General features: G+C 46.4%; 1 protein-coding gene across 1 annotated transcript; it reads left to right on the top strand.

Annotated features, from left to right (window-relative positions):
* The first annotated feature begins 41921 nt into the window (after positions 1–41921).
* On the top strand, positions 41922–107526 carry LOC120403843 (NACHT, LRR and PYD domains-containing protein 3-like). Its single transcript, XM_039535650.1, has 11 exons — positions 41922–41965; positions 44002–45712; positions 49967–50056; positions 58478–58648; positions 62280–62453; positions 76386–76556; positions 78798–78968; positions 83714–83884; positions 88948–89118; positions 97624–97794; positions 105936–107526. The coding sequence occupies exons 2-11, from the start codon at positions 44358–44360 to the stop codon at positions 106222–106224; spliced, it is 2934 nt and encodes a 977-aa protein (XP_039391584.1). The 5' UTR covers positions 41922–41965; positions 44002–44357; the 3' UTR covers positions 106225–107526.
* Positions 107527–111131: the final 3605 nt, after the last annotated feature.

Below are 111131 nucleotides of genomic sequence, written 5' to 3'. Positions count from 1 at the left end.
TAGATTTTATTTTTTTCCTGCCTTATTTTTAAAATAGAAATTCAAGTCTTTGGAGACTGTGCAGCTGCAGCTACTCTCAGATGTTACATGATACTTCTGTAATGTGATGCTCAAAGCAGTGCCTCTCCATCACTGGCAGCAATGGTGGGAGTGGTTACAGCCGTGTGGTAAATCATCACATTAGTTAAGCACTGATTTGGACAAAGCATGGTCAACTATACTTTCCTTCACTACTACTGCCCCAAGGCACTGAGAGAGATACCGGCTGCTCCAATCCCCAGAAGAGTGTGTAGCACGTGACTGGATCAGTATATGAGTGGCTCAGTCTGCTGTGGAGGAGGATGATGACTTCCCTGATGACTTTTAGCCCAGTGGTTAATACCCACCTGGGATGGTGGAGAGCTCCAGTTCAGGCCCCCTTCTCCCCCTCACGTGGAGAGGGATTTAAACAAGGATCTTCCACCTTTCAGGGGAGCATTCTAGCCACTGGACTATGGGACAATCTCAGAAGGGGCTCCCTCAGTCCTTCCTGTTGAAGATGTTCCACGTTAAGTAAGTAAGTAAATAAATATTAAGTAAATAAATATTAAGTTAGAATATTTCTATGCATACTGGTTAGGGGCACTCCCCTGAGAAAGGGCTGATCTCTTTTCAAATGCCTTCTGCCTGTCAGGTGGAAGGGGGACTTGAACAGGAGGTCCCTCACATGCAGGTGAGTACCCTATCCTCTAGGCTAATGGCTTTGGGGGTGGGGTGTCTCCTCCTGGTTTTGTTTCAGCCTCCGCATGTGACAGTGGCCAAACACATAGCTTCTCCCAGTTCACAGATCACAAGCAGAGAAGTCCAGACTACAGGGAGACACCTAAGTGCCTATCTCCAAGAGAGAGGCAAGTCTTAGCTCACATCCTTCTTGGTAGCATCTCCCATTGGCTAGTGTAAGTGCCTCCCCCGGCAATGCTGGTTTTGTGGAACGCAGTCTAAAGCACCTCTCCCCGCCCCCCATTCATTGTATTGGGAGCCTAGGTGCTGAACTCGGGCTTTGTGGATCACAGTGTTCTTCCTGTGATTCCACGGTGCTTAGTGTCTGTGTCCATTCATGGATCCCACCCCTGACTACAGAAAATAAATGAATAACAAAACCCAGTCCAAATGATCAAAGTGGCCAGTTGGAGTAGGGCAGGGCTCACAGGGAGCCTGATGCTGCGAAAAGCCAATCATGTGCAATTCCAGTTAAAGTCAAGATTAATCCCAGGTTGGGAGCTTAACTTACTGGCATTTCTCACTTACGGGCATTAAATGATTTAGGGCTAGAGTTTAAAAAAATATCAGCTCCCTGCAGCAGTTCCTATTATTCTTAACAGGAGCTAGAAGCTAAACACCTTGAAAATCTGGCCGGGTAGGTGTTTAAAAGGGAGCTGTTGGTGCTGAGCTAGCCCTAACTTTTTAGTGAGATTGAATGTAGACAACCCACTGTAGCAAATTTTGTTGGTTCTGTGTTTTCTGTTAATTTACTCTGAATCAATAGAAACAGATTTATTCACAAAGCTTTATCATTTGCAAAGCAACGCATTACTTAGTTGAAGGCTATTCTGTTCACCCTGTTGCACTAAACCAATGTTAAAACAAGAGGTCCTCAAGATTTAAAATTAATTTTGACACTGGTTATTTATATATCACCTGATTCAACTTTCACTGGGAAAGTCGATGGGAGTTGGATCAGGCCCTCCATGAAGAAATATGGTCCTGCTGCTGTTATTGTCCCAAAGTGAACTATGCACACTGGATGGAAATGCAGAGAGATTCGTTTATTTTAATAGGGTAGCTACTGTTGCTTTGGGATCTTAAGGGAAGAGATGATCGTGAACATCTCTATAGCTTACACTGTCCTGAGTTTAATTTTGGAAGCATCTTCCTCTGTCATTGTTTTTCTTTCCTGTGCTATTTTGTTTACGGATTTTATATTAATAGTCATTTTAAAAAAGTTTAACTACTAAACACTTGTAACAAGATGAATAAATTATGATTGATTGTCATCATATCTGGTGCTGTATCTTTCACAGTGGTTGACTCTCCTTATGCTTACAATGACCATCACCTGTCTTTCTGTGTCACTGTCAGGGAGGAGTAGCACAGTCCCTTCTGTGCCCGCATGTTCAAGCTGTACCATACTACCTCGCTAGAGTTCAGAGCTCAGTTTCTCTCTCCATGACTGCATCAGTAAACTGCATCCAAAACCTATTGCCTTACATAAAAGCAAGTTTAACTGGCAATTTTACAGAAAGTTTTTATTCAGTGATTTTTCTCTAAGTGTAAAAATAAGCAGTGCTAGCCCAATGCAACACAAAGCATTGCTGACATGACACTGGACTCAGTAACCAAATACTGAATGTTACCTGGGGCAGCAGCCCAGCAGCAGCCTGTCTTGTTCTCTGATCCTTGTCATGGATTAGGGATGGTTTCATTGTTACAGAAAGTGACCCTATGCCCTGATTGTACCAGGACAGTCAGTGGTGCTAGGCCAGTTTACACCAGCTGAGGATCATGCCCAGTCTTTTCAGTTAGTCGCCCAATTGGTGCACCTGCAACAAACTCAAACTTGTGTGTAGTGCTATTCTAGCCATTGGGCCTACACAGTTACCTTAATTCACCACACAGTTCCTAATAGGCCCCAAAACTTCAGTGGCAGGGAGAGCAAAGGCCACCACACTACATGCTATGACTGACTGTTAAAGTGCCGTCAGCCTCCCTCAGCTGCATAGCTCTGCATTGAACTCTTCTAATACCCTTTAGTCTGGCTGTTCAAACTCAGTAGACAACTCCTCTGCGTCCGCCCTGGTGGCACACAACAGGCAGCTATAACTATTGGGATATTTTTCCCACTGAGATCCAATCTTGTGAGTAAACACCATCAGCATCCCTTTAATCTACCAAAAGCACATTCAACTGTCATTCCGCACCTGCTGAGCCAATAGTTGAATCTTTTCTTGCTGCTGCCAAGGTTGCAGGTGCATGGCTTCAGAAGCCAGGGAAGCAAGGGGTAGATGGGGTCCCTCGGGATCACTATTGGCATTTCACATAGCCAGTGATAATCCACTGGTTGAGAAAGCATGTCCCTGCTTGCAGGTTTCTCAATAGTCCTGTGTTCTTAAAGTGTCATGCACCTTCTCTGTCCAGCCAAAATGGATGTTGGTGAAGCATCCCCAGTGATCCATCAACGCTTGCATAACCTAGAAAAGTTGCCGTTTTTGTTGATGTACTCTGTGACAAGGTAGGTTGGTGCCAAACAGGGATATTCATGTCATCTGTCACCCCATGGCAGTTTGGGACTCCAGTGCTGCAAATCCATCCATTATGTCCCACGTTACCAAGAATCACCATCCTGCAAAGCAGGAGACTATTAACGGCCTTGCCCACTTGCATGATAACAGGCCCCACTGTGCATTTTCCAGGTTCAAAATGATTTCCCACTGACTAGGAGAAATCTGGCACGGCAAGCTCCACAGTGCAATTGCCACTCCCTTCTCAGCTGTCAGAACAGTTCTCATTCTGGTGTCCCTGTACTGGAGGGGTGGGTGAGCTCAACACACAGATCCAGCAATGTGGCCTTTCACATCTGAAAGTTCTGCAGCCACTGCTCATTGTCTCAAGTCTGCATTACGATGGAATCTCACCAGTCAGTACTTGTTTCTTGGGCCCAGAACCGGCACTCCACAATCACTGGCTGCTCTGTGATTTCTTTCTTTCTTTCTTTCTTTCTTTCTTTCTTTCTTTCATTTTAGATACTAAAAGATTGGCATCAGTGTGATTTTGGGTGTGTGCATAGGCGGCAGGTTTGTATAATTTTTGGTGGGGCCCAAAATGGTGGTGCCCCCCCCACTCCCGCCCTGTAAGCCGATATAAAATGAAGCTACAACGCGTCAGTGCCACAAGATTACAAGGTTGGAGAAGGGGTAGGGGGTTCCAGGGGCCAGTCAAGGGACAAGGAGCAGGGGGGGTTGGATGGGGCAGAGGTTCGGAGGGGCAGTCAGGGGACAGGCAGCAATTGGATAGGCATGGGAGTCCAGGGGGTTTATCAGGGGACAGGTAGGGGTGGGGTCCTGGGGGAAGTTGGGGGGGGTCTCTGGAGGGGGCAGTTGGGGACAAGGAGAAGGGAGGCTTAGATAGGGGCTGGGGTCCCAAGGGGCAGTTAGGGGCAGGGGTCTCGGGAGTGGGTAACGGGGACAAGGACCAGTGGTGCTTAGATAGGGGTGGGAGTCCGGGAGGGGGCAATCAGCAGCCAGGGGCTGGGATTCAAAGGGCTCTGAGCTGCTGGCAGCCGCGGGAGCCCTGAGCCTTTAAATCCCAGCCGCCTCGGCTGGGATTCAAAGGGCTCTGGGCTCTCTGCCCCTGCGGGCAGCCCAGAGCCCTCCGATTCCCAGCCGCGGCTGAGATTTAAAGGGCTCTGGGCTCCCTGCGGTTGCAGGCAGCCCAGAGCCCTCTGATTCCTGGCCGCGGCTGGGATTTAAAGGGCTCTGGGCTCCCCGCTGCTGCCAGCAGCCCAGAGCCCTCTGATTCCCATCTCTGGCTGAGATTTAAAGGGCTCTGGGCTCCCCGCTGCTGCCAGCAGCCCAGAGCCCTCTGATTCCCGGCCACGGCTGGGATTTAAAAGGCTCTGGGCTCCCCGCCGCAGCGGGCAGCCCAGAGCCCTCTGATTCCCTGCCGCGGCTGGGATTTAAAAGGCTCCGGGCTCCCCGCAGCAGCGGGCAGCCCAGAGCCCTCTGATTCCCGGCGGCGGCTGGGATTTAAAGGGGCGAAACCTAGCTCCAAATATTGGTGGAGCAGAGCCCCTGATTTTGAATATTCCTGGGGCTTTAGCTCCACGAGCCCATATAAGTTGGAGCCCATGGGTGTGTGGCTGGTCCTTTGGGATCAGAAGAACTTTTTATTTGATGAGGCTGTTTGTAAAGAACCACTTACTTCTAAATCCAGTGTTATATAAGATATAAGAACTGGAATGCCTAAGGAAACTGCTCTTATGACTTCTTGTTAGCTAGTGTATGAGACAGGATTTTACTTTTGTTGCTGGTTTGGTATATCTTATGGAAGAATAACCACCAGTTTTGGGTTGTTTGCCCTATTTCTCAGCAGTTTATCCTGAGTTTGGCATCCTCATTTGTGACCCACTGAGGCATGGTTACAATGACCCAACAATTAAGGAAGTGGTAAATAATGAAAAGAACAGGTCACTGATACAGAGCGATCTGGATTGCTTGGTAAGCTGGATGCAAGCAAACAATATGTGTTTTCATATGATTCAATGTAAATGTATACAGCTAGGAACAAAGAAGGCAGGCTGTACTTATATGCTGAAGGATTCTACCTGGGAAGCAGTGACTCTGAAAGAGATTTGGGGGTCACGGTGGATATTCCAACTGAACCTGAGCTTCCCAGTGTGATGTTGTGGAAAAAAGGGCTAATACAATCCTTGTACGCATAAACAGGGGAATCTGGAATAGGCATAGAAGGGTTATTTTACCTGTTGTTTGGCACTGGTGAGACTGCTGCTGTAATGCTATGGCCAGTTCTAGTGTCCGCAATTCAAGAATTCTGATGAATTGGAGAGGATTCAGAGACGAGCCACAAGAATGGTTAAACAAGGCCTCATAATGATAAACTCATGGAGTGGAACCTATATAGATTAACAAAGAGAAGGATAAAGGGTGACTTGATATCAGTCTATAAGTATCTACACGAGGAATGAATATTTGATAATGGGCTCTTCAACCTAGTAGAGAAAGGTATAATACAATCGAGTGGCTGGAAGTTGAAGCTAAACAAATTCAGACTGGAAATAAAGTTTAAATTTTTAACAGTGAGGGCAGTTAACCTTGGAAGAACTTACAAAGAGTCATGGTGAATTCTCCACCCCTGACCATTTTAAAATCAAGATAGGATGTTTTTCTAAAAGATTTGATCTAGGAATTATTTTGGGGAAGTTCTCTGGCCTGTGTTATACAGGAAGTCAGACTGGATGATCATAGTGGTACCTTGGAATCTATGAAACCACATTCTTGGGTTGCGCTTCCTCTCTGTGTTTTGAAAGAGAGATTTGTGTAGCCTAAGAGGCGGACCGATCTGGGCTTTAGAATAAAGTTCTAAATTGCCAACTAGACAACCAGATACATAATCAATGAAGAAGAAAAATAAAATGCCTTTGGCCTCTTCCGCTGCTATGTTTGTATGCAAAGTAATTCAATTTCTAAGTAGAAAGCATATTTTATTGCTAGCAGAACTTTTTTCTAAAGCCAAAAACTATTAAAAAAATTGTTCTCCCTAAATGGCCAAAAGTTACGGAGTCTGAATATGCAGAGTTCCAAAGGATATTTTGGGCAGGAGTTGTATTTTGGGATACCAGAATTAGTGTGCACTATTTAACAAAGAATAGTTAAATTCAGGTCATTATTTTCTATACAAAAGTTCATTAATCAGAAACTGGTCAGTGCTGCTGAGTGTATTATACATATAAGCAGGGTCCTGTGCATTCCTATGAATTTGTGGATGCAGAATTTGCTATGGAATTTACCTGACACAGAATTGTGTTTCAGAAGCTGAAATTTCATGTAAAAAAATTGTTTCTAGTCCCTATGATTGTCAAAATAGCCTTGAAAACATGTCTCAACTGTAACTGGTACAGTGATGCCTGCCTGAGTCTGCTGAGAGTCTGAAAAAAAATACCTCTGGTAGATTGATCTCAATTAGGGCCCCATCAAGTTTGATTCGAGGGCCTCAAAACTGAGCATTTTTGCCATGCATTTAGCTGCTGCCAGGTGCCCAATATTTTGTTTTCTGTCTCCATGCCTTGCTGGGGTATGCCTGCAATTATCTTTCTCTACAGCTTTCCCCACAAGGAGGTGTTAATTGCATTTGTACAGTGCTCGCTCTGTGCTCTGTTTCTTGAAGCCAGGCAATAGGGTTTGGGGAGCGAGAGCTGGAATCCAGCTGGCAGACAGGGAGTGAGGGATGGGGGAACCAGATGTATAGGTTGGTGATCTGGGGCTGTGTGAAGAACAGTGCAGCAGCCAAGGCCACAGGAGCTGGGGAGATGAGCCACTGAAGATGGCTACAAACTCTCCTCTCCACCTGTGCCCTTCCCTGGCACACAAGGGGGTGTGAAGTTTTGAGCTGGGTCACCTGAACATTATGAGACTGAGGTGAGTTTGATATGTATTTAACCTAAGAGCCTTAGTTCTATGCATGTGAGCAGAGGGATGGTATTTCACAGTGCTAGAATAAACTAACAACCATTGGGGACGTGGCAAAGGACCATTGAAGAGGAAATGAAAGATATGGGAATGAAGTGGGATGAAATCTGCTGTCTCGCTCAAGAACAAAATGAATGGAGGAGAGTGGTTGGCGCCTTATGCTCCACAGGGAGTGAATAATAATAAGAAGCAGCTGCCAAATTTATGGGGAGCTGCCACAGAACTTGGCCCCATTGTGCCACGGAATGCACAGGTCCTGTACATAATTAAAGCAATGTTGTATATTTGGTTGTCCTGGTAATAGCCCCTTGTTGTTGCTATGGCAACTGAGTTAGATTATTAGGGGATAGCCCAGGCAGTTTTGGCTGGTTTGGTTAGTTCAGTGTGTCTAAATAAATGGTTGCTTTTTAAGGCTTATAGCTCTCTGGTCTCCAGTGATTTCTTCCTAAACCTGCTGCCCCCAAGGATACAACAAGCAATCTTTGCTCCTGAGCAGCAGGTGTGAATTTAAAGTTTTAGACAGAGCTCACCTACTTCTGTTGCTATAACAATGTTTCATTTTCCAAGGCTCTTCATTTTCTTAGCATATCTGGATTTAAGCTCTCCTTAGACTGTAAAAAGAAAACAAAGCAAAAGGAGCAATCATGTTACCACACTTAGTTCAGTCTATGCAGCCTCATATTTGAAAAACATTTATGAAATAGATGTAACATCTTGATGTTAGTTAAGTATGTAATACACTGTGTCAGTGGCTTACTCAAAACATTATTCAAATTGCCTTGGACATATGCACTGTCAAACGGAATGAACAGGGCTGAAGGTTAATGATAAGTGGAAATGTGATGCATAGGTGTAGTACAGGAGAGAAAGTTGGCAGGATTTCAGTTAGCAGATGTCAGTAAATGTTGATTTCAGCTGACACATTGCTTCCCTAGTCTAGCTGTTTCAGGTTCTGGTTTGTTTGGAGAGCAAGAGAAATACATGTCCAGGTGGAAGGTGGAGAGAGTAGTTGGGCAACCTGAAAGGACAGAGAGAGAAAAGTGAAAGTCATTTTAATTGTATTATAAAGTTATTGCTGTTACTAATAGAGCAGTCTCTTCTCCAGATAATGGTGAAATATTAACCCCCTACTGCTATTGAGCAGGTTTTTTTACTAGTTCCCTTTGCAAACTTTCAAGATGATGATTGAAATAACATTTTAGATCCATTTTTCTTGTATGTTTTATGATTAAGTATCACATGCCAGATATTGGCTCTTAGTTTGTGGAGACTGGGTACTGATATATTACTGGTTAGAGACAGAAAATATTTATTTATTGAACCAGGGTGATTAGTGCAGCTTACCTAATTTTCTCTCCATTTTCTAGTCAAGACAGCGTCTGTTTCAAGGTATGCTTGTCTAGTACTTTACTCCTGCTGGTGTGTAAGTTGGACTTAATGCTGTTTGTGCAGTTGTGTGTGTCTGACTCAGAAGATTGATGTAAACTCTTGCCACATAAGAAGTGAAAATGTAACATATTGAGTTCAAACATTTGACCTCTGCATGATATTATATGCATTGTCAGTGAATCTGTTAACTTCTATTGTAAAAGTATCTGTGCAGCACTATTATTGAGACAGTTACTCCATTCATGATCGTTATACTATGGCAGAAGCACACTATAATTATTTCAGCAAAGTTCATGATGTCATAAATGAACAGAATATACATTTACGGGTAGATCCACAAAGGGGACTTAGGCTCAGTATTGTAACACCTAATGCTTCTTTAGGCCTGGTCTACACTAAAAAATTAGGTCAGTTTAACAACAACAGCCCCGAGTTAGGTGTCAAGGCTCCCGAGTAAAATGCATAAGTGCTTAATTTATGCCACAGCATGCCAGGGCTGAGCCCCGGCACCTCTAGGCTTAGCAGTTCATAGCCCTGGCACCTTTGGGCTTGCCGTGTCAGTTATGCAAGTAAAAAAATTGCTTGAGCCCTGGCACTTCTTTCATTAAAAATTAAGCATGGAATGCAAGGGAGAGTTAGGTGCCTAAAAATGGGGTCCATGTTAGTTACCAAGCTGAGTGGGAAGCCAAATAAACTAGCCAATAGGAAAAGCTGATGAGAGGGGTATGGTCTAAGCCCACAGAGACAACTGGCTATTCGGGGGGGCGGGGGGACTCTCAGTCTCTCTTGCTGAAGCTGTTCCACTTTGTATAAATAATTAGTCATGAGTGCAGGGTCTGGTACCCCCTCCAGGTGAGTGCCAAAGCCAACAGGCTGTGGTGGTGTTCTGTCTCTCACTAGTTTGATGAACTATTTAAGTATCTTATAAAAAGTGGGCCAGCTTCAGCAGGAGAGGCTGAGTGGGTGTTTAATTTCTTTGTCAGCATCTTGAGGTGTTGGTCTGTTTAGCATCTCATGAAAGTGCTCTGTTTTTTTCTTTTTTTCGGTGAAAGTCTTTCCTTGCTTATCCTCAGCAGGCCCCCTGCTGGTGTGAACTGGCTAGTTAGGACCTGGTGGAGCTGATAAAATGTTTTTCCATCACCTCTTTCAGCAGCCACTTCAGCTTTGTAAGCGATGTTATCCATGCCCTTCCTCTTCTCCTGCTGCTTTATACTGCATTAGCCTTCTCTTTTATATGGATATATATATTTTTTGCTGCTGCTTTTTCTGGAGGGATTTTGAAGAGTTGTTGATTGCTTTGGCCTGTTTCCTTTCTTTCACACGTTCTCACATATCTTCACATATCCAGACTTTAGGTTTGCTTACCAGGAAACCAGTTACAGTTGTTGCAGTGTCTAGTGTCACACAGAAAAGCCCACAACATATCAGTATAGAATCATAGAATATCAGGGTTGGAAGGGACCTCAGGAGGTCATCTAGTCCAACCCCCTGCTCAAAGCAGGACCAATTCCCAACTAAATCATCCCAGCCAGGGCTTTGTCAAGCCTGACCTTAGAGACCTCTAAGGAAGGAGATTCCACCACCTCCCTAGGTAACTCATTCCAGTGCTTCACCACCCTCCTAGTGAAAAAGTTTTTCCTAATATCCAACCTAAACCTCCCCCACTGCAACTTGATACCATTACTCCTTGTTCTGTCATCTGGTGCCACTGAGAACAGTCTAGATCCATCCTCTTTAGAACCCCTTTTAGGTAGTTGAAAGCTGCTATCAAATCCCCCCTCATTCTTCTCTTCTGCAGACTAAACAGTCCCAGTTCCCTCAGCCTCTCCTCATAAATCATGTGCTCCAGCCTCCTCATAATTTTTGTTGGATTCTTTCCAATTTTTCCATATCCTTCTTGTAGTGTGAGGCCCAAAACTGGACACAGTACTCCAGATGAGGCCTCACCAATGTCAAATAGAGGGGATTGATCACGTCCCTCGATCTGCTGGCAATGCCCCTACTTATACAGCCCAAAATGCTGCTAGCCTTCTTGGCAACAAGGGAACACTGTTGACTCATATCCAGCTTCTCATCCACTGTAAGCCCTAGGTCCTTTTCTGCATTACTGCTGCCTAGCCATCCGGTACCTAGTCTGTAGCATTGCATGGGATTCTTCCATCCTAAGTGCAGGACTCTGCACTTGTTCTTGTTGAACCTCATCAGGTTTCTTTTGGCCCAATCCTCTAATTTGTCTAGGTCCCTCTTTATCCTATCCCTACCCTCCAGCATATCTACCACTCCTCACAGTTTAGTGTCATCTGCAAACTTGCTGAGGCTGCAGTCCACACCATCCTCCAGATCATTAATGAAGATATTGAACAAAACCGGCTCCAGGACCAACCCTTGGGCACTCCGCTTGATACTGGCTGTCAACTAGACATGGAGCCATTGATCACTACCCACTGAGCCCGACGATCTAGCCAGCTTTCTATCCACCTTATAGTCCATTCATCCAGCCCATACTTCTTTAACTTGCCAGCAAGAATACTGTGGGAGACTGTATCAAAAGCTTTGCTAAAGTCAAGGAATAACCCGTCCACTGCTTTCACCTCATCCACAGAGCCAGTTATCTCCTCATAGAAGGCAATTAGGTTAGTCAGGCATGACTTGCCCTTTGTGAATCCATGCTGACTGTTCCTGATCACTTTCCTCTCCTCTAAGTGCTTCAGAATTGATTCCTTGAGGTCCTGCTCCAAGATTTTTCCAGGGACTGAGGTGAGGCTGACAAGCTCGTAGTTCCCCAGATCCTCCTCCTCCCCTTTTTTAAAGATGGGCACTACATTAGCCTTTTTCCAGTCATCCGGGACCTCCCCCGATCACCATGAGTTTTCAAAGATAATGGCCAATGGCTCTGCAATCACATCTGCCAAATCCTTTAGCACCCTCAGATGCAGCACATCTGGCCCCATGGATTTGTGCTCATACAGCTTTTCTAAATAGTCCTGAACCACTTCTTTCTCCACAGAGGGCTGGTCACCTCCTCCCCATACTGTGCTGCCCAGTGCAGTAGTCTGGGAGCTGATCTTGTTCGTGAAGACAGAGGCAAAAAAAGCATTGAGTACATTAGCTTTTTCCACATCCTCTGTCACTAGGTTGCCTCCCTCATTCAGTAAGGGGCCCACACTTTCCTTAACTTTCTTCTTGTTGCTAACATACCTGAAGAAACCCTTCTTGTTAGCCTTAACATCTCTTGCTAGCTGCAACTCCAAGTGTGATTTGGCCTTCCTGATTTCACTCCTGCATTCCTGAGCAATATTTTTATACTCCTCCCTGTCCAATCTTCCACTTCTTGTCAGCTTCTTTTTTGTGTTTAAGATCAGCAAGGATTTTACTGTTAAGCCAAGCTGGTCACCTGCCATATTTACTATTCTTCCTACACATTGGGAGGGTTTGTTCCTGCAACCTCAACAAGGATTCTTTAAAATACAGCCAGCTCTCCTGGACTCCTCTGCCCCTCATGTTATTCTCCCAGGGGATCCTGCCCATCAGTTCCCTGAGTGAGTCAAAGTCTGCTTTTCTGAAGTCCAGGGTCTGTATCCTGCTGCTCTCCTTTCTTCCTTCTGTCAGGCTCCTGAACTTGACCATCTCATGGTCACTGCCTCCCAGGTTCCCATCCACTTTTGCTTCCCCTACTAATTCTTCCCGGTTTGTGAGCAGCAGGTCAAGAACAGCTCTACCTCTAGTTGGTTCCTCCAGCACTTGGACCAGGAAATTGTCCCCTACACTTTCCAAAAACTTCCTGGATTGTCTGTGCACCACTGTATTGCTCTCCCAGCAGATATCAGGGTGATTAAAGTCTCCCATGAGAACGAGGGTCTGTGATCTAGTAACTTCTGTTAGTTGCCAGAAGAAAGCCTCGTCCACCTCATCCCCTGGTCTGGTGGTCTATAGCAGACTCCCACCACGACATCACCCTTGTTGCTCACACTTCTAACCTTAATACAGAGACTCTCAGGTTTTTCTGCAGTTTCATACCGGAGCTCTGAGCAGTCATACTGCTCTCTTACATACAATGCAACTTCCCCACCTTTTCTGCCCTGCCTGTCCTTCCTGAACAGTTTATATCCATCCATGACAGTACTCCAAGTCTCTGTTATTCCAATCACATCATAATTCCTTGACTGTGCTAGGACTTCCAGTTCTTCTTCGAGTGATTGCTCCAATGCATTCCAGTTAGGTGTGCGCGCCGTGCGTGCACGGCATCTCGGAACTTTTTACCCTAGCAACCCCGGCGGGCCGGCTGGCGCCCCCTGGAGTGGCGCCGCTATGGCGCTAAATATATACCTCAGCCGGCCCGTCCGCTCCTCAGTTCCTTCTTACCGCCCGTGACGGCCAGTTGGAACTGTGGAGTGCTCTCTGTCCTCCACAACCCTAGCTCTCGCTACTTTTTCTTGTACATAGTTTGTTTAGTGTTAGTATAGTTAGTTCAGTAGTTAGTTAGTTAGTAATTTAGGTAAGGATAAGGGGGGTAGTTCCTCCCTTTCCTTCCCTGGTGCGGGCTCATGCCCAAGGCACCGGGCTTTAAGCCCTGTGCAGCGTGCCAGAGGCCTATGCCGGTTGGTGACCCTCACGGCTCTTGCCTCCATTGCCTGGGCGAAGGACACGGACAAGTGCGCTATCTGCTCAGCTTTCAAGCCGCGGACCCGTAAGGAGCGAGACATTCGCCTCAAACAGCTCCTTATGGAGGCGTCCCTCCAACCCCTGGCACCGTCCACGCCGGCACCGAGGGCTTCATCGGTGCAGAGTGCACCCGCGGCACCGAGCCGTTCCGGCACCGCGGCCCCGGTACCTAAGCCGGCGGCCAAGAAGACCCGGCGCCGCTCGCTTTCACCTTCAGACAATCAGCAGCTGGTGAAAGCAGTGGCAAAAGCCCGCACGGAGGACGCCGCGAGAGTGGCTGCGGCCGTGCGTAAAGCGTGCCCTGGGCCCTCGACTCTGGCACCGCAAGCGCCGTCGAGTCCGGCATCGCCGCGCTCCCCGGCACCGACCATGGTAGAGCCAAGGCTGCCATCGACGCCGGAGACGTTCTCCTCCGCGCGTGAGCTAATCCGGCTCATAGAGGCACCGAGCCTCCAGCCCCCGGCACCGCCGGTGCGGGCTGTCGCATCAGTGGGGAAACCGGCCAGAATGACACGGCCGCCCTCTCTGGACGAACGGCACGGAAGGCGGTCCCGGTCCCGGTCCCGGCGCAGGTCACCGTCCCGTCGTTCGGGATCTCGACGCCGCTCCTCATCCCGGCACCGAGCACCATCCCGACGCCGCTCCTCATCCCGGCACCGAGCACCATCCTGACGCCGGTCTGAGTCCCGGTACCGTTCTCAATCTTGGTACCGGTCGCACTCCCGGCACCGATCCAGGTCCAGGTCACCGTACCGTCGGTACCGCCGGAGGTCTCCATCCCGGCACCGTTCACGACACCGCGACTCGCGAAGTCATTCCTGGCGCCACAGATCCCGGTCCCGGTCGAGCTCCCGGCGCCGGTCGAGCTCCCGGCGCCACGGTGGCCGACGATCACGATCACCGTCCAGCCGGCGCTACTCGTATCGACCCTCGGCTCCGTCGGCGGAGGGTCTCCCGTCCTCAGCAGTTCATTCCCTCGGCGCCTCGGCACCGCCTTGGCCATCCCGCCCAGCATCGGTGGCCTCCGGTGCGGATGATACCGCCCACCAGTTGCCGACCCCGCAAGGACTCCATCATGAACAGTGGGGCTACTGGGTCCCCTGGGCGCATCATGAGGCGCAGGGCACCCTTTCGCTGCGGGATGTGACCACCGGGACCAGGGTCCCCGAGGCGACAGTTAGCCGGCCGCCTCCCTCTCCTCCGCACGAGCCCTCCGCTCCTCCGGACCGTCAATTAGCCACACCGCACGACAAAGCGGAGGCTCAACCACCAGCCCCAGTGCCAGAACCAATCGGGCAGGGCGTCTCTTCATCGTCCTCGCCGGACGAGGCGGTGGCAGGTGCTGCGGCCAACGAGCCCCCGCCCATTGACCTTCGGGCCTTCCAGGACCTGCTTCGCCGCGTGGCGGCGGCCATGGGTCTCCCCGTCGCGGAGGTCCAAGAGGATGAGGACCCGATCACCAATGTGGTGGGCGCGGACACTCCCGTCCGAGTGGCATTGCCCTTCGTGCGGACAATTCAAAAAAACGCCACTACGCTCTGGCAGACCCCCGCTTCCATTCAACCCACAGCACGCGGGGTCGAGCGTAAGTACTCAGCCCCCCCAACGGGCTATGAGTACCTCTACTCCCACCCAACCCCGGACTCCCTGGTCGTTCAATCCGTTAACGACCGTGAGAGACACGGCCAACCTGCTCCTGCGCCCAAGTCCAAGGACGCCCGACGCATGGACCTGCTCGGCCGTAAGGTCTACTCCGCAGGGGGCTTACAAATGCGGATTGCGAACATTATGGTCCTTCTCGCCAGGTACGTCTTTGACATCCTGACGTCCCTGGCGAAGTTCACGGAGCTCCTGCCATCAACATCTCGCCAGGAGTTCTCGGCCTTGTTGGAGGAGGGAAAAAAGTCCTCCAGGTCCTCTATCACGGCCGCCCTCGACGCCGCGGACTCCGGGGCTCGGACCTTGGCATCCGGCGTGACGATGAGGCGCATCTCCTGGCTGCAATCCTCCACCCTGCCGCCGGAGGTGCAGTATACTCTCCAGGACCTCCCTTTCAACACCCAGGGTCTGTTTTCCGAAAAGACGGATTCTCGGATCCAGACCCTGAAGGACGGTCGCATCGCCATCCGTACGCTCGGGATGCACACGCCGGCGACACAATGCAGACCCTTCCGGCCGCAACCCTCCCGCTACCAACAGCGCTATCGGCCATATGCTAGCCGGCGACTGGCCCAGAACCGCCGTCGCCCGTCGGGCAATCGGCGGAACCAGGGGCAGGCCTCGTCCAAGGCTCCCCAGGGGGCCAAGTCCGCTTTTTGATGGGACGCTTGAGGACGGCCCATCTCTCTCCCTACCGGATCCTACCCCCTTGTTTTACAACTGCCTTTCCCATTTCTTTTCGGCGTGGTCCCATTTGACATCGGACAACTGGGTGCTGCAAACAGTCCAGTCGGGATACCGCCTTCAATTTGTTTCGCCTCCACCTTCCCACCCACCCTCCCTGTCCCTCTTCAGGGACCCCTCTCACGAGCAAGTCCTCTTACAAGAGGTCCAGACTCTGTTGAGCGTGGGTGCCATAGAAGCAGTGCCTCAAGACAGGCGGGGCAGGGGATTCTACTCCCGTTATTTCCTTATCCCCAAAGCGAAAGGCGGGCTACGTCCTATCCTGGACCTTCGCGAGCTGAACAAGTTCCTGCTCAAGCCCAAGTTTCGTATGGTCACCTTGGGGACCATCATTCCCTCTCTGGATCCGGGAGACTGGTTTGCCGCCCTCGACATGAAGGACGCTTACTTCCATGTCGCCATCTATCCTCCTCATCGACGTTACCTCCGATTTGTGGTCGGCAACACCCACTACCAGTTTGCTGTGTTGCCATTCGGTCTCTCCACCGCACCGAGGGTCTTTACCAAATGCATGGCCGTGGTCGCCGCAGCCCTCCACCGTCGTCAGATCCACGTGTACCCGTATCTAGACGACTGGCTGGTTCGCGGACAATCTCGACAACTCGTGATGGGCCAGATGGCAGAGATCCGGTCCCTCTTCCGGCGGCTCGGCCTCCTCATCAACGTCGAGAAGTCCACTTTGATCCCTTCTCAGCACGTGGAGTTCATCGGAGCGGTCCTCGACTCCACCATAGCCAGGGCATGTCTCCCTCGCGCCCGCCACCAGACGATGGTCACCCTCATCATGGACCTAGTCACCTTCCCGACCACGACGGTGCGCTCCTGCCTCCGCCTCCTGGGCCACATGGCGGCTTGCACGTATGTGACCGCGTACGCGCGGCTCCACCTCCGCCCGTTCCAGTCCTGGCTCGCGTTGGTGTACCGGCTGCATCGAGACCCGATCGATATGGTGGTGACGATCTCCAGAGCGACCCTCGAGTCCCTCCGATGGTGGCTCAACCCGGAGATCGTGTGTGCCGGGATCCCGTTCCACCCTCCGCGCCCGTCCGCCACGCTCACCACGGACGCCTCGGCACTCGGTTGGGGGGCCCACTTGGGCGATCTCCACACCCAAGGCCTCTGGTCGACCCAGGAGCTCGCCCTGCATATCAATGTCTGCGAGCTGCGAGCGATCCGTCTAGCCTGCCAAACTTTCTGCCCCCACCTGCAAGGCCGATGTGTGACAGTATTCACGGACAATACAACAGCAATGTTCTACGTGAACAAGCAGGGCAGAGCACGCTCTTCCCCCCTCTGCAGGGAGGCGATGCTCCTGTGGGACTTCTGCGTGACCCACTCCATTCACCTGCAAGAGTCCTTTCTTCCGGGAGTGCAGAACACGCTGGCCGACCGGCTCAGCAGGTCGTTCCTCTCACACGAGTGGTCCCTCCATCCAGATGTCGTCCACACAATCTTCCGGAGGTGGGGGTTTCCCCAGATAGACCTATTCACCTCCAGGGAGAACAGGAAGTGCCACCGGTTTTGTTCATTCCAGGGTCGCTCGCCAGGCTCCCTGTCCGACGCCTTTCTCTACCCCTGGACGGATCGCCTCCTCTACGCCTTCCCTCCAGTTCCGCTCGTGCACCGAGTGCTCCTGAAGCTTCGGAGGGACAGAGCCCACGTCATTCTCATAGCGCCGGCCTGGCCGAGGCAGCACTGGTACACCCTGCTGCTCGAGTTCTCTGTTCGGGACCCCATCCCCCTCCCGTCGTGGCCGGACCTCATCACCCAGAACTTCGGCAGACTCCGCCATCCGAACCTGCAGTCCCTCCATCTTACAGCTTGGTACCTGAGTGGTTGACCCACGCAGAGAGGGGCTGTTCCGCGGCAGTTCAGCAAGTCCTACTTGAAAGTCGAAAGCCTTCCACTCGCTCCACTTACCTCGCGAAGTGGAAGAGGTTCGCGCTTTGGTGCGATCAGCGATCTCTGAATCCATTCGTAGTTCCGGTACCTACCATCCTCGACTACCTTTGGTACCTTAAGGAGCAAGGTCTTGCAGTCTCCTCATTGAAGGTTCACCTGGCAGCAGTGTCCGCCTTTCATCCATCGCTGGAAGGTCGGTCCATCTTCTCCAACCAGATGGTTTCCCGCTTCCTTAAAGGCCTGGACCGCTTGTACCCGCCGGTGCGGCGTCCTGCCCCGACCTGGGATTTGAACCCCGTCCCGGCCAAGCTGATGGGTCCCCCCTTCGAGCCCTTGGCCACGTGTTCGCTACTCTACCTCTCCTGGAAGACAGCTTTCCTCGTCGCCATCACATCCGCGAGACGAGTTTCTGAGCTTCGCGCACTAACGGTGGGCCCACCTTACACCGTCTTCCATGCAGACAAGGTACAGCTTCGGCCACATCCGGCCTTCCTCCCTAAGGTGGTATCGGCCTTCCACCTCAACCAGGAGATCTTCCTCCTGGTCTTCTTCCCGAAGCCGCATGCCTCGCCTCGGGAACAACAGCTTCACACCCTGGACGTCCGCAGGGCGCTTGCCTTTTACGTCAAGCGGACGAAGCCTTTCCGGCGTTCGACCCAGTTGTTTGTCACCGTCGCCGACCGCATGAAGGGTGAGCCGGTCTCCTCCCAGAGAATTTCGTCCTGGGTCACTGCATGTATTCGGACCTGTTACGAGCTTGCTCGCGTGCCGCCATGCCGCCTCACCGCTCACTCGACAAGGGCGCATGCCTCGTCGGCCGCCTTCCTGGCCAATGTTCCGCTCCAGGACATCTGTTGAGCGGCCACCTGGTCTTCGGTCCACACCTTCGCCTCCCACTACGCGTTGGTGCAGCAGTCGCGAGATGACGCAGCCTTCGGCTCTGCGGTATTACACTCCGCCACGTCTCACTCCGACCCCACCGCCTAGGTAAGGCTTGGGAATCACCTAACTGGAATGCATTGGAGCAATCACTCGAAGAAGAAAAGACGGTTACTCACCTGTAGTAACTGTTGTTCTTCGAGATGTGTTGCTCCAATCCATTCCAGACCCGCCCTCCTTCCCCACTGTCGGAGTAGCCGGCAAGAAGGAACTGAGGAGCGGACGGGCCGGCTGAGGTATATATTTAGCGCCATAGCGGCGCCACTCCAGGGGGCGCCAGCCGGCCCGCCGGGGTTGCTAGGGTAAAAAAGTTCCGAGATGCCGTGCACGCGCGGCGCGCACACCTAACTGGAATGGATTGGAGCAACACATCTCGAAGAACAACAGTTACTACAGGTGAGTAACCATCTTTTCTCCCTGCTTGTTTCCCAAGCTTCTTGCATTTGTGTATAGGCACTTAAGATAACTTGCTGATCATCCCACTTTCTCAGTATGAGACAGGAGTCCTCCCCTCTTGCTCTCTTCTGCTCATGCTTCCTCCCGGTATCCCATTTCCCCACTTACCTCAGGGCTTTGGTTTCCTTCCCCTGGTGAACCTACTTTAAAACCCTCCTCACTAGGTTAGCCAGCCTGCTTGCGAAGATGCTCTTCCCTCTCTTCATTAGGTGGAGCGCGTCTCTGCCTAGTATGCCTCCTTCATAGAACACCATCCTATGGTCGAAGAATCCAAAGCCTTCTCTCCGACACCACCTACATAGCCATTCGTTGACTTCCACAATTCAACGATCTCTACCCAGGCCCTTTCCCTGCACAGGGAGGATGGATGAGAACACCACATGAGCCTCAAACACCTTTATCCTTCTTCCCAGAGCCATGTAGTCTGCAGTGATCCGCTCAAGGTCATTCTTGGCAGTAACATTGGTGCCCACGTGGAGAAGCAGGAAGGGGTAGCGATCCGAGGGCTTGATGAGTCTCGGCAGTCTCTCCATCACATTGTGAATCCTAGCTCCTGGCAAGCAGCAGACCTCTCGGTTTTCCCGTTCAGGGTGGCAGATAGATGATTCAGTCCCCCTGAGGAGGGAGTCCCCAACCACCACCTCCCGCCTCCTTCTCTTGGGAGTGGTGGTCATGGAACCCCCATCCCTAGGACAGTGCATCTCATGCCTTCCAATCAGTGGAGTCTCCTTCTGCTCCCTTCCCTCAGATATATCATCTAGTCCACTCTCCGCATTAGTACCTGTGGAGAGAACATGAAAACGGTTGCTCACCCGTATCTCCATTGCTGGTATATGGATGCTCCTCTTTCTTCTTCTGAAGGTCACATGCTGCCAAATTTCTTCACCATCCCTCTGTGCAGCCTGCTCTGATTATTCAGATGTTGTGCCCATAGAAGCATATCCTGACAACTGTCCAGGAAATCTTCATTTTCTCTTATGCAACGCAGGGTAGATACTTGTTTCTCCAGACCTCAAACCTTCTCTTCCAATATGGAGGCCAGCTTGCATTTTGTACAGACAAAGTCACTTCTGTCCTGTGGAAGAAAGACAAACATGGCACAACCTGTGCAGGTTACAACAGCTGAACGCTTCCTTCTAAGAGCTTCCTCTTCTGTTGCAGTAACTACTCAGAGAAGTCTGCAAGATGAAAGCCTCAGTGGGCTCTCCCCAGGCAAACTCCCAGGCAAACTTCCTCTGTTAGTATCCACTGTCCGTTGTTTGACTTCTTTAGGCATGATCTACACTAGAAAATTAGGTCAGTTTAACTACATCGGTCAGGGGTGTGAAAAATCCATACCCCTGGGTAGTGTAGTTAAACTGAACTAAATCCCTGAGTAGACAGTGCTAGTTTGACAAAGGAATTCTTCTGTCATCCTATCTACTGCCTTTCAGTGAGATAAATTACCTAGGCTGATGGGAGAATCCTTCCCGTTGGCCTAGGTAGTATGTAACCTGAAGTGCTGCAGTGGCGCAGCTGTGCTGCTGTAGCATTTTAACTATAGACAAGTCCTGACTCACAATGTATTGAAGAGAGTTAGCAACTTTGTATTTGCTTTCTCCCTTTCAGCCCTTTATTGTGAAGTGTCCCCGTTTCTCATTCTGAAGGGGGCAGAGGTTGGGAGAACATACTCTTTTCTATTACCTCTTCCTCACCAACCTCCATTACCTTCCAACAAAAGTATTCCTGGGACAACACCTGACATAGTGTCTCCCAGTATTTCACTTTATAAACTAACCAATGAGGATGGATGTTAGTAGGGGGCTCCCTCAGTTATTCTGGGCACCTGCTATCACTGCCTAATTGAAGTCTTAACTCCACTTTAAGAAAGTTTGTCTCCCTCTCTCCCCTTCCTGCCCACCATCTGGAAAAGGGGGAGGGCTAGTTCTAACTAACAGTGACTGCTTTCGAAGAGACAGGAAATGCAGCAGTTACATGTAGAAGTGAAACTGTTCTCTGGTCATAGCAGATTGCAGAAAACAGCTTTCATGCCTCTTAGGATAAAGAAACAGTCTCAAAATTCAATGTAAAGAAGCTCTCTTTAGAGCCTCAAGGTGAGTCCACAATGCGTAATGATGTTTATTATTTTAATCATAATTATTACAGTCAATCAAGTTCTATGAAGAAAGCTAGACTCTGCAGTGCAGATAGAAAAAGCAATATAAAGCTATGGCAAGCTCTATGCTCCCTCCTGGTAATGGAGGGACTATGCTCTCAGGGTCAGATGTTTGTATAGTTTATATGTTGGTATTAAAACCAGAAGGGAGAGTAACATTTGCTGTTTGCTCTGGTTTCAAAATGTCTTGAAGATCTCTGCATCTGCATTGTGAAAAGTGAAAATAAGTAACTGGGTCAGTTTGGCTCTGTAAGAGCATTTAGGCCAAGAAGCAGAGTGGGAGCCCTGTTAGTCTGGATCTGTAAAAGCAGCAAAGAGTCCTGTGGCACCTTATAGACTAACAGATGTTTTGGAGCATGAGCTTTTGTGGGTGAATACCCACTTTGTCGGATGCAGCATTTCCTGCTGCATTTCCTGTCTCTTCGAAAGCAGTCACTGTTAGTTAGAACTAGCCCTGCTCCTTTTCCAGATGGTGGGCAGGAAGGGGAGTGAGGGAGGCCAAGAAGGGATGACTGAACTGGACTGTGCCAACCCTAGGAGTGAAAAAGAGAGGAACGCTTGCACCACAGTATATTCCATCTTCCTCTGCTTTCCCTTCATAAAACTCCATAAAAGCTCTTCCGTGCAGTTCTGGGTCCAGGGACCTGGAGCAGGAGCAGTCTAAGTGGGGAGGGAAATAGCCTGTCTGTGATATGCTCCAAACCTATTTTGACTTTTTTTTAATAGAAAATGCAGTTTCCACAAAACTAAAATTTTTGGCAGGAAAAGTTTGATCTTTCAATGTAGAAAACTGAATCAAAATATTTTGTTTTAGGTCAGTTGAGCATTAAACTTATCTGCCTGTGGTTCCACATTGCCCCATGAGAACTGTAGTTCTGGTGCTTCATGCTCCTTTTCTCCCTGATGGGCTGTGTTCTTTGGCTATATTACATCTCCCATGATGCATGGCGGTCTCTCCTCTGACCAACATCTATGATCATCATGGGAGTCATGTGACTAGCGTGCATCATGGAAGATGTAGACTGACCAGGGAACCCAGCCCATAGGGGGAGGGGGAGTATATGTGGCACCATGGTATCATAGGGAGATGCAATTTAACCTCAGACTGACTTAAAACAAAATGTTTTTGTTTGGTTCAACCAAATGAAATGAAATATTTCCCTTTGGAATTGTCAGTGTTTTGCATTGATTGAAAATGTTTAAAAAAAAAAGTTTTGACAGGTCACTTGAATTTTTTCAGACCCTTTCATTGCATCAAAATGTTTGGTATTTCAACTTCTTATCCCAATTTTGGATGGGAGGAGAAAAAGTCAAAATATCTGAATTTCCCATAGAATGGAAATTCCAGGTTTTGGCCAGCTCTATTTTATGACCCTTAAATCTAGGGGTTGATTCAGCCCCCAGCACAATTTTACACCAGGCTCTGGATGGCTCTAACTTGCGTCTGGTTGCCAGTAGCTCCAAAGGGCTGTTCCAACAGCCAAGGATTGCCTGAGCCTAGCATCATTCCAGCCACCCTGACTTCTGCCTGGCCACATCTCTCACTGTAGGACAGGGGTGATTTCACACAACTCCCTCCGGAGACATCCCAGGTCCGGGGGCGGTCAGCTACAATGACTTTATCCCATTTTTGCATCACTGGAGCTGTGCAGATGTGCAGTAGTGGAGCTGAGGAATGGGCCCTGCATATTTAGTTCTTTCATTTTATGTTTATCAGCCTTTTAGGAACTGTTTCAAACTTAGCTCTCTCTTTCTGATGTTGAGGCTTCCAGAAATGAACACATGGGTATGATTCTCTGTGGCCCTGCAGTCACTTAAATCTCTATGAAGTGGGTGCAAATGGGTCTAAAATGTGAGCAAATTGGGTGGGTGGGAGTTTTACACCCGCTTTACACAGGGATAAGTAACCACACAAGGTGCAAGGAAGGAGAGAATCAAGTCCAACATTCCTGGACAGCAGTTCCTAAATTCCACTAGGGGCAGCGAAGCCTGTGTTCCAATCAGGGGGATCCATTACCCTTTCACGTCAGAGAGGATAACAAGCAGCTAGAAAAGCGTTTCTGAATTCATTTCAACTGCACATCCCACTGAAAGAATCCAAAGACCATACAGCTTGGCCATAATTACAGGAGCTAAACTGTTCCCAAACTTGTTCTAATTGAGTTAAACCATGTTAACAGTATAAGTGTTTCCATACCACTTTAGTTGTGTTTGTAAAGATAGGTCTCATCCCCACCTAACAAATGAAACCATGTGTTACAGGTGTGTTCACATCACTGTTTACTGGGTGTACACATGGCTAATAGCTAAAACAAGGGAAGGATGAAGAGCGCCGTCTGAGGCGGAAGGGCACGGGCAGGGTCAGCCTGGCACTAGCGGTGGGGGGCACTAGGACCCTGCAGTGGCAGTTGATGCCAGGAGATGGCAGAGTGGAGCACAGCGCGGAGCTGCGGGGGGCAGCTGCCTGCTGCCTGGGGCACAGGCAGGGATACTCGGGGGAGGTGTGTGGGGGTGGCAGGCGGAGCCGGGGGAGAGACTGGGCCCTGAACATTGGTAGAGCCAGGCCCCTGGCCCCTGAATATTGCTGGAGCATGGGCACCATGGGCCTATGTAACTCACCGCCTCTGTCTAGTCCAGTCCTCTGCACTCAAGGCAGGACTAAGTATTATCTAGAAGCAAGACTGTCCCTTGCATAAGGACAGTTACCTGTGAGTGGAAAACTCACCCACAAGTCTTGGCACATGGGGAGAGCAGCCTCTGCAGAGCTGCTGTTCCCTCTCATGAGTAGGTGGATGGGGAATGGAGGGAGCTGTACTGCCATCCCCTTAATGCAGCTGGGAAGTAATTTCTTGCTTGTACAGACCAGTAAGGGATTGCTTGCCCCCTGGTGCAAGGGGAGAGCCAGAGAGAGAACTGTGACTAAACCGCCCTGGCTGCAGTTTAAGCCCATTGCTTCTTGTCCTATCCTCAGAGGTTAAGAAGAACAATTATTCTCCCTCCTCCTTGTAACAACCTTTTATGTACTTGAAAACTGTTATCATGTCCCCTCTTTAGTCTTCTCTTCACCAGATTAAACAAACTCAACTTTTTTCAATCTTTCCTTTTGGGTCATGTTTTCTAGACCTTTAATAATTTTTGTTGCTCTTCTCTGGACTTTCTCCAATTTGTCCACATCTTTCCTGAATTGTGGTGCCCAGAACTGGACACAATACTCCAGCTGAGGCCTAATCAGTGTGGAGTAGAGCGGAAGAATTACTTCTTGCTTACAATACTTCCGCTAACACATCCCAGAATGATATTCGCTTTTTTCGCAACAGTATTACACTGTTGACTCATATTAAGCTTCTGGTTCACTATGATCCCCAGATCCCCTTCTGCAGTATTCCTTCCTAGGCAGTCATTTCCCATTTTGTATGTGTGCAACTGATTGCTCCTTCTTAAATGAAGTACTTTGCATTTGCCCTTATTGCATTTCATCCTATTTACTTCTGAGCATTTCTCGAGTCTGTCCAGATCATTTTGAATTTTAATCCTATCCTCCAAAGCACTTGCAACTCTTCCCAGCGTGGTATTGTCCGCAAACTTTATCAGTGATGATTTTATGTTTTCTTCCAGATCATTGCTAAATATTTTAAATAGCATAGGGCCAAGAAGTGAACCCTGCAGGACCTCACTAGAAATACAACTGCTTGATGTTGATTCCCCATTAACAATTACATTTTGAGACCTATCAGCCAGTGTTTGATACATTTAATGTGTGCCATGTTAATTTTGTATAATTCTTAATTCTTAAAAATGTCATATGGTAGCCTTATAGAAGTCTAAGGTATATCACATCAACACTATTACCCTTATCTCTCAAATTAATTATCTCATCAAAAAAAGATATCAAGTTAGTTTGACCGGATCTATTTTCCATAAACTCATGTTGACTGGCCTTAATTATATTATCCTCATTTAATTCTTTATCAGAGGGGTAGCCGTGTTAGTCTGGTTCTGTACAAGCAGCAAAGAATCCTGTGGCACCTTATAGACTAACAGACGTTTTGCAGCATGAGCTTTCGTGGGTGAATACCCACTTCTTCGGATGCAAGCAGTGGCTTTATTAATCAAGTCCCTTATCAGCCACTTCATTATTTGCCTGGGATCGATGTCAGGCTGACTGGCCTATAATTACCTTGGTCATCTCATTAAATCTGGATAAAGTAACAGAAGTTTGGACCCATAAAGTGAAAATACTTGTTGGGTCTCCCCATGCGACATGAGTCTCTAGCAGCTAGGCAGTTCTGAAAATCCCAGGACATCCTACCTCCCAAGCTTATTTCTGCTCACAAAGTGCTGTCCTGTGTCACAGCCTCCAGTTTGCAAGTGCTCATTGAAGAAGGAAATAGGGTTTGAAGACTTTTAACATTTTTAGTGGCTCAAGAACGAGTATACCAATAAAGGCATGTTTGCTACTTAAAACAAAAGAATAAAATAAAGATGATATGGGAGAGACAGGACTCCACAATCATAATGGAACAAAACATGCAGTCATGGATATAAAACAGAATATGAGGAGCAGGTAGCAGAAACAAAAAGGAAGCTGAATTTACATCTTCAGTAGAAGATAATACCATGCATAAAGAAAAGTAGTTAAACATTTGTGGGGTTTTTTTGGTGTGGGGGGTTGAGGGATTGTTTTATTCAAATTCTAAAGAATGGGAGCCAAATTGTTGAGAAATCACTAGATAGACCCCATTTTTCTGTTAATAACTTTTTCTATATAATGTGTCTCTAATATTAAATATCTGTGTCTAGAGATTGTTCTTTTACTAACACGCAGCTAGGGAGAACTTTGTTGCTAATGGGAAATTAGGCACAAGCCTGAAATTTTCTAGGATGATGTCCTGGCCCCATTAAAGTCAATGGAAGTTTTGTCCTTTAGTTCTATCATAGAATATCAGGGTTTGGAAGAGACCTCAGGAGGTCATTGAGGCCACCCCCCTGCTCAAAGCAGGACCAATCCCCAGACTGATTTTTGCCCCATATCCCTATGTGGGCCCTTTAAGGATTGAACTCACAGCCTTGGGTTTAGCAAACCACTGAGCTATCCCTCCCTTTATGGGGCCATGTGTTCATCCTTAGTACATACTCTCTTTTCATAGGGTGATCCAGTGATATCACTGAAAGGTCCAGTGGCAGTCTGGATTTCAGTCAGTTTCAAAGATCATATCCAGGGTAGATGTCCAAAAATTGGCCACATTCAGACATTCCCATTAGATGTGGTGAATGACAACTTCCCCTCACTGTCTCCAGAGAGCTTTAAAACTGTTCTAATTCTTTTAGGAGGTAGTGAGGTATCATTGGAATAGCACCTTATCATAAGTTATGTTCATAGAATCATAGAATCATAGAATTCAAGATCAGAAGGGACCATTATGATCATCTAGTCTGACCTCCTGCAAGATGCAGGCCACATATCCACCCACTCCTTAGCAAGTGAACCCTGCCCCATGCTTCGGAGGAAGGCGAAAACCTCCAGGGCCATAGCCAATCTTCCCTGGAGGAAAATTCGACCCCAAATATGGCGGTCAGCTGAACCCCGAGCATGCGGGCAAGCCTCTCCAGCCAACCACTCTGGAAAAGTTTATATCATACCAGGCACGTAATTGACCTATTGACTAAGCCCGTTATCCTATCATACCATCCAGTCCATAAACTTATCTAGCTTAATCTTAAAGTCATGGAGGTCCTTCGCCCCACTGTTTCTAGACTGTTCCAATATTGCACTCCCTGATGGTTAGAAACCAATTTCAAGCCTGAATTTCCTGACTGACAGTTTATATCCGTTCGTGTCCACATTAGCACTGAGCTGAAATAATTCTTCTCCTTCCCTGGTATTTATCCTCTGATATATTTAAAGAGTGTAATCATATCTCCTCTCATCCTTCTTTTGGTTAAGGAAAACAAACCGAGCTCCTCAAGTCTCCTTTCAGGCCTTCCATTCCTCGGATCATTCTAGTGGCCCTTCTTTGTACCTGTTCTAGTTTGAATTCATCCTTCTTAAACATGGGAGACCAAAACTGCACACAATACTCCAAATGAGGTCTCACCAGCGCCTTATATAACGGGACTAGCACCTCCTTATCCCTACTAGAAATACCTCGCCTAATGCAACCCAAGACCGCATTAGCTTTTCCACATCACATTGCCTACTCATAGTCATCTTGCGATCAACCAGGACTCCTAGGTCCTTCTCCTCCTCCGTTACTTCCAACTGGTGCGTCCCCAGCTTATAACTAAAGTTCTTGTTAGACATCCCTAAATGCATAACCTTACACTTCTCACTATTGAATTTCATCCTGTTACTAATACTCCAGTTTACAAGGTCATCTAAATCTCCCTGGAGAATATCCCGATCCTCTTCCGAATTGACAATACCCCCCAACTTGGTGTCATCCGCAAACTTTATCAGCCCACTCCTACTCTTGGTTCCCAGGTCAGCAATAAATAGATTGAATAAAATCGGACCCAAAACCGAGCCTTGAGGAACTCCACTGGTAACCCCCCTCCAACTGGACAGTTCCCCTTCAATACTACCCTCTGCAGTCTCCTTTAACCAGCTCCTTATCCACCTCTGGATTTTCACTTGATCCCCATCTTTTCCAATTTAACCAGTAATTCTTCATGATCAAACGCCTTACTGAAATCCAGATATATGAGATCCACCGCATTTCCCTTGTCTAAAAATCTGTTACTCTCTCAAAGAAGGAGATCAAGTTGGTTTGGCACGATCTACCTTTCGTAAATCCATGCTGTAATCTATCCCAGTTGCCATCGGCCTCATGCTCCGAACCACTCTCTCTTTAAGATTTTTCCATGACTTTGCATACTACAGATGTTAGACTAACAGGCCTATAATTCCCTGGGTCACTTTTTTCCCTTCTTGAATATAGGAACTACATTAGCTAATCTCCAGTCAGTCGGTACAATCCCGAATTTAGGGATTTATTAAAGATTATCGCTAACGGGCTAGCAATATCCTCGCCAATTCCTTAATATTCTAGGATGAAGATTATCCGGGCCCCGATTTACTTCCGTTAAGCTGTTCCAGTTTGGCTTCTACCTCAGCTACCGTAATGTCTACCCCCATATCTCCATTCCCATCGGTCCTCTATCACTATTCCTTAGCCCTTCATTAGCCTCATTAAAGACCGAGGCAAAGTATTCGTTCAGATATTGTGCCATTCCAAGATTATCCCTAATCTCCACTCCATTTAAAGTTTTAAGCGGTCCCACTTCTTCTTTCTTGGTTTTCTTCCTATTTATATGGCTAAAAACCGTTTGCTATTGGTTTTAATCTAGATCCATCTCCACTCGTCGCTTGCCTTTCTCACAGCTTCCTGCACCCTCTGACCTCAATAAGGTAGGTTTCTTGCTGATCCCTCCCATTTTCCACTCTTGGTACGCTTTCTGCTTTTTCTTAATGACCCCTCTAAGACGCTTGCTCATCCAGCTCGGTCTAAAACTGCTACCATACATGCCTCTGACAACTCCTGCAACTTCAACTTGAAGTAACCCCAGGCGTCATCTGCCCTTAGATCCCTAAATAAGTTAGCCCAGTCCACTTCCCTAACTAGTCGCCTTAATTTAGTAAAATTAGCCCTTTGAAATCGTACACCCTAGTCTCAGATGCACTATTGATTATCCTCCCATTTATTTGGAAACGAATTAGCTCATGATCACTCGAGCCAAGGTTGTCCCCTACAACAATGTCCTCAACAAGGTCCTCGTTACTCACCAAAATCAAATCTAAAATGGCATCCCCGGTTCAGCAACCACTTGATGAAGGAATTCATTAGCTATCACGTCTAGGAAAAGCTGAGCCCTATTATTATTACTAGCATTTGTTTCCCAATCTATATCCGGGAAGTTAAAGTCCCCCATGATCAAGCAGTTCCTATTAGTGTTTACCTCCTTAAAAACATTAAAGAGCTCTCTATCCATCTCTAAGCTAGATCCCGGCGGTCTATAGCACACCCCAATCACTATCCTGGATGAGGCTCTGGTAGTTTTCTTCCCCAATGTGACCATTGCCCAAACAGACTCTGTATTGTCCATTGCAGCGCTAGTTATCTCATTACATTTTACCTCATTATTGATATACAGTGCTACTCCCCAACATTTACCTTTGCATCGGTCTTTCCTAAACAGCACATACCCTTCCATACCTGTACTCCAGTCATGGCTACCGTTCCACCATGTTTCTGTTATTCCTACGATATCCGGTTTCAATTCCCGGACCAGGAGCTCCAGTTCCTCCATTTTGTTACCTAAGCTGGTGAACAAACATCCTAATTTTTCCTGTTGGGCTCCTCTCACTCTTTTCACCCAACTCGGTAGGGACACAGTACTTCCAGTATGACTTGTAGATCTAGAATCTGTCCCCCCCCTCTTCCTTACACGTACACGCTCCCCTCTGGCTCTCTCGGGTATCTTGTTGTCCTCACTCCCAATGTGAAAATTTGGCGTGGAGAGCACTAGGACCTCTCCCGACCGTCTCCCAGTGTCTAGTTTAAAGCTCTTTTAATCAGATGAGCCAGCCTCCCTCCTAGAAGTCTACTTCCTTCCCTACTTAGGTGGAGCCCATCCCTTGAGAACAGTTGTCTGTCCCCAAAAGCCTCCCAGTGCCCATACATCCCAAAGCCCTCCTTGTAACACCACTCCCTCAGCCAACTATTAATCATCACGATCCTCTCACCCCTTTGGCGCCCTTCCCTAGGGACAGGTAGAATCCCACTGAAGATCACCTGAGCCTCAATGTCCTTGAGCGTCTTACCCAACCTGGCATAGTCTCCCTTGATCCTCTCTAGCGAGAATCTAGTCGTCATCTGCTCCCACATGAAGGATGATCAAAGGGTTCTTACCCGCTCCTCTTAGGATCCTTTTCAACCTCAGGTCCACATCCCGTATTTTAGCACCCGGTAGACAGCACACCCTTCTGTTCTCCGGATCGGCCCTGGTCACAGGCCTGTCCAACCTTCGCAGTATGGAATCCCCAATCACGTAGACCTGCCTTTGCCTGGGGACAGCACGGTCCTCTAATCTATCCCCCGTTCCCCCTGGTTGCAAGCTCCTTCCATTCCTATCATCCCTTGTGGTTCCCCTTAAGCCATCCTGTATCTTCCCTGGGCCCAAACTTGGTGCGACTTCCATTGACTCCTCCCCTTTATCTATGGGACTGGCCGCTCGCCTCTTTTTCTTTGGCCTCTCACTGTCAGTTACCACTTGCTGTACCCCTTCCTCATTCTCCAAACCTTCAAACCTGTTCCTTAGCTCAATTTCCCCCTCACTGGCTCTCCTTTTCCTTGGCCTGCTTCTCACGGTCACATGCTTCCACCGCCCATCTTCCTCCTCTGGTGGTCCCCTTCCTTGGCCTCAGCCCCTGCTCCCCTGTGCCCCGGGCTCAGTTACTGCTTGCCATTGCTCCATCAGCCTCTCAAACCCCCTTCTATTCTCTATCAGGGTTTCCACCTGCAGCTCTAGGCCCTGGATCTTTTCCTCCAGCAGCTCTATTAGGCGACACTTCATGCATATATAGTACTGTTCAGGGTCCCCCGCTAGGACCAGGTACATACCACAGCTGCTGCATGCTCTCATCCTCGGTGTGTCCTCTGCTGCTTGGCTCATGGCTGCTGCTGTCTTAGCTCCGCTTGGTGTTCTTCCCTCCTTCCACCTCCCCTGCCAACTCCCTCGCTAACTCCCCTGTTGGCAGCCCTGTTTGCTGCCTCCTGTGCCGCTGCCTGGCTGGGCGGCCGCTTTTATAGGCCCCTCCTAGCCTGGCTCCTCCCCCTACTCAGGGCTCAGCCAATCCTGGCTCAGCTGCCCCTTCAGCAGCCTGCCCCTCTGGGCCTCTACAGCGAGATACAAACACTACACAAACAGACGCAAAGACACTCACCTGCTCCTCCAATGGCAACTCCCACGCTGGCAGCCCTGTTTGCTGCCTCCTGTGCCGCTGCTCGCAGCTGTGCCGCTGCCTGGCTGGGCGGCCGCTTTTATAGGCCCCTCCTAGCCTGGCTCCTCCCCCTACTCAGGGCTCAGCCAATCCTGGCTCAGCTGCCCCTTCAGCAGCCTGCCCCTCTGGGCCTCTACAGCGAGATACAAACACTACACAAACAGACGCAAAGACACTCACCTGCTCCTCCAATGGCAACTCCCACGCTAACTCCCCTGTTGGCAGCCCTGTTTGCTGCCTCCTGTGCCGCTGCCTGGCTGGGCGGCCGCTTTTATAGGCCCCTCCTAGCCTGGCTCCTCCCCTACTCAGGGCTCAGCCAATCCTGGCTCAGCTGCCCCTTCAGCAGCCTGCCCTCTGGGCCTCTACAGCGAGATACAAACACTACACAAACAGACGCAAAGACACTCACCTGCTCCTCCAATGGCAACTCCCACGCTAACTCCCCTGTTGGCAGCCCTGTTTGCTGCCTCCTGTGCCGCTGCTCGCATGTTAATGGAAACTCATACAGAGGCAGGAACGGCTCCTTTCCAGACTGGAACCACTGCTCAAAAGAAATATCTCTAAAGTTTTTCCTATTTTAAATTGTAGCCACATTTTCCTGCCATATCAATGCTCATGATTTTTATATAGAAACTGAAAATTAAACGTTTAGGCTAAGATTTTTCAAAAGCGCCTAGCAATTTTGGGTGCCCAACTTGAGACATTGAGAAGAGCTTAGTTTCCAGAAATTACTGAACACCCATCCTCTGAAAATCAGGCCCCTTTAAGGTGGTTCGATTTAGGCAGCCAAAATCACTAGTCACCATGAAAATCTAGGCTTCAGAGCCTAAAAAACAGGATATTACAATTTTCCACTTTTGTAGAGGCCCTCTAGAAACCCTTCCATCCTGACTATTAAGTGAGTAGTTTCAGTTATAGACGGGGGAGAACAGGCTGTATAAAATCTTTCCATTCTTTGACTGTTCAGTTGACAGAATGGTCATATTTGCTGTAATGTTTTTTAAATGATTTTTTTTTCAAAGCTTAGTTCTCATCAGAATAAATCCCCCGACCCTGTGGCTAAGCATTGCAGCCCAACAATATCTGTGGACAGCAGTTGGTTAGGTAACTCAGGAAGAGCACTCGGTGATTTTGCTTAGATTTCCTCCCATTTGTCTTAATTTTTGGTAGCCAAACCATTTCCTTTTCTAATTTTCATTTTTATTATGGTTCCTGTTTACTGGTGGCCATGAGCGGCGCCAGGGTTTCTGACACCCTAGGCAGAATTCGGGAGGCGGCATTTTGTGCTCTCCCCCTGGGACCCATGGGAGCTTCCGGTTCCACTCCCATCGCGCCACTGAAGAAGGACCCTCCGCCGAAATGCAGCAGGCGACAGCGGCAGTCATTGAGCTGCTCAATTGCCTGCCGCTGTTTTCCGCGGCACGTCGACAGAAGGTTCTTCTTCGGCGGCGCGATGGGAGTGGAACCGGAAGCTCCCATGGGTCCCAGGGGGAGAGCACAAAATGCTGCCCCCCGAATCCTCTCGCCCTAGGCAACCAGCTAGGGTCGCCTAATGGAAGCGCGGGCCCTGCTGGTGGCCAATTTAATGATTCTTTTGACAGCATTTAGAAGTCTCTTTCTGATTTGCAGGTACCATTGTTTAACACTTATCTAAGGGCACAGTCCTTCAAAGGAATCTGCACATGTGCAGGGTCCCATCCCTTTGCAGCCTCGGTGCCTGACACCCATTGTGCTTACAATGATTGTCACTCACAAAATTGCATCTGCAATGGGTTACAGGTAGAAAAATTTGACTCTCTTTTTAAACATCAGGGCTGATCCACACTAAAAAGGTAAGTCAGCTTAACTACATTGCTAAGGATTGTGAAAAATTTCATACCCTGTGTGATGTAATGAAGCTGACCTAAAACCCCAGTTTAGAAACTGCTAGGACAATGGAAGAATTCTTCTGTTGACTTAGCCCCCACCTCTCGGAGAGGTGGATTTACTATAGGAATGGAAGAACCCTTTCTGTCTCTGTAGTAAGTGTCTACACTACAGCAGCACAGCTACAGAGTTGCAACTGTGCTGATGTAGCATTTCTAGTGTAGACGTAGCCTAAGTCTCTAGCTAGTAGATTGATGAACTTAGTTGAATAATGATAATTTTTTATTTAGTTAAGCATTTATCATGTTTTTATTTAGTTAAGCATTTATCATGTTCTGTCAGTGGCTTTTCAGGGCTCTGCCAGACTTTCCTTTGTCCATAAATGGGATAGGATGTTGTATAACACCTAAGGATGAACCTTTCACCAAAACTTGGTTCAATTTGTTAGGGCTGTATTCTGCTCCCTTTACACACCTTGAGTATATCTTACCGGCAAACAGCCCCGTTGAAATTAGCATGAGTAAAGATGGCAGGATATGGCACTGGATATGCAGAACATTTGGCTGTAGTTACACAAATTTGACTGAGGTTTCAATACAGGTGCATCATGATGTCCAAATATCTTAAGACATGATTAATGTCTATTGCCTAAAGAGTTGCTTGAGGCACCTGCATTCAAGAAAAAGAGTCACTCTGTTCAGGAGGTTTAATTGCTTGCTATTTGAGTTAACAGCACACACACAAATAGGTGAGTGAAACCGAGGTGCAGTGTCTACAACTATGTTTGTTTCCATCCACAAGGCACGGTCTGCTTGCTGTCCCATGCACTTACGTTGTTGCACATAAAGATTTTCCTGTAAGTTTGTACAAATGTTGTTTGGGAATGAATGGATGAGAAGTAGCCTGCATCACAACAGTGGAGCTTTACATGGGGCACATACCACTATTCTGGTTGTGGGGCATTTGACACCCACCGTGTGCACTGGTGTAAATGAGTGCACAAGGTGCTGGCAATGATAAATTAGGCCCTGTGTACAGGGCTGTCACTAGCTATTCTGGTGCCCTACACTGCCCACCCCGTGGGGGGTGGGTGGGGCCCCAGACCTCTGCAGGAGGGGGAGCAGGGGGGCTGGCCCCAGGCCTCCACAGCGGGGGGGGGTGAGGATTGGGCCCCAGGCCTCGCGGGAGAGGGGGGGCAGGGCTGGCTTGGGGGGGGTTGGGGGGGAAACCACCCCCCAGCACTCACCAGCGGCGTGGCTGGGGCCAGGTCGCTGCCCTCCTGCCACCAGTGAGTGTAGCCCTGCTGCAGAGCTATGGGCAGTGGGAGCAGGACTGGGCAGGGGCGGGAAAAGGTGGGGCTGGGGCAGGGGCCCTGGGGAAGAGCCGGAGCAGGGGCTGGAGCAGCACGCAGCTGCGCAGGGCACCAGGAAATTTGGTGCCCCAAATGTCCTGGTGCCCTACACAGCTGCATACTTTGCATATGGGTAAGGACGGCCCTGCCTGCAGATACAAAACAGATCTACAGTGATGCCTGAGCATGACCAGACTGGCTTTCCCAAAGGTAACTAGCAGAGCACAAGCAAGAAATGACTCTAGACAGTAAAGAATCTGGTCAAATGAACAGTGAGCCAGGTGACATCAAACAGCTCCCAAGCTCAGCTAATTCTCATCCCAGTTAGTTTTTAGAGGTTTTCAAAATGCACAGGTTGTTATCTTCTCTCCCTCAGACTCCTGTACATTTGGAGTCCTGGTACAGTACTAGAACAGCCTGGTTCTACAGCAGAGGGATATATAATGTGATAAAAACTACATTAAAAGAACATTAAGGTTGCTAAGTTAAGCACTCAGAAGTTAGGAAATGCCATAATTAAGATTACCTGTCCAATCTTAATTTTTCTTTTATGTGCATTATGATACAGTCTTTAATTATGTGGCCACATGCTATCTTTTCCACAGGAACCCTGCCTCATTCAGTGAACAGGATAGACCTGCTCTGGAGATGAGTCAGGGTTATGTAGTGTAGGAGACTATTATTTGTAAAACCCCTGCTTCATTTGTTGCAGAAGCTGGAAAGTGAGTAGTGAATTAGGCAGGGGATTACAGGAAGAGAAAGGATGGTTTTGTGGTTAAGGAAGTGGAATGCTGCCCTGGAGAAGTGGATTATATCCCTGTCTCTGCCAGAGAGCAAGTATGTTGCTGGGCAAGTCACTTAAAATTGTTCATAGTTGGACACCAAGGGTGTGTTCTTCATTTTTTGGGTGCCCAACATGAGATACTTGGAGCCAGATTTGCAGAAATGCCGAGCTCCCATGAGTGCATCAGAAGTTGATTGATGCTTTGAACATATAATGTACACTATAATGTTAAGTACTGTGGAAAATCAAACCACAGATGTCTCAAGCTGAGCACCCAAACTTAATGGACATTTCTAACAATTTTGGCCTTCATCTCTATGTCTCAATTCCCCAGCTGCAAAACAAGGATAATACTAACCTCTCACCTCACAGGCAAGTGGTGAAGATAAATTCATTAATGTTTGTACATTTCTCAGAATGTGAAAGCACCATAGAAATGCCCAGGGAGAAATGAATAATTCTGTGTTCAGTGCAGGGGTTGAATGATTTGTGTTGAATGAGGTTTGGGGCCACACACTGAATAAGCAGAACAAAAAAAAAATCACCTGCCTCCCGGTTCAGTGAATGAGGTGGGGTCCCATGGTATGTGATGTGATGAAGTGATTAAAGACTCTATCATGGTGCACACGCAGAAGGAGGCAGAATTCAGGTTCCACAGGCAGCCTTAATTCTGGTATTTTCTAACGTTTGAGTACTTGATGTAAATGTCCTCTTAACATATTTTTGGGAGGGTGTATTATATTTAAGGCATCCTGGAGAGGCTGTGTGGGTTGAGTTGTGAAGATAGGCTAATGGACACAGCAGGAGACCAAGTCGAGAGAGTGTCGATAGTATCCATATTGCTGTTCTCAACAGATGAATAAGACAGCAGTTGTGATATTCACTTTATGTGCAGGGCAGATGGAAGCAAATCCAGCCCCCTGTGAAGCAACTTATCTAGAAACCCACATATGGGACACTCCCTACATTCTTCCCAGACCCTCAGTCCTTTCCAAGACATGAACTGTCCCTTGGCCAGATCCTCAGCTGGTGTAAATGAGGGTGGTTCCATTGATGTCAGCAGAGCTGTGCTGACTTACACCAGCTGAGGATCAGATCCCCGCTGTAAACCAGGAAGAAACCCCCCATTCTGTTTCCATCTGAAGAGGAGTGGGACCCATGGATTCCTTGTCACCATTCTTCTAATTTCTCTGCTGAAATGAATGGTGAACGTCCTGTTTTCCCTTCTCAGCTGGGGCTAGGGAGCTGCAAATGAATACAAAAAATGTGAGAATTTCTTATTGTAGTTGAAACCACAGTGAGAAGACAAAGCCCCAAATGGTGCCAGGTGTTTGGGTGCAAAGCACCCCAAGCTGGCTATCACCCCAAAAAGCACTGCTAATTTGATCTTTGTGGGAATAAGGGGATTGCCCCAGAAAGACAGCAGAGATAAAGAATCTTACAGGGATGTATCTGAAATCCTCCATGAATCAAGTAGCAACTTCCTTCTGAGTAACTTTACAAGTGACTTGTAAAGCTTTTTCAACTTATGAAATTCATGGTCCATGAAGATCCACTTCTGCTTGCTTTAATTTTGTCAACGGCCTGTTCTCATAATTTTTTGAAATTCAAAATATTGGCTCACACCACCAGAAAAAGCAAAGTGAGGAAATTAAGCTCCTCCCCCTGCTGATATCACCCCTATTTGCATATGTAGCAGATGCAGAAAGCGTTCTCCTTTCTCTATCTATCACACTTTCTTTACATGCATGCTTCATTGTCTTGGGTAAAACTGCGACAGTATTTTCTCCCAACACAAAGTAAGCGCAAGAGGAAGAGTGATGAACAAATCCTTGGACAAGTTTGGGATGCCACCATTTCACAGAAAATAGATGCACAAATTGCTGAGGCCAAAAGAAAGTGTTCAAAAGGTAAACTTCTATGAGGAATGAAAAACCAGAAAAGGATTTTGTGTGCACACACAGACACACACAAAGGCTTAAAAACTTATGTGCTGTAGTATGAGGGCTGTTTATAAAAATTCAGAAAGTGCTGAAGGTCAGCTTTAACTGGAGATGTTTTAGTTTGGCTTTGTTGAGGAAATAAACTTTGCGCATATGGTTTCCTGTTCCTCTTCCTAGATTATTTTTTTTTTTGCGTCTGTGTTTCAGCGCCGAGAAGACTGAGAGAAACCAGTCAAATGAAGGCCACCAGCTCTGGTTTGTAGTTTCTGGCCAAACGGTAAGCACATGATATTCTGCATTTTCTCTTGGGCGGGGCTAAATTTAATCAGAAGTAATTATAGTTTATACACTCGATTTATGGGGCCTGATCACTGTGTCAGAAAGTACCACTGCTGCTCTTTACCTTCTGCACTGACATTTAAAATATTCCTGAGGCTTTCCAAACTACCACTGGTTCCCAGTGGAAAGGTCTTGCTATTCAAGGATTGTGAAATAGAGATTCCAGACTGTACTAGGTTTTTGTCTAAATTAGGTACCCCTACCCTTGTATCTGGAAATGCATTTGGACAATAAATACTATTATTATAGCACTTTTCATCCTAAAACTTCAACTGGCTTTACAAACAGTAGCAAACTGCATGACACCCCTGGGAGTTAAATGAGCACACCTATCCCATTTTACAGATAGTTAAACTAAAGCACAGAGACAAAACGAGCTATCCAGTGAGTCATTTGTGAGGAAAAGCACTGAGGAGTCATAAGCCGCAATGACCTACTTTCACGACTAGGCTACATTTATTTCCTCTACATGGGAATTACAGTTGTTATTCCATATTAACGATTAATAATGAGACTTTACGTTGTATTTTAGTTTCTTTTTCCGATACTGGTGATGGAAAACCGAAGCATAATCAGTGACCTGCTTCAAAGTGCCCTTGACAACCTTCTTCAGGAAGACTTCAAAAGATTTAAAGACAAACTATCACAATCTGACTTTGAGAGGAAAGACCATCCCCCGAGGTCGGCTGGAGAATGCCGACAGGACAGATACGAAGAACTTCTTGATGGAATTCTATGGTGGAGACGCTGCAGTAAATGTAACCATAGAGGTTTTCACTCAGATCAACCTCCAAGATTCTGCTGCAAAACTCAGAGAAGAAAGAGAGAAGGGTAAGAAACCTAAAGTTACTGTAAAACCTGGGAATCTGCCCCAGAACAGCAGCAGCAGCAGCAGCAGCAGAAGGAGAAACAGGCTGATGGCAGGAATGACAAATTTCAAATCCCAGCAGGAAGCCAGGGGGATGCAAAGCAGAAATGCCCATGGTGGGCCAGATTCTCTGACTTGCTCCACTGCCTTTTCCTCACTCAGGTGGCACAAGGGGAGCAGAGGCAGCCTGTAACTCTCCTTCTGAGGAAATCCGCAGTGTGGGACAGTCCTAGTGGGTGTATAACCAACACAGTGGTGCAGAGGGAGTGTCCCAGACAGAGAGAGGTGGGGAGGAGGAGTAACTGAAGTGGGATCCCCAGCTGAAGGACTGTTTCTTGGGTAACATAGGTAGCTGTTGCAAGTTAGAACAGCCCCCAGGGTGCCAGGGCTACCCAGAGGGGAGGGCAAGTGGGGCAATTTGCCCCAGACCCTGGGAGTATGTGGGAGGCTCCCCTGCCTCTGTCTTCCCCCATCCCCTGGTGTCTCAGTGCACCGCGTCGGGGAGCGGCCCTGGCCAGCGTTGCAGCACCGTAGCTCCAGTGGGGCCTGAGCTCCTCCCGCTCGGAGCCGCGTGGTAAGGGAGCGGGGCTGCGAGCTGCGGCCAAACGGCGGGAGCTCAGGCCCCGCTGGAGACACCATGCTGCTGCAGCGCTGTTTGGGGCCGCTTCTGGATGCGGCATGCTGAGGCTCCGGGAGAGGGGGTAAGTGGCATGGTAAAGGGCTGGGGCTGGGCACCCCTGACCCCATCCCCCACAGCCCTGACCCCCAGCTCTGAGCCCAGCCCCTCTGAGCCAGACACCCCCCGACCCCATCCCCCCACAGACCTGACACCCAGCTCCGAGCCCAGCCCCTCTGAGCCGGACAGCCCCATACCCCATCCTCCCACTCAGCCCTCACCCAGGGGCGGCTCTAGGTATTTTGCCGCCCCAAGCACGGCAGGCAGGCTACCTTCGGTGGCTTGCCTGCGGGAGGTCCTCGGTCCCACGAATTCGACGGCAGCCTGCGGGAGGTCCACCGAAGGCGCGGGACCAGCGGACCCTCCGCAGGCATGCCACCGAAGGCAACCTGCCTGCCACCCCCATGGCAACCGGCAGAGCGCCCCCCGTGGCTTGCCGCCCCAAGCACGCGCTTGGCGTGCTGGTGCCTGGAGCCGCCCCTGCCCTGACCCCCAGCTCTGAACCCAGCCCCTCTGAGCCGGATACCCCCCTGACCCCATCCCCCCACATCCCTGAGCTCAGCCCCTGTGAGCCGGGCACCTCCCAACCCAGAGCCTAGCTCCCCACCCAGCCCTGGACAGCAGCAGCACCATCCCCAGGCAGCGACAGCCCATTGGCATCAACCATCACCATCACCCAGCAATAGCCCATTATGTTATTGCAAATGTATACATACCATTAAAGCATTTAGTGTTTTTAAATAATGTATTTGGTGTATTTTCAAATTATTACAAATTAATTTTTGAATGTATTTCACTGGTTATTTTTTACATTTCCAAATACATGTTACTATAGTATTGCAACCCTTTTTTATGGAAGGGGCCCCTGAAATTGCTTTGCCCCAGACCCCCTGAATCCTCTAGGCAGCCCTGCAGGGTGCTGTTTCCTGTGCCTGGCTGGGACAGAGAATTGAGGATGTGTAACTGGAAACTGATCACTGCAGAGAACCTGGCCCAGTCTATTATCACCAAACAGCTGACTGGCCCCATGGAATATTTCTGGGGTTCCAGGCATGAACTTTATCTTCCAGGCTATTTTTCATTAAAAACAAACATACAAACAACTCCCTCCCAAAACAAAAATAATAACAAACGAACGTAAAAAACCCCAATTCACTGCAATACCAACACTCAAGAAGTAGCTAGCAAAGCTAGAGAGCTGTGGTTCCAAAAGCTCAAGGCCACTTTGCAATGTCCCACAAGACTGAAAGAGTCGGTGCCAATGGGAAGCCACTCTTTAGTTAAACAGTGTTAGACTCCACGTGCTCTGTGATGGAGCTAAACTCAACCCTGTTACAGTTATTCCTGTTCCTCTCACCCATGGTAACAGTGGAGCTCAGCTGGGTTGGTTCTGCCCAGGGTCCCTGGGATGGAAGCTCCAGGGCTGGCAGTGGGGCTCTCCCTAGAGGCCTTTGCAATTCACTCCTGGGGAAGGTCCACCAGGGTGTAAGTTTAGCAGCCTCCAGAGCACAATGCAGGGGGCATTTATTTGGTGTAGACTGTGAGCTGTGTTAGGCAGGGATGGTCTTGTTGTAAATGTGCACAGGCAGTGCTTTACTGGTAATGAAAGAGGTGCCGGGGCTCAAGCAATTTTTTGTTACTTTCATAACTGATGCAGAAAGCCGAGAGGTGCCGGGGCCCAGTCCTGGCAAACCCTGGCACAAATTAAGCACTGTTCACGGGACCTAGTACAGTGGAGCCCCGATCACTGATTGTGTCTCTAAACCTATAAGAACTTCATAATTATTTGGGTCTTTATGTTTCTGAGGAATGAGAGAAGAGGGTACTTTTATTCCTTTAACTTAGCCATTCCATCTGTTACAATAATTATTTAATGCAACCTATTCTTGGCTGCCCGTATAATTAAATTGTATAAAATAACATCTAGTGGATCAGGCAATAACAGTTTTATGTAAATAATTAAATAGGGAAAAGCTGTGGGGAGAGGGAAGAAAACACCCCATTATCGGAGCTCCACTCCCAGTGGTCGCATCTTGATTATAATTATTTGAACAAAAATATTTCCCTCTATCTGCCCCAATGTCTGCCTTAGGTCTCTAGGTTTGGAAAGGCTCTGAGTCACCTAGTCTAACCCCTGCACTAGGGCACAACTGTCAGCTATATGGGCCCTTTAATTGTTTCATCTGATCTGCTTTGGCACATGAGTGTTTCTTGGGGGATTCTATGATTCTATGATTCCATCTCCCTAAAAACACTCCTGAATTTACTCTCTGCTCCACAAATGACACTAAAAAATGAACAGGAGTACTTGTGGCACCTTAAAGACTAACAAATTTATTGTAGCATAAGCTTTCGTGAGCTACAGCTCACTTCTTCGGATGCATAGAATGGAACACACAGACAGGAGATATTTATACATACAGAGAACATGAAAAGGTGGAAGTATGCATAACAACAGGAAAAGTCTAATCAATTGAGATGAGCTCTTATCAGCAGGAGGAAAAAAAACTTTTTGAAGTGATAAGTGACTTCAAAAAGTTTTTTTTCCTCCTGCTGATAAGAGCTCATCTCAATTGATTAGACTTTTCCTGTTGTTATGCATACTTCCACCTTTTCATGTTCTCTGTATGTATAAATATCTCCTGTCTGTGTGTTCCATTCTATGCATCCGAAGAAGTGAGCTGTAGCTCACGAAAGCTCATGCTACAATAAATTTGTTAGTCTTTAAGGTGCCACAAGTACTCCTGTTCTTTTTGCGGATACAGACTAACACGGCTGCTACTCTGAAACTAAAAAATGACTGCTGGTAGCAATGCTCTCTTCTTTTAAACACAAACTGAAATTGCATCATTCAGTCACTAAGTGGCTCTATACAGAATATAAATACACTTGCAAGGGAAATGCACTATAAAATCTTACAATGTCATTTAAATATAATTTGTCTTTCAGGTTTGCATTTGAATCAAAAACAGTCAGAGGCTTCAGCAGAAGGTATGTGATATCTACATGGGGAGTTACCCCAGTACAGTGGTTGCCTGCTTACTCAACTGGATGCTTTCTGGGAATTATCCCTTTGATACACAAACAGTTGTGTTAACAAAATCTGTACAAATGTCTATCCAGATGATACCATTAGCACGGGGTTCCCTTGTTACTCCCCAGGCTAGGAGAATATCACAAATACAGTAGTAATGCTATCTATTTCCAATGGCAACATTGTATGGTGACTATGATAATAGCACTGGAGGTGAAAAGAATTCCATGGGATTAATAGGCAACACCCGGTATCAGTTTCCAGGAAATGCCCTTGTGTTGCAACTGCTACTGTTATTGAAGTCACAAACTGTTTTTCTTTAAGAAGAAACAAAACAAACTCACACAAAGGGGAGAGGAAAGAATAGTAAAGAGAGAAAATACAGCCTTTGTCCCTGATGCTGACTTTCACTAGCAACCTCACTGCTGGAGAATCTCAGATCCAGCACTGCTTTTAGCTGCTTCTCTGGCCTCAGACATGTAGCAGTGTTGTGAAAGATTAATTGTTTTGGCTGGCTAAACCAGACTCTTATTAGACAGAAAGCAGAAAGGGAAAACTAAAAACATGAAGAAAGGACAGATGGTAGAAAAGAAAACTGACACATGAAGAAGGGGGTGGCAGCAGGAGTCTCAGGCTCACCTCCTAGGTGGTATTCAGGATTTAGCCAAAGTCAGTGGAGATGGTGATGTCATTTGGTTCCCTCTCTCTGGCTCTTGGTGTGATCAGAATGTCCTTCAGAATCAGGATGCTGAAGGCCCAAAGGTAACATAGTGGATCCCAGTAGGTGGTAGAGATGGCAGCTGTGATACATTTTGCTGTTCTGTTTAGTGCCCCCCAGACAAACAGTCATTCAATTAAAATTAACCTATGAAAATACATTTTGGTGATTTTCAACCCTTGCTGACTTTTACACACATTTTTATATAATGGGCTTAGAGGGACTTTTGTTATGTTGGGCAACTTCCACTACAGACTTGTTCACAACATTCCTCTGGGGATGTTTGTTACAACAATCGGTGCTGAGCCAATGCACCCTCTTTTAAGTGAGGAAGACAAGTGGAGGTACTCAATTGTGGTCCATAAACATTCTGTGATAGTTTTTCAAAGCTGTGGGTCCTGGCCATATTCTAGTTTGTGAAGTTACATTCTTTCCACCTAAATACCCAGCACTGTTTCAGTTGGATCTGATATTCTCCTCCTAACTTGTATACTGTTGCTGTGCACCGTTTAATAGTTAACAGGCTTCACCCAGTGCAAGGCTGAATTTCAGTGGGGGATAAAATGATACTCATAGTCTTTACGCATATGAATAATTTCAGTGGGATCAGGCCTTTAGTTAAGTGGAAGGATCAGGCCTGTAGTTAAGTGATTACAGGATCCTCTATGAGGAAAGGTGCAGTATGAATTTAAGGTACCATTATTATTGTTAAGATAACTTTATTGGAACAGATTAATGAGAAGTCTATCCTTTTTCTGAATGTCCAGTTAAATATTTCTAATGCCTCATGCCACTGATTTAGATTACAGGGGGAAGTATTAAGATATTAAAAATAGTAGAGAGTCAAAAAATACATGGACAACCTTACTGGCGAGAATATGATTCTAAAGATACATAATACTGATTATTTCAAACAATTATCATGCAAAGGAGAGAGAACATTAAATTTTGCATGGGGCATTCTTCCCCATTTCATGTCCTCATTTGTTATGTGGTGTTATGTGCAGTGTTAAATAGTTAACAAGTTTCACTCTAGAGATGGCTGCATTTCCATGGTGGGTGAAGTGATTACCACAGTTTTTACCCACATGAATAATTTAAATAAGGGCTGCAGGATCAGATCTAATTAAATATTTGGGGATCCTTTTCAACAAAAGGTATAACATAAATTTAAGGTACTATCATTTTATAAATTTATAGATTTACTGTAACAATTTACTATATTCTGAACTTCTGGTGCTTCAATATTTCTAACACTTTATGTCACTGACTTAGATTTCAGGGTGAAGTACAGAGAATATGTACAAAAAAAGTATCAAGTAATAAAAGACAGGAACGCTCGTCTTGGTGAGAATGTGAAGCTAAACAGCAGATACACAAAGCTGATTATTGTTAACAGTCATGTTTATGGAAAAAACCGAGAACATGAAATAATAGCCACGGGTTGGAAACATACAGAAGCCATGACTCAGCGAGCTAGTTCTGTGATTACAATGGGTACTTTATTTAAACCTGACAAAGATGGACAAAAACCACAGATTGTTGTACTGGTGGGAGCTGCAGGGATTGGAAAAACAATTACTTCAAAAAAGATCATGTTGGACTAGGCAGCTGGGGAACTTTATAAGGAAATGTTTGATTATGTCTTCTACATAAATTGTAGGGAGATGAACCTTCTTACTAAGGAAGTAAGCGTGGCTGACATGATTTTAAAACATTGCCCTAATAATAAGACATCAATTAAGCACATTCTGGGACAACCAGATAAACTCCTGTTCATAATTGATGGATTTGATGAACTGAGATTTTCCTTTGATCAGTCAGAATATAACCTGTGCTCTGAGCCCTGGGAGAAAAAGCCAGTGGAAATTATACTGAGCAGTTTATTTAGGAAAACAGTTCTTCCTGAATCCTACTTGCTGATCACTACAAGACCAGCTGCTCTGGAGAAACTGGGGAGGTGTGAACGTTACGCAGAGATCCTGGGGTTTTCTGAAGCTGACAGGAAAGAGTATTTCCATAAATTCTTTGGAAATGAGAAACAGGCAAGACAAGCTTTTAGATTTGTGAGAGAGAATGAAATTCTCTTCACCATGTGCTTTGTCCCCATCATGTGTTGGATCATCTGCACGGTTCTGAAACAACAGCTTGAAAAAGGTGAGGATCTTGCACAAGCTTCCAAAACAACCACCGAAATGTATGTGCTCTATCTTTCCAGTTTAGTTAACCCTCCTGGCAGCAATTCAAAGCCATGTAAGAAAGCTAGCTTGAGGGGACTTTGCTCTTTGGCTGCTGATGGAATCTGGAAGCAAAAGATACTGTTTGAGGAAGAAGAAATCAAGATGTTGGGCTTAGATCAGGCAGATGCTCTCCCTCTCTTTTTGAACGAAAACATTTTTCAAAAGGATATTGACACTGAATGTCTCTACAGCTTCATTCACTTAAGCTTTCAGGAGTTTTTTGCAGCCCTGTTTTATGTGCTGGAGGAAGATGAAACAATGGAAGATTCAGGGACTCCCAAGAAAGATGTGAAAACATTATTAGAAAATTATGGAAACTCTAGAAATTACTTAATGTTAACAGTGCGATTCCTGTATGGTCTCTTAAATGAAAAAAGTATCAAGGACATGGAGGAAAAATTTGGGTGTAAAATTTCACCTAAAATTAAGTCAGATTTAATTAAGTGGATTCAAACATATAAACAAACAGTACTATCTGTGCCATCTGTGTATGATAAAATCATTTTTCAGCTTGAGGACTTTCGCTGTTTGTATGAGATCCAAGATGAAAATTTTATGAAAAATGCATTGGAGCCTTTCACTAAAATAGTGATATGTCGAAATAAACTTACTCCAATGGATCAAATAGTTCTTTCATTTTGTGTAAACAATTGCCATAGACTGGTGTCTCTTGAGATGTATGCCTGCACATTCAGATTTGAAGACTGTAAGAAAGAAGCACCACAAAGACATGAAGAATTAGATCAGTAAGTATTATTGGAGCTCTAATATATGCACCTTCTTTAATTGATGAAATGTGATTATCCCTCTGTTTTGATAACTAATAAATGGTTGAATGACCCACCACAAAATAATTCTATTTCAGCAGGCTAATGATAGTTATGGAGATTTCCTCAGGTTCACACTACCAAAAAAGGTGTTTTTCCTTTTTCTTAGCATGATTGTTTGGTCTGCTCTGTCCGCTCAGTGACTGAAATGTTTGCTATAGTGTTACGTAAATGGGTTATGAACAGGAGTGAGGTGAGGCCAAAGAGCTGGGGAGGGAAGCATGCTTTGTGTCAACAATTCTACAAGGAAGGTAGAGTGCTATTCACTGAGACTTCAAATGATCTTTGAAAAGCTCTTCATCAAAGGGCAAGGAAATCTTAAGGAAATAGACCCATATTTCCATGCCCCCAATGTACAATTATATTCTCCTCCTCAATAAAGGTAGAAAAAATAGTTGAATTTTTCAGATTTTTTTAAATCCAAATTCAAGCTTTCTTCTTCTTTTAAATTGCACTAAACTTACTAACCTTAAAGGACAGAAGGTTCTACCTAATCTCAGGGAATGTCAGGAAAATAATGCTTTGCTTGCAAAACAGAACAAACCCAATTCCCTGCCTTTCATTCACACCAGTAGCAGAGTAAAGCTACATGCTGAGTATCAGCTTGACAGTGCACATCATTTTTTCATTGTCTTTAGAGCGCCATCCTTGGATGGCTCAGTGCTCAGACACTGTGTGGGCTAAATGACACTAGGTTGCCCTGTACTTGCTTGTCATCTTAGAATGTTGTTCTTGGACTATTGCAGTTAGTTTGAGCAGTAGACTTGTTGAGTCTGATGAATTCAAGTACTCTGTCGGTTATAATTTCTATTTTATTGCCACTTTTAAGAACTTTTTTCTTTAAAATGAAGGTTTAACCGCCCTGTTAAACTGAAAACTCCACCATAACTTTATGCAGGGTCAACAGTACCCCACTATCATGGTTCATTTCCTCTTTATTAGTTTAAAGTGTTTTAACTGGACAACTCTTATCCACATACAATAAAATATGGTTGTTCAGTGTTGCATACAATTTAAACAATATTTCAGAAGTTTGTTCCCTCTCAGTCAATATCAGCTATAAACAAAATAAATTCTTTGCTTCATAAGTGTTGTCCTGTCACAGCTCCAGTACTAACAGCTCAGCAGGACTCCAAAACAATCTTAACTAGCCCTGCCAAGTGTCTCATATTGTGCATGACATTCACATATCTGCAGGTCCGTCACACATTTCCTCATGGTGAGTGAAGTATATTGAACTGCCAGTGAAAAGGCCAAGACTTCTAATTCTAACTCTTCTATTTGCTGCTCTTAATATTTCTATGCATGTCACAGCCCTTGTTAAGCAAGTCCTCAGACCTTTGGCTTAGGGGAGATGTAACTGTTATTCACCCATTTGACAGTTAAGATAACTAACATCACTGAGCTATGGATAGAATCCAGGTCTCTAATAGGACATCCCAATTCTCCTGTACCAGGCTAGGGTGGTTGCATTATATGACTGTACCATTTGTCTGACTTATCGACCCCCTTCCATGCATCAGTTGAAGTGCAGCAGGCACAGACTTTTCTTCTGGGTCTTCTTTCTTCTTGGGACTCGGACTTTGATGGTTCTTTTGTCGTTGTGTCACATTGCCTGTGAGGTGAAAGGGGCCAACATATTTCCTTGAGTAACCCTTACTAATATAGCCTGGTTCTTTGCTCCTCTCCTGTGGCTAGATCACATTGAGTTGATGAATCTGATACTGCCTCCATGCTAAAAGGAGTGGTCCTTTAAGTCAAGTGGTTGAAACTCATGTTTCCAGCTCTACCTACCCTGCAGACAATCGAAACATGAGGATCTTTACATTTATCTATGCTGACTCTGACCAGTAGCCTATAATCTGATCCCAGAGTCAGGAACAGAACCCAGCCTAAGAATCATGATACCCAACATTCCAGAGTTACTTCATACATAGCTGCATAGCCAGCTATGGCTATTCCACACAGAGGTTAACAGCACAGATCCCACCTAAGAGTGATGCCTATAGCTAAAGTGGTAGAAGTCTGCTGAAGATTGTCGATTCAAACCAAGCTAATAACCCATGTGTGAGAAAATATAAGTAAGCCAGCATGAGGACTCTTGATTAATAGTTTAAATGGTTTTAGTTTGAAAACAATTATATTACAAGGTGGATTTGGATGTTTCTATTTGCTTATAGATGTATTTTAATTGTTTGTATTAATGGGAGCTGTCCTTTAAAGAACAGGGTCCCTTAAAGAATGGGGCACATTACAGAGTTTGTTTTAAAGGAGACTTGTGGAAGGCACTCAGATATCACAGCAGTGGCAGAAACATAGCTAAATCATGGAGAAATGCAAAGTGGGGACTGACATAGTAAGAACAAGGCAAGAAGGTTATCTTAGCAGCAACATTTTGTGTGGACTTGAGATGGCAAGACTGCATTTGTTAAAGCCAAAGAGGAGGCGATTGTAGAGGCCAAGATGTAAGAAGACAAGGGCTGGATTAGAGTTGTAGCTCTGTGGCCCAAAAGGAAAGACCAGATCTTAGAATGTTGTTCAGGAAGAAGTGGCAAGATTTCGACGTGGCCTGGATATGTGGATCTAGAGAGATGACTGAGTAAAAAATAATACCCACATTATGAGCATGTGATACTGGAAGGATGATGGTGCTTTCCACAGTGACTGGGAGAAGGGAGAGATTGGGGAAGAAGGAAAGATCAAGAGCTTAGTTTTGGCCATGTTGAGTTTAAGGTTATGGCTGGACCTAGATGAGGAGATGTCAGAAAAACAGGCCAAGATTTTAGTCTGGATGGAGAGAGGTCTAGAGAAGGGATATAAATCTGAGTTATCAGCATAAAGATGATAGTCAAAGCCATGGTTTTGAATGAAATTGCCCAGTGATAGGATGTAAGTGGAGATATGGAGGGGGGAAAGCATGGAGCCCTGTGGAACCCCAATGAATGTTGGAGGGGAATGAGAATGATCCATCAAATAAAACACTGACTAGAAGAGAAAAGCAGGAGGGGACAGAGTCATGAAAGCTGAGAGAGTAAAAGATTTCAAGAATGGTCAGCATTGTCATGTTGTGAAGGGGAAGGATTGAATACAAACCCTGAGATCTAACTAGACAGAAGTTAGACAGACTTTGGTAAAGGAAATTTCTGTGGAGAAAATGCCAGATTGGAGAGGGTCTAGGATGGAATTGGAGATAGACATTCCAAACAGCAGTTGTAGATAGCATGTTCAATGAGCTGGGAGATGAAGGGAGAGTAAGCGATAGTTGGAGAGGTGGGTAGGGTATTTTATAGAGGACAGTAAAATAGAAATGGAAAAAAAAACAGAGGAGAGGGAGAGTTTGAGGAAAATGGTGAGGGAAGGGGAGAGATTGGAGAGATGGTAGGTCATGAGACAGAATGGGATGGTGTTACTGGCATATATGGAGGGATTAAAGGAGGACAGTAGGCAAAATTTTTGTGCCAACTAAAATATCAAATCTGTAATATCTTTCAGAAACATCTGTTAGAGCTGTGCCTATAATTAATAACTCACTGAATTAACGTTGCCTTATTATTCACAAAGTGTCTGAACAATTTAATATTTTTTTTAAAAAAACCCTTATCTGCTGTTGAATCTCAAATGATGAAATAATTACAGATCTTCACAAAAACACTGGTGACAGTCCCATTTGTGTGAGTGCTCACCAGGGATCAGAGTACAACTTCAAAAAATGAATCGGTTACTCTTAGTAGCACTTATTCTAGTTCAATCTGTGAATTTAAAGTACATCTAAGATACTAGATACATTTTTGAGCAGATGGGGATTTACAGTGAACTGAAACTGTAGACAAGTATCAGAGGGGTAGCCGTGTTAGTTTGTATCCACAAAAACAACGAGGTGTCCGGTGGCACCTTAAAGACTAACCGAATTATTTGGCCATAAGCTTTCATGGGCAAAAAGCCCCCTTTGTCAGATGCATGGAGACAACGGGCAGTTTTTTCCCACGAAAGCTTATGGCCAAATAAATCTGTTAGTCTTTAAGGTGCCACCGGACTCCTCGTTTTTGTGAAACTAGAATAAATCATATGCAGTGTATGACCACACCATGCAAGAGGCTATTTTAATATTCAGGAAACAGAATTAAAATCTGTCTCCAGAGACCAAAACAGAACATTCCTCTTCTCTCTTTCTAGGGAACAACATCAGGATGAGTGGAAGCATTCACGTGTTTTCCTGCTCTGTCAAGCACTGAAGGATCCAAACTGTAAATTAAAGAAACTATGGTAAGAAATTATTCTGTTTTTTTAAAAATCCTATTGTTGTTGCTTGTGATCCCAGAAATTCTACAGCTGTTCAGCTCTCTTTGCCACTGCTGGTGTAACTATCATATATTAACAGCCCAAAAAAACTCAATAACACTGAGTTAAGGCCACTCAGTCCTGCCTCATGCCCTTCCAGAATCTGGAGAGAGGCTAAACTTAAACCTCTGAAAACTAGGAGATACAAAGTGACAGTACACACCACCCCTGCAATGCATCCTTAACTTTGCCCTGCTAGAGCTGGCAATAGCCCTTGGGAGTGTTTCAGTGAGGGTGTCCCAAACATAAGCAGACGTGGAAATACTAAGAATGTGCCATTGTTTGTGCTGTCTTTCTCAGATTTGAATTGCAATACTTATCTGCATGCGCCTTAGCTGCCATTTCCCCGGTTTTATGCATCTGTATGTACTGGTGGAGAGATCAGTTGGAGCAGGCTATCAGAGTTGTGACTGTGATATGAGGAGAGATGCATGTGTATTTTTATAGATCAACTCTTTTTCATTTCAGTGCTGAGCTCTGTAGGTTGTGTCAGTAGAGGTTCAGAAGGATGTGTTCTTGCCATGGCGATAGTCAGCCATCTAATGGCATATATGACAGTGGTCTCCAAGGCCTAGTGAGTTGTAGAAGAAGGCAGTGCCTCAGAAGGAATCTTGAGCGCAAGTGAGGGTAACATTTTGTAAGTCTGAGAAGGTTTATGAGCAGTAGGCTCAGAGCTGGATTCACGAAGGGGACTCCAGCTTGGCATTGCAACATGTAGCTTTAGGCATCCCGCTACCTAGTAGTATCTGCAGACCCAAGTTAGGAACCCAGCCGTGGGGGTGGGGTGGGGTTAGGTGCCTAAGAATAGGATTCACAGAAGCCAGTACACTGAACTGCCTGAGCTAGACAGTAGGAAATGCTGAGGCTGAGCAGAGGGAAGCACCCATCTCTACCAGGGGTTTCATAGGAGGGAAGCGCTGATGTCCTTTCCTCCTTATGCTCTATTGTACAGTGGTTAGCACTTCCACCCAAGATTTAGGAGACCCTAATTCTAATCCCCACTCTGCCAGATTTGGAGCAAAGACTTGAACCTAGGTCTCCTGCATCTCAAGGAAGTATCCTAATTGCTGGGATGTAGAGTATTCTATGGTGGAACTCTCTCAATTCCTCCTGCTGGAGCCATTCTACTTTGTATAAAATATTTAAATAGTCATTGCAGCACCATCACTTCGTTGGCCACCCTTTGTGTGGGACCTGATTTGGTGTGCTCTGAGCATGCCTACTAGATTGGGTCCCACAGGTGAGATACATGGGACAATGCTGAGTTTGAGACTCCTGCAGCTCCATGGCCACTTAGGTGGTTGTGTGCCAGCCTACTAGCAGAAGTTTAGGGGCCTAGGGGACTTTACCGGTGGAATTAAGGCACTTACAGGGTTAGATAGCAGCTGAACAGGGGTTTTTAAGAGCTACATTTTAGGCTTAAGTGGCAGTTAGGCATCTACATCCCTTTATGGATTTCGCCATCAGTGGTTGAACGTAGGCCAGGTGTAGGTAGCTCCTGCTTGGTAAATCTGACCTAACCCAAGTTTTGCCTTAGTAAAGGGAAGGAGTTAGACTTTGTCCCATGGTGTTTATATGCTCCGTTCCCAGAGTGTTCAGTATTATCTGTAAGACTGGAGTGCTAGTATATGGGTTATTGGCATGTTGAGGCATTGCTCAAAGAGGGCAGAGTTAAGGTTGTATTGTGGGGTGGAAGGTACTTTAACTTTGTATTTTCCGGTTTTCAGAAGTAAGTTTTTTTTTGTTTTGTTTTTTTATTCTTTTTGTTTTTATTTTTATCTTTTTGCTGGAAGGGCAAGAGGTCACACTGGGCAACCTTGACTCTGCATTATCAGAAGTTTAGGTCATTTAATTTTCTTGCTTTTAAAGGAAGATGAACTAAAATAGACCAGGGCTACTTGCCTCAGGCCTGGTCTACACTACGCGTTTAAACTGATTTTAGCAGCATTAAACTGACTTAACGCCGCACCCGTCCACACTACGAGGCCCGTTATATCGATATAAAGGGCTCTTTAAACCGGTTTCTGTACTCCTCCCCGACGAGAGGAGTAGCGCTAATATCGGGATTACCATACCGGAATAGGGTTAGTGTGGCCGCAAATCGACGGTATTGGCCTCCGGATGGTATCCCACAGTGCACCACTGTGACCGCTCTGGACAGCATTCTGAACTCGGATGCACTGGCCAGGTACACAGGAAAAGCCCCGCGAACTTTTGAAATTCATTTCCTGCTTCCCCAGCGTGGAGAGCTCATCAGCACAGGTGACCACGCAAGCTCATCTGCACAGGTAACAATGCAGTCTCCTGAGAATCGAAAAAGAGCTCCAGCGTGGACTACTCGGGAGGTACTGGATCTGATCGTTATATGGGGAGAGGATTCAGTGCTAACAGAACTGCGTTCCAAAAGACGAAATGAAAAAGTATTTGAAAGAATTTCCAAGGCTATGATGGATAAAGGCCATATCAGGGACTCGGTGCAGTGCAGAGTGAAAGTTAAGGATCTCAGACAAGCCTACCAGAAAACCAAAGAAGCAAACGGAAGGTCCGGTGCAGGGCCAAAAACATGCCACTTCTACGCTGAGCTGCATGCAATTTTAGGGGGCTGCGCCACAACTACCCCACCCCTGTCCGTGGATTCTGAGGTGGGGGTTGTAATCTCAGCCGTGGCTGAGCATTATGCGGACAGGGAAGAATACGATGATGAAGCTGACGGAGATGACCTTGCAGAGAGCACACAGCACTCTGTTAGCCCCAACAGCCAGGAGCTTTTTCTGACCCAGATGGAATTAGCCTCCCAGCCCTCCCAAGCAACTATCGCAGACAATGAAGCCATGGAAGGGACCTCTGGTGAGTGTACCTTTGTAAATATCAAACATTGTTTTTTAAGCAAGCGTTTTTTAATGATTGATTTGCCCTGAGGACTTGGGATGCATTGGCAGCCAGTAAAGTTACTTAGAAAAGTTTGTTAATATGTCTGGGGATTGAGCGGAAATCCTCCAGGGACGTCTCCATGAAGTGCTCCTGGAGGTACTCCAAAAGCCTTTGCAGAAGGTTTCTGGGCAAGGCAGCCTTGTTCCGTCCACCATGGTAGGACACTTTACCACGCCATGCATGTAGCAAGTAATCGGGTATCATTGCATGGCAAAGCATAGCTTCGTATGGTCCCGGTGATTGTTGGCATTCAAGTAACATCCGTTCTTTATCTCGCTGTGTTATCCTCAGCAAAGTGATATCGTTCAGGGTAACCTGGTTGAAAATCAGGAATTTAATTAAGGGGACAGAGATGGCCATTTTCCTACTGGGTTTGTGGACTGCAGCTTAAAAAAAATCCTTTCCTGCACGTAGCCAAGCGGGGGGGAGGGGAGGAGTGAAATACTGATGAGTTTTTTCGCGTTTGGTCAGCAGGGATTTTCCCAGCTAACAGCCACGCGGTGGGGGGGTTGACGGGGGGAGATTAGCAGTTAGCATTCATGGTACCAGCCATGCGGTGGGGGGAGGGGTAAAGCACTGCAGAAGCCGAAAGACAGTGGCTTACCATTGCCTCATGCAAGCTGAATTCTGATGCCCGGACCTGTGTCTGTGAGATCTGTAACCCCAGAGCTGCAGGCACTCAGTATTAAGATGAAAAATGCGACCTTGTAGTGAAATCACATGTGCTATGTAAGGTGAATAGTGCTGTTCACTGTGAAAGAGTATAACCATTGTTCTGTAAAATGTATCTTTTTAAATACTTCTCTCCCTTTTTTCCCTCCCTTATGCAGCTGCAAATTTTTCAAGCCTCCCTACTCCATCCCAAAGGCTAGCTCAGATAAGGCGGAGGAAAAAGAAGACGCGAGATGAGATGTTCTCGGATATAATGGAAGTAACCCGCAAGGGAAGAGCTCATCTGAATGAGTGGAAGGAGGTGGTATCAAGTTACAGGAAAGATGCCAGTGAACGTGAGGACAGGAGGGACACCCAAGATGAGAGGTGGCAGCAGGAAGATTGGCAGGAAGATCAGAGGTGGCGGCAGGAAGATCAGCGGTGGCGGGATGCAACTCTGGGGCTGCTGCGTGATCAAACTGACATGCTCCGGCATCTGGTGGAGCTTCAGGAACGGCAGCAGGATCACAGAGTGCCGCTGCAGCCCCTGGATAACCACCCTCACCCCTCACCATGTTCCACATCCTCCTCACCCAGAAGTGTAAGAACGCGTGCGGGGAGGCTTCGTGCACCCGCCCACTCCACCCCCGTGGACAGCCCAACCAGAAGGCTGTCATTACTGTGAAATTTTTTAATGGGCTTTTCCATCCCTCCTATCCTCCTCCCAAACCACACCCGGGCTACCTTCTCAGTTCTCTCCCTCTTTTTATAAAGAATTAATAAAGAATACATGATTTTTAAACTATAGTGACTTTATTTCCATAAGCAAGCTGAAATCGAAGGGGGAGGGTGGGTTGCTTATAGGGAATGACTCAATCAAGGGGGGTGGGTGTTCATCAACAAACACAGCAGTCACACCCTACCCTGGCCAGTGATGAAGCTCGTTTTCAAAGCTTCTCTGATGCGCACCGCTTCCTGGTGTGCTCTTCTAATCTCCCTGGTGTCTGGCTGCGCGTAATCAGCGGCCAGGTGATTTGCCTCAGCCTCCTACCCGGCCATAAAGGTCTCCCCCTTACTCTCACAGAGATTGTGGAGAACACAGCAAGCACCAATAACATAGGGGACATTGGTTTGGCTGAGGTCTGAGCGAGTCAGTAATGTGCGCCAGCGCGCCTTTAAACGGCCAAAGGCACATTCTACTACCATTCTGCACTTGCTCAGCCTGTAGTTGAACAGCTCCTGACCATTGTCCAGGCTGCCTGTGTATGGCTTCATAAGCCATGGCATCAAGGGGTAGGCTGGGTCCCCCAGGATAACTACAGGCATTTCAACATCCCCAACTGTTATTTTCTGGTCTGGGAAGTAATTCCCTTGCTGCAGCCGTTTAAACAGAGTAGTGCTTCTGAAGACGCGAGCGTCATGAACCCTCCCTGGCCATCCCACATGGATGTTGGTGAAACGTCCCTTGTGATCCCCCAGTGCTTGCAGCACCATGGAAAAGTACCCCTTGCGGTTTACGTACTGGGTGCCCTGGTGCTCCTGTGCCAATATAGGGATATAGGTTCCATCTACCGCCCCCCCACAGTTAGGGAATCCCATTGCAGCAAAGCCATCCACTATGGCCTGCACGTTTCCCAGAGTCACAACCTTTCATAGCAGCAGCTTAATGATTGCTTTGGCTACTTGCATCACAGCAGCCCCCACAGTAGATTTTCCAACTCCAAATTGATTCCCAACTGACAGGTAGCTGTCTGGCGTTGCAAGCTTCCAGAGGGCTATTGCCACTCGCTTCTCCACTGTGAGGGCTGCTCTCATCTTGGTATTATGGCGTTTCAGGGCAGGGGCAAGGAAGTCACAAAGTTCCATGAAAGTGCCCTTACGCATGCAAAAGTTTCGTAGCCACTGTGAATCGTCCCACACCTGCAACACAATGCGGTCCCACCAGTCTGTGCTTGTTTCCCGGGCCCAAAATCGGCGTTCAATGGCTAGAACCTGCCCCATTACCATCAGGATCTCCAAAGCGCAGGGGCCCGCGGTTTGAGAGAATTCTGTGTCCATGTCCTCATCGCTCTCATCGCCGCGCTGCCGTAGCAGCCTCCTCCTCGCCTGGCTTTGCAGGTCCTGGTTCAGTATAGACTGCACGAGAATACGCGAGGTGTTTAAAACATCCACGATTGCGGTATTGAGCTGAGCAGGGTCCATGCTTGCTATGCTATGGCGTCTGCACAGTTCACCAAGCAAAAAAGGCACGAAACGGTTGTGTGCTGCTTTCAGGGAGGGAGGGGTGAGGCTGTACCCAGAACCACCCGCGTAAATGATTTTTGCCCCATCAGGCACTGGGATCTCAACCCAGAATCCCAAGGGGTGGGGAAGACTGCAGGAACTATGGGATAGCTTCAGGATACCTATCCACAGTGCAACGCTCCGGAAATCGATGCTAGCCTCGGACCATGGACGCACACCACCGAATTACTGTGCGTTGTGTGGCCGCGTGCAATCGACTTTATACAATCTGTTTTACTAAACCGGTTTATGTAAATTCGGAATAATCCCGTAGTGTAGACGTACCCTCAGTTCCTGAGCGTTAGCACTTGGCAGTCAGACAACAATGACCACAGCTGAGTAGTGCCTGGCTGCCAGTCAACATGCCCGAATTGTTTGTGTCAGTGTATGTCCATCTTTCAAATGGTTTTTAGTTTGGTACAACTATTCAGCTCCCTCTGTAAACATATATAAGATCTTCTAATGGTGGGTAGGAAGTGACCCCAAAACTCCCATTCTAAAAGGCCAAGAAAATCTCTAGGTGAACTCTGAGGTACCAGTCAGTGTGCTGTTCCCTCTCTGGTGATTAGCATACAGAGCTCAAGCTGATACACAAAAAACAGAAGGAGCGGTATGTAAGAAACAAATTGCATAAAAAAAGAGGACAGACAACCAGCCTTCTCTCAGCCTTGAAACCTTCTCAGCTGCAAGGCAAGCAAAGAAAGGCACTTACCCTCTATTTCACCTCCTCCCTCTTTTTTCTGGTTTCAGAGTAGCAGCCGTGTTAGTCTGTATTCACAACAAGAACAGGAGTACTTGTGGCACCTTAGAGACTAACAAATTTATTTGAGCATAAGCTTTCGTGGGCTACAGCCCACTTCATCGGATGCATAGACTGGAACATACAGCAAGAAGATATTTATACCTACAGAGAACATGAGAAGATGGAAGTAGCCATACCAACTGTAAGCGGCCAATCAAGTGAGATGAGCTATCATCAGCAGGAGAAAAAAAAACTTTTCAAGTGATAATCAAGATGACCCATAGAAGATGTGAGGATATAGGCCTTGAACCTAGGCCCCCAGGTCATACTTAGGACACAACTGCCACCCAGTAGCTCACCTGAGTAATTAGAAAGGGGAACGAGTGAAGTGCTAGCTTGCAGAGGGCCCCACCCCTGAAGCTCCCAATTGGCAAAAACATCCAGCATCCTCAACTGGCTGAGGAGCTCTGTATAAGCCACGAAATGACACAGGAAGTTGTCTGAGCAACTAGAGGAATCCCTGGTTGGCTGATACTCTGGACTCCTGCTTCTGATTCCTGTCCTCTTTTCCCAGACCACTGTCTACTCCCAGATCCTGCTTTGCTGTCCAACTCCATTGCATTTCAGTTTTGAGTCCTAAATAGACATGATGTAGCAAGTCAGAAAACAGACTGCCCCATCCATGTGATTAAAATATATCTCCCCAACGGAGCACCATTTTCATTATTTCCCAGTAACCTCCCTTTCTTTTCCCCCCTCCCCCTATTTACCTCCTCCTCTTACTCCTTGTTTGTTGTAAACAGTTTCTCTTTAGGGGAGGCTGAACTGTTTCTGTGCTTAGGGGATTGCAACTGCATCAGGACATGCGTTAACTTGAACAGTACATGCTGAATACAGAATAAATATATCAGAGGGATAAATACCAGGGAAGGAGAGGAATTATTTCAGCTCAGTGCTAATGTGGACACGAGGACAAACGGATATAAATTGTCAGTCAGGAAATTCAGGCTTGAAATTAGACGAAGGTTTCTAACCATCAGGGGAGTGCAATACTGGAACAGCCTTCCGAGGGAAACAGTGGGGGCGAAGGACCTCCATGACTTTAAGATTAAGCTAGATAAGTTTATGGAGGAGATGGTATGATAGGATAACGGGCTTTGTCAATAGGTCATTTAAGTGCAACACTGGTAAATAGTACAATGGGTCAATGGTATGATATAACCTTTTGCAGAGGGTTTGGCTGGAGAGTCTTGCCCGCATGCTCGGGGTTCAGCTGACCGCCATATTTGGGGTCGGGAAGGAATTTTCCTCCAGGGAAGATTGGCAATGGCCCTGGAGGTTTTTCGCCTTCCTCCGAAGCATGGGGCAGGGGTCGCTTGCTAAGGAGTGGGTGGATCGGCTTATGTGGCCTGCATCTTGCAGGAGGTCAGACTAGATGATCATAATGGTCCCTTCTGATCTTGAATTCTATGATTCTATGAAATGAGAGAAGCAGGTGGATCAGAAGCCACCCACTGTCCTAAGGGTGAAGTTTTTATAACAGCTCAGCATCCAGTGCATACCAGTATGCTGAGTGATTCTGAGAATCTGACCTGACGTGTGTTTACATTCTCAGCACCCATTGCCCCAGGACTAATATTTTGTATCTTGATAAAGTAGTGTTTCTATAAACCTCGTGACAGCAAGGGAAAGACAGACAGAACTGCTCACTTTCTAATCTGTGCATCTATTTCCTGTAGCCTGAGGTCTTGCAAACTCACAGCGGATTGTTGTGGGGACCTCTCCTCTGTTCTCAGCACTAACCAGTTCCTGACAGACCTGGACCTGACTGCTAATGAAGTGAGAGATACAGGAGTGCAGCTCCTGTGTGAGGGACTGAAACATCAAAACTGCAAACTGCAGAGACTGAGGTAAGTACTGACAGATTTCCTTTATGTGAAGAACTCGACAGGGGGTGTGGACAGAGCTGGTGCAAGAATATTTTGCGCCCTAGGTGAAACTTCCACCTTGCGCCCCCCCCCCCGATGTCCAGGCCCCACTTCCTACAGCCAAGTTCCCCCCAGAGGCCCAGATGTTCACAAAGTGCAAGGGTCACAGGGGGGCTGAAAAGAGGGGGGTTGTACAGGGACTCTTCCAGGGGGTGAAGGTGGCAGAGAGGGGGGTGCATGGGATTGTTGCAGGGGGTGGAGGTGTAGTGGCAGGGAAGAGATTGCACAGAGGCAAAAGGGGCTCGTTGCAGGGAGGGAGTGGCACAACGGAGGAGGGGGTTGTTGCAAGGGGCTGGCAGGTGGGGGGGTGTCTGTGCCCGGAGTTGTTGCAGGGGAGTGAAGGAGGCAGGAAAGGGTTTGTACAAGGAAGGAGTGGGCAGAAGGGAGATGGCAGGTGTGAGGGGGGGTCCCGAGGTTGATGCAGGGGTGAAGGTGGCCGTGGCTGGTTGGGGCGGGGGCTGTTGCTGGGTGGAGGTTGCCCAGAGGCAAAAGTGGCAGGACAGGGTGGGTTGTTGGGGCGGGGGGTGCACAGGGGAGAAGGTAGCTGGTCAGTGGGTGTTGGAGGGGGTGGCGCTGGCTGGGAGAGGGTTGCCCAGGTTGCTCCCACATACACCATTTCCCAGGCCAGGGACTGGATCTGCCCACCCCCGGCACTCCGCGGGCCCGTGCGGCTCCCTGCGGCCCGGCTAGGTGCCTGGCAGGCAGAGTAGACACCTAGCTTCTCTGTCCGAAGAGCAGAGTGCAGCAGCGCCTTCTTCTCTGTGCCACCGGCCGAGCCGGGCTCTCCGCTGCCCCCGGGGCTCTCAGCGGCGGCACAGGCAGCCAGCCCCCCCGCGCCCGAGCCTGCTGCCGCTGCTGCTGAGAGCCCCGGGGGCGGCGGGGAGCCCGACTCGGCCCGCGGCGCAGGGAAGAAGGCGCAGCTGCTAGCGCTATACCCTCCCCTTCCCCGCTTGGCTGCCGGCTGCTCCCACGGGGGGAGGAACTGGTCGCACTGCGGGCAGCCCCTCTACAGCGCAGCCTTGTGCTCCGCTGTTTAAAAAAAATGTTTGGGGCACCGCTTTTTGGCACCCCCCAACCACTTGGCACCCTACGTGGCCACCTAGTCCACCTAGCGGTTGCACCGGCCCTGGGTGTGGAAGGGGTATGCTGAGCTGCCTGCAGGTACATGGTAAGGCTAAGAGTTGAGTTTCTGTCAGATACTTTCTGCCCATCCCAAGCATGTGAGAGCAAGAAAGAACTGCTACCCATCATGACCCTTGCAGTAAGGAAAAAAAATATTACCTACAATCCAAGACATCTGTCAAAGTTAGAATCAAGACTCACAATTTGTCAGACCACTCTGTTTTTATTAGCGCAGCGCTCCGCCAATAACACCCAGATAATGTGAGTGGCCATGCAAGACCCAAACAGTCTTATTTATACAGATAAAAGAGCGGGAATTAAACAAAGGGACAAAGAGAGAAAAACAGCAAAATTCACCTGGGGCATAGCATGCATATCCTACTTCCTTACTAACTCCTATCGATCTAAGGCTAATGCTTCACCAATTGCCCTTAAACGGTGCAATTGTTCTATGTTAATGTCTGTATTCCTGACACCTGGACTCCAGCATTCCAGCGATTTTCCTTAAAGGTACAGACAGCATTTCTTTAATCCTATCTATTTTTGTAATATAATTCATTCTACTTTCACACATCTCTGATCCATCTATTAGCTATTTCTCCTCCTTTTGTGCAACCACCCCTGCATTCACTTTTCATCCTGCTCCCCTGCTGTTCAGGGTGTTAATGAGCTGCAGCTTCCCCTCCTCAATGCCTGCACTGTTCCCTCCCCAGGACAGAGAGCTAAATACAGCCCTGGGGACCAGCTGCTGGCCTGCTAGGCAACCAATGAACCCAGCTGCACTGCCTTGAAACTGACAGAGTGGCCACAGGCCCTTACTGCCTGCTGGCTTAGTCCTGTGTATAAGCCTAGCCCACGCAGCAGCTTAGTGGCTGCTGAATGTGTTCCATGCCTGCAGCTGGACTTGTCCTTGTTCAAGTTCCTGCTCTTGCGCTGCTCCAGCCCCTACTCCCTTTTGGCTTCAATCCTTGGCTTTGCCTCTGGCTTATGATTCTGGTTGATCCTCCAGTTCTGGCATTTGGCTTCTGTCTCTCTCAGGCTGATTCTTGGCTTCCCCTCTGGCTCACGACTCTGGTTCTTGCATTTGGCTTCTATTCCTCTGGTATTGACCTGCAGCTTGTGTATTGGATTTGCCCATCCTGGACCCAGCTCTAATCAGTAGAGTGAATTCTTGCTTCCTCCATTAGGCCTGACCACCCATGGCTGAGTTAGCTACAGGCACTTCCTCTGTTGCAGGGCATGCTATCATGACTGTTGGATGATGGCATGGATACGTTGGCCACCTGGAGCCCTACAGACCTGGGTTCTAGACTTCAGATCTTTCCACACTCAGGCTGTGGGACTTTCCTGATGCAGTCCTCTAGAATGTTATAAAAGATCTTAATCTTCATCACATTCACAGGTTGGGGCACAGAACTTAATGATGCCCATTTTCATATAACGCGTCTGAAATCTTGCATGTGTAATGCTGCCATTTACAAGGTTCCCAGTCCGAAAAGGCTGTTTGTGCTGCATCATTCAAGATCTTTGCAATTCCTTCTCTTCCTCCATCTGGGATCCCTGAATAAATCAAAGTGCTTTTTTGTTTCTGTTTTCCCTTTTGCTGATATCTATGCCTGGCCACCTGCATTCACTAATACCAAAGATGTCTGGACTGTACTGTAATTTTTTTCACTTCTTTGACTTGGGCTGACTTTCTGATCTGTCAAATAATTCACACATTCCAAAGTTACAAATGAACCCAGAGCAGTGACTTTTTCATTGCAACAACATCTTACTGTAGCAGGGTTTGGTTGATATCCATCATGCTGTCCATTGGAGAGTTAACCACTGATCCAGGGATCTGTATTTTGTGTCTTATTTGTTGTTCTGTTTCTATAACAAAAGTGTTTTATGGGGTTAGGTTGTCAATCTCCTGATTAATTTGGAGGACCAGGAAACTGCTTTTTGTCTGGTCTCTACCCTTCAGCCTGTCTGGCTTGGGTGACTCTACTAGGAGAATGAAACTCCCTCTGTTTTAGCTCTGTGGGGCATGGCAACATTCAAGCAACCCCACCACATCAAGGTAACAGTCTCTAGGTGGACAACTTTCTGGCCAACCTGAACTCTGGTGGCTCAATGGAAAGGGCTAGGGGCTTTGCCTCAGGAGGAAGTCTTACCCCAAATTTTATTCCTCACCATTGATCAATGGCAGATGTTTGAGTCATTCTCAGTGCAACTGGTCAAAGGTGAAGTGCAAGTGACAGGGCTTAAGAAGGAAGTTCAACCCAACTCAGGTTTCTCATTGATCAAGGGGTAGAGATTGGGGGCCTAAGGCAGGATTTGTGTTTGCCCATCAGTCCCTCTTCATGAAGAGAGTCACCTGTCAGAACATCTGTTATAAGCCCTGTTCATGCTGGCTCACTCATCTCTGCATTTCTCTCTGCTGTAGCTTGAAGAGCTGCAAAGTCTCAGATGATGCCTGTACAGATCTTGCTGCTGCTCTCAGAACCAGCCAGAGCCTGACCGAGCTGGATCTGAGTTTTAATCATTATCTGAGAGATCCCGGAGTGCAGTTGTTGTGTGAGGGACTGATGCATCCAACCTGCAAATTACAGAGTCTGAAGTAAGTAACATTTGACTTCGTCTGTGTATTTATACATGTCCTTTATGTAAAGTGCCTGACGTGGTCTGTGGCTGGTGGCTGCTCCCTGCAGTTACCTGGAAAAGCTGAGATTTCAGTGCCTCTCCAGCACTAGCATTGATGGTTCACAATATTGGCTCCTGCCTTTGAATTTCCCAGGGCAGGGGCCAAAGTTGCTTTCAGCTGAGACACATCAGCAGTTTGGAGAAACACCCTTTGAAGGGCAGCTTGCTGGGAATGGGGATGTACGTTTACCGTTACAAACTGGGCAGGGAAAAGCAGGTGCCAATGCTGGGCTCATTGTAAAAACAAAACAAAACAAAACAAAAAACCCCAACCCTTTGGGGAAAGCTCTGGATCTTTCTTTTTTTATTTTAATACATTGCTCTCCTCTTCTTTCAAACACAAGATTCCACCCCGACCTGTGAGATCCTGGGAAACTCAGGAGATTTGGGGCCAGGTTTTCAAAAGACCCAGAAGCTCCCACTAGGACACATCTGCCTCATGTTTCAAAAGATCTGTATGTTGGATGTGGAATTCTCTTGAAAATCTGTCCCTATAACACCAGCAGAGTGAGCTGCAAAACCAGCTTCCTTTTGCAACAGTTGTCGCCCATCATTGGAGGTTTAGGGTTAAAGCCACCAACCCCTAATACAGTGTCCCCTGTACTTTCCCAAGAACATCAGGAGGGCTGAGGTGCTTCTGTCCCCATCTACCTCAAAGCTTTGCCAGTTACATGGCTAGGACTCATCTCATAGCTGTTTGTATTCTCCTTTTAGTCTCACTGTCTGTCAGTGATTTTTAGCCTCTTACCTGTTGAGGACAAGAAGGTGCCACTCTCCATTATACACTCGGCTCCTGGTGGCTTGTCTAATCTGCAATCAAAGTAAGATATATAATGTAGTGAAAGAAGACATCTATCAATGATTTCCCTTCTCAGAGCAGTCACCATCACAGCCACTTTCCAAATTCCTTCCATCCCCCTTGCTTTAGGAGGCGTCACCATTGAGCTGCAGCTCCCCCTGCTCAGTGCAACTTCCTGTCCCTTCCTGAGGAGCGAGACCTTCAGATCTGTAGCAATAAGTGGATTTGTTTGTTGAACAAGTAGATCCTATGCTTTACTGATTAAATACAGAATAATTTGTTTTGAATAGCTAATGGCATGCACATCTTGTTGATTGAGTTTGATCCTGCAGCTTGCTCTATACATCCAAATAATTTGGGTCTGATTCTTAAATAGAGATTCATGCCCTGTGGAACCAGGGCTGAGAAACTACAGTAACCAGCTTTTTAAATTTAACTTAACTTTTTAATTTAAGCAGCGGTTGAAATGTATTTTATTTCATGTGCTCACCCTGCTTTCATTCCTCACAGGTGTAACGCAAACAATTTTTAGACTACATTGGGTTCCCCCCCGTAATTTTACCTTCAGGTTTTCATTTTAAATCTATGTTTTAAAATGTGTGATTTGTTATATTAATAACTAGAGTGTCACACACTCCAATACCTTCTGTAGCTGAGCTGATTGCAGATGCCCAGGGGCTCCTTGCATCCCTCCATTTCCTGCCCCACTCCGGGTGTCACACTCCCATTCCCATCTATTTTAGGAACTTCCACAACCCCCCGCTACACCTTCCCTCTTGCCAGGGTGTCTGAGTATGCCCTCTATCCCCTCTCCTGATTCCAGAGTGCCCCATTCTCCCTCTCATCAAAGCAGTGTTCTCCATATCCCCCTCCCCCATATCAGGGGGCTCCATGTGTTCCCTTCTTTCCCTCCCATCTCCTATACAAGGGTTCCCCATTCTCCCTACCATGCCAGGGGTTCTACATGCCTTTCTAATCTGCCCTTCCCCCATGTCATGGGTTCTGCACATCCCCCTATTTCCCCACTCCCACCTTGCTAGGGGCTCTGTATGTCTTATTTATCTTGCCCCTCAAAAGTAACTTTCTTCTCCCCAAATTGGAAGGGACAAGTAGACCGCTGGGGCCCCCCACCAGAGAAGGCTTTGGAGAGGCAGCGTACTAGCAGGGAAGAAGGAATGAAGTCTCCACTTTCCTCTACCTCCTGGCTGAGTACACCCCCAACAGCTGTTAGGTGACTCCCAGTAGAGAGAGCAAAGAATATGCTGATCACTCTCTCTATTTTTTTTCTATGGTTGCTTGAGCCCTGGAGCACCCACGGAGTTGGTGCCTATGCCTGACTTGTAGCAGTGTAAATCAGGAGCAACCCCAATGAAATCAGTGGAGGTTAAGCAGCGCTGGGGAGTGCAAGCGCTGGGCGCTGCTACACACTGGCAAGCTTGCAGCTGCGCTGGCAGTTACAGTGTCTGGCCAGCGCTCAGCGCCCAGGCTGACAGCTGCCACACTGACAGAGCACAGCAGAGCGGCAGTGGCCACCATTGTGCACAGCTGCCAGCGCAGGCTTGTTTGGCGCGCTTTGGCGCTGCCGCATGCAGAAGCGTGGCGGGCATGGTCATTTGCTTGCGCTGCATTGCGCCCGGCAGGCGCATCCCAGCATTCATTCTTCTTGTTGCGGCCATTCCGCTGGCTGTGAGTTGCAAATGTTCTTTCGAAGTGTCTTGTGCGTCTGCGAATGTGTCTTTCTGTGGGCTGGATCTTGCTGATTCTGCTCAGTCACCAGCACCACACGCACCACAGTGGCGTCTTCCCTAGTCCTTCAGCTCCAAAGAGTCAGACAGGAGATTCAATATGACATTCAGTGCCGATTGAGTCGCAGCGCAGTCAGCAGGCCATGCAATGCTCCGCCTCGCTTTCAGCTAGCGCTCGCGGGAAAGCACCAACGAGTGCACAACAGTGTGGGTGCTGAGGTCGGGGATGAAGAGTGGTGCGATCGCATCTGCATGCAGAACTTTGTGGATGAGAAAAGCTGCTTCATGGGATCAGGTGGCTGAGCTGCCCCACAGCGCGCTAGCTGAGTGGCCGAAGCAATCTGGCAAGATGACGGTGGCCTGAAGCTGGCAAATTGGTGGAGCTTGCGGTCGGTCAGAGCTGGGTGGGGGTGTCAACAGTTTTTCAGTGTGTCGTGGAAAATGGGAGTGTGGAATCGCTAAGTGTGCAAGAAATTTCGACAAGCAGTCCAAGAAAGAACACGCTTGTTTTTGGGGAAGAGGGGTGGTGCTGGGGAGGGGATGGACATTGTATGGGGGCCTGGACGGTGATAGATGGGGCGATGTGGAGGGGAATTCTGCCCCCTGGCCTGGCATCAGGCAAATTCTCTATGGGGGGGATTGGCTGTCCACCACTTCTCAGGGCTGTGTGGTTCAGCTTGTGCTTCATTCCACCTTTCCTGGGCTGGTTTGGACAGGCTGGCCTCTTTTCTGCAATGATGGACGATCTTAGGAAGCAGAAAGGGTTCAGAGGAGGACAGCAGGAAAGGATTTGTGGATGTCAGAGTGATCATTCCCATTACTGCCTTGAACCCCTGTGATCTTTACAGGACTGACACCGGATCACTGAGAGGGCTGAGGAGCAAGCTGCTGCAAGCAGCTTGAAAGGAGCAAGGAGGCGGCAGCTGATGTGTGGAATGGTGTTTGGATGGGTGGCTGGAGTGTGCTTTTGGCAGTTTAAAGGCTCGCTGGGAATGTTTGTATGGGGAAAGCAGCTTCCCCATGTTATAAGCGCTTGGGGAAGGTGAGGGTTCAAGTGAAAGTGAGGTGAAGGAAGGGAAGAGAGCATGAGGATGAACATGACCACAAGGAGAGGCAGAGAGGAGAGGAACAGAGAGAGAGCAGGAGTGAGGCTAGGGCCAGAGGCTGAGAAAGAGCTTTTGAGAGAGGCTGATTGCAGAGATGACTGTTTTTCTATTATCCATAATAATGTTTGCTGCCTTGCATCTTTTAATCTTATACACTGTTAATTCAGTTATCTATACTGATAATACTGTTTCTTTGCTTTCTTTCTTTGTTTTATTTAAAGTCTCTACTATCTAGAACTGTTTTGACATAAGAAAAACTTCCTATTTTTTTATTGAGAGAAAGACAACAGGCACACAACACAACAGGCACAACAGCAACACATGAAAGAAGGGTGCACAAGTTTGAACTGTACAGTTCACAAGTTTGCATATGCCATGTCTGGATTGTTGAATAATGAATCCTGCACTCAGGGGGTGGTATCAGGTTGGTGGGGTGGGTAGATGGGGTGGGATGGGTGGGGGGGTGAGGGGGTGGGGTGGGTAGGTGACTGGTTGGGGGTTGAGGCTGGGGTGTGGAGTTTGAGTGGTGGTGGGAGGTGGGGGACAAAGGTGGGTGGCACAGGACACGGGGGGGGGGGGGGGTGGGGACAGGCACGGTGCTCTATGCGCAGTGCTCTGCTCCGGCTGCAGCAGCTGACAGCTTGGCGCAGCCGCTGCTTTCCTTTTCTTCCTCTGCTGCACTGTCTTTCTCTCTTCTCTCTCTTCTTCTCTCTCTCTCCTTTTCTTTCTCTCTCTCTTCTTTTCTGCTTCTCTTGAATTTTTTTTTTTCTGTTTTTTTTCTTTTTTTTTTTTTTTTTTTTGTTTGAAGCCTCTGTGATGTTGAACAGTCATGGCAGTCACACACACAAATGACACACACACACACGACCAGCATTGTACAACATAGGCATTATTCAATGACTATCTCCACAGAGAAGTTCTCACTTGCAAGTTCTCACACTTGTTCTTTCTCTTTTGCAAGAAACCACGAAAAAATGAAAGAAAAAGAGAAGCCGAAAAGGAGAGATGAGAGTGAGGGGTGGGGGAGGAGTGCTGGAGGCTGGGTAATCTGATGGAGATGCAGGGTGATCTGATCTATGCATGAGTTCACTAAGATCTCTATCTCTTCTCATTTCTCACTCTCTCTAACTTTTTCAGATCTCAACTACATGAGTCACTGGGAACTGCAGGGGCTAGGGGCAGCGGGCGGCCTTAGACGCCGGGCCGTGGATTCCGGACCCTGCCCCCCCTGATGATCAGCTGGCCGGTCCCCGCGGCGCCTGGTGGCGCGCCAGCTGGTCACCCACACACACTGGGACACAGGACAGTGCCTCTATCATAAACTGGCGCAGGCATGCTGCTGCGCTGAGATATGATTTTTGCTGAGATAGACGAAAAGAGGACCGACACACGTGATAGATTCCACATCTAGCATTCGCCATCTATGCATCATCAACCCGCCATCCCCCCCCCCCTTCTCCTCCTCCCTTTCCACCCAGAAAATAAACCAGAAAAGCCTTCTCTGCCTCCTGCTGCTGTGCCTGTCTGCTGCTGCTGCTGGCTCTCCTCCTGCTGGCTGCTGCTCTAAGAGCTGGGCGCTGCATGCCTCTGCCCAGTGCTGCCCCCATCCCTTCCCAGGAGCTTCACTCTTCCTCTCCTCTCCCCTCCTCCCCTCCTCTCCTCCCCAGCCCCCCCCTGCCCTCGAAGTGTGGGATTGTTACCCTGGGCAGTGGGGTCACCCCCCCAGTGGTGTTGTCCCCACTCCATCGTCGGCAGGGTCGGCGGGCGCGGATCCGATCTCTCTCGGCTCTAATAGGCAGGCGCAGCTCTTTAACACTCACTCTGCATTGTAGTGCGCATTGTAGATGGCCCCTATCATATCCATGTCCCTCTATCCCTGCCATATCTAAGATATTCGTTCGGCCGACGGCCGGCTGGCAGCACAACACACGCTGCACCCTGAACCCAAACACTGATCCCCCACCTCCCCTGTGTGCTGCTGCCTGGCTGGGGCTTGGGGAGGCTGGTTACCTGTAAAACCTTAACTGATTAACTGATGATTGCACACCACTGGCTGCAGCAAACACATTTTAAATTTTTTATTTTTCCCGGGCATTTAAAGGCAGGTCACCTGAGAGGCAGTAGAGCAGTAGAGCTGATGTGCAGAGTGGCTGAACAGGAATTCTGGGATAGCTCCTATTCCTGGGGGGGAGGAGAGGCCTGCTGCTGGTGGTGTCACCTGCTGAGCAGCTGGTGTCACACCTGCTGCACTCTTATACCCCAACCCGGGGTTTTTTTCAGCAGCGCTGCAACCAGGAGTTGCAGCTGTTGCTGTCCTGCAAGTGTGGGCGGGGGTAATAATGCGCGCTGGAAAGCCTCCACCAGCGCTGCAACTTGTAAGTGTAGCCAAGCCCGGAGTTACACTGGTATAAAATTAAAGCGCCACAGGTGGTTCACCAGCCTGGGAAGCAGTCTGAGGGGCACTGTGGTTCACCAGCAGATATAAACCCTGTCTGGCAAGCCAGAGAAAGCACTTCAGACTGGCAGTGCCAGCAGGAATCTGAAACACACTTCTTAAGTTGAAGAGGGTACTAAGCAGGGGTGAGTCTAGCTGGCAGAGCTATACTGGCAAAGGTGCTGTAGTGTAAACAAGCCCTGCATTAACCATGTTTTTGGGCAGTGAGGGTACGTCTACACTACGGGATTATTCCGAATTTACATAAACCGGTTTAGTAAAACAGATTGTATAAAATCGAGTGCACGCGGCCACACTAAGCACATTAAATCGGTGGTGTGCGTCCACGGTCCGAGGCTAGCGTCGATTTCTGGAGCATTGCACTGTGGGTAGCTATTCCATAGCTATCCCATAGTTCCCGCAGTCTCCCCCGCCCCTTGGAATTCTGGGTTGAGATCCCAGTGCCTGATGGGGCAAAAATCATTGTCGCGGGTGGTTCTGGGTAAATGTCGTCAGTCATTGCTTCCCCGGAGAAAGAAACGTCAGAGAATCATTTTGCGCCCTTTTCCCCTGGATTGCCCTGGCAGACGCCATAGCATGGCAACCATGGAGCCTGTTTTGCCTCTTGTCACTGTCACCGTATGTGTACTAGATGCCGCTGACAGAGGCAATTCAACAGCGCTACACAGCAGCATTCATTTGCTTTTGCATGATAGCAGAGAGATGGTTATCAGCCATTCTGTACCATCTACCATGCCATTGTAAATTGGCAATGAGATGACAGTTACCAGTCCTTTTGTGCTGCACCATCTGCTGCTGTCATAGGTGCCCCTGGCTGAGATCGGCCAGGGGCGCAAAAGACAAAAATGGGAATGACTCCCTGAGTCAATCCCTCCTTTATGGTATCTAAAAATAGAATCAGTCCTGCCTAGAATATGGGGCAAGTGTACTAGAGAACCAGTGTATCAGAGAGCACAGCCGCTCTGTGTCAGATCCCGCAGAAATGATGAGCTGTATGCCATTCACAGGGGGTGCCCCTGCAACAACCCCACCTGTTGATTCCCTCCTCCCCCAGCCTTCCTGGGCTACCGTTGCAGTGTCCCCCCTTTTGTGTGATGAAGTAGTAAAGAATTCAGGAATAAGAAACAGTGACTTGTCAGTGAGAGATGAGGGGAAGGCAGCCTCCAGCTGCTATGATAGTCCAGACAGGACATTAAGCAGTGTGGGGGAGAGGATCCCAGCTTCCCGCTGCTATGATAGTCCAGGCAGAACAGAATCTTTTCTTTACACATGAAGGGCGGGGGCTGATGGAGCTCAGCCCCTGTTGATGAAGATGGTTACCAGCCGTACTGCACCATCTACTGGGAATGATCAGGAGTTTTTTACCCAGGCGCCCCCAGCCGACCTCACCAGAGGCCAGCCAGGAGCACTCACGGGCTGATGATGAGGACAGATACCAGTCCTTTTGTACTGCACCATTGGCCACAAGGCTGATGATGACGATAGATATCAGCCATATTGCACCATCAGCCACCCATGAGGGGGGGCGAGGATGCTGCTGTTGACGGCTGCAGCATCGCGTCTATCAGCAGCATTCAGTAAACATAGGGTGACATTTAAAAGAGTCAAGAGAGGATTTTTTTCCCTTTTACTTCTGAGGGTGGGTGAGGGGGGTAAATTGACGAGCTATGCCCTGAACCACCGCGGACAATGTGTTTGACACTACAGCCATTGGGAGCTCAGCCAAGAATGCAAATACTTTTCGGAGACTGCAGGAACTGTGGGATAGCTTGAGTCCTCAGTCCCCCCTCCCTCCCTACATGAGCGTCCATTTGATTCTTTGGCTTTCCGTTACGTTTGTCATGCAGCAGCATGCTGAGTCCCTGCTGTGGCCTCTGTCTGGAGATTTTTAAAAAATGCTTTGGAATTTAGTCTTCTGTAACGGAGCTCTGATAGAACAGATTTGCCTGCCCATACAGCGATCACATCCGTACGGTCCACGCTGGAGCTCTTTTTGGATTTTGATTTCAGACTGCATCGCCAGTCGTGCTGATCGGAGCTCCACGCTGGGCAAACAGGAAATGATATTCAAAAGTTTGTGGGGCTTTTCCTGTCTACCTGGCCACTGCATCCGAGTTCTGATTGCTGTCCAGAGCGGTCAGTGGTGCACTGTGGGATACCGCCCGGAGGCCAATACCGTCGATTTGCGGCCACACTAACCCTAATCCGATATGGCAATACCGATATTAGCGCTACTCCTCTCGTTGGGGAGGAGTACAGAAACTGGTTTAAAGAGCCCATTATATCGATATAAAGAGCCTCTTAGTGTGGATGGGTGTGGCGTTAAATCGATTTAACGCTCCTAAAACCGGTTTAAACGCATAGTGTAGACCAGGCCTGAATTTCCCTTGTTTCTTGAGGAAGAGGTGTTAGTGAGGGGGCATGATTGGAGGGCACCTGTGGGAGGGAAATGATCTGCCACTTCAGCTACCAGTTCTGCCCTCCTCCTGGCCCACCATGCCCCCGGTAGGGCTGGAAGGGCCATGGGAAGAAAGCAGGATGGAAACTGATGGGTTGTGAGGAGCAAATCTACTAGCTGGAGGCAGCAAGAGGAATAGCAGGGAGTCCCAGACTTTATATCTACTCCAGGGTTACCAATATCCTAGACAATCTCATTATGTATGTGGATTTCAGAGTACTTTGAAAATTAATAGAAATTCATAATGCAGGGGGAGGACCTCTTGATCAAATGACCTAAATTTGCACCATAAGTTCTACCCCAGTCCCTGAATAGCTTTTCAATTATTGCTTACCCAAAAGGGAAGTGGGTGGTGGAAATTATCAACTATTGATCCTGAGAGAATAATAGTAGGATCAGAGCCATAGTTTGAGCCCAAGTATGTGTGTATTTAAAAAAAAAGTTATAAGAAGTGTAAAATTTGGATGTTACATGATTATTTTAGTGGGAGTGGATCTCACTTAAACAACCTAAAAAATCTTGACTTAGACTAAATCAGCCCTGTGGCTATTTTCAAGACAAGAGTTTTTTTGAGGGCCTCTTTCCCCTATTTGGCTTTCTCTTATCCTAACCCAGGGTTCGGCAACCTTTCAGAAGAAGTGTGCCGAGTCTTCATTTATACCAGGGCTCGGCAACCTATGACATGCGTGCCAAAGACAGCACGTGAGCCGATTTTTAATGGCACACTGGGGCCTGCTGGGACCCCAGTGTGCCACTAAAAATCCTGCCGGCGCTGCAAGCCACAGTATCCCCGCTCCCAGGCCAGAGCATCTGGCTGAGCGCAGCAAGCCGCCGGCCCCTCCCCTGCCTTCCCCCACTTCCCCTGGAGCCCTGCTGCCATGCATGCGCAGTGCTCTGGGGGCCGGGGCTGCACGCTCCCACGGGGCAGTGTTTGGCTCTGCGAGGAGAGAGAGACTCTTCCTGCTCACCCAGAGCCCTGCTACCACATGCGCAGTGCTCTGAGGGGCGGGGCTATGTGATCCCATGGGGCAGAATATTTGCCTTTGCTTGGAGCCTTATGGTAAGGGGTCCGGGGCTGGGAGGGTTGGATAAGGGGTGGGGATGGTCAGGGGACAGGGAGCAGGGCGGGTTGGATGGGGGTGGGATCCCAAGGGGTGGTTGGGGTGGGGTCTCTGGAGGGGGCAGTCAGGGAGCGGGGGTGGGGGGTGGATGGGGCATTGGAGCCCCAGGGTCTGTCAGGGGGCGGGGGCTGTATAGGGGTCAGGGCAGTCAGGGGACAGGGAGCAAGGAAGGTCCTGGGGGGCAGTTAGGGTGGGGGAGGTCTCTGGAGGGGGTGGTCAGGGGACAAGGAGCTGGGGGGGTTGGATGAGTTGGGAGTTCTGGGGGGGCTGTCAGGAGGCAGGGTTGTGGAGAGGGGTTGGGGCAGGCAGGGAGCAGGGGGGGTTGTATGGGTCCAGAGTTCTGGGGGTCCTGTCAGGGGGCGGTTGGATAGGCATGGGAGTCCTAGGGGTCTGTCTGGGGGTGGGGGTGTGGATAAGGGTTGGGGCAGTCAGGGGACAGGTAGGGGTAGGTGCCTAGGGGGGCAGTCGGGGACAAGGAACAGTGAGGCTTAAATAGGGGATAGGGTCTTGGGGGGCAGTTAGGGGCAGGGGTCCAAGGAGGGTGTAGCCAGGGGACAAGGAGTGGGAAGATTGCGGGTTCTGAGGGGGGCAGTCACCCAGCCCTCTGTCCTGAGCCCTGATCCCCCACGCCCTGATCCCCCACACCCTGCCAGGCCCCTGCCCTGAGCCCTGTACCTCCCTCACCCACACCCATCCCTCTGTTGACTCCTTCACCCCCCCACCCACAACCCCAGCCCTGACTCTGGCACTCCCACACATACGCAGCCCCCCCTGCCCTGACACCTGCACCCCCCTCACATGCCCCCAGCCCTCTGCCCTGACTCACCCCACACATCCCCAGCCCCCCACATTCCCTGAACCCCTCACATTCCCACCCTGAACACCCAACGGGAGCTCCTGCACCCCCTCCCACATTCCAACCTGCACCCCTCACACCAAATGGGAGCTGCCCAGGTAAGTGCCCCCACACCCAAACCTCCTGCCCCAACCCTGAGCCCCATCCCTCATTCTAGCTCCTGGCCAGACCCTTCACCCCCAGCCCTGTTCTCAGTGCACTCTCCCCCTCAGCTCAGTGCAGAGAGAGGAAGAGAATAGGCAAGAACCAGGGAGAAAGCAGGTACCCACTGTATGTGGGCAGGGCCGGGACCCCAGACCGGCAGCAGGGTGAGCGGGTCCAGCAGCCGGGATCCTGGCTGGCAGGAGCCGGCAGATGGAACCCCTGAGCAGCAGTGGGCTGAGCTGGACCCTTTCCAGCTGGGGTCCTGGCCGCAGGCCCCCTCAGCCTGCTGCCAGTCTAGGTGAACAGAACCCCAGACCAGCAGCGAGCTGAGCAGGCTGGCGGCGTAAGATCAACATTTTAATTTAATTGAAGCTTCTTAAACATTTTGAAAACTTTGTTTATTTTACAAATTTAGTTATATAATATATAGACTTGTAGAGAGACACCTTCTAAAAAAACATTAAAATGTATTACTGGCACGCGAAACCTTAAATTAGAGTGAATAAATGACTCGGCACACCACTTCTGAAAGGTCGTCGACCCCTGATTTATACACTAATTTAAGGCTTTGTGTGCCAGTAACACATTTTAATGTTTTTCAGAAGGTCTCTTTATAAGTCTATATATTATATAACCAAACTACTGTTATATGTAAAGTAAACAAGGTTTTCAAAATGTTTCAGAAGCCTTATTTAAAATTAAATTAAAATGCAGATCTTATCAGTTTAGTGTGATCCTTGCCCCTGCTTTTCCTTGCTGAGTTTTCCAATATCTGGCACGTATTTGGATACTTTAAGCTGCACACAGGCTTCTGAGTGATCAGTTGTTAACTGGCTCCAAGAGGAACAGAAGACAGATTTCATGTCTGAAAATACCTGTTCACACACGTATGTGGATTCAAATGCTGAAAGCATTGCAAACACAATTTTCTTCAAATAGTTAAATTTCACTGGCTGGGATGTCCAGCAGGTCAGAACAGAGGTGCCATGATCTCTCTCGGTAGCGTCAAGTGCGCTCCACAGATCCACAAACTTTGATGTCCACAATTCTGAGCTATTTAACTGAATGAGTTGCATTTCGAAATCTTCAGCACCCATCTACTGAAATACAGACAAATCCAAGTAGCTTTCGTTGAACTTTTCAGGTTTAATTAGAAAAGAAAGCATTGGGCCAAATTGCTGGAAATCTTGAAATCTGTCAGAAAATTCTGATTCTAGTTTTTGCATGTACTTTCCAATCTCATCGACATTGACAGTGCAATGTGTCTAACTCTTTTATGAGTTGGAAGTAGCAGAAAGTAGAAGTTTCAATATCCCTGGAAAAAACTGCTAGTTTCACAGCAAATGCTTTCCAGGCTTCAGAAAGATCCAGAACTGTTTGCCCTGCACCCTGGAGACAGAGGTTGAGTTTCTTTAGGTGAGCGGTGATATCAGTTAGAAACATGAGCTTACACAGCCATTTGTCATCATCCAGTTTGGGGTAGTTTTGTTCTTTTTCTGACAAAAAGACCTTGATTGCATCCAAACAGTTTACAAAGTGCACCAAAAGACTTAGCCACTAAATGTTGCTGTGAAGTGGGATGTCATTTATAAGCACTGTCCATCTCTTCTAGCAGTGCTTGAAATTGTCTGCGAGTCAAAGCAGATCGAGCAACAAGGAAATTCACAATTCACACCACTGTATTTATCACATTATTAAGCTCTGAATTAGAAATTTTAGCATACAGGTTTGAAATTTGACTGTCGGATGGCCAATTTGATCTTCAAGTAACTTTACAAATCCCTTCTGTTTTCCGACCATGGCAGGAGCACCATTTGTTGTCATACAAAATATTTTTCTGATGTCAACTCCTTGTTCTTCAAAATGGTTTACAAAACTTTCCAGTATATCTTCCCCCTTTGTTGTGCCGTGCAGGGGTTTTAGGCAACAAAGTTCCTCTTGGATTTCATCGGAAGCACAATATCTTGCAACAGCTGCCAAACGTGGAATGTCGTTTGTATCCACGCTCTCATCAACTGCAACACTAAGCACTGCTGTGTCTTTCAATGCAGTCGTCTGCTTTTCTTTAATGTTTTCTGCCATTTCACTTATGCATTTCTCAACTGTTCTGGCAGAGATGGACAGTTTTTATTCTAGATATGATTGTATATTTGGCAAATCATTGAACAAAATCTCTTAACTGCTGAGAAAAACTTCTTTTATATATTCCCCATCTGTAAACGGCTTTCCGTTTTTTGCAGTGCACTGTGCAATCTTGTAATTTCCTTCTGTAGCTTGATTTTTACTTACACTTAAGCTTTTAAAAACACTGCTTTGCTTCTTATAGGCTTCTACTGCCTTTTTGATCGATTCAGTCTTGTCTGCTTCGTCAAGAAAGGTTTTCTCGTGCTTCGTTTCAAAATGTTGTCGAACACTTGATGTGTGACAAACAACACTTTCATAACAGAAAGCACAAATAGCACGGTCCTTCTTTTCAATAAATCCAAATGCGTCTGTCCAAGTAGGCTGAAATGATTGGACATCTAGCTTCGCTTTCTTAGGAGCTGCCATTATGTCAAATATTCCCTTCAGCTCTCAGTGGGAATAAAAATGGCGATATAAGGCAGGCACAAAGTCAAATGCAGCGTGTTCTGATATAAGCAATTTTAAGATGAGGGTGCTGAGCTGCACCCCCTCTTGCCTCATGTGCAACCCTCACTGTCCCAGGCTGGGGAGATGCAGAGCTAGTGCCAGGAGCATGGAGGAGCAGAATCTTCCAGCTCCTGCTCTAAGCCTGGCCGAGCTGCCTGGGGAGGGGGCTCCCCCTACAGCCTCCTTGTAGTGATGGGCCTGCTCTAATTTGGGTTGCACCATTCCGGGGCTGATCAGTGCCAAGTCCAGCCAGATTGGTCAAGAGCCGAGTGAGCAGGACTTAAGGGACCTTGTTCCCATCCTGAGTTCTGGTTGGCCAGTGGAAAGGGCTGGGATGGTGGTTTGGGGGGAAGTCTGGTGGCTACCTTTTATTTCTCATTAGTCAATGGCAGAGATTTGGGGCTTGAAATGTCTGGGCCAGCCTCAATGCTGATTGGTCAGGCAGAAGGGCTGGTGGTCAGGGTTGCCTGTTGGGCTTGTCACAACTGTTCCTTTCAGGCACTTATCTCACTTCTCTGCATTTATGTCCTGCAGGTTAAATTATTGCTATATCACACACGTTAGCTGTAAGGATCTTGCTGCTGTTCTCAAAACCAGCCAGAGACTGATAGAACTGGACGTGGGCACTAATGAACTGGAAGAAGCTGGAGTGCAGCTTCTCTGTGAGGCACTGAAACATCCAAACTGCAGACTGCAGAGACTGGGGTAAGCAATGTTTGGCTTCCTTAGTATTTCCAGGTGTACTTTCCATAAAGTGCGGGGCAGGATGTATGGCTGATCTCTGATGTTTACTCCTTGCAGCTTCATGGAGGAACTGAGTTCAGTGTCTCTCTAGAATCCCCACCGATAGCTCACAGCATGCACCCAGTCTGCCCTCTTTGGAGAATGGAAACTTTAAGTCAAGGTTGGCCCACGCCAGACGGCTCCACAGTCTCTTGGGCACTAAATACATAACACATTTTATTAAGAGTTTGTTTAAAAATATTATTGGCTCTGGTGTGCAAGATATCTGCACGGTGCCTGCTAGTCTCTCAAAAAACTCCAACTCATAATAAAATTCATTCATTAAAAAGAGTTTACTCTTACTATTCCAATATATTTTATAGATTGTTTTAATGACTTTTGACACCTTCACCTTTCTGTAAAAAAACAATAAAAGCCAAGGAGGCCTCAGAACTCTGAGGATTCTGAATCTTCCTTTCTGAGCTGATACACTCAATTGGGAATGGGTGTTTGGTTACAAACAGGGCAGATGCAAATATTGGATTCATTATAAAAAACTCTAAACCCTTTGGGGAAAGCTCTGGCTCTTCCCTTTTCTGTTTCAATACATTTCTGCTAATTTCTTCTGTTTCCAAGACAAAAGCCTCACCCAACACCTGTGAGATTCTGGGGGACTCTGTTGACTTGGGGTCAGATTTTCAAATGAGCTCAGCTCCCAGCAGCTCCATTGGGATGCTTCTGCCCAGTGCTTCAGATGACCTGCAGGATGAATGCTGTGCTCTCTTGAAAACTGAGTTCCAAAAACACCTGCAGAGTGAATTACAAAATCAGCCTCCTTCTGATGCAGTTGCTATCCATCATTGGAGGTTTGGGGTTAAAGCCACCTACCCCTAATGTAGGGACCTCCATTCTCAGCCAAGAACTTCAGATACTCTGCTTGGAAGCTGAGTGGCTTCTCTCCCCATCTATCCCTGCTAGTCCTAAATGTAAGCAAGGTTTGAATGGGCTATACCCTGACAGCTAATGATGAACCAGTGTGGGAGAGGCTTTAGGATCTGAATGTTTTTACATGAACACTCATATTCTGCCGAGGTATCTAGCAGCCAGAGCTGTGCTGCCCAAGTGATCAGCTTTGGCTGGTGTTGGGTTACAAATCACTTTCATATGGAATGCTGGGGCAATGAAATGTTGTTATCCTTATTGTATGAGTGAAGGGCAGCAGAACTGTCCTTAGCCTGCCTGAATGAGGGGATCACCCTCAACTGAACTGAACTCGCTATGCAGGGGGCTTGGGTGCCAAATTCCAGTGGAGAGTGAGAGGCTGGGCCAGGGACAAGTGTTCGTGTCTGGAGGCGTGGGCTCTGCCGAAGGGTCATAAGGCAACATTTGACCTGCCCCTCTCCCCTGTTTAAAGATCATCAATGATCATTAATCATTCCATTGAAAGTCTCTTGTTTTGCTAAGTGATTGCTAGAGCTGACATATTGGGTGTAAGTGCTAAGCTGTGGGGCAGCATTTCTGTGAAAGACTGCCCAGCCTGAGGTTCCCCCACTGAGAGCTGAAATCACCGGGAGTTGGGTCAAACCTCAAGAGACCAACTCACAGAGGTCACAGTGGAGAGGCCGGGGCAGCAGGAGGTGACTGCAGATGACAGTGTGGTGGCGGGAACACGAATGGCAGTGGCGCAATGAATGACAGTGCAGCAGCAGCAGGCTGTGATGCAGAGTGAAAGGCGGCAGCTATGTCCAGTTGCAGTGGCAGCAGTGAAGGCATTGCTCGACATTTCTTTTGCATGCTCTGTCCGCTCCCCCGGATGGGAGGTGAACTCATGTGAAAGCTTCCAGGAGCAGTGTGGGGCTGGGGCAGGCAGGGAGCTTGCCTTAGTGGCAGCCCTGCTACACCACTGGAGATCACGATCGACAGGGAGCCACACTTAGGCTCAATGGAAGCCGCCACTGGCTCATGGGCCTTGCAATGAAGAACACTGCACTAGAGTAAATGAGAGCTGAACCCTCCCCAGCAGGTGTGCGTGGAAGAAATCCACACAAGGGGCCTTTTGCCTTTATATTCCCACTGCCTATTGTCAGAGTACCGTGAGCTCTCCCTGCTTTCTCAGAATATAGAATCTTTCTAGATGCACAGAGACATCTGTGAGGGAAACAGAGAGGAAAGTAGCTTTTATTTATTTATTCTATTTTTTAACTCTGTCATAATTTCATGCAGGTTGAGGTTGTGCAGACTCACGGCTGCTTGTTGTGGGGATCTCTCCTCTGCTCTTAGCACCAGCCAGACCCTGGTAGAGCTGAACCTCCAGGATAACAGACTGGAAGATTCCGGGGTGCAGCTGCTGTGTGAGGCACTGAAACATCCAAACTGCAAACTGCAGAAAATAAAGTGAGTACCAGCGGGTCTCCTTTAGTTTGTGGTGGTTAGTACGGTAGCACTGTAAATCCAACAGGAAGAGTTACCGCACCTGCACCTGCTATTCTCTGGCTGAACCAGGGTGGGGCAAGTGGGCAGCTGCCCAGGGTGCAAAGCCTGCAGAAAATGGGGTGCAGTGGGGGCTAGTTGGGCCAGCCACAGGTGGAGATTGGGATGTGTGTGCAGGGGCATTGCCCCCTCCTCCCTCAGCATCTGGGTGCATGGGATCTGCCTGCCACAGCCAAGTCCCCTCAGTGTGCAGTGGGAAGGTGGGTCTCCAAGGGCTCCCTCCACCAGTTGCTCCACTCTTGCTCCCTTGCATCCTCAAGCACCTCTTGAAGCACAGCCAAGAGAACTCCTGGGGAACTGGGGTGGTGAAAAGCAGGTGAAACTTCCAAAGGGCCAGGCAGCCAGAGGCTCCCGGGAACTCTGGGCAGGACACGGATGGTCAGGGATGTACCCCCATGTTCTGGGTGTTCCTAGCCTCTGTTGGCCAGAAGCTGAGGATAGATCACTCAGTAATTGCCCTGTTCTATTCATTCCCTCTGAAGCATCTGGCACCAGCCACTGTCAGTAGACAGGATACTGGGCTGGATGAATCATTGGTCTGACCTGGTATGGCCGTTTTTATGGTCTTATGGTGCTATAAGTATTTATGGTGCTTTTCAGAGAGACAAGACAAGGACCTTTCCCGAAGTGCCTTGCAGTTTAGGATGTGAACTATTCATACCATTCAGGTAGCAAAAAGGGAATTTCTGGGAAGTTATGCAGAGTTTTTGCAGCAGCAATTATTTGCAGTCATGTGCATATGGGATATAAGCCTGCAATGGAAAAAAAGCAAGGTCCTTTGTAGTAATCATGGAGCTGTAGTTTAGGCTCACAGCTGGGAAGGCTGTTTTTATCAACAGTCTTTTTTTCTGCCTGTCAAGCTGGAAAAATGGGTGTATTAAATGAATTACAGAGGTTGCATAAACCAATGGGACCAGAGAATTTTTAAAAACGATATCTCATGGCTTTGATGCAGATAGAGAAAATTCTCTGTGCAGCAGCTAATGACTATCACTTAGATGAAAAACACTAGGAAGTCTAAAATGTGATTATTCAAAACAATAAGTAGGGTGCTATTAACTTTCTCAGCCCCTACGGTTGTGCCATCTTTAGTCTCTTATTGCCAGTATTAACAATACTTGTAATTTGTATTGTTTTATTAAAACCATTTATGCCCAAAGTTATACATCTGTTTTCTGCATAGTCACTTTGCTAAAACATATATTATTAACATACCATTACATGAATAGCCACTGCCTATTATTTACTATTTCCCGTAATAATATGCCATTCTTAGATAAATCTTGGTAGTTAGTTTTACTTTAGGAGGCTATATGGGTCAAATTCTTCTTGGGTGTCATTTGAATTTGGCTTTATTTTGGGCCACATTCAGCCACCTTTACTCACATTGAGTAGCAGTTTACTCCTTGAGTAGTTCCATTAATTGAAGAGTAAGATAATACTCGACATGAGTAAGGGTGGCAAAATTTGATTCTTTGTCTTTGTGGCACATTCTTTTACTTACCCTGGAGGATATAACAAATCACAGAACCTTAAGAAATAAGATATGCAAAAGAACTACTAGGTCATCTTATCCATTTCCCCTGCCAGTGCAGGATTTCTCTTTACAGTATATTCTTCCATGCTTTATCAAGTGATGAGTCTTCCACAACTTCCATTGGATGACCATTTCACAGTCTAATAAATCTCACTGTTAGGAAAATTTTCCTGGTATTCAGACCACATTTTCCTATGCTTAGTTATTTCTCATTCTTTAAAGGAATTGTCAAGGATTGTCCAAGCAATGTAAATAGAGAAAAAAAAACATCTCTGGGCTTATTTAAAAAGGTCCAATCCTACAGTACTTACTCTGGCAAGACTGTCATTGCCTTCATTTTCCAGAGTTAGAATTACTGTATTGATCTCTTAAAAAGTACCAGTAATTTTGTAATAAAAATGATTAGCCAATAGAACTGTTTAAAAGTTTGGGGGGTGGGAGGGAAGGAAACATTTTGTCATTGATTCATCAATTACCTGTTCTGTTTGTTCCCTCTGAAGGACCTGGCATTGGCCACTGTCAGAAGACAGGATACTGGTCTAGATGGACCATTGGTCTGATTCAGAATGGACGTTCTTATAACTCCAAGGACAGAAGAGATCACTGTGACCATCTAGTCTGATCTCCTGTATAACCCTGGCCATAGAACTTCCTCAAAAATATTTCCCAAAGCAGATCTTTTAGAGAAATATCCAATTTTGATTTTAAAAGCATCAGTAATGGAGAATCCACCGGGGCCCTTGGTAAATTGTTCCACTGGTTAATCACTCTCACCATTAATTACTCTCACCATTTTCATGATGATTTTCACAATGAGTTTTCCTCATTTTTCAGCTAACACTATTAGCTAGTTTTTCTTTGTTCTTATTGCAAAAAAGAAATGTGCATGAATCAACTGGTAAGATTAGAAAATGTTAATACTTATCTAGATTTCTTAGTTAGATTTTGTAGTCCAGCCTTTTGATAGCCAGTAAATGACATAGTGTATGTATTTTCTTTAACCAGTGAATACCATTGTGAAAAACAATAACTGCTTGACCACTTGTGGCTTGCATTTTACCATAAATGTTGGATGAGGATTACTGAACAAAAACGTCTATTTATATATTCAGCTAAGATGTAAAATACAATAAATAGGTACAATAGGGTTTCACCCACTCTAGGCCATTTCTAACCAGATCCTTTTGTGACTAGATATTGGCAGTTTGACCTTTAGAGCATCGTTCTTTCCAATTTGTATGGTATACAAAGCACATCTCCCGCAGTCTTAATTCAGGCAGTACCTCCATTGACTTCAGTGGGTGTTTTGCTTCCATTAGGATTATATGAGCATGCCCCAAGTAATCACTTCCTCAAAGCTTAGCAAGGAAGTCAGGCAAAGGACTTAATTCATGCCTCTTACTCCAGTGTAGCATTCTCCTGTCTGAATCCCATGGTTAAAAAAGAGCCCTGGGCACGACACAAGAAAGCAGTGAAGATCAATCAAATGGGGTGGAGATCTTTCTTCCTTTTTTAAAAGAGAGAAACCAATTACTCCCATGAACAAGTTTATCCTATTCTTTTCTGCCACGGCACAAGTTACCCTAAATTATGGCCAGCCTAGTTAACTTACATTATAGTTCTTGACAGCCTTCAAATTTACCTCTTCCCTATTGCACCAATGTCTGTCTTCATCTGTCACTAAACCCAAAACAATACAATCACTTTAGAATGGGATTTTTATAGGTGTTCGATGTTGACCTATCTCTTCTCCCATTGCAGTCACTTCCGTTGTTCTAAATTAATGGTAAGAATTGGGCCAACACTGATCTATCTTGAAAATCCCACCTGTAATTAGCCAAAATGTACAGATTTCAGTAAAATATTTGAAAACTATTCCCAAGCCTCCTTAAAACACTTTAAAAAAAAGGGATTTAAGACACAATAAATCAATTTTTGTTGATATAATATATATAATATTCAGTAATCCTCATTTCATAGTTCCCATTACTTTTAGATAGAGATTGCAGAATTACCTTTAGCAGTACTGATGTGTGTCAAATATTTGATGTTAGTAAAACAAAAAATAGCACTAATACATCCACCAGCAAGGGTTAAGATAGGAGTCATTACAAGAATATTTGACATATTGTATATTCATTGCAAATGTGGTCTGGAGACATTTGTACACAGTTTGAATGATCTAAGTAGAAATTCTCATTGCTTTCAGTGAAGCAGGACTATGACCCTTAGTCTCAAATTTGAATGTTGGGCATTTTGTATATGTTGGACTATTGGCCTGAGACATTAGCTGAATTATTTACCTCTCTCCATTCTGAAAACTGACCATTTATAGCTACCCTTTGTTTCCTATCTTTTAACCAGTTACCAATCCCTCTTATCCCATGGTATCCTACTTTGCTTAAGAGTCTTGGTGAGGGACCTTGTCAAAGGCTTTCAGAAAATCTAAGTATACTATATCCACTGGGTCCCCTTTGTCCACATGCTTGTTGACCCCCTCAAAGAATTCTAGTAGATTGGCGAGGCATGATTTCCCTTTACAAAAACCATGTTGACTCTTCCCCAACAAATTGTGTTCCTCTATATGACAATATTATTCTTTATTATAGTTTCAACCAGTTTGCCCAGTGCTGAAGTCAGGCTTACAGGCCTGTAATTGCTGGGATCACCTCTGGAGCCCTTTTTAAAAATTGGTGTCACATTAGTTATCCTCCAGTCCACTGCTACAGAAGCCGATTTAAATGATCGGTTACAGACTACAGTTAGTAGCTCTGCAATTTCACATCTGAGTTCTTTCAGAACTCTTGGGTGAATATCATCTGGTCCTGGTGACTTATTGCTGTTTAATTTATCAATTTGTTCTAAAACCTCCTCTGATGACACCTCAATCTGGGACAGTTCCTCAGATCTGTCACCTAAAAAGAATGGCTGAAGTTTAGGAATCTCCCTCATATGTTCAGCTGGCACACCCACAGCCTCTTACTAGAGCCCTGTGACTGATCTATTCTGAATGAACTATCCCTTTCCAGATGGACACTGACATCAGCCAGACAGTTGCAGCAAGTAGGGTGGAAACAAGTGTTCATTGCCCTCTGAATGATTCTGTCCGCAGGTTGCGGGATTGCCATCTCACAGCTGCTTGTTGTGGGGACCTTTCCTCTGTTCTTAGCACCAGCCAGACCCTGTCTGAGCTGAACCTGAAACAAAATAAACTGGAGGATTCAGGAGTGCAGCTATTGTGTGAGGGACTGAAACATCCACACTGCAAACTGCAGAAACTAAAGTAAGTAACAGTTGGTTCCTTTAGTCTATGCCTGTAGTTGTACTATTGTTACTTCAGTCATTCAAGTCTGAATGCGCAGCACCTCTATAACTGCACCAACAACACTTGCAAAGCACTATCTTCCCAAGGAGTGGGATAGACGCCCCTTGCTGTGCACATTTATCATGTTTTACTGGATAAGTAGATGGATCACACAGCAACTCTAAATGCAGTGTATTCTACTGTAGGTACTCAGGTTATTTTATTCACTAAGCATGAATGAGAACACAATTATAGGAAACTTCCACTATTTGATTAAAATAAACTTCCTTCATTCAAATCCTTTACCACCATCACAAGAAGTAATCCTGGGGCAAAGCCTAAAAATAGACAAAGAAATAGAAAAGGTGGGGGGTGGGGGAAAGAAGAGGAAAAGGACAAAGAAATTAAGCAGATACAGTTATTAGCTGGGGACTATCTACAGGGCACCCCAGGTACTTTGTCCTTCACTCTTCTTTTCCTGAGCCTGCCAATCTCTCTAGGTCAGTGGCTCTCAACCTTCCCAGACTACTGCACCCCCTTCAGGAGTCTGATTTCCCTGGCATACCCCCAAGCTTCATTTAAAAACTACTTGCTTGCAAAATCAGACATAAATACAAAAGTATCACGGCACACTATTACTGGAAAATTGCTGACTTTCTCATTTTTACCATATAATAAAATAAATCCATTGGAATATAAATATTGTACTTACATTTCAGTGTCTAGTATATAGAGCAGTATAAACAAGTCATTGTCTGTATGAAATTTTAGTTTGTACTGACTTTGCTAGTCCTTTTTATATAGCCTGTGGTAAAACTAGGCAAATATCTAGATGAGTTGATGTACACCTCTGGAAGACCTCTGTTTTATGTTCTTCATAAAAGAACTCCAGACTTCAAGCTGATGGGATGAGTTGTCTTGCACATGTCATTTCCAGGGTGCGATAGGGCTATTCACCAAGCCTTTGTATGTGATGTTTCTTAATGGCCCATTTAATTTTGATAGACCTTCTTAATGGGTAGGAAATGATCCCTCACCCCCTCAACTGGGTTCACAGGTTCACAGCAAACATTTTTATAGTTATAAAGCAAAACACATATATCTTACAGCTTTGGATACAGACATTACAAGTGGGATTAATGCATGCAGCAACTTACAAGCATTTCATAGAATCTAGACCCTAAATACATTCTTGTAAGTCTATATGTACCTTGACTAATACTAACCCCACAGGTGAGCTGGTCTGGTTTCCAGCTATAAGTTTGTCAGTTCTCATCTGACACCTACAGCCTTGGCAAGAGCTGGCAGCTGGTCTACCAGCCTCAGAGGTATCTTACCCAAATTTGGGTTCTGTGTGACAATAATGGGTTCCCTTAAAAGACACCTCAAAGGCAGCCTTCACAATTGCTTAGAATTTAAAATCTTAGCATTGTAGATTAATAACAATTCAGGAATGAGTTATTTCTCAAAGCCTCTTCTTTTATGTCCAGCATCAACGTAACATGGCCGAGAGAGGGCCTTTCACTTAGAACTGCAGCAGTCCCAAAATTGGAGCACTGGCTCCTACTCTCCCAAACAAGCTGAGAAGAAATAAGAAAATTAAACATGAGTCACCAGATCCAGCTGTAAAAATAAATAAATAAAATCAAATAACTATTAATAAGAATAAATAAAAATATTAATAAAAATCAAATAAATATTAATAAAAATACACCAGAGCCAGCTGTAAAAATAAATAAATAAAATCAAATAAATATTGACCTGCAGCTGAGACAGTCAGCACTTCAAGGAGTCTGTTGTTGAGAGGCTGCTGGGGAGGCAGCACAGGAAGGCTGTGGGGAAAAAACATTGTTCCAACACTGAGAGATCTAATACTGCTGTGGAGATATTCTTCACAGAAAGGCAGGAAATGTCTAATCAAGAACTTGGGTTCAAACTGGTGAATGGAGGGGCTAGGAAAGAGCTTATCCTCCTCCTTCCATCCCCCACCCTTTAATACTTCCAAGTAGAAAGCATTTTCTCCAAGCGTGATCAGCAGAGTGAAAATGAAAAAGATAGTGGGTGCTGGCACAAACATAAACAAGATATTGCAATAGTTCAGCCAGGGGAAGCCCCAGGGCCTGTGTGGTTCTGCTGTCTGCCATCAGAGTCCCTCACACTCAGGAGTCCTTTGACTAATCTAGACTTCTCTAGACTTATTTCTACCTTGCCCACAATTGTGTAAGGGAGTCTGAGCTGATCTCTTAAAGCCAAGGAACTAGGAGAAGGTGTAAATGTGCATCAGGTCAGGTAAGGGGAGGGCTACTGCACCTTTCTACACCCATCTGTTGCTTTTCTTGCTCAGCTTGTTTTGTTTGGGCCCTTGGTTATACCCCCTTAAGTTCAGCTGGAGTCTCTCTGTCTCAGTGGGATTCACTGAACCACATTCAGAAGTGAATTGGAGGGGATGTGGATTACATCCTGGTAAGTGGGTGTGAGGTGTAAGCTGGTTGGACCAACATGCTGAGGGGAAAGGAGGATGGGGGAAGCCTTGACTCTTTCAGTCTCATTTTGACTTCTCTGTGTGGTGTTGGTCGAGTCAGATTCTGTCATCAGCAATAGAAGTAGCCAGGTGTGTGACTGTGAGAACAATGGGGTAGTATATCTCTGCATGGTGAGAGCCCCAACTCTCTCACAGTGGGGTTCAGAATCAAAGGCACTGGGTTACTTTCTGAGAAAGCCAGAGCAGTTTGCCAGCAGCAATGGTCTTCACTTACTTAAACTCGAGGGAACCAGAATGGTAGCAGTGAACGAGCTTGTGACCTATTTCCCAGGCATTTCCTTCTGTGTATTGAGGAATTCCCCATCCTACTAGAAATGCACCTACAACCTACTCACCCTGTTCTGTTCTTGGCTGACCACCCCTTTGTGGAATACAGGGTAACTGCTATAACAGGGGCACATGGAAAGGAATCCGAAGGCTTTCAGTGCCTACAGTTCCACCACTCACTGCCAAAGTATTATGGGTAGCTGTACCCCTTAAACCATTTGGAGCCTGAAGCTTGTGCACATGCAACAGTTTGCTTACTGAGTGAGGCATCTCCCTGAGAGCACATAACCCCAGTGCTCTGAGATCTGCACTGCTGCCCATTGGTCTCCAGGTGAAGTTTAAGGTGTTGCTTACAAGGGATAAAGCTCTAAATGGGCTGGGACCAGACTACCTAGGGATCACCTCTCCCCCATACCAGACTGCCACAGCTGCAGTCAGCAGGGGCGCCCAAGCTGGATCCCTCTTGTTATTAAAGAGAGTGGGTGGCTGGCAGAGCATTCTCTAGAAGGGCACTGGGACTATGGAACTTGTTTTCCTCTTTGTCCAAAATAGCCTGAATATGGTGACCTTCTGGGCAAGTTGCTAAAGATGCCTGTTTGACTGGGGTTTTGGAGAGGGCTGAGGGATGCTTCCTAGGTTGATGAAAGGGTGGGAAGGAGCTTTTTGTAGATGGATGAGTTCCTGTTTGAATTATTATTGTTGCTGGGACTTTGCAGCATCAGTTTTAGGTTAGGGGCCTAGAGCTTTATAGAGGTGTGTCACAGATTCCTAGGATTGGTGCTGTGTCCTGGATTTTACACAGGCTCCTGGGAGTAACCCTTAGGCTACACCTATGCTCAGGGCCAGCCCAACCATATAGACAAACTAGGTGGTTGCCTGGGGAGCCATATTAGATGGAAATGAATTTTTTTATACAGTATAGAATATCAGGGTTGGAAGGGGCCTCGGGAGGTCATTTAGTCTAGACCCCTGCTCAAAGCAGGACCAATCCCCAGCTAAATCCCCAAATTGCCCCTTCAAGAATTGGACTCTCAACCCTGGGTTTAGCAGGCCAATGCTCAAACCACTGAGCTATCCCTCCCCCCGCATATAATTGTGGTAGTATTAATGAAAAGTTAAAAAAAAATCAATAAAAATATCTATTTTTATTTTTACATTGTTCATTTCAAATGCCAAGTAAATAAAGGTAAAAGCTCATTCTAGACGTCTCATTTTTCTCTATATTGAATGTGGGGGGAAGGAGGCACCAAAGTCATAGTTTGCCTGGGGCTGGCCCTGCCTGTGCTACACACCAGTGTCGGCAGCATGTGGTGTACGTGTAGCTACATGATGCAGTGAAAAGCAATGGGGAGCTGCCAGAACCTTTCACTAACCCGTGTGTTTATATAAACAGCAGCGTAGACTGGGCAGGCAGTAGGGTGAGTAGGGAGCAGTGTAGGGTAAGTACTCAGGTACATACCCCCACCCTTTAGGTGCATCTTTTTCACCTAAGCCATGCCTCACTGATGGAACTGCTATTATACATGTACTAGAGGGGCTACATGAATATGTACATTACATGCTGCTTAAAGAAGCATACAACGTAAATGCACTCTTAATGTGTCAGATACCCAAGTGGTCACACTTTTTACACCAGGGTAGGCCAGCTGAGCTCCATCTTTGCTTTCTCCATATCTTGTCTTTGCCTAAGTCTGAAGTGAGAGCCTCAGTGTGTCTGAGCCCAGATTTTGATATAGACCCTGCCTGACCCCTCTTGTCTATGTTTTTCAGATTCAACCATGTTGTCTTCATGTGTTCAGCTGCCTCTCTTGCTAGGTGTTAATTTTTTGGTCTTTGGTGTTTCCGTTGTATCTGTAGGGTCTTCCATTCAGATGCATTGATTCCAGTCCAGCTTTTAATGGCAACCCAGACAGCTACATGTCCTGACTCAAACCCCTCATGCCTTCCTTCTGTTCCAGGAGGAGCATTTTAACCCCTCTGTGTCCAGTGGGTGATAAAAATACCAAGTCAGATGGGTCAATTGAGATTCACACTGTTCTTACAAGTATTACAGAAAATTCCACATTCATCACAAGGTGTCTTTTTATTATTCAAATTGAAATAAATACAATTATTTCTATTGTCTCTGAATTAAGAATCTCTTTAGAGATGCACATTGGGCTCAGTGAATGGAAATGCAGAGAATGGGCTATAAACAGATAGTCATTTTGCTGTCTGTTTTTGTCTCCTGTAGATTGGCGAATTGTGATCTCACAGCTGCTTGTTGTGGGGATCTCTCCTCTGCTCTTAGCACCAGACAGACCCTGACAGAGTTGGACCTGAGGAACAACAAACTGGAAGATTCAGGAATGAGGCTGCTGTGTGAGGGACTGAAACATCCAAACTGCAAACTGCAGAATCTAAGGTAAGTAATAGCTGGTTCTTTAGTCTGTGCCTGTTAATGTTGTAGTGTTGAGTTATGTTCTTTTAATCCAAAACACTGTATCCTACAGTGTGTGGATCCCAGCCCTGGACCCTCCCAACTCTGCTCCCAAGGCAAAGAACAGAGAGCCACTGATGTGTTCATTGGTTGCATTTTACTAGTTAAACAATTGAACAATGTTGTGAGCTCTACCCTCGCCTCCTGTGCAGGGTAAAGCAGCTGTGCAGCTGCCCTAAAGGTGCAGCCAACAATCCTGCTGACACAGGGTAATCCTGGGTATGCAAAATAGGTATAGCCTGTTCTGTGCCACCCATGTCCCCATCCCAACTGGGGTGTGTGCAGAGGCATGGAGGGTGTATGTCAGGGGCATGAGAGGATGGGGCAGAGTGCACGGAGCTCCTTCAGAAGCTAGGCTGGCAAAGCAGCTGGGGTAATTTAGAGCACCTTGAGGTTCTTCCAAGTTATACCAGAGACTGTTTGGGCCACTGCTTGGCCCTGAAACAGGAAGATAGAAATGGGGTTTAGAGCCAATTGCTTCACTCCTAGGGCTCCTTGTTGTCCTCATTGGTACCAAGTGTGAACTTGATGCAGCTGAGGACAGAGTCTAGTGCACAGCATATTTCCCTGCTAGAAACATAATTACTTTATTCAGTCAAGCAATAATAATGACAGACACCTCACTTCTGAATGGGAGCTATCACTCTTGCTCTCTTAAAAGGTCTGGAGACTAAAGAAAATTAAACACTTTGTTCTTCCCAACTGGCTGTAAACAATGAATGTGAATAAATAACATCAACATTAATGTGTTTTCCCCAAAGGGGCTGGCAAACAGGTTATTTCTGGCCAAAGTGTCACTGTAATGCTTCCCAGGGTACCCAAAGCTGGGAGGCACTTTGCTACAATCTGCTGGTAGTGTGAGGTTCCCCAACTCCGCCAGTCACTGGCCACATAAGCCCCCCCTCTAGGCCTCACAGTCCTTCTGCAGATTAGTAATAGACACCCTCCAAACCTGTGACCCCTCCAACTGTCCCCCTGGAGCATCCAGCCCCTCACCCACTGGATACTCATGTATTTACAGGTATTCTATTCCCAAAAGAACAGTATATCTCAGGTTGCCAGTTTCGCCTCAGGATCACCACTCTGCTCAAATCACACTTAGATTTGCTTATACTGAAAAGAATCATAGGACCGAAAGGAACCTCGAGAGGTCATCAGCTCCAGTCCCTGCACTCATGGCAGGACCAAGCACTATCTAGACCATTCCTGATAGGTGTTTGTCTAACCTGCCTTTAGAAATCTCCAGTGATGGAGATTCCACAACCTCCGTAGGCAATTTATTCCAGTGCTTAACTACCCTGACAGTTAGGAAATTTTTCCTAATGTCCAACTTAAACCTCCATTGCTGCAATTTAAGCCCATTGCTTCTTATCAAAGGTTAAGGAGAATAATTTTTCTTCCTCCTCCTTGTAACAACCTTTTAGATACTCGAAAACTGTTATCATGTCCTCTCTGTTTTCTCTTTTCCAGACTAAACAAACCCAATTCTTTCAATCTTCCTTCATAGGTCATATTTTTTAAGCAGATCCCTAATCATGCTTAAAAAGAACAGGAGTACTTGTGGCAGCTTAGGCCTGGTCCACACTGGGGGGCAGTGTCGAGGTAAGATACGCATCTTCAGCTACGGGAATACTGTAGCTGAAGTCGAAGTATCTTATCCCGACTTACCTCCTGTCCTCACCGCTCAGCATCAACGTCCGAGGCTCCCCCGTCAACTCTGCTACCGCCACTCGCTCCGGTGGAGTTCCGGAGTCGACAGGAGCGCGTTCGGGGATCGATATATCGCGTCTAGATGAGACGCGATATATCAATCCCCGCAAAATTGATCGCTACCCGCCGATTCGGCAGGTAGTCTGGACGTACCCTTAGAGACTAACAAATTTATTGTAGCATAAACTTTCATGGGCTGCATCTGATGAAGTGAGCTGTAGCCCACGAAAACTTATACTACAATAAATTTGTTAGTCTCTAAGCTGCCACAAGCACTCCTGTTCTTTTTGCGGATACAGATTAACTCGGTTGCTACTCTGAAACTAATCATCCTTGTTGCTCTTCTCTGGACTTTCTCCAATTTGTTCACATCTTTCCTGAAATGTGGCACCCAGAACTGGACACAATACTTGAGTTGAGGCCTAATCAGCGTGGAGTTGAGCAGAAGAATTACTTCTTGTGTCTTGCTTAAAACACTCCTATTAATACATCCCAGAATGATGTTTGCTTTTTTTGCAACAGCTTTACACTGTTGACTCATATTTAGCTTGTGGTCTACTATGACCCCTAAATCCCTTTCCACAAGTACTCCTTCCTAGGCAGTCATTTCCCATTTTGTACATGTACAACTGATTGTTCCTTCTTCAGAAGAGTACTTTGCATTTGTCCTTATTGAATTTCATCCTATTTACCTCAGATCATTTCTCTAGTTTGTCCAGATCATTTTAAGTTTTCATCCTATCCTCTAAGACACTTGCTTGGTATCATCTGCAAACTTAATAAGTGTACTCGCTATGGCATGATCTGAATCCTTGTTGGAGACATTGAAAAGAACTGGACCCAGAATTGATCCCTGCAGAACCCCACTCGTTATGCCCTTCCAGCTTGACTGTGAACCATTGATAACTATTCTTTGGGAGCAGTTTTCCAACCAGTTATGCATTCACCTTATAGTAACTCCAGCTAGGTTGTATTTCCTTAGTTTCTTAATGAGAAGGTCATGCAAGACTGTATCAAAAGCTTTACTAAAATCTAAATATACCACATCTACCACATCCTGTTAGGATATAGATATTCAGGCCTATCTGAAAAGGCCTATACTTTAAGAATTTAGATGTATTCTTATCACTTAGCTAGTTATACAGGTATAAAGAAAGAATAAAAAAATCACTGTCTGTCTGTGTAATGACCTTCTCTTACTGTGACAGTCTGAGGCCTGGTTCTTAGGCTAAGGCCTTTGGTTAAGCAGCAGAGACCAGCCATAAACTGGGAAATGTATGGTCACATCCTCACATTCCAAACTAGTCATATTGAAATAAGGCAATCTGGGGCTGTTAGGAAGGTCATTCAATCTATCACCTCCAGAGAAAGGGAAGAGCCTAAAACACGTAAAAGGAAATTTAGTTTGATGGCTTTCTGTCTGGTAAGAACTCACTTATCAATAGACACAGCTGGAGAACCCTTAAGTCTGTATACATGTAGTTGTAAAATCCTCACCTCTGTATTGTTTTATATGTTTATTTGCATGGTCTCTGTCTGGTTCTGTGATTGTTTCTGTGTGCTATATAATTAATTTTGCTGGGTGTAAACTAATTAAGGTGGTGGGATATAATTGATTAGCTAATCATGTTACAATATGTGAGGATTGGTTAGGTAAATTTTAGTAGAATGATTGGTTAAGGTATAGCTAAGAATATTACTATATAAATTAGGGGCAAACAAGAAGTAAGTTGGAATTCAAAAATAAGGAAAAGGAACTTGAATTTAAGCTTGCTGAAAGTTCACCCCAATAAACATCGAATTGTTTGCAACTTCGGACTTCGGGTATTGTTGCTCTCTGTTCATGCAAGAAGGACCAGAGAAGTGTGAGAGTGAAGGAATAAGCTCTCTAACACATCCCCCCCCATCCACAAGACTTGATACCCTGTCAAAGAAAGCTATCAGGTTGGTTTGACATGATTTGTTCTTGACAAATCCATGCTGATTATCACTTTATTATAGTCTAGATATTTGCAAATTGATTCCTTAATTATTTGCTTCATTATCTTACCTTGTACAGAAGTTAAGCTGACTGGTCTGTAATTGCCTGGGTTGTCCTTGTTTCCCTTTTTATAGATAGGCACTTTATTTGCTCTTTTCTGGTCTTCTGGAATCTCCCCTGTCTTCTGTGACTTTTCGAAGATAATAGTTAATGGCTCAGATATTTCCTCAGTCAGTTCCTTGAGTATTCTAGGATGCATTTCACCAGGCCCTGGTGACTTGAAGACATCTAACTTGTCCAAGTAACTTTGAACTTGTTCTTTCCCTATTTTAACATATGAACCTACCTCATTTTCACTGGCATTCTCTATGGCAACCTTGGTGAAAACCGAAACAAATAAGTCATTAAGCACTTCTGCCATTTCCCCATTTTCTGTTATTGTTTTTCCCTCTTCATGAGTAATGGTCCTGCCCTCTCCTTGGTCTTCCTCTTGCTTCTAATGTATTTGTAGAATGTTTTCTTGTTACCCTTTATGTCTCTAACTAGTTTGATCTTGTTTTGTGCCTTGGCCTTTCTAATTTTGTCCCTACATACATGTGTTATTTGTTTATAGTCCTCCTTTGTAATTTGACCTTGTTTCCACTTTTTGTAGGACTCTTTTTTTTATTTTTAGATCATTTGAGATCTCCTGGTTTAAACCAGGGTGGTCTCTTGTCACACTTCCTGTCTTTTTTACACAGTGGGAGAGTTTGCTCTTGTGCCCTTAATAATGTCTTTCTGAAAAACTGCCAGCTGTCTTCTATTTTTTTCCCCTTCCCATGAGATCTTACCTACCAACTCCCTGAGTTTGCTAAAGTCTGCCTTCTTGAAATCCATTGTCTTTATTTTGCTGTTTTCGTTCCTACCATTCCTTAGAATCATGAACTCATTATTTCATGATCATTTTCACTCAAGCTGCCTTCCACTTCCAAATTCTCAACCAGTTCCTCCTTATTTGTCAAAATCAAGTCTAGAACAGCCTCTCCCCTAGTAGCTTTCTCCACCTTCTGGAACAAAAAATTGCCTCCAATACATTCTAAGGATTTACTGGATAATCTGTGCCTTGCGGTGTTATTTTCCCAACAGATGTCTGGGTAGTTGAAATCCCCCATTACCACCAAGTCCTGTGCTTTGGATGTTTTTGTTAGTTGTTTGAAAAACTCCTCATCCACCTCTTCTTCCTGGTCTGTAGAAGACCCCCTACTGTGACATCACCGTTATTTTTTACCCCTTTTATCCTTATCCAGAGCATTTCAACAAGTCTGTCTTCTATTTCCATCTCAACCTCAGACCAAGTGTATACCTGCTTAATATATAAGGCAACACCTGTCCTTCCCCCCTGCCTATCCTTCCTCAGCAAGCTGTACCCTTCTATACTAATTTCCAATCATGCGTATTGTCCCACCAGGTCTCTGTGATGCCAGCTATGTCATAGTTGTGGTCATTGACCAGCACTATGAGTTCTTCTTGCTTATTCCCCATACTTCTTGCATTAGTATACAGACATTTAAGATAATAATTTGATTCCCCCCACAAAGTTCTGTCTTGTCTCTTGTTGATCCCTCCTATTACAGCCCATGCTCTCCCCAATTTCTGACCCTTCTCCCAAGTCTCCATGTGTTTTACTTACCTGTAGGCTTTGGTCTCCTGCCCCCTTCAAACCTAGTTTAAAGCCCTCCTCACTAGTTTGGCCAGTCTTCCCCTTCCTCAATAGGTGGACCCCATCTCTGCTTAGCAGGCCTTCTTCCTGGAACATCATCCTGTGGTCAAGGAAGCCAAAGCCCTCCTGGTGACACCATCTTAGCAGACAGGCATTGACCTTCAGGATGCATCCATCTGCCCAGGCCCCTACCCTTGACTGGAAGGATTGAAGAGAACACCACCTGCGCTCCGACCTCCTTCATCCATACCCCCAGAGCCCTGTAGTAATTTTTGATCTGCTGAGAGTCATACCTTGCAGTATCATTAGTGTCCACGTGGATGAGTAGCATGGAGTAATAGTCAGAGAGTCGGATGATCCTTGACAATCTCTTCATAATGTCTCGGATACGGGCCCCTGGAAGGCAGGGTCAGGGTAACAGATGGGTGCCTCCGTCCACCTCAGAAGAGTCTCCAACCACCACTACTCTGAGTTTCCTCCAGGGAGTGGTGGCTGAAGACCTCCCAGCCTTGGGGGTACATGGCTTCTCCTCCTCCACCTTAGTGGGAATTCCTCATCTCTAATTGCCAGAGCAGCATAACGGTTGTCCATCAACATAGGGGGTGGGATGGGTGTTGTGGTGGAGTATTGCCCGCTGCCAGAAGTAACCAGCTGCTAGTGTCCTCCCTCTGACAGAGTCATATCCTCCTCCCCCAGTGGTGTGCCAGGAGCCCTCTGTAGCTGGATAACGTCCCCTGCCTTTGACTTATCCTCATCAATACTCTCAAAAAATTCCTCATCTGCACGGATGCTCCTCAGCCTAGCCACCTCCTCCTGTAGCTCTCCCACCTACTTCCTGAGCGATTCCTCCAGCAGGCACCTTTCACACTGGATGGTCCCCTCAGCCTGGTTTTATGTGAGTGGGAAATGCAGGCCACAGTCTCTGCAAAGCCACACCAGGATCTGGGTAGAGACATCCATTGTCAGGTTCTCTGTCTGGCTACAGGTGCAAGTGGAGGAGATAGGATCAGTATTGGCACAGGTGATACGGCCCTTCCTAACCATAGTCACTGTCTCAAGACTCCCTCCTACACCCCCCCTTTCAAACTCCCTTGTTTGCGGTCTCCTGGTCACTTAGCCTCTGGCTTTTAAGGCCTTCTCTCCTAAGTCAGTCCTATCATCTTGTTATCACACAGGGGGAAGGTGATCACTAGCCTGATTGAGGGTGATCAAGGCAACCAGGCTCAAACAGTCCCCAGACATACAATCCCTACTGACCCAATAACTGAAGTAAACCTGAAAGAGAAAGAAAGACACAAACAAACAGTCAAGCAAACTCAAACTCACTCACCCCAAGGTTTGTACTCACACCTTGTTTGATTCAGCAGAGGGATTGCCTTTTCATTCTCCCCCTCTCAAACTCTCCAGTTTGTGGTCCCCTATTTGCTAGCTCCCCCTGATAATAAGATACTTTATCGTACAGGAGAGTATCTCACGCAAAGTTTCCCCCCCAGCCATTAACAGCCAGGCTGGTTATAACCCTTCATTCATAAAACAAGGCAGCTGGCAGCTAGGTAAAAGATACTGGGTGTCTCTCTGCATTTCCCTGATAAAGCAGACTACTTAAGTTGACCTAGGTTATGTCAGTGTACAGCCACTGCGGTAATTGAATCTGTTTTACATGTCCAAACCAGGCTCCTTGGGTTGGTGGTGTGCGTCCTCACTAGGAGTGCTTGCACCAATTTAACTGCCATTGGGGGATGGTTTCTGACAGGCAGCAACAGCTGATGTAGGCAACAGTGTCTACACTGACACTGCATTGACCTAACTACATCACCTTAAATGCTACACCTCTTGTGGAGGTGGAGTTAAGTTGGTGTAGCGGGCGAGTTGCGTTAGTGGGAGCTACATTTTAGTGTAGACGATTACAGAGTTAGGTTGACATAAAATGCATGACGTTGACCTAAGTGTGTAGTGTAGACCAGCCCTAATTCTTTGATCTTCATCACAAACAGGACACGCTTCTGCTGTGTGCTCCTTCTTGGAGATTTTGTGATCTCTTGTCAATTTCACAATCTTGATTAGCTAGTGGCTGTATATGTAGATAGACTTACATTGTAAGACACACAATACACAATGGACAGCCAGGCAGAGATAAGCATCTCCTACCCACTGCTGGATAAAATCTGTTTATCACCTTCAGGTGACCTGTCTTAATTTACATAGCTTCAGAACATACTTTTCACTATACATGCAGAACTTCTTAAACATCATTTGTACATGCATCTCACCATGATTAGGACAACCAATGTGTTACTGGCTGTTGGTATAGTCCTTACATACTGCCCCCTTGGTGCACAGTTATGTAGACATCAGACCCACGGTATCCTTTGCAAACCACTGTGCACCTCTTATGCCAGTTGGCACCAAGAGATGTCTGGGTCAGAGTCATACTGATAACACAGCTCAGCCAGCAAGTGTTATTGAGAGTGGATTGTGGGCTGCCCCCACCTACTTTCCCTGGCTCTTAGGATCCTGCTACCCAGCCTTCTCTCCCTACTGCCTGCAGCCTGCTGCTCACCCTCACACACATTGGTCATCTCTATGTCAGCCATATTCACTGTCCCCAGGATGTCACTTTACTCTCCTTATTACTCTGGTTAACACAGCACCCACTATTAGCTAGGTGCTGATCTGAGTCCCTGCCAGTCCCAGAATATCCTGGAGCCCAGTCCTGTCTCTCCAACTCATTATAGATAAGGGGTATCCACTTGTGGACCAGCAGCTCATTACAGAATGTTGTTAGGACTCTCCAGCCCATTAGAAATGGACTCTCAATCTCCCTTTCCTTTTGACTCAGATGAACATTCCCTTGTGAAATGCACAGGAACTGACACAACAGGTGCACATGGAAATGAATTCCCTCAGGAGGCTGTCATGCCAGTAGGAGTATTGCGATTTATCTGTGGATGTCTAGAGCAGAAAATCTCCTAGACACCACCAACAGCAGTGACTGAGGCAAAAATAAACAATTTTTTCTTGATATCTTTGGCTCCTGCAGATTGAGTCGTTGTGATTTCACAGTTGCTTGTTGTGGGGAGCTCTTCTCTGCTCTTGGTTCAAACCGGGCCCTTAGAGAACTGGACATATGTATGAACGAACTGGAAGATTCAGGGGTGAAGCAGTTGTGCGAAGGACTGAAACATCGAAACTGCAAACTGCAGAAATTGTGGTAAGTTACAGCTGGGATTTGAACCTGTGACCCTGGTTATCTGTGGTTATTAACACAGTGTCAGGATTAAGGTCTTTTTACTAGAATCATAGAGTTACTGTCCATGCCCATAACCCAAGAACTGGCTCTCATTTTTTCTCTCACTGCTATGCAGATAGGCTGCAATTTACTAGTGAAAAACTTGAATGATCTAGTGTCTCTTGCTCATGTTCCAATACGTCTGTTAGTCTACAAGGTGCCATAGGACTCTTTGCTGCTTTTACGGATCCAGACTAACACGGCTACCCCACTGATACTAGTGTCTCTTAGTGCACTCGGAAGCTGCATATTGTCATGTTAAAACCTCCAGTTCTTTCACTTAATAAGCAGGAATGAGAACACAAGTCTGAAAGCCTTTCACAATTTAATTAAAAGAACCTTCCTTCATTCAAATAATTTACCACCATTACCACAAATAATCCTGGGACAAAGACAAACAAACAAAAACAGAAAAAGAGAGGCAGAGTGAAAAGACCCAGAGGAGAGCATTAGCTTACGTGTTATTTGCAGCTCACATAAACACGCAGCCACGTGTTTTAAACCTACAGCTACAAGTGAATGTTTTGAAGTATCTGGGCCACAACACTGAAGAGGATCAGGAAAAGTGCTTAAACGAGTCATTGAGAATGAGCGGGACGAGAGAGAAAACAAGACTAGAGAAGATGAAAGGCAGATAGGAGGGAATGGAAGCTAGTTCTGTGGAACTTTGGAATGGTAACTATGTTTTTTTAAATGTCCAGCTCTTCGCACAATCCTAAATATCCCCCCCACCCCAGTCTGTGGTTCGGGGATGTTCTAAACAGTTCCTTTCAGAGACTTAATGCAGGGAAGTCCTTTGGCCTATGGTATACAGGAGATCAGACTAGATTATCATAGTGGTCCCATCTGGCCTTAGAATCTATGAATATTCCCTCTGCAGATTTATTCAGCCTTTGCCTGAGGAATTGCTTGGGCCAATATTGACCTGCAGCCAGCAGATTCCTCTCACTCTTGTGCTACTCTTCACATTCCCCACATAGGATTAGCAGGGCCACTGGTTCAGGGATCACGATATCCCTTCCCACTGCTGCTGATGCTGCTGCAGAGGCAAGGAATGAACAGTGGGCATTATGTGGGGTGGTTATCAGACCTGCATTTTTGGCTCCTACTATTATTGAAACGAGCTTTTGTCTGAATATGTGCATTTCTGGTGTAAATCTACTGGAGATTCAGTATAGTGAGAATGCGAGGGTTGTTTGCACAAGAAAGTTGTTGTACACTCTTAATTAGCTTTTAGAGAGGAAGGCTGGTCTACAGATTAGGGCAGTAGCTTGGGACTCCTGGGTTCCATTCCCTCCTCTGCCAGACCCCCTGTGTGACCTTGGGCAAGTCACTTAGTCCCGCTGTGCCTCAGATGTGTAGATGGGGACACTAGCTCTGCGCTACCTCACAGGAGTATCCGGAAGAGAAATACACTGAAAAATATTGAGTTGTTTAGGTACTACACAGACCTGCCACCATTTATAAAACAATCCATAGATTCCATTAACATATATTAAAATTAATTCGCAGACATAATGCCTGTTTGTCCTACTCAGACCCACTGTGTGAATTCATCCCATCCATCTAAACTAGCATTCACTGCACACCATCGGGGTAAATTTGGATACAATCTGGGTTTTATCCAACTGTCCTTCATGGTTTTCCCCTTGCCTCCCTCCCAAACTGCCCTCGAGTGGTTCCTCTTGCTGCATCTGTCTCTCTCCCTCTTCTTGGCCTTGTGTTATGGGAATCTAGCTCCTGACGTCGTCTTAGGCCTGGTCTACACTACGCGTTTAAACCTGTTTTAGGTGCGTAAAACCGATTTAACGCCACAACCGTCCACACTAAGAGGCCCTTTATATCGGTATAAAGGGCTCTTTAAACCGGTTTCTGTACTCCTCCCTAACGAGAGGAGTAGGGCTAATATCGGTATTAACATATCGGATTGGGGTTAGTGTGGCCGCAGATCGACGGTATTGGCCTCCGGGCGGTATCCCACAGTGCACCAGTGACCGCTCTGGACAGCAAGCTGAACTCAGATGCAGTGGCCAGGTAGACAGGAAAAGCCCCGCGAACTTTTGAATATTTCCTGTTTGCCCAGCGTGGAGCTCCGATCAGCACAGGTGGTGATGCAGTTAAAAATCAAAATAAAGAAAGAGCTCCCGCATGAACCATGCGGACATGATCGCTGTAAGGGCAGGCAAATCTGTTCTATCAGCGCTCCGTTACAGAAGACGAAATTCAAAATCATTTTTTAAATATCTCCAGACAGATGCCATAGCAGGGACTCAGCGCACTGCTGCGTGGCAAGCGTAACGGAAAGCCAAAGAATCAAATGGACGCTCATGGACTGGAGGACTCAAGCTATCCCACAGTTCCTGCAGTCTCTGACAAGCATTTGCATTCTTGGCTGAGCTCCAAATGCTTCTAGGGTCAAAAACAGTGTCCGCAGTGGGTCAGGGCATAGCTAGGCAATTTACGCACCCCCCCGCCCACTCCCAGAAGTGAAAGGGAAAACAATCCTCTCTTGACTCTTTTACATGTCACCCTATCTTTACTGAATGCTGCAGATAGACGCGATGGTGCAGCACTCAACACCAACATCCTTGCTCCCCCCATGCTATGGCTGGCTGATGGTACAAAAAGATGGAAATCCGTCCTCATCATCAGCCTATTGGCACATGGGGCAGTGCAAAAGGACTGGTAACCATGATGACCAGCATCTGTTAGGTCAATCAAGGGCGCCTGGTCCTAATTTTTCCTGGTAGATGGTACAATATGGCTGATAACCATCATCATCATAGCAACAGGGGGCTGAGCTTCATCAGCCCCCACCCTTCATGTGTAAAGAAAAGATTCAATTGCCCCTGGACTAGCAGCAGGATGCTGGGCTCCTCTCCTCCACACTCCTTAATGTCCTATGTGGACTATCATAGCAACTGGAGGCTGCCTTCCACTCATTTCTCACTAACAAGTATTCCTGCATTCTTTATTACTTCATCACACAAGTGGGGGGACAATGCTATGGTAGCCCAGGAAGGCTGGGGAAGAATGGAATGAACAGGTGGGGTTGTTGCAGGAGCACCCCCTGTGAATAGCATACAGCTCATAATCTATGCAGGATCTGACACAGAGCAGCTGTGCTCTCTGGTTCTCTGATACAGTGTTTCTCTAGTACACTTGCCCATATTCTAGACAGGACTGATTCTATTTTTAGATACCAAAAAGGAGGGATTGACTCAGGGAGTCATTCCCAATTTTGGCTTTTGCGCCCCTGGCTAAGAGCAGCCAGGGGCACTTATGACAGCAGCAAATGGAACAGTGCAAAAGGACTGGTAGCCATGCCCATCTTATTACCAATTTATGGTATGGTAGATGGTACAATATGGCTGATAACCATCTCTGCTATCATGCAAAAGCAAAAGCATGCAGCTGTGTAGCACTGCTGAATCGCCTCTGTGAGCGGCATCTAGTACACATACGGTGACAGTCACAAAAGGCGAAACAGGCTCCATGATTGCCATGCTATGGCATCTTCCAGGGCAATCCAGGGAAAAAGGCATGAAATGCTTGTCTGCCGTTGCTTTCCCAGCGGAAGGAGTGACTGACGACATTTACCCAGAACCACCCGCGACAATGATTTTTGCCGCATCAGGCACTGGGATCTCAACCCGGAAATTCAAAGGGGGGGGGGAGGCTGCGGGAACTATGGGATAGCTACGGAATAGCTACCCACAGTGCAATGCTCCAGAAATCGACGCTAGCCTCGGACCGTGGACGCACACCACCGATTTAATGTGTTTAGTGTGGCCGCGCACACTCGATTTTATACAATCTGTTTTGTTAAACCGGTTTATGTAAATTCGGAATAATCCCATAGTGTAGACGTACCCTTAGTGTAAAGCAGAAAGCAGCTGTTGATGGGGGACAAGGATGTGGCCTGATGAGCCGCTACTTACACCCAACTTAACAGGAGTGAAACATGAGCAGTAGCATTTCATACGGAGTCTGTATTGTCATACGGAGTGGGAGCCCCACCATAAGGAGATGCTTCCTTTTCAGGCTGTCCTTTGTTCTTGGCGCCCCTGTCTAAAATCTGTCTGTCAAGTCCCCTCCTTCACCTCATTTGAATCTCTCATGAAAACTCACTTTTCAGAATCTGCTACAAAACTGTGTCTCTGCACTGTAATCTCTAACACAATTAATAAGAAACTAACCCCCCAAATCAAACCACAGCATTTAAATCCCCCCAGGCCATGTCTGTGCATGTACCACTGAGTAATGTACATACACTTGCTTTGTAACCCAAGTCATCCTCACCTCCCTAGTGTAATATCCTCACTTGTCTGTCATGTCCGTCATTTAGACTCCAAAAAGTAAGCAGATTCTTACATCTGTGTGGAGTCCTATTGAAGTCAGTGGAGCTCTGTTCCGGTAAAGGGTCCAGCTGTGCAAATTCTACTGCAAGATCGGGGCCTTAGATTATAAACTGTTCAGGGGAGGGACCTGTGTTCTATGCCACTTGTGTGCTATAAAGTATCAGTCAGATGTCTGTGCCACAGGCTCTCATTAACCCCTTCTCTCCCTGTATGGGGTTGGTACATCCCATCGCAAGGGGAAATCTCCCTCTGTATGTTTACTACAGTGAAGATTAGCACATGCTGTTTACAGTCGTGCTGACCTCTATTTTGTGATGGGAGCTGGTTGTGCATTTTTTGGAAGAGAATGGCAGAGAGATTCAGGTGGGCTGGCAAAGCATAAAATGCCTATAGGTTTTGTTAAAAAGAAATTGTGAACTCCAGCCCAAATCAAAACTTAATGAACTTCTGGTCAAGGCAGCTGACATCTTTCAGGATGGTATCAGGACCTTAAAACCTACCAAAGCAACAGATGTCCTTGCAAAGGGAGAAATTCTACATTTTTGCAAAGCTCATCCTGTACATTTTGTGATAGAACCAAAGGTAGAAGCAGAATTTCAGTACTGATAGGACTCTGGAATTATTTCAAGGTTAACTGGTGTGAATGGAGCACTCCTACAGTGATGAAAAGTTATAGATGAAAGGCTGGCTGGATCTGTGGTGATATCAAGGTTACCATTAATCCATTATTGCATATGGATAAATATCCATTACCTAGAATAGGTGATATATTTGCAGGTGGTAAGCATTCCTCCTCAAGCAACCTCTCCCAAGCCTACCCAGAAATAGAGACAGAAGACAGTGACAAGTACCACCCCACAATTAACATATTTCAATATAACAGACTAGTGTTTGGAACAGGATTCACACCTGCTATTTAGCAGTGAGCCATGGACCATGTAACAGAGTATTCTTGGCACTTAGAGTTACTAGGATGATCAACTGTTCATGGGACCTAATGATGAAGAGCATTTTGAAAACCTCTGAAAGGTGCTCTCTGTGGGCTTGTCTACATGCATAGCTAAAGCCCTGTGTGGACACTCCTATTTCAGAAGAGTGCCCTTTTCTGATCTCAGAGTAGCAGCCGTGTTAGTCTGTATCCGCAAAAAGAACAGGAGTACTTGTGGCACCTTAGAGACTAACAAATTTATTGTAGCATAAGCTTTTGTGGGCTACAGCTCACTTCATTTGGATGCATGCAGTGGAAGATACAGTAGGAAGACACACACACACACACACACACACACACACGGAACATGAAACAATGGGTGTTACCATACACTTAAGAAAGGCCGTACCAGGTCAGACCAAAGGTCCATCTAGTCCAGTATCTGTCTACCGACAGTGGCCAATGCCAAGTGCCCCAGAGGAAGTGAACCTAACAGGCAATGATCAAGTGATCTCTCTCCTGCCATCCATCTCTATCCTCTGACAAACAGGCTTGGGACACCATTCCTTACCCATCCTGGCTAATAGCCACTTATGGACTTAGCCACCATGAATTTATCCAGTTCCCTTTTAAACATTGTTATAGTCCTAGCCTTCACAACCTCCTCAGGTAAGGAGTTCCACAAGTTCACTGTGCGCTGCGTGAAGAACTTCCTTTTATTTGTTTTAAACCTGCTGCCTATTAATTTCATTTGGTGACCCCTAGTTCTTGTATTATGGGAATAAGTAAATAACTTTTCCTTATCCACTTTCTCCACATCACTCATGATTTTACATACCTCTATCATATCCCCCCCTTAGTCTTCTCTTTTCCAAGCTGAAGAGTCCTAGCCTCTTTAATCTTTCCTCGTATGGGACCCTCTCTAAACCCCTAATCATTTTAGTTGCCCTTTTCTGAACCTTTTCTAGTGCTAGAATATCTTTTTTGAGGTGAGGAGACCACATCTGTATACAGTATTCGAGATGTGGGCGTACCATGGATTTATATAAGGGCAATAATATATTCTCAGTTTTATTCTCTATCCCCTTTTTAATGATTCCTAACATCCTGTTTGCTTTTTTGACTGCCTCTGCACACTGCGTGGACATCTTCAGAGAACTATCCACGATGACTCCAAGATCTTTTTCCTGACTTGTTGTAGCTAAATTAGCCCCCATCATGTTGTATGTATAGTTGGGGTTATTTTTTCCAACGTGCATTACTTTACATTTATCCACATTAAATTACACATTATAAGGAGAGTGATCAGTTAAGGTGAGCTGTTGTCAGCAGGAGAGAAAAAGAACTGTTTGTAGTGGTAATGAAAATGGCCCATTTCCAGCACTTGACAAGGAGATATAAGGAACTGTAGGGGGAGGGGGAGATAAACCTGGGAAAATAGTTTTACTTTCCGCAGGGATGTGCTGGCCGCTTTGGGAAGCAGTGTGGGGCCAAGGCAGGCAGGGAGCCTGCCTTAGCCTCACTGCACTGATGACTGGGAGCCACCAGAGGTAAGCACTGCTTGGCCAGAGCCTGCACCCCTCACTTCCTGCCCCAGCCTTGAGCCCCCTCTTGGAACCAGGACCCCACAACTCCTCCCATACCCCCTCTTACACCCCAATTCCCTGCCCAAGCCCTGAGCCCCCTCCCAGAGCCAGAACCCCATACTCCTTCCCACATCCCAACCCATGGCCCAGCCCAGTGAAAATGAGTGAGGTTTGGGGAGAGCATGTGACAAAGGGAGAGGGGATTGAGTGAGGTGAGGCGGGGCCTTATGGAAGGGGCAGGGCCTCAGGGAAGGGCTGGAGCGGGGCAAGAATGTTTGGGTTTGTCTGATTAGCAAGTTGGCAACCCTAGTCTCTGCTCATGGGAGGTGATGGCTGGGGAGCTGGAAGCCTGACTGTGGGTGCCCCTGCTGGATCATGGAGGCAGAATACAGGTGCAGTCGCCCTGGTCTGTGACACTCTGTGACACTTGCTGTAGAGCAGGGGTAGGCAATCTATGGCACACGTGCCGAAGGCGGCACGTGAGCTGATTTTCAGTGGCACTTACACTGCGCGGGTCCTGGCTACCCAGTTCAGGGAGCTCTGCATTTTAATTTAATTTTAAATGAAGGTTCTTAAACATTTTAAAAACCTTATTTACATTACATACAATAGTTTAGTTATATATTATAGACTTATAGAAAGAGACCTTCTAAAAACACTAAAATATATTACTGGCACGTGAAACCTTACATTAGAATGAATAAATGAAGACTCGGCACACCATTTCTGAAAGGTTGCCGACCCCTGCTGTAGACACACATCTTCCTGACATGAGGATGCACAGGATGGCAAGGGTCAGGAGGGCAAAATTAAGGTTATTTCAGGCCCTCAGTTCTGCATTTTTACACTTTCCAAAGTTGTCTTTTCTTCCTGTAACTTTAACACTGATTTTCTGGCATTTGTGGTTTTAAAATTGCATTGCTCTATTAAGATTTGTTTTTAAGAAGTTACTGGAAAATATCTACAAACTTGACTCTAGCTTGATAAAGATTTTTGGCAATTGTATTTTTTAAGTGTACAGTTAGAATATATTGCTCTGCAGCAATGCACTTCTGTGTTTCAGGTGGCTGTCCTAGAACATTTCTTATTGATATAGGTGTGCCGTGTCTTTTGTTTCAGAAAGTTTGTAATTGCAGGCATTTGAGCAACTCTATAAATGAAACTGATGGTTCATTTTTCTTTTCACAGCTTGTCTATCAATCATATAAATGAAAATACAACAAAGGATTTGAAAGTTTTGCAGAAGAAAAAACCTGATCTGTTGATTCTGCATGATAGAGAAATCAACTATTGGACCCTTAATACACAGACAAGCAGGCCTGTGTTTCCTCTACATCCGCACCATACATTCATTTGTAAATTGTCTTGTAGTGCAGCAATGATGTGGAATATTTTTGAGAGTCACTGGCTGTTTTCTGGACTTGTTCTGCTGTTAAGCATTGTTGTATACTGTTTTCTCTGGTTGATGACTATATAAGTGTCTGAAATCCAAGGTTTTGTGCAAGGTTCACTGATCCTCCTGTTCCTCCCTGAAAGGAACCTTTATCATGCAAGATGTTTGAAGTGGGAATTGAAATATGTCTGACTTCCCTTTAAAGCCAGAATATCAAAACACCTTGCCTGGGTAATGTGAGCATATTGCTGCAGGATGTACATCCAGAGAGGTCCCACCACCAGGGGAGGTTTGAATGTACTGGTACTAACTGGGTTTTCCAGAGACCAACAGTCAAGGAAAGGGCTTTTGGCATCCCAAGGCCGAGGGCCTTCTTTTGATCCAGCAAACAGACAGAGCCTTCAGCCTAAGGGGCCCCAATCCTTGGGCTTACTAGGACCCGATAAGACTGAGGGTGACCTCTGGTAAGCTTTTAGCATGTGTATAGGAACTGGTATTGTTTTGTATATGTTTCCTCTGTAATGTTTTGGATATGTTGTTGTAGCTCCTTGAGAAAGATTAACCACAAGTGCTGGATTCCAGGCAGACCTGCTGGGGAAATCACAGTGAAGTGCAGCCTTAACAGCAAGCCACAACCTCCCTTTGAGAGAGAGACACAAGTCTCTGCCAGGGGAGGTGATGGCTGGGAGCCTGAACCTTAAGGGGGAGCTCTTGAGGAAGACCAGGATGGGGATCAAAGCTGCAGTTATCGCGGAACCTGGGACATACCTTATTCACAGAAACGAAGTTACCTACGTCATCTTCAGTTCCTGGGTCTGTTTGTTGCACAAGTGCCAATATCATGGGGCCATGCACACTCTTGATGCTGCTCCATACTGGCATTGGGAGTGTAACGAGCACAGCACAATGCTGTTCATGCAGGTTTTGCAATATTAGCAAGTTGTTGTTGACAACTGTGACATGTTTCTCTTTTCAGGTCTCTGCTTCTTTCAAAAGACAGGAATGAATCCTTCAGGCACCTGGGCAGGCTGCAGATCTGCACATTTCTGAATCTCAAAACTTGTACCTAACTGTACAAGTTTATTGTATTGTGGCAGGAATCTGTGATGTGGTCGTCCCATCTTAAAAAAAGATATATTGGAATTGGAAAAGGTTCAGAAAAGGGCAATAAAAATTATTAGGGGTATGGAACAGCTTCTGTATGAGGAGAGATTAGTAAGACTAGGACTTTTCAGCTTGGAAAAGAGATGGCGAAGGGAAGATATGATTGAGGTCTATAAAATCATGACTGATGTAGATAAAGAAATGTTGTTTACAACTTCTCATAACACAAGAACTAGAGGTCACCAAATGAAATTAATAGGCAACAGGTTTAAAACAAACAAAAGGAAGTATTTTTTTTCACACAATGCACAGTCAATCTGTGGAACTCCTGGCCAGAGGATGTTGTGAAGGCCAAGACCATAATAGGGTTCAAAAAAGAACTAAATAAATTCATGGAGGATAGGTCCATCAATGGCTATTAGCCAGGATGGGCAGGGACAGTGTCCCTAGCCTCTATTTGCCAGAAGCTGGGACTGAGCAACAGGGGATAGATCACTTGATGACCTGTTCTGTTCATTCCCTCTGGGGCACCTGGCACTGGACACTGTTGGAAGACAGGATACTGGGCTAGATGGAACTTTGGTCTGACCCAGGATGACCCAGTATGGCCATTCTTATGTTCTAGAGAGATTTCGTTAAGCTGCATCCATATTAGGAAATCTCCATATTGATGGAGTAGCTTAAAATTCACTTTAGCTGTTGAACTAATTCTAAGGTTCCCACAGCAACATTAATGCAGCATAATAATAATATGCTCCTAACTTGTCACCCCAAGTGGAGTTTCCTAAACATTTCAATCCATTCAATGGATTAGATTAAAACAAGATTATCAACTACAAAGAGAGATTTTAAATGACTACAAGTAATGAGACCTAAGTCAGAAATGGTTTCAAGAAAAATAAAGGTAATATGTTTACTAATGCCTAAGTCCTTCATTTTCAGTTTAAACTGATTTTTACTCCCCTCCCACCCCCCCAAAATAAATCCTGGTCTTTACAAAACATATTATTCAATTTTTTTTTCCAATTTTCACCCTACTTTTGTATCATTCAAATTATAGAAACTCATTTTTACTAGGAAAATACATTGAATGAGATATATGTGTTCTGATAATACATTAGTCAAGTAAGGCTATGTATTAGTCTAGAAGATACATACAATAAACCAACAAACAGGCACACACGCAAGCGCTGATGTGTATGTGCATCTGAACTTACTGATGAATCTCATGCTCACCACGTACACGTTTCAAGCTGTTACCCGATAATGATTTAAGATTTGACCCATTAAAATGGGAAGAAAATGAAAATCTGTATCAAAATACGTTTCAGAACACGAGGAAGTATTTGAAAGTTTAAAAAAAACAAACAAACAGGAGAAAAGGCTGAAGTTGAGTGCATGCACTGCAAAGGGTGTGGCATCAAAGTTGACCCTCAGGCTGACTGAATTAAAGAACATTTGGAGAGCAAATGACACAATTCTAAAACAAGAAGGCGAAAATAGAAACAAGCAAACATTGGAATCATCATTCATCTAGTCACAGCAGAAAGAGCAAGATCAACACGATGTACTCAGTGAATTTGTATGTGCCCTCTGCTTTTCAGGTCAGCCGCTAGGCCTTGCTGTTGGTCCTTTAGTGAACTTTATATGAAATTTATGTGCAGCTGCAAAATCCTTGTCAAATTAATCAATCTTACCAAGAAATATTTGGAGGAGAATGATGTTGCTCTGACCAACAAAATTAAAGAGAAGAAGGTGGGAAATATAGTTCTTTGATTGTTGACAATTCACCATTATTCTTGACCGCCCCACCCTGGTGATTTTTGTTTTAATGTTTTTATTTTGTTGTGGAGACGCCTGCACTTGTTTTGGCAGATTTGGAGTTTGTAAAGTTAGCAAACAGTCAAACAGTTGCAGCTTGTGTCAGTAAAACTTTAAATGAATATTCACTTATCTGGAAGGACATGGTAACACTGAATTCCACCTCTGCTTCTTACTGCACAAAGTTCTCACAAGATGTAAAGCTGAATGAAAAACCTGAATTGCTTTGTTTGTCTTGCCCAGCTCACTTGCTGCACACTGCTGTCTATCATGCAACAGGTGTTCCCAAAATGGCTGATTTAAAAAAAGTTCATAATAGATGCTCTTGCAGTTTTCAAGCATTCAAGTAAAACACAAAACCCTCTTCTATGATGGCAAAGAGATTGCATTTGAATGCAGCATTCCAGTTCCAGTTGTACAGGCAAGATGGTTTAGTCTGTATTGACTGCATAGAACGTTCAGAAGGCATGGGCCATCTCAGTGTGACTTTTAGATCACAAAGAGTTCAACAGTGGAAAAGCTGCAATCTCAAGCAGCTACGCAAGGAATTTGGCAAAGCCTTCATACAAAACTTGAATTCCTGATTGAAAGACTTCAACCACTACATGACGCACAGAAGAATTTGGAATCCAATTCTTTACCAGATGGCACATTTTCTAATACAGAGATGTATGGCATTCTGGTTAATGATATCTCTGCAGAACTTTCTCACAAAAGCACACCAGGAAAAAAAAACCCAAATCTTTTCACATCTGTGTTGCCAGTCACTGAGAAGGATAACCTCGCAAAAGCTTTCAAAAGTTTTTACAAAGAGCTATCAAAGACGTGGGAAGCTGTCACTCAAAATATATCCCCTGAAGCTTTTCCCAGCAAATCATCATTCTGGAAAGTCGTTGTGCTGTTTGACCCTCATCATAAAAGTATGGCCTCAGCTGATTCATTCAAAGAGCCTGTTCATGTAATCTCCCCCTTTATGGCTTGTACCAGTGAGCTCTCTGTTTTACCAATCTGGGTTCCCTCTCACACTGTAAGGTGATAAATTGCAAAGCCCTTCAAGCTTGCCCTTCCACAAACATTCACAGGCAGAGGCCACACCCAGCCATGTTCATGAATGCTCTGGCCAGCCCTGGCATAAACCAATGATAGAGAGATTCCAGCTAAAATACCCCCAGCTCTCCACCCTAAGAGCCCAGAGCTCTACCATCCTGCCCTGGTCAAAAGCCTGACCAGTATGAATTTATTACCCAATCTGCCCCTCCCTTGATGTGGAAAGGACAATGTACCTGCCCCCTGTTCCTCAGCAGATTTCCCTTTGTACTTCAAACAACAGACTGTTTTAGGTAAAAAGTATAAAAGAGATTTTAAGTGATTATAAATAATAGCAAACAGATCAAAGATGATTACCTAAGAAATAAACAAAATCACAATCTAAGTCTTAGACACTAGATAGGATTTGAATCAAGCAGTGTCTCACGCTGTTACGTACCACAAACAGTCCATTAAGCGCATACACAGGCACGATTCCTTCTTCCCTGCTTGGGACCGGCCTTTCCCACTTCAGTCTTTGTTCTAAAGTGTTTCCAGGTGTTCTGTTGTGTGGAGAGTGAGGCCCCTTGGTGATGTCACTTCCCCCTTTTGTAGTTTCTTCCATAGGGTGGGAACTCCTTTGTTCCCAGCCCAGTTTGTGGGAAAAATACAGGTACCAAAATGGAGTTCAGTATCATATGGTCTAGACACATACCCCTGCATGCTGGATAAGTCATTATCCATAGGTTGTCTGAAGCATCCTCCAGGTGAGGACAAGCCCTTTTCATGACTAATTTTTTTTGCTGATGGACCATTAGCACTGTCTAGCTTCGTTAAAGTTGTGGGTGTTACCCAGGAGCAAGCACATTTGAAATACAGATACATAGTCAATATTCATAACTTCACATACCAAAATGATACATTCATACAAATAGAACAATCATATTCAGCAGATCACAACTTTTCCATTGACACCTCACATGACACATTTTGTACAAGGTCCATCATAATTGTCATAATCATACCATTATGGTGAACAG

Source organism: Mauremys reevesii, linkage group 4 (assembly GCF_016161935.1).
Source record: "Mauremys reevesii isolate NIE-2019 linkage group 4, ASM1616193v1, whole genome shotgun sequence".
Classification (NCBI taxonomy): Eukaryota; Metazoa; Chordata; order Testudines; family Geoemydidae; genus Mauremys; species Mauremys reevesii.
This window is presented reverse-complemented; position numbering and strand designations above follow the sequence as displayed.

What these genes read in the sequence shown, in the direction of transcription:
- LOC120403843 (XM_039535650.1), top strand. Translation starts at nt 44,358, where the DNA reads ATGTTTGATTATGTCTTCTACATAAATTGTAGGGAGATGAACCTTCTT. An exon ending in TGCAGACTGCAGAGACTGGG is followed by an intron (nt 76,557 to 78,797) that starts GTAAGCAATGTT and finishes AATTTCATGCAG; the next exon opens with GTTGAGGTTGTGCAGACTCA. An exon ending in TGCAAACTGCAGAAAATAAA is followed by an intron (nt 78,969 to 83,713) that starts GTGAGTACCAGC and finishes TTCTGTCCGCAG; the next exon opens with GTTGCGGGATTGCCATCTCA.